Below are 144,179 nucleotides of genomic sequence, written 5' to 3' on the forward strand. Positions count from 1 at the left end.
AGCTGCAAATTACCGGTAGTCGCCTACGGCACGGAGCTCACTAAGAGGGTTAAACATAAAATTGAGCACGACTCAGCGGGCAATGGAGCGGAATATGATTGGTGTAACATTAATGGACAAGAAGAGAGCGGAGTAGGTGAGGTAACAAACACGTGTTAAGGACATATTAGTAGAAATTAAGAATAAATGGATCTGGCAGGGCATGTAATGCGAAGGAAAGATAGCCGTTGGTCATTAAGGGCAACAGAGTGGATCCGTAGAGAAGGCAAGTGTAGCGGGGGAGCAGGAAGATGGGCACATGATATCTAGAAGTTTGCAGGGATAAATAGGTTGCAGTTACCGCAGGACCGGTGTAGTTGGAGATTAATGGGAGAGGCCTTTGCCCTGGAGTGGGCGTAGATAGGCTGGTGATGAAGCAGCCTGCATGCGATATTAAACATCGACTTTCCCTCCCCTTCTTGTGACTGTGTGAAGACATTGGGGCCTCCCGATTGCTGCACTGCAAAACGGTGAAGACCCACAGCGGAAACGTGGCGTAATTGTTGCGTTTTATGCTTGGTTTAAATACAGTCGCACACCTTGATTGATTTATTGATTTATATTAAAAAGGTAGGGGCTCCCTGCAGCTCACATCATTACCTTCCAGCTCCAATGCAACCCTTACTACAACATCTGCCAGACCATCTCAACGAGGAGGACGTCGGAACATAACATCTCATAATCACGACGGACCTTCCAGTAACACAGAATATTGCATAGCACATAGCCAAATGAATTCTCTTCATTTTTATATTTTTGATGCTCACAAAGGTAAGAACAAGGGCACCTCGTTAGCACAGGCAGCACTAATTCCCTTGTTTAAGAAGACTCCTCCACACCTGTAGTCCTCGGAATCATCGTCGGTGTTTTGTTACAACTGCTGATGTTGAGGCATCGCTCCCTGGATGTATCTTTCCCCGGCTACTTCCTGTGCACTAAAGAAGGCCATAGATTGAAACTTGGACGGCATAAACGGCCTTCAACGTGAGTCGCTGTGTGTTACGACGAAACCCCTGCATAACCCATCGCATTAGCAACCGGTTTCCGGCATTGCCGTGACCGAAATATGGTGCTCAAAATGCTGAGAGTGAAAGAAAAACAAATTGAATGAACACATCGGTGCTCTGGTATTGCAAATTTAAGAAGGCACCTACGGAAATGAATATATGTCGGCTTAAGGAGGGCGATTGGTTGTGTTTGATTAATTTCCCAGTGAGGATAAAACGGCTCGCAGGGAAAGGAACAAGGATAGCGATACGTGAGAAAGCACTTTCACAAGCTCTGTGGCTCTTGCAATGTAGTCGTGTATAAAGAGACAATGTTTCATCAATGGCAGTATTCCATGCGTTAAAATTCAATGCGACTTTGGGATTGAACACAAACGTTTTTTTTTATTTGCAATCAATTATGCTTCCTAGATTATTAGTTGAAGGAAAGTTAAAACGACTACGCCTTTATTTTAGTGAGGCCCCTTATTAATATATGAGGACATGTACGTAAGCGCCGTATGGTTACAAGCGAAAGTGACAGTGGAAGTCACCCTCGCCGTTATCTCCATTTACACGAAAGGCAGCAAAATATTCATCGCTGTAAAAATAATTATTGTTTTTATTACTGTTGTTGTTGTTATCATTACTATGAAAAATTATGAATTATGGGAAGAGAATCTGCTGCGCAGCTTTAAATTTAAAAACACCTTAATCGGGTGTGAGACACCAAACCATGCCAGTCGAGAAAAAAAACGCGAACCAGCCACGCCAATGCTTCGCTACTTTGTCTTCGATGTCCGACACCGTATGGCGCCGCCATCGCAAAAGGGGTAACGCACTACATGTAAACGCGAGCGCATCCCAGTACTCGTGATGCATTCTGTCGCATTCATGTAAACACGGTTACATAACCCCATTAAGCTTTAGTATACTCTTTTCGGGTGTAGGCCATTTTCTTGTCTACAAATACTGGCCTATGGCCTAAGTGCGAAAACCTGCCTGTCGACCTTGCCTAGAGTAAATTCGAATAGTGCAAGCGTCTGGAAAAGCTCCACAAGCACAACCACGGTGATTCACACGAGGCTAATAGGTGCAAGCTCTATGCATGCAAGGTTATTAGAAAGTGCTTAGGGCAGCCCTACACGGAATAAAGCCCAAGTCATCAACGAGCCCTGACAGAATCCCGAAAACGATGCTGCGGAACAAATTCTGCACAACATGGCGTTGTTGTAACAACGGAAGGCGGTAGTGCGGCTCATACGTAAACCCGGAAAGACACTTTGCGGAGACCCTTAAACCCATCTATCTGATGTTCTGCCTCAGAAATCTCGAACCGTCGAACACATGGTTCTGAGAAAAATTAACAATCACATGAAAGACGACAACCAGCTCTTTCCACACAATATATGGTAGGCTTGAGGGCAGGTTTGTCCATTCAAGACGTCGATCTGCAACTCCAACGCCAGATCGTCTATAACAAAGACAGGCGGCCACTGACTCCCGCGTGACTGTCACGCTAGATCTAATTAAATCCTTTGACAGACTCAAATACGAAGCAATTTGCCACTGCCTCCAGAAACTACAGGTACTGGGGAAGACGGCACAGCTCAAGGTGGATTCCCATGAATAAGTGACTCTAGAGCAGCGCTTTCCCGAGGCGCCGAGCGCATGCATCAGGCGAGCAGGTCCCAGCGTTTGCCGCCAGAGAAGCCGAGCGTAGTGTCAGTAGATAAGGTATTATAGTACAGCCACTGAGGCAGGAAAGTCGGAAACGGCGGCCATTTTGTCGTTCGTCAGTGTTGCGAGATTGCCGCATCTACGGCCTTGTCGTTATCTTCGACTTGATCGTGTGTTTACAAAATTACTGAAAATGTAGGAAAACGGCCTCTTTGGACACAGTTATGCATCTGAAGTGCTGTTACACGCGTTATCTGTTATTCGCATTCGAAACTACGTCAGTCGCGCGCAGCCGCAGAGCAGGGAAGACAAGCTTACCCTTCCATAGTTTACGGCCTAAGACGCATAAACAACCAAATGGCGGCACGCATGAACCGTGGCAGTGTAAGGAAGTGCCCCGTAATGCGATGAGACCAATAATCACTGCGGCGGCACGAAACGAAGGGAGAAAAGAGCGGCGATACTCTGTACCCCTATCAATCGACAGTTGCAGAACGCAACCGACAAGCCAGCCGAGACGACGAGAGACATTTCCTACTCTCCTCCATCACCATTTCTAGTGATTTGCAACAGCTTTACTGGACATCCACTTTGGCAGGGCGGGATGGCAAGAATTTTTTTGTGTTAGTTTCAGTACACAAAGTTCCTCATGGTCATTAAAATGTCGCCTTCTATCGGAAAACCACAGCGTCGATGGTGGAAAGCGTCCTGAGTCTTCGAGCTACTTCTGCGCCCCGAGACACGCCACGAAGATTGTTTGGAAAATCGGCTCGACTGGTAGGTGCGGTAACGGCATGCTTTGAGAACACTGTGCTACTAAAGACACTTTCTGTTTCTGGGGAGGAGAAGGATTAGGGGGCATTTTCTTTGCTCCTTACTTTGAGAAGGCACGTATATTAAGCCGATTTAAGGAACGGGTCGCTTGTGAAATGAACTTAGCATAAACGGGCTGCTCAAAAAAATGAATGATGTGAACCCGCACTGCGAGAAAATAAGCCACTGAATTAGAAGCTAAAATCCTCCTGATAATTTATCGTATGCTTGAGTGTGCGCTGTCTTTGACCCTTTCTTTTTACGAGGGGCCTGGACGTCCAGTTTTGTTTCTTACGCGCGATTTTAGTTATGTTCAAAACCTGGTTGTGCATGGAAATTCCATCATTTGGGCGCTGATTCCTTGGGCTTCGAGTGCAACTTACGCCTTTTTAGGATCACTGTTTAATTAGATGGTCAGTAGTTGCTCGCGAAACTGCTCCCAGGAGGAGATAACGGCTCCGTTTGGTTTTGTTGATTCTCGGTCACTTGTGGAATGCTTGTGCAGATCTGTGGCGAGTATTTTCTGCACGTGGCTTATGAACCACATACTGATGGGACGTGGTCGTTGGAGTAATGTGTGCGGGGCCGGTGTTTCTCCCCGTTCTCTTCGGCATTCCTTCCACCAAAGGCCGGCACTCCATCGGCAGGGCCACGGCGCCATGTATCCGGGACATTGCACGAATTGTAGTGGGTAAAATAAACGTTGAGGCACGTAGGCACAGGTTAAACACTTCGTTTTGTGGCCAACTTATTTCCGCTGGCGCAGTTAGTCTGGCCATCTGACCAACCTCTGCGATCTTTCTTCAATCTCACCTGCCGGCTCTTACTCGCCGTTTAGGCTAGTCAAATGTTTAGTGTGCAGGAGGGGGGTGTATTCGCCGCGCTGTTGTGCAATATAGTCTCTAGAGCACCTCACGCACGAAGAAACAGGATTATCAACCTTGTAGGGCTAGGATATAATTACAAGTAAATGCGAAATAATTGCTAATTTATTTAAATAAATGTGTGATTCACACCTAGGCCAATGTATAATTACGCTTGTTGCTCCGCAAAAAGTTTGAGGGAAGATAATGGACGCCACTTGACGAAAATGATTTGACAGGTGTTTCTGACTTACGAGTGCTGAAATGTTGTCGACATTGGAAACTCTTCGCAATATTTTCAGCATTTCTATTGGTGTAGCACTTAAATAGACAGTTGCCGCCTTGGAGGAGGGCCAACGAAATTCATGCAAACATTACTGCTGTAAATACGTCAAGTGACTTCAAACCTTGAATTATTTTTTCTACGTTGAGGGGTTTGCCAGCTACATGCATTTTGCTCGTGCTTGTGCTCAGGCACCACTTTGAAAAGAAAAAAGCGGACATGCTTCACAAGGGCTCGGTACTTCATTCTGCTGTGGGAAAATTGGTTTGCCGCCCACCCACGACGTTACAAGGGTACTCAGACCCTAGTAGTCACCCGCGACCACTATTAATGAACAGTAAACGCAGTTTGAATCGAGTGAAACAGAAGAACACATGATCATCTCCGTCCATCTTTACTAGAAACCAACGACTAAAGCAAACAAAATGACGCCTCGATTAAATGCAACAAACGCCTCAGAGTTTTCCGATGAAACTGCCGAAGTTTGCAAGACAAGCAGGGGGCACTGTACACACCTTCCTGGACCCAAAACTGAAATACTCGCTTCCAAATATATAGCAACATTCGTCGCCCAGAAATTTCTCGTATGCCGACCCGGCAAAGAAATGTACAGCTATGTTATTTAACACTTTCGGTCCTGGCGTCGTCTTATGACGACACAGCACATAATATCCTCTAGCGCATAAAAAACATGAAAACTGCTAGTTTTCTGGGCGAGGGTTGTTCAAGGGACCCTCTTGCGATAGGCATCACCATTGTTGCGGTTTCGCGGGGCTGGACAATATAAAACAGAACAAGCCTCACTCGGCACTGGGTATGACTACAGGTGTATAAGGAAACGAAAATTTGTTTCTGTCAAAATATCCATAAATCTGTAAATAGTTTTAATACAGTCTTTATATCTTTTCTGGGAGATCAGGATCTCATAAGTTTCAAACAAAAGGCTAAAAATGCTGCTTTAGAATTTGTAATAATTACACAAAACCTAATTATTGTTTCTTTAAATTATAAATACTTGCAGTACTAGCACAATTTCTTATTTCTGTCCTTCTGAGGTCCAAAGCTGTACGAAAACACGCAGAAAAACTATTTTTGCTTGACATAAAAAATCCATGGTTCAAAGAGCCGCTGTGTTGCTGTGTTGCGGCCACAGAATATTTCGCAGCACAGCGTCTGCGCCTACACGTACATTACGTTTTCTTGCGTATCGAGTAAGAATATCTAATGCTCCTCAACGACCTTGAAACCGCAACCCACAAGAGGCACGGCGTTGTTGGACACAGGAGCACCGACGGTAATTATGAGGAAACTCTCTATATTACCTCGAACACGCAGGGTAATCAAGGTTGAGACCATGACGTAATACAGCGGTTAATGGACGACAAGAATACCACACTTTGGAACGTTGCCCGCCGGACTATCTCCTTTGAGCAGCTGGTGAAAGACGCCGTCCGAGATTGGTAGGCGTACCTTTAAACTGCAGGCACTTTTTATGAAATACTGTATGTCGACCATGTGACAAACGGGGCACAGCCTTGCGAGAAAACGGGAAGAGGAAGGACGCAACATAACGCTCTGTGAACGCACATTCCTCAAACAAACATGCTGCGAACTACGTGGTAGTGCTTCGGTAAGCGAACTGGCTACAAGTGTGCGACAGCCTACGGTGTCATTATGAAATCATAGAGGTCGTTAGTGTAGGATACAGCAGAGCTATGAAAGCACGGTCATGTTAAGTATACTGCTTGTCGCATCCAACATGAAAACTTTAAGTTTGACTAGCATGAAAATCACAAAATGCTACACGAAGCCGTAGGTGCTACACTGGATCAAGCATTTTTAAGGCAGTTTCAGAGCCGGACCTATATCACACTGCCATAGTCAACGCGGGGCATGATGAACCTACTAAAAGCCGTATCAAGCGTCCTTTATCTGTACAGCAGGATTCGGGCACGAAAAGATTAACTTCTCATCGCGCACAACCCCCCGATAAACGCGTTCACTTTTTACAGGTGCTGCTAAACCTTAAGGAGTACGTCACGTTTTGGGTGAGCTCTGCACGGCTTTGAGAATAAGATGCAGGTGCTATGGAGATTTATTTTGGAACAATTTCTGTCCAGTTTGGAGGCTGGATTATATTTATTTGTCTTTGTCTTTCGCAGATTGAACAGTTACATGAACGTTCCTGCACGTCATCGACTTGCATTAGTAGACCCTGAGGTACAGCTTTCTTTTGTCTTGTGTTTGAATAGTGCTTTCCCAATCGTACGCCTAAATGTTCTTCCTGAAAGGTAGATTTGTATAGTGTTGAGAATTAATCCTGATCTGCCCAAACCCTTCAAACATAGAAGGATGTCGTAATATTCAGTTGTGTCAAACGTCTGTTTTATATCAAACCAAAAAATACAATTCTGCTTCTGAATGAAGGCACCTTACGTAAGAAAGGCAACCAGATGGACCGTCATGCAACGCCCTGTGCGAAAGCCCGTTCGACAGTTGTCTAGGATAACATTGAACTCAAGAAAGCTGGTTAAAGCTATTTGGGCGTAAACTTGAAGGCACTGAAGGATCTTTCCCCAGTTTTGGTGTGCCAACTACTGTGGCTTCTGTCTAGGCCACAAGAAAATATTTTGTTGAATAAATTCAGTGTTTCTAGAACGTCCGTACAAATGTGGAATCATAGTGTACGTTGTTACGTGCGCCTCGTGCTGAAGCAGCGTCACAATTAAGGGAAACCACCAGCTCTGCCAAAAACAAGTGCATGCCTGGTCACCCGTTGTGTTACCGCTAATATTTTTCACCCTCAATTGTTTCTATTGTATAAAGGTATTATTGTAGTGAGGGTGAGTTACCTGAAAATTTTGTGCAAGTGTGTTTGCCCGGTTCTATAAACTGTGGCAATTAGGATTTCTAATTGTGTTCCCCGCTTTGTCCGTGCCTGCATATAAATTTATTGAGCGTATAAATGACTGGTAACTTTCTGTCTTCGCTTGACGGCGAATTCGCCTACTTAGAACGCTTGAAATGAGGCTTCGTTGCGTATCTACGGAGGATACCCCAGGACATGTTTTGAGCTTGTCGTGCACGCCTGTACTCCATTCTACAACGAATTCCTGGTGTTACGTGTGGCTCCAGACGTCTAAGGAATCGCGCTCACGGCAGCAGCTGTATAGCTGATCACAGGGTCACAGGCTTCGTCAACTTTTGCGACCCTGCACTACTCTTTCAACTTCTTTCGAACTGTTACGCTTGCAGAACGTAGTCAAACCAAAGATCCAGTAATTATATTGGGGATCGCAAAACACCTCAGCCAATACTGCTATGTCCTTACCACATAACTTGAAAATTTGCTCAAAATGTTTATTTCCCGGTGTTTGCATCCTTCAAGCCCTAGAATAACATCATTACACCGGTGTAGCGGCCATTCGCCGGCTGTTTTTGGTTGCAGCAAACAACACATTCGAGCCGTACTTTAGAAAAAAAGCCACAAATCCAACAAAAACGGAGGGCGGATATGTCTGCTGCGCCGAGCAAACCACGCAGTGCCGCTCCATGCGGCCGATAACTACAGCTTTCGCTGTGCTTCCAGATGTCCAGGAAAGAGTGAAAGCGTTTATCAAAAGTGCTGCAGGGCCCCTTTAACATGTGTAAGGCAGTTGTGACTTTGAAACTTATCTGCATCAGCTTCCATTTACTTCCCGTCAAGGTTAGCTTCTATGTTTTGTTTAACAAAAAAATATACCAGAAGAACCAATTGCCAAATCTATGTAAAGAGTGTTATCCATTGAACTGTAATACGTGGGCTGTTTCTCGCCAATTAGACATGCTAAAAGGACAGAATAAAAATACGCACGTCCAGTTGCCGAGCATTATGCTTTCGGTGAACTTGATACTACGAAGACAATTTTCGATGTCTAGGGTCTCACTGGTGGACGATTTCATTATAAGTAGAGACCGTATGTTTAGACGCAAAAACATTTTAGGTTTCGGCGCCTACAGTAGGCACAGAATGTGCCATTTATGCAAACATAGGCGTCACATACTGTCGTTTAGGCAATTAAAAATTTAACTGTGTTTATTGACTTTCAATGAAAACGGAATAAGGACTAAGAGAACGTGAAAACGAAATAAGCATAGATAACGGTAGGCAATAAGGTGGTCGCCACGTCTCATGCGAAAATGCAAGACAAGAGATACAAAAATCACGTTGAGATTTCTCTGCCACTTATTTAAATGATACGTAAGAATTTGCTCGGGTTGCATGACCGTATGTATGCACGTATCTGTATGCTAATTGTTATTTAAGAAAGCACCTTTACGGCAATGCATATAAGTTAATTGAACAAAAGCGACTGGCTTTACGGCCGGACGCTCAGTCATTGCACGGATGGGTCGGGGTGAGTAATAAAGATGTTAGCGCTTTACTGTCCTTCCAGGGGACCTCGTTAGGGTTAGGATGTTGGATTGCAGTAACCCCATCTCACAGCCTCGAGATCGCCAGGGAATAGGTTTAATGTCAAGACCGAGAGTTTTTAACAGACACCCGATTTCTTGCAGCGAATTTGCATGTGCGTCAGAAGGAGTTTTTTAATGGTGGCTTGTTGGCACAAAATTAAATTTGAAAAGAGCACCGCGACAGGACTCTTCGAAGAGGGAGAGACTAGTCCGGTCTGGTCTCGCGCTCAGTGTTTGGGTTTCGTCCTGTGTAAAGTACTAATTTGTCCCGTTTGTACCGGTGTGTTTCCCGGAAGGAAATGTGGCTAGGGAGATCCTGTGAATTGAACCTCTACACCGTTAAATCGTACACGTAATCTCCTGGCCACCAAGAAGTCCTGAGCGATGCGGGGATAGCAGCGAAGACTTCCGGAGTGAAGTCATGACCTGTATTTTAAATGCAGAGCATTTCAGTAACTCACGATGTCACCCGCGTTGACGTCCGTCGTAGTCCGCACCCCTCCCCCTACACTATACAAAAAAAATACTATCTGGCGCCTGGTTTTGATCCCTCGACCCTGCGGGCGGAACGCAATGTACATGGTGCTCTACCCACCGCGCCACAAAGCCGACCCTGAATGGGAGGCTACGAACGCGCCTTATATCCTTCACTCATTCAAACTACGTCAAGAAGCTGCTGATACAACGCATTCACTACCACCAACTCCCCAAACACTAAACGTTAACGCAATACACCCACCCCCTATACGACGCATTTACTCGAGTCCCGCTCGCGGGGAGATGGGACCGCCAAAAACAACGCGTTGTGGACTGTGCAGTAAGGTGCCGGCACGTGCGAGAACCGCTCGCGCTGTTCGTTCCAGGCAGGGGGCGCGGGAGCACTGCGAAGGCGGGAAATTTGAACTGCTTTGGAAAAACCTCCGTTCAATTCATCAAGAGAGAAGTGAGACACGGAGGCGAAGAGCGTGATGGGTAGTAGCAGTAAGCGGATAACGGTGCCACAGGCCGTTATGGCGAATCACTGCTCTGCATTTACGACAGCTTTCACGTTGAGTGGAACGACTTAATTTTTTTAACTTTTAGGTACGCGCACCCTCCCGATTGCGTGCACGGGTGAGCGGAAGTTAGAGGGGGCGCCAGAATGCATCCAGGCTTTGAGCATTTACCAATCATATGCCAATTGTTCTGGTTGGATATATGCACGTATCTCATAGCCTGATGCGACCGGGGGGTGTGCTTCAAAATGCTTTACCGCACAGCGCCCAACGTGACATGTGTGATGCCACTGCACGAGCGATTGAGCTCATGGTAAAGTGAACTCGCCTTTCGGGCTACTTGGCGTCGATGTATTGTGCTGACGGCCTGGATTTAAGCCCCGTTGTGTCTACTCAAAATTTTTAAAACGAAAGTATTTTATACCGGGGTACGGAGACCTTACCGATGTCATGTTTGTCACGGAAACAACATCGCCAGAAATTGTTCCATGACGCGGCGGCGCGAGGATTCGAGCCCGTGATCACTCTGCCTGCATGCGGGACGTGTGAAACGCTCTGCCTAATGGGCTATAAGCTCCAGCCCTCTGTAACTCTACGAATGCGACATGTATTCTTGTCTATTCAGAGGGTGCTGCCATCTAGTAGCGGTGAAGCGAAGTAGTCATGACGCTAATGAACGCCGACAGATGGCGCCTGAATAGGGCAGTGTATAGCAACGTCCCGTACTTCCTGTGTGTGTCGTCTTTCGCGCAAAGCCCGTGTTTAATCACCAGCGTAAGCAAGCCGCAGTGTTTATGCGACACCCATTCCTAAAGCGTGGCCCAGTGTAAGAAAACTGTTGCATTAAGGCAGAAAGGCAACGACGGCGACTGGCGAATGTCGCTCTCCTAACTGCTTTGGCGGGACGAACGACACGCCAGCGGTAAGCGGAATGCGTTCACGCATTCGTGAACTCGGCCTCTACCGTTCAACAAGCTCAGCTCGTCGCAACGCAAGAGTGCCGTACACGCCACGAATCAGGACTGAAGTGGCCGCACCTTTTCCGAAGCGACCCCCCAACAGGACGCCGCTCCCCAAGCACACCCACAAGACTGCTGCCCACTCGCAAAGCGTGCTCCTTTCGCTGTGCCGGACCGTGACTTCACCAACTATTCGTTGAACACCATTTGGATTTCGCTCACACGGTTTGCGAGCGCCTGGGGTGTCACTTTCAGCCAAATTTCAATTTGGTGTTTATCCGATTCCCATGAAAGAGAGATTAGTACTGTTTAATTTTAATTTTTCTCAACTGACTTTCACGGCTTGTTTTGGTAAGTACAGTACTGCTTCTCGGGGAGAGACATGTCACGTGAGGCGCTCTGAAGCAAAGCGTTTCAAAATGCGCCACCCAGCCGCTGTGAATTGTCGAGCTCTTTGTGCCAACATTAAGATGCCTACTACACATGAATGAACGGACAGCCCCTTGTTTCCCCGCCAAAATAAAAACGTAGTCTTTTTAAGTTTCGTTCAACTATAATCAAGGAGGCATGCTTAATTTCAAATGAAAAAAAAAACGTTTGTATCGAGTATCCCGCACGTCCTGGGCTAAGCACAACTTCGCTTGATTTTTTCTACATATTACTACTTTGTACTGGTACTTTTTTCAGCGATAGTGACGCATCCATCGTTACAGACAAAGATGTACAGGTATCCTGCATGGGAGGCACAAAGGTGGGTGCTCCCTGTAGCTAACACCACTACCTTCGGGCACTAATGCAAACGTTACGACAAGAAAATATCTGCAAGACCATCTCCAACGAGGAGGACATTGGAACATAAGATCACGTAATCACGACGGACCTTCCAGTAAAACCGAAGATTGCATAGCTTAAAACCAAATGAATTCTCTTGATTTTTATATTTTTGATTGTCGCAGATGGGGAACAGGGGCACCTCGTTAGCACAGGTAGCACCAATTCTATCCTTTAAGAAAAAGACTCCTCCACACCTGTAGTCCTCTGCGTCATCGTCGTCGTTTTCGCTACAACTGTTGATGTTGATGCAGTGCTCGCTGGACTGGTCCTTCCCCGGCCACTTCCTGTGCAGTAAAGAAGGCCATAGATTGAAACTTGGACGGCGTAAACGGCCTTCAACGCGAGCAACTGTGTGTTACGACAAAACCCCTGCATGCCCTAATACATTGACAACCGGTGTCTGGCATCGGCGTGACCGAAATATGGTGCTGATAACGCTGAGAGCGAAACAAAAACAATTTGAATGAAAGAACTCGTTGGTCTGGTATTGCAAATTCAAGAAGACACTTACAGCAATGCATATATGTTGGCTGAACAAGGACGATTGGCTATGCGTGATTAATTTTCTAGTGAAGATAAAACGACTCGTAGTAAAAGGAACAAGGATAGCGATACGTGAGAAAACACTTTCACCAGCTCTATGGCTCCTGCAATGTAGTCGTGTATAAAGTGGCAATGTTTGATCAATGGGTGTGTTTCGTACGTTAAAAGTAAATGCGACTTTCGCATTTAACACAAACGTTTTTTTTTATTTGCAAATAATCGTGCTTCCTAGATTATTAGTTGAAGATAACTTGAAACGACTACACTCTTATTTTGCGGGGCTCCTTAATAAAGTATAACGACAGGTACGTAAGCGCCGTACGGTTACACGCGAAAGTGAAAGTCATCCCCTGCCGTTATCTCCATTACACGAATGGTAGCAAAATGTCCATCGCTATAAAAAATTATTATTATTGTTAAAATTAATATTGTTGTTATCATTATTATGAAAAAATTAGGAATTATGTGAAGGGAATCTACTGCGCAGCTTTGCATTTAAAAACACCTTAGTCGGGTGTGAGACGCCAAACCATGCCAGTCGAGAAAAAAAAACGCGAACCAGCCACGCCAATGTTTCGCTACTTTGTCTTCGATGTGCGGCACCGTATGGCGCCGCCATCGCACCAGTGGTAATGCGCTACATGCAAACGCTAGTGCGTCCCATTACTCGTGGTGCACTAGAAAATGTGACCCGGTACTGTCGCGTTCTGTCGCATTCATGTAAACGCTGTTACATAACCCCATTAAACTATGAGTTTACTCGTGTTTCTTTTCAGGTGTAGGCCATTTTCTTGTCCCCAAATACTTGCTTATGGCATAAGTCTGTCAAACCCCGTCTGTCGACCCTTGCAAGAGTAAACTCGAATAGTGCAAGGATCTGGAAAAGCTCCACAAGCACAAGCACGGTGATGCACACAAGACTAATCAGTGCAAGCTCTATACACGCAAGGTCTGCCCACATGTTCAAGAACTTAGGGCAGCCCTACACGGAATAAAGCACAAGTCAGCAACGGGCCCAGAAGGAGTCCCGTATACGATGCTGCGCAGCTTCGCAGACGGAAGCTCTTGCACAATTACTTCAACAAATTTTGCACAATGTGGCGCTGTCGTAAGAATGCAAGGCGGCTCATACCTAAACCCGGAAAGGCACGTTGCGGAGAGCCTGAACCCCATCTACCTTCTGCCTCCGAAATCTCGAACCGTCGAACACATAGTTCTGAGCAATATTAACAATCACATGAAAGACGACAACCAGCTCCATCCACACTATATAGTAGGCTTGAGGGCAGGTTTTTCCATTCAAGACGTCGTTCTGCGACTCCAGCGCCAGATCGTCAACAACAAAGAAAGGCGGCCACTGACGCACGCGTGACTGCCACGCTAGATCTAATTAAAGCCTTCGACAGACTCAAATACGAAACATTTTGCCGCTGCCTCCAGAAAAAACAGGTACTGGGAAAGACGGCACAGCTCAACGTGGATTCCCATTAATATGTGACTGCAGAGCAGAGCTTGCCCTAAGTGCCGAGCGCATGCATCAGGTGAGCAGTATTCAGGATTAGAGTACAGCCACTGTGGCACGAAAGTGGGAAACGGCGGCCATTTTGTTCTTCATCACTGTGTCGACATTGCCGCGTCTACTGCCTTTCCTGTATCTTCGACTTGATCGTGTGTTTACAACATCACTGAAAATGTAGCAAAATGGCCTCTTTGGACAAGCTTCTGCTTCTGAAATGCTGTTACACGCGTTATCTGCGATTCGGAACTACGTCAGTCGCGCGCAGCCGCCGAGCAGGGAGGACAAGCTTAGCCTACCATAGTTGACGGACTAAAACGCATAAACAACAAAATGGCGGCACGCATGCCCCCAGGCAGTGTAAACAAGTGCCCCGTTATGCGCTGTGACCAATCATCATTGCGGCGGAACGGAACAAAAGGAGAAAAGAGGGCCGATACTCTGTACCCCTGTCTAGCGACACTTGCAGAGCGGAACCGACAAGCCAGCCGAGACGACGAGAAACATTTTCTACCCTCCTCCATCACCACTTCTAGTGATTTACAACAGCTTTGCTGGAGATCCACTTTGGCAGGGCAGGATGGGAAGACTTTTTTGTGTTAGTTTCAGTACACAAGGTTGCTAATAGTATTTAGAATGTTGGCTTCCATCGGAAAACCACAGCGTCGATGGTGGAAAGCGTCCTGCGTCTTCAAGCTACTACTGCTCCCCGAGACATGCCACAAATATTGTTTGGAAAATCGGCTCGACTCCAACGTGCGGTAACAACATGATTTGAGAACACTGTGCTACTAAGGACGCTTTCTGTTTCTGAGGGGGAGATGAATGAGGCGGCATTTGCTTTGCTCCTTAATTTGAGAAGGCACGTATATAAAGCTGATTTAAGGTACAGGTCGCTTGTAAAATTAACTTAGCATAAACGGGCTTCTCAAAAAAATGAATGATCTGAACCCGCACTGCGAAAAAATAGGCCACTGAATTAGAAGCTAAAATCCTCCTGATAATTTAGCGTATGCTTGAGTGTGCGCTGTCTTTGACGCTTTCTTTTTACGAGGGGCCTGGACGTCCAGTTTCGTTTCTTACGCGCGATTGTAATTACGTTCAAAACCTCCGTGTGCATGGTAATTCTTTCATTGGGGCGCTGATTCCTTGGGCTTCGAGTGCAACTTAACGCCTTTTTAGGCTCGCTGTTTAATTATGTGGTCAGTAGTTGCTCTCGAAACTGCCCCCAGGGGGAGATAACGGCTGTGTTTGGCTTTTGTTATCCGCGGTCCCTTGTGGAAAGCTGGTCCATATCTCTGGTGACTTTTTCGGCCCGTGTCTTATAAACCACATACTGGAGGGACGTGGTAGTTGAAGGAATGTGTACGGGGCCGGGGTTTGTTCCCGTCCTCTTTAGCATTCGTTCCACCAAAGGCCCGCACTCCGCTAGCATAGCCACGGCGACATATGTCGTGGACATTCCACAACATTTAGTGAGGAAATAAACGTTGAGGCTCGGAGGCACAGGATAAACAATTCGTTTTGTGGCCAACTTGTGTCCGCTGCCACAGATAGTCTGGCCATCTGACCAACTCTGCCATCTTCATTCAATCCCGACTGCTGGTTGGTGTTAGTCGCCATTTAGGCTAGTCAACCTTTTCGTGTGCAGGAGGGGATAAGGGTATTCGCCGCAAAGTTGTGCAATAATTCTAGAGCACCTTCAGGCACGAAGAAATAAGATCATCATCTCTATAGGGTTCAGATAGAAATAAACGTGAAAGCGAATTCAAAGTTAATTTAATTATATAAATACTATGTGATTGACACCTTAATTGGCGTATTCATAACCCTAGCGTATTCATGGCGTATTCAAAAACCCTAGCAGTCATTCAGGCATTACGGAACCAGGGGGTCGATGAGCATTATGTAAGAATACTAGAGGATATCTACAATGGGTCTACAGCTACCATCATCCTCCATAGGGAGAGCAATAAAATACGTATAAGGAAGGGTGTCAGACAAGGAGACACGATCTCTCCAATGTTATTCACAGCATGCTTACAAGAAGTATTCAGAACGTTGGATTGGGAACAGGTGGGAGTAAGGGTTAATGGAGAATACCTCAGTAACCTCATATTTGCTGATGACGTTGCCTTGCCAAGTAACTCGGGGGACGAATTGCAAAGCATGCTTTCCGCACTGGGCGAACAGAGTAGAACCGTGGGCCTGAAAATTGATATGCAGAAAACTAAAGTAATGATCAATACCCTCGGGACAGCACAGCAGTTTGAGATAGGTGGCGAGGCAGTGGAAGTGGTAAGCGAATATATCTACTTAGGCCAAGTTGTGACCCCAGATCCCAACCATGAGGCAGAGATAATTAGACGGATCAGAATGGGGTGGGGTGCATATGGCAGACATTCTCAGATAATGAATAGCAGCTACCATTGTCGCTGAAGAAGAAAGTGTATGACAGCTGCATCTTACCCGTACTCACCTACGGGGCAGAAACTTGGAGGCTCACTAAGAGGGTTCAACTTAAATTGAGAACGACTCAGCGGGCAATGGAGCGGAAAATGATAGGGTGTAACATTAAGGGAGAAGAAGGGAGCGGAGTGGGTCAAGGAGCAAACTGGTGTTAAAGATATATTAGTAGAAATCAAGAAGAAGAAATGGACGTGGGCTGGGCATGTAATGCGAAGGCAAGATAACCGCTGGTCATTAAGGGTAACAGAATGAATCCCTAGAGAAGGCAAGCGTTTCAGGGGGCGGCAGAAAGTTAGATGGGCAGATGAGATCAAGAAGTTTGCGGGGATAAATTGGTCACAGTTGGCACAGGACCGAGGTAATTGGAGTATAATGGGAGAGGCCTTTGCCCTGCAGTGGGCGTAGATAGGCTGGTGATGATGATGTTGATTCACACCTAGAGCAATGGAATATTACGCTTATTGCTCCGCAAAATTTTTATGAGAGAGGATAACGGAAGCCACTGGACGAAAATGATTTAACAGGTGTTTCTGCGATATGAGTGCTGAAATGTTGTCGGCATTGGGAATCGTCGCACTATTTTCAGCATTTCTATTGGTGCAGCACCTAATCAAACACTTGCCGCCTTAGAGGAGGGCCAACGAATTTCATGAAAGCATTGCTGCTGTAAATTCGTCAACTCACTTAAAACCTTGAAAATTTTTTTCTACCTTGAGGGGTTTTCCAGCTCCATGTATTTTGCTCGTGCTTGTGTTCAGGCACCACATTGAAAAGCAGCGAGCGGACATGCGTCACAAGGGCTCGGTACTTCATTCGCCTGCGGGAAAATCGGTATGCCGCCAACCTACGACGTTACAAGCGTAATCAGGCCCATATGGTCACCCGTGAACACTATTTGTGAAAACTAAACGCAGTTCGACTCGAGTAAAAAGAAAACATGATCATCTCCGTCCACCTCTACAAGAAACCAACGACTAAACCAAACAACACGATGCCTCGAATAAATGAAACAAACGCCGCAGAGGCTTCCGATGGAACTGCCGAAGTTTGAAGGACAAGCAGGGGGTACTTTTTACACCTTCCTGGAGCCAAAACCGAATACTCGCTTCCAAATAAACCGCAACCTTCCGCGCCCAGAAATTTATCGTATGCTAACGCGACAAAGAAATGTACGGCTATGTTATTTAACCCTGTTGGCCCTGGCGTCGTCATTTGACGATACAGCACGGAATATCCTCTAGCGCATAAAGAACAACAAGAAAAAAACCGCTAGTGTTCTGGGCGAGGGTTGTTCATTGGTCTCTCTTGCGATAGATCATTGTTGCGCTTTCGCGGTGCTGGACAATATGAAACAGAAGCCCCAGTTGACACTGGGTATGACAACAGGGTAGGTAAGGAAACGGAAATACGTTTTTGTCAAAATGTCTATAAATCAGTAAACACTTGTACTAGAATCTTTATATCTTTTCTGAGAGATTGAGATCTTATAGGTTTCAAACAAAACGAAAAAAAAATTATTTTATAATTTGAAATTGCCCAATGACCTAATATTTGTTTCTTTAAATTATTAAATACTTGAACTATTCGTACAATTTCTCATTTCTGTGCTTCTGAGGTCCAAGGCTATACGAACACACGCAGAAAAACAATTTTTGCTTGACATAAAAATCCAAGACTCAAAGGGCCGCTGTGTTGCTGTGTTGCGGCCACAGACGTCTTCACAGCACATGGTCTGTACCCATACGGTCATTACGTTTTCTTGTAGATCGAGCAAGAATATCTAACGTTCCTCAACGACCTTGAAACCGCAACTCACAAGGTGCCCGGCATTGTTGGACACAGGAGCAGCGATGCTACTTAAGAGGCAACTCTCTATATTACCTTCAACACGCAGAGTTATCAAGGTTGAGACCATGACGTAATACAGCGGTTAATGGACGACAAGAATACCATTCTCGATCAGCGCACATTCCGACCTGGAACGTTGCCCTCCGGACGTATTTCCTGTGAACAGCTGCTGAAAGACGCCATTTGAGATACGTAAGCGGACCTTTAGACTATGGGCACTTTTAATGAAATACCGTACGTCGACCATGGGCAAAACACGGCACAGCCTTGGGGGAAAACGGAAAGAGCAAGGACGCAACATAAAGCTCTGGGAACGCGTATTGCTCAAACAAACATGCTGCAAAATACGCCGCAGTGCTTTGGTAAGGGAATCGGCTACAAGTGCGCGACAGCCTATCGTGTCATTATGAAATAACTTGGCAGTTCATCATAGACGTCGTTAGGGTAGTATAAAGCACAGCTATGAAAGCACGCTGATGTTCTGTGCACTGCTGGTCGCATTCAACATGAAAACTTTAAATTTGACAAGCATGAAAAGCACCAAATGCTACACGAAGCCGTAGGTGCAACACTGGGTCAAGCATTTTTAAGGCAGGTTCAGAGGGACCTATATCACACTGCTATATTCAACGCGGGGCATGATGAACCTACTAAAAAGCCGTATCAAGCGCCCTTTATCTGTACCGCAGTATTCGGGCACGAAGACGTTAACTTCTCCCTGCGCACACCACCCCAAGAAACACGTGCACTTTTTACAGGTGCTGCTCAACCTTAAAGAGTACGCGAGGTATTGGGTAGGCACTGCATGGCATTGAGTATAAGATCAGGTGCATTGGGGATTTAGTTTGGAACCATTTCTGTCCAGTTTGGATTCCTGATTATATTTAGTTGTCTCCGCTTTCGCAGATTGAACGGTAACATGAAGTAGGCCCCGAAGTACAGCGTTTTGTTTGTTTTGTGTTTGAATAGTGCTTTTCCAATCCTAAGCTAAAATGTTCTTTCTGAAAGGTACATTTGTATTGTGTTGAGAATTAATCCTGATCGGCCCAAAGCCTCCAAACATTGAAGGATGTAATATTAAGTTGTGTAAAACGTCTGTTTTATATCAAACCACAAAAATAAAATGCTGCTTTCTAAACCGTCATTCCTAAACCGTTACCTGTGTAGACTTTGTGCATGATTTCCCGCGTAACATTTTATATGCTGGGCTATTGAAAATGAAAACACAATGTGTATTTTGCTCTAGTTCCGTTTATTTAAACCTCCATGTTAGCTTTCTTCACTTTGTGTATGATTTCCCGTTTTATATTTCATTTTTGTCGCGGTCAATATATTTCCTGATCCATGCTTTGCTTTGGTTTTATGTGCGTTTAATTATACTCTCACCATACTTGCGAATTAAATTTGTGTAAATTTGATTGAACTCCTTTCTTGGCCGAATCAGGGGAAAGGTGGTGCGATTAATAGAATGTTGTGGGCATAGTTCTGTGAAGGACAGTGATTGGAACAACTGAGCTAACCGCTGGGCTATCCCCTTTTTATTTAAAAAGATATCTCCCTTGCGCGTGTAATTTTCTGTTCGGACAGGCGACAGCATTAACACCACCGTGACCCCTAATTATCACAAGCGGGCCACTGCTTAAATAACTCACGCAATAAAAAAAAACACAACCTATGATATTAACCCACATAACTGCAGTCGGAGCGTAAAGTGCGAGACAATAAATAAGAAATTCTTCTGAAAATCCATCATCCCAGTCCTCATATTTTTTTCATGTAATTTGTGTCGACCAATTATGTCCATCAAGCAGAACAATAAGGACACACTCATCAAGCAATCATGAACTGGTTCATATCAGGCAATTTCACGCAAAATAAATTTTGATGGGAAGTTGGAATAGCCAAAATGTCGATGCAAATACTTTATTTACAATCCGCTAAGAATGTTGCACTCAGTTAAGAAAAATCCGTAATTTTTTCGTTGTTGTCGAGCGGGAAAGGCAGAACTAACGCAAAATGAGCTGCAGCGTTTATTATTCCTTTCTTTACCCACAGTCCACTGTCCCTACAGTATATTGAAACAATTGGACGCCCCGCAGAACAAATTTCGAGCGCTCCGCGCGTAAAGAAGCAGCGTTTCCTGGCCCGACTGGGCGCGCGGCCGTAGCCAGCCGCCGCATTCAGTTGTTGACTACAGCGCCGCCGCTATTTTCTGCGCGAAACGAGCACCTCTCCGGGCGGCCGGTCGGGCCACTCTAAAACTTCTAGTACACTCTATCTCTACCTCTACGAATGCGACTTGTATTCTTGTGTTTTCAGATGGTGCTGCCATCACGTAGAGGTGAAGCGAAGTAGTCATGACGCTAATGAACGTGGACAGATGGCGCCTCCATAGGGCAGTGTATAGCAGCGTCCCGTACTTCCTGTGTGTATCGTCTTTCGCGCAAAGCCCGTGTTTACTCACCAGCGTAAGCAAGCCGACGTGTTTATGCGCCACCCATTCCTCTAGCGTGGCCCCATGTAAGAAAACTGTTGCATTAAGGCAGAAAGGCAACGACGGCGACTGGCGAATGTCGTTCTCCTAACTGCTTTGGCGCGAGGAACCACACGCCAGCGGTAAGCGGAACGCGTTCACGCATTCGTGAACTCGGCCTCTACCGTTCCACAAGCTCAGCTCGTCGCAACGCAAGAGTGCCGTACACGCCACGAAGCAAGAATGAAGTGGCCGCACGTCTACCGAAGCGACCCGCCAGAAGGACGCCGCTCCCCAAGCACACCCACAAGACTGCTGCCCACTCGCAAATCGTGCTCATTTCGCTGTAGCGGACCGTGACTTCCCCAAACTATTCGTTGAAAACCCGTTCGATTTCGCTCCCACGGTTTGCGAGCGCCTGGGGTTTCACTTTCAGCCAAATTTCACTTTCGTGTTTAACCGATTCCTAAGAAAGAGAAATTAATTACTGTTTATTTGCAATTTTTCTCAACTAAATTTCACGGCTTGTTTTGGCAAATATAGTTTTTCTCGGGGAGAGACATGTCACGTGAGGCGCTTTGAAACAAAGCGTTTCAAAATACGCCACCCGGCGGCTGTGAATAGTCGAGCTCTTAGTGCCAAAACTCAGATGCCTACTGCACAGGAATGAACGGACATCCCCTTGTTTTCCCACTAAAATAAAAACGTAGTCTTCTTAAGTTTAGTTCAACTAATAATCTAGGAGGCATGCTTAATTGCAAATTAAAATAAAACGTTTGTATCGAGAATCCTGCACGTATTGGGCTAAGCACAACTTCGCTTATATTTCACCATAGGGCACTGGATTTTTTCTACATATTACGACTTTGTACAGATATTTCTTTCAGCCATAGTTACGCATCCATCGTTACAGACAAAGATGTACAGGTACCCTGCACGACTGGCACAAAGGTAGACGCTCCCTGCAGCTGACAGCCCTACCTTCCAGCATCAATGCAACCGTTACGACAAGAAAATATCTGCCAGACCTTCTCCAACGGGGAGGAGGTTGGAACCTAAGATCACATAATCACGACGGATCTTGCAGTAACACAGAAGATTGTAGAGCTTAAAGCCAAATGAATTCTCTTAATTTTTATATTCTTGATGCTCGCAGAGGAAGGAACAAGTGCACCTCATTTGCATAGGTAGCACTAATTATCTTTTTTAAGAAAAAGACGCCTCCACACCTGTCGTCCTCGTCATCGTCGTCGCTTTCGTAGCATCTGCTGATGTTGATGCTGGGCTCCCTGGACCTGTCCTTCCCCGGATACTTCCTGTGCAGTAAAGACGGCCATAGATTGAAACGTGGACGGCGTGAACGGCCTTCAACGTGAGTCGCTGTGTTACGGCGCAACCTCTGCATGCCCCATTACAATAACAACCGGCGTCCAGCATCGCCGTGACCGAAATATGGTGCTGAAAATGCTGAGAGTGAAAGAAAAAAATTCAATGAAAGAAGTCGATGCTCTGCTATTGCAAATTGAAGAAGGCACTTACAGCAATGCATATTTGTTGGATGAACAAGAGCCGTTGGCTATGTTTGATTAATTTCCAGTGAGCATAAAACCACTCGCAGTGAAAGGAGCAAGGATAGTGGTACATGAGAAAGCACTAACACCAGCTCTGTGCCTCCTGCAATGCAGTCGTGTACGAAGTGACAATGTTTCATCATCGAAAATGTTACATATGTAAACTAAATATAGCTTTCGCATTACGCCACCCAAGGAGTCTTTAGGTGTCCGAATTTGTTGTCAGGAGGAGGCGCCTCAATAATGTATAACGGCACGTACGTAATCGCCGTAACGTAGCACGCGGAAGAGGCAGTGAAAGTCATCCTCTCCATAATCCCCATTAACGCGAATGGTAGCAAAATATCAATCGCTGTAAAATAATTATTGTTATTATTGTTGTTGTTATCATTATTATGAAAAAATTTGGAATTATGGGAAGGGAATCTACTGCACAGCTTTGCATTTAAAAATATCTTAGTTGGGTGTGAGACGCTAAAACATGCCAGTCGAGAAAAAGAACACCAACCAGCCGCGCCAATGCTTCGCTACTGTAGTCTTCGATGTGCGACACCGTATGGCGCCGCCATCGCACCAGGGTTAATGCGCTATACGCAAACGCTAGCGCATCCGATTACTCGTGGTGCGCTAGGAAATGTTCCCCGCTAGTGTCGCATTCATGTATACGCCGTAACGAAACCCCATTAGGCTATAGTTTACTCGTGTTTCTTTTCGGGTGTAGGCCATTTTCTTGTCAACAAATAACTGCTAAAGGCCTAAGTCTCTCAAAACCTGTCTGTCGACCCTTCCAAAAGTAAACTCGAATAGTGCAAGGGTCTGGAAAAGCTCCACAAGCACAACCACGGTGATGCATACAAGGTTAATCACTGCAAGCTCTATACACGCAAGGTCTGCCCACACGTTCAAGAACTTAGGGCAGCCCTACACGGAATAAAGCCCAAGTCAGCAACGGGCCCAGACGGAGTACCGAATACGATGCTGCGCAGCCTCGCAGACGGAAGCTCTTGCACATTTACTTCATCACATTCTGCACAATGTGGCGCTGTCGTAACAATGGAAGGCGGTAGTGCGGCTCATGCCTAAACCCGGAAAGGCACTTTGCGGAGAACCTTAACCCCATCAACCTGATATTCTGCCTCCAAAATCTCCAACCGTTAAACACATGGTTCTGAGAAAAATTAACAATCCCATGAAAGACTACAACCAGCCCCGTCCACACTATATGGTACGCTCGGGGGCAGGTTTGTCCATTCAAGACGTCGCTCTGCAACTCCAGCACCAGATCGTCAACAAAAAAGACAGGCGGTCACTGACGCCCACGTTACTGTCACGCTAGATCTAATTAAACCTTCCACAGACTCAAATAAGAAGCATTTCGTCACTGCCTCCAGAAATGACTGGTACAGGAGAAGGCGGCACAGCTCAAGGTAGATTCCCATGAATATGTGACTGCAGAGCAGCGCTTGCCGAAGGCGCCCAGCGCACGCATCATGCGAGCAGTGCCGAGCATTTTCGCCAGAGAAGCCGAGCGTAGTATCAGTATGTAAGGTATTAGAGCACAGCAACTGAGGTACGAAAGTCGGGAACGGCAGCCTTCTTGTCGTTCATCAGTCTTGCGACATTGCCACATCTACTGCCTTTCCGTTATCTTCGACTTGATCGCGTGTTTACAACATCACTGAAAATGTAGCAAAACGGCCTCTTTGGACACACTTCTGCTTCTGAAATGCTGTCACAAGCGTTATCTGCGATTGGAAACTACGTCAGTCGCGCGCAGCCGCCGAGCAGAGAGGACAAGCTTAGCCTTCCATAGTTGACGGACTAAAACGCATAATCATGCAAATGGCGGCGCCAATGACCCGTCGCAGTGTAAACAAGTGTCCCGTTATGCGACGTGACCAATCATCATTGCGGCGGAACGAAACAAAAGGAGAAAAGAGGGCCGATACTCTGTACCCCTGTCTAGCGACACTTTGCAGAATGCTACCGAGAAGCCAGCAGAGACTACGAGAAACATTTCCTACCCTCCCCCATCACCATTTCTATTAATTTAAAACAGCTTTGCCGGACATCAACTTTGGCAAGGTGGGATGGCAAGAATTTTTTTGTGTTAGTTTCAGTACACAAAGTTGCTCATACTCTTTAAAATGTTGCATTCCATCGAAAAACCACAGCGTCGATGGTGGAGATCGTCCTGCCTGCGTCTTCGAGCCACTACTGCTCCCCGGGACACGCCACACAGATTTAGAAAATTGGCTCGACTGGTAGGTGCGGCAACGACATGCTTTGGTAACACCGTTAGTCATTGAATTAGCAGCTAAAATCCCCCTGGCAATTCCTTCTATGCTTGAGTGTGCGCTGTCTTTGACGCTTTCTGTTTACGAGGGGCCTCGACGTCCAGTTTCGTTTCTTACGCAATATTTTATGTTTATTTTACAATTTGCAATTTATATGTAAAAAAAATTATTTTACAATTTGTATTTGCCCAAAACCTAATAATTGTTTCTTTAAATTATTAAATATTTGAACTATTAAAAACTGTACGAACACACGCAGAAAAACAATTTTTGTTTGACATAAAAATCAAGACTCAAAGGGCCGCTGTGTTGCTGTGTTGCGGCCACAGAATTTTTCACAGCACATGGTCTGCACACCATACATTCATTACGTTTTCTTGCATATCGAGCAAGAATATCCAACGTTCCTCAACGACCTTGAAACCACGACCAACAAGGGGCACGGCGTTGTTGGACACAGGAGCACCGGTGCCAATTAGGAGGCAACTCTCCATATTACGTGGAACACGCAGAGTAATCCAGGTTGAGACCATGACGTAATACAGCGGTTAATGGGGGGCAAGAATAGCATAATCGATCAGCGCACATCCCAAACTGGAACGTGGCCCCCCGGAGATGTCTCCTATGAACAGCTGCTGAAAGACGCTGTTCGAGATCCGTAAGCGGACCTTTAGACAGTAGGCCCTTTTTATGAAATACCGTATGTCGACCATATGGACAACGCGGCATAGCCTTGCGAGAAAATGGAAAAAGCAAGGACGCAACATAAAGCTCTCGGAACGCATATTCCTCAAACAAACATGCTGCGAAATACGCTGCAGTGCTTTGGTAAGGGAATTGGCTACAAGTGCGCGACAGCCTACCGTGTCATTATGAAGTAAATTGGCAGTTCATCATAGAGGTCGTTAGGGTAGTATAAAGCACAGCTATGAAAGCACGCTGATGTTCTGTGCACTGCTGGTCGCATTCAACGTGAATGCTGCATGAAGCCGTAGGAGCTACACTTGGTCAAGCATTTTCGGAGTCGGACCTATATAACACTGCCATAGTCACCGCGGGGCATGATGAACCTACTAAAAAGCCGTATCAAGCGCCCTTTATCTATATCGCAGTATTCGGGCACGAAGACGTTAACCTGCGCACACCACCCCAAGAAACACGTGTGCTGCTAAACCTTAAAGAGTACGCCAGGTTTTGGGTGGGCACTGCATAGCATTGAGGATAAGATCAGGTGCTTTGGGGATTCAGTTTCGAATAATTCCTGTCCAGTTTGGATGCCTGATTATATTTAGTTGTCTCTGCCTTTCGCAGATTGAACGGTAACATGAACTTTCCTGCACGTCAACGACGTGCGTTAAGTAGGCCCTGAGGTACAACGTTTTGTTTGTTTTGTGTTTGAATAGTGCATAGTGCTTTCTCAATCCTAAGATAAAATGTTCTTTCTGAAAGGTACCTCTGTATTGTATTGAGAATTATTCCTTATCTTAGTCCTTATCTTAGAAATAATATTAAACAAAGGCGACTGGCTTTATGGCTGGAAGCTCACGCATTGCACAGATGGGCGAGGATGAGTAAAAGAGTATGGTTGCGCTTTACTGTCCTTCCAGGAGACCACGTTAGGGTTAGGATGTGGGATTGCAATAACCACATCTCACAGCCAACGACACCGCCAGGGAACAGGTTTAATGTCAGGACCGAGAGTTTTTAACAGGCACCCGATTTGTTGCAACGAATTTTATGTGCCTCAGAACGAGTGCTTTATTCGTGGCTTGTTGGCACGTGAATAAATTTGAGAACAGCACCGCCACAGGACTCTTTGAAGAGGGTGAGACAAGTCCGGTCTGGTCTCACGCCCTCTATTTAGGTTTCGTCCTGTGTTTTTCCCGGACGAAAATGTGGCTAGGAAGATCCCGTGGATCGAACCTCTACACCGTTAAGTCGGACACGTACCCTCCTGGCCACCCCGAAGGCCTGAATGATGCGGGAATAGCAGGGAAGACTTCCGGAGTGGCGTCATGACCTGTTTTTTTTTTATTTTAACTACGCACACCCTCCCGATTTCGTGCACGGGTGAGCGGAAGTTAGGGCGTCAGAGTGCAGCCCGGCTTTTTCACCGATCATATGCCAATGGTTATAGTTGGAGATATGCACGTATCTTATAGCCCGATGCGACCGGGGCATGTGTTTCAAAGCGCTTCACTGCACAACGCCCCACGTGACATGAGTGATGTCACTGAACGCGCTATTGAGCTCCTGGTAAAAGGAACTCACCTTTCGGGCTATTTGGCGTCGGGGTACTGTGCTGACGGCCTGGATGTAAGCCCCGGAGTGTCTACTTTTACCTATTTGTGAGGGAAACGACATCGCCAGAAAATGTTCCATAACGCGGCGTTGCGAGGATACGAGACCACGATCAATCTGGCTGTATACGGGAGGTGTGAAACACTTGCCAAATTAGCTATGAGCTCCAGCCCTGTATATCTCTACGAATGCGACTTGTATTCTTGTCTATTCAGAGGGTGCTGCCATCTAGTAGATGTGAAGCGAAGTAGTCATGACGCTAATCAGCGCCGACAATTGGCGCCTCAATAGGGCAGTGTATTATAGCAGCGTCCCGTACTTCCCGTATGTGTCGTCTTTCGCAAAAAAGTCCGTGTTTACTCACCAGCGTAAGCAATCCGCAGTGTTTATACGCCACCTATTCCTCTACCGTGGCCCCGTGTAAGAAAACTGTTGCATTCAGGCAGAAAGGCAACGACGCCGACTGGCGAATGTCGCTCTCCTAACTGTTTTGGCGCGACGAACGACACGCCAGCGGTAAGCGGAACGCGTTCACGCATTCGTTAACTCGGCCTCAACCGTTCCACAAGCTCAGCTCGTCGCAGCGCAAGAGTGCCGTACACGCCACGAAGCAAGAATGAAGTGGCCGCACGTCTACCGAAGCGACCCGCCAGAAGGACGCCGCTCCCCAAGAGCACCCACAAGACTGCTGCCCACTCGCAAATCGTGCTCCTTTCTTTGTAGCGGACCGTGACTTCACCAAAACTATTCGTTGAACACCATTTGGATTTCACTAACACGGTTTGCGAGCGCCTGGGGTGTCACTTTCAGCCAAATTTCAATTTGGTGTTTATCCGATTCCCATGAAAGAGAGATTAGTACTGTTTAATTTTAATTTTTCTCAACTGACTTTCACGGCTTGTTTTGGTAAGTACAGTACTGCTTCTCGGGGAGAGACATGTCACGTGAGGCGCTCTGAAGCAAAGCGTTTCAAAATGCGCCACCCAGCCGCTGTGAATTGTCGAGCTCTTTGTGCCAACACTAAGATGCCTACTACACAGGAATGAACGGACAGCCCCTTGTTTCCCCGCTAAAATAAAAACGTAGTCTTTTTAAATTTCGTTTAACTAATAATCTAGGAGGAATGCGTAATTGCAAATGAAAAAAAAACTTTTGTATCGAGTATCCTGCACGTCCTGGGCTAAGCACAACTTCGCTTATATTTCACCGTAGCGGACTGGATTTTCGCTACATATTACTACTTTGTACACATACTTTTTTCAGCGATAGTGACGCATCCATCGTTACAGACAAAGATGTACAGGTATCCTGCATGGGAGGCACAAACGTGGGTGCTACCTGTAGCTCACACCACTACCATCGGGCAATAATGCAACCGTAACGACAAGTAAATATCTGCCAGACCATCTCCAACGAGGACGACGTTGAAACATAAGATCACATATTCACAACTGACCTTCCCTTATCACAGAAGATTGCGTAGCTTAAAGCCAAATGAATTCTCTTAATTGGTATATTTTTGATTCTCGCAAAGGGAGGAACAAGGGCACCTCGTTAGCACAGGTAGCACTAATTATCTCCTTTAAGAAAAAGACTCCTCCACACCTCTAGTCCTCGGGGTCATCGTCGTCGCTTTCGTTACCGCTGCTGATGATGCAGGGCTCCCTGGCTTTGTCCTTCCCTGGCCACTTCCTCCTGTGCAGTAAAAAAGGCCATAGATTGAAACTTGGATGGCGTAAACGGCCTTCAACGTGCCGTGACCAAAATATGGTCCTTAAAATACTGAGGTTGAAAGAAAAACAAATTCAATGAAAGAAGTCGGTGCTCTGATATTGGAAATTCAAGAAGGCACTTACGGCAATGCATTATTGTTGGCGGAAATAGGGCGATTGGCTATGTTTAATTACCTGTGAGCATAAACCCGCTCGCAGGGAAAGGAACAAGGATAACGATACATTAGAAAACACTAACACCAGCTATGTCCCTCCTGCAATGTAGTCGTGTATGAAGTGACAATGTTTCATCATCGAAAATGTTACTTATGTTAAACTAAATATATCTTTCGCATTACGCCACCCAAGGAGTCTTTAGGTGTCCGAATTTGTTGTCAGGAGGAGGCGCCTCAATAATGTATAACGGCACGTACGTAATCGCCGTAACGTAGCACGCGGAAGAGGCAGTGAAAGTCATCCTCTCCATAATCCCCATTAACGCGAATGGTAGCAAAATATCAATCGCTGTAAAATAATTATTGTTATTATTGTTGTTGTTATCATTATTATGAAAAAATTAGGAATTATGGGAAGGGAATCTACTGCACAGCTTTGCATTTAAAAATATCTTAGTTGGGTGTGAGACGCTAAAACATGCCAGTCGAGAAAAAGAACACCAACCAGCCGCGCCAATGCTTCGCTACTGTAGTCTTCGATGTGCGACACCGTATGGCGCCGCCATCGCACCAGGGTTAATGCGCTATACGCAAACGCTAGCGCATCCGATTACTCGTGGTGCGCTAGGAAATGTTCCCCGCTAGTGTCGCATTCATGTATACGCCGTAACGAAACCCCATTAGGCTATAGTTTACTCGTGTTTCTTTTCGGGTGTAGGCCATTTTCTTGTCAACAAATAACTGCTAAAGGCCTAAGTCTCTCAAAACCTGTCTGTCGACCCTTCCAAAAGTAAACTCGAATAGTGCAAGGGTCTGGAAAAGCTCCACAAGCACAACCACGGTGATGCACACAAGACAAATCAGTGCGAGCTCTATACACGCAAAGTCTGCCCACACGTTCAAGAAGCAGCCCTAAAAGGAATAAAGCCCAAGTCAGCAGACGGAGTCCCGTATGCGATGCTGCGCAACCTCGCAGCCGGAAGCTCTTGCACATTTACTTCAAAAAATTCTGCATAATGTGGCGCTGTCGTAACAATGGAAGGCGGTAGTGCGGCTCATACCTAAACCCGGAAAGGCACTTTGCGGCGAGCCTGAACCCCATCTACCTGATATTCTGCCTCCGAAATCTCGAACCGTCGAACACATGGTTGTGAGCAAAATTAACACCACCATGAAAGACGACAGCCAGCTCTGTCCACACTATATGGTAAGCTCGAGGGCAGGTTTGTCCATTCAAGACGTCACTCTACAACTCCAGCACCAGATCGTCAACAACAAAGACAGGCGGTTACTGACGCCCGCGTGACTGTCCCGCCAGATCTAATTAAAGTCTTCCACAGACTCAAATAAGACGCAATTCGCCGCTGCCTCCAGAAATGACAGGTACTGGAGAACGCGGCACAGCTCAAGGTAGATTATCATGAATATGTGAATGTAGAGCAGCGCTTGCCCAAGGCGCGGCAAATTTTTTGTGCCTTGAGCCGTTGTCCAGCTCCATGTATTTTGCTCGTGCTTGTGCTCAGGCACCACTTTGAAAAGCAGCGAGCGGACATGCTTCACAAGGGCTCGCTACTTCATTCTGCTGTGGGAAAATCGGTATGCCGCCAACCTACGACGTTACAAGCGTATTCAGACCCTAATAGTCACCCTGAACACATTTTGTGAACAGTAAACGCAGTTCGACACGAGCGAAGCAGAAGAAAACATGATCATCTCGGTCCATCTTTACTAGAAACCTACGACTTCTTAAACAACTTGACGCCTCGATTAAATGCAACAAACGCCAAAGAGGCTTCCGATGGAACTGCCGAAGTTTGAAGGACAAGAAAGAGGCACTTTTTACACCTTCCTGGACCCAAAACCAGAATACTCGCTTCTAAATAAAAAGCAACCTTCGTCGCCGAGAAATGTATCCTATGCTAACGCGACAAAGAAATGTACGGCTATGTTATCTAACCCTTTCGGCCCTGGCTTCGTCATTTGACGATACAGCACTTAACATGCTCTAGCGCATAAAGAAGAACACCAAAACTGTTAGTTTTCTGGGCGAGGGTTGTTCATTGGTCTCTATAGCGTAGACCATTGTTGCGCTTTCGCGGGGCTGGACAATATGAAACAGAAGAAGGCTCAGTTGCCACTGGGTATGATGACGGCACGTAAGGAAACGATTATCGTTTTTGTCAAAATGTCTATTATTCTGTAAATACTTGTATTACAATCTTTATATCTTTTCTGTGAGATCGGGATATCATAGGTTTCAAAGAAAAAGAAAAAAAATGTATTTTAGAAATTGTGATTGCCCAATGACCTAATTAATTGTTTCTGTAAATTAATAAATACTTGCACTATTAGCACAATTTCTCATTTCTGTGCTTCTGAGGGGTAAAGATGTACGAAAACAAGGGCCACTGTGCTGCTGTAATGCGTCCACATATTTTTTCACAGCACATGGTCTGCACCCACACGTTCATTACATTTTTTTGCATATCGAGCGAGAATATCTAACGTTTCTCAACGACCTTGAAACCGCAACCCTCAAGGGGCACGGCGTTGTTGGACACAGGAGCACCGATGCTACTTAAGAGGCAACTCTCCATATTACCTGGAACACGCAGAGTAATCCAGGTTGAGAGCATGACGTAATACAGCGGTTAATGGGGGGCAAGAATAGCATAATCGATCAGCGCACATCCCAAACTGGAACGTGGCCCCCCGGAGATGTCTCCTATGAACAGCTGCTGAAAGACGCTGTTCGAGATCCGTAAGCGGACCTTTAGACAGTAGGCCCTTTTTATGAAATACCGTATGTCGACCATGTGGAAAACGCGGCACAGCCTTGCGAAAAAATGGAAAGAGCAAGGACGGAACGTAAAGATCAGGGAACGCATATTCCTCAAGCAAACATGGTGCAAAATACGACGCAGTGCTTTGGTAAGGGAATTGGCTACAAGTGCGCGACAGCCTACCGTGCCATTATGAAATAAATTAACAGTTCATCATAGAGGTTGTTAGGGTAGTATAAAGCACAGCTATGAAAGCACGCTGATGTTCTGTGCACTGCTGGTCGCATTCAACATGAAAACTTTAAATTTGACAAGCATGAAAAGCACCAAATGCTACACGAAGCCGTAGGTGCAACACTGGGTCAAGCATTCTTAAGGCAGGTTCAGAGGCGGACCTATATCACACTGCCATATTCAACGCAGGGCAAGATGAACTTACCAAAAAGCCTTATCAAGCGCTCATTATCTGTACCGCAGTATTCTGGCACGAAGTCGTTAACTTCCGCCTGCGCACACCACCCCAAGAAGCACGTGCACTTTTTACAGGTGCCGCTAAACCCTAAAGAATACGCCAGGTTTTGGGTGGTAACTGCATGGCCTTGAGGATAAGATCAGGTGCTTTGGGCATTTAGTTTGGAACAACTTCTGTCCAGTTTGAATGCCTGATTATACTTTGTTGTCTCTGCCTTTCGCAGATTGAAAGGTTACATGAAGTTTCTTGCACGTCATCGACATGCATTACGTAGCCCCTCAGATACAGCGTTTTGTTTTGTGTTTCAATAGGGCTTTCCCAATCCTAAGCTTAAATGTTCTTTCTGAAAGGTACCTTTGTACTGTGTTCAGAGCTCATCCTGATCTGCCCAAAGCCTTCAAACATAGAAGGATGTCGTAAGATTAAGTTGTGTCAAACCTCTGTTTTATATCAAACCACAAAAATACAATGCTGCTTGTGAACGACGGAACCTTACGTAAGACAAAGGCAACCAGCTCGGCAGTCATGCAACGCCCTGAACGAAAACCCGTTCGACAGTTGTCTAGGATAATGTTGAACTCAAGAAAGCTCGTTAAAGCTATTGGGCGTAAACTTGAAGGCATTGAAGGATCCTTTCTTTGTTTTGGTGCGCCTTAGCTTCTCTCTAGGCCACAAGATAATATTTTGTTGAATAAATTCAGTGTTTCAAGACTGTCCGTATAAATTTCGATTCGCAGTGTACGTTGTTAGGTGCGCCTGGTGCTGAAGCTGCGTCACAATTACTAAGGGCAACCACCACCAGTTCTCCCAAAAAAAGGTGCATGCCTGGTCACTCCTTCTGTTACCGCTAATAGTTTTCACCCTGAATTGTTCGTATTGTATAGAGGTACTGTTGTAGTGAGGGTGAGTTACCTGAAAATTCTGTGCAAGTATGTTTGCCTGGTTCTATAAAGTGTGCTAAGATTTCAAATGGTGTTCCCCACTTTGCTCGTGCTTGCATATAAATTTATTGAGCTTTTCAATGAACGGCTACTTTATTACTTGGCTTGACGGCGAATTCAGCTTCTTAGAACGCTTGATACGAGTTCTGATTTGGTATCTATGAAGGGTACGCGAGGCCTTGTTCTGGGCCTGTCATGCACGCCTGCACTCCATTCTACAACGACCGTCTGGTGTTACGTGTGGCTCTGGAGGTCTAAGGAATCGAACTCATGGCAGCACCACTATAGGCTATCACAGGGTCACAGGCTTCGTCAATGCTTACGACACGGCAACACATTTTTCAACTTCTTTCGATATGTTAATGCTTGCAAAATGTGGTCACACGAAACATCCAGTAATTTAATTGGTGATCGCAAACCACCTCAGCCAAAAATTAATGCTGTGTTCTCACCACATTACTTGAAAATTTGCTCAAAATATTTTTTTCCATATCTTGCATTCTTTAACCGCTGGAATTACCTCATTACACCGGTGTAGCGGCGATATCCCGGTTGTTTTTTGTTGCAGGAAACAGCGCATTCAAGCCGTATTTTAGAAAATAAGCCACATATCTATCAGAAACGAAGGGCGGATGTGTCTGCTGCGATGGGCAAATCGCACAATGCAGCTCCGAGCTGCCGATAACTACATGTTTCATAATGCTTCCAGCCGCAAAGGAAAGAGTGGGAGCGTTTATCGAGAGTGTTGCAGAGCCCCTTTAACATATGTAAGGCAGTTGTGACTTTGAAACGTATCTGCCCCAAGTTGCCGTAAGGGTTACTTCTACTTTTTTTAAATAGACAAAAATATAACAGAAGAACCAATTGCGAAATATATCTAAATAATACGTCGGTCGTTTCTGGCCAAATAGACATGCTAAAATGACAGAATAAAAATGCGCACGTCCAGCTGCCGAGCATTAACCATTGACACTTTCGGCGAACTTGATACTACGAAGACATTTTTCAATGTCTAGGGTCTGACTGGTGGACGATTTCATTATAAGTAGATACCGGACACGCAAAAAAAATTTGGTTTGGGCGCCTCTAGTACGGAATTAAATGTGTCATTTATGCACATAGAAACATCAACTACTGTCGTATAGGCAATTAAATATTTAACTGATGTTTATTCACTTGAAATAAAAATGGAATAAGGACTAAGACGTAAAACTGACTGAGCATAGATAATGGCAGCCAATTAGGTGGTCGCCAAGTCTCATGTTAAAATGCAAGACAAGAGATACAAAAATCACGTTCAGATTTCTCTGCAAGTTATTTAAATGATACGCAAGCATTTGCTCGGGTTGCACCACCCGTACGTAGTATGCACGTATCTGCATGCTAATTGTCATTTAAGAAAGCACCTTTACGGCAGTGCATATATGTTGGTTGAACAAAGGCGACTGGTTTTATGGCCGGACGCTCAAGCATTGCAAAGATGGGCCGCGATGAGTAAGTATGGTCACGCTTCACTGTCCTTCCAGGGGACCACGTTAGGGTTAGTATTGCAATAACCACATCTCACAGCCAACGAGACCGCCAGGGAACCGGTCTGATGTCAGGACCGAGAGTTTTTAACAGACACCCGATTTGTTGCAGCGAATTTCTATGTGCTTCAGAACGAGTGCTTTTATCGTGGCTTGTTGGCACGTAACCAAATTTGAAAACAGCACTGCGACAGGTCTCTTCGAAGAGGGTGAGACAAGTACTGTCTCGTCTCGCACCCAGTGTTTAGGTTTAGTCCTGTGTAAAGTGCTCATAAGTCACGTTTGTACCGGTGTTTTTCCTGGAAGGAAATGTGGCTAGGAAGATACCGTGGATCGAACCTCTACACAGCTATATCGGACACGTGCCCTCCTGGCCACCCCGAAGTCCTGAGGGAAGCGGGGATAGCAGAGAAGACTTCCAGAGTGACGTCGCGACTTGTTTTTTTAACCTTTAAGTATGCGCACCCTCCCGATTGCGTGCACGGGTGAGTAAAGTTAGAGGGGGCGTCAGAGTGCAGCCCCGCTTTGAGCCTTCACCGATCATATGCCAATTGTTATGGTTGGAGATATTCACGTATCTAATAGCCCGATGCCACAGGGGCGTGTGTTTCTAAGCCCTTCACTGCACAGCACCCCACGTGACATGTGTGATGTCACTGCGCGCGCTAGTGAGCTCCAGGTGAAAGGAGCTCGCCTTTCGGGCTACTTAGCCTCGAGGTACTGTGCTGCCTTTCATGCCGGGGTACAGAGACCTCACCGACGTCATATTTCTCACAGAAGCGACATCGACATAAAATGTTCCATAACGCGGCGGCGCGAGGATGCGAGCCCACGATCAATCTGTCTGTATGCGGGAGGTGTGAAATGCTCTGCCAAATGGGCTATGAGCTCCAGCCCTCCATACTTCTAGGAATGCGACTTGTATTCTTGTCTATTCAGATGGTGCTGCCATCTAGTAGAGGCGAAGCGAAGTAGTCCTGACGCTAATGAGCGCCGACAATTGGCGCCTCAATAGGGCAGTGTAATATAGCAGCGTCCCGTACTTCCCGTATGTGTCGTCTTTCGCAAAAAAGTCCGTGTTTACTCACCAGCGTAAGCAATCCGCAGTGTTTATACGCCACCCATTCCTCTACCGTGGCCCCGTGTAAGAAAACTGTTGCATTCAGGCAGAAAGGCAACGACGCCGACTGGCGAATGTCGCTCTCCTAACTGTTTTGGCCGACGAACGACACGCCAGCGGGAAGCGGAATGCGTTCACGCATTCGTGAACTCGGCTTCTAGCGTTCCACAAGCTCAGCTCGTAGCAACGCAAGACTACCGTACACGCGACAAAGCAAGACTTAAGTGCCGCACGTTTCCCGAAGCGAGCCGCCTGCAGGAAACCACTCCCCAAGCACACCCACAATACTGATGCCCACTCGCAAATCGTGCTCCCTTCGCTGTAGCGGACCGTGACTTCCCCAAACTATTCGTTGACAACCCGTTCGATTTCGCTCACACGGTTTCCGAGCGCCTGGGCATTCACTTTTAGCCAAATTTCGCTTTCGTGTTTAACCGATTCCGATGAAAGAGGGATTAACCACTGTTTAATTGCAATTTTTCTCATCTGAATTTCACGGCTTGTTTTAGTAAATATAGTCCTGCTTCTCGCGGAGAGACATGTCACGTGAAGCGCTATGAAGCTAAGCGTTTCGAAATACGCCACCCATAAACTGTGAATGATCGAGCTGTTTGTGTCAACACTAAGATGCCTACTACACAGGAATGAACGGACATCCCCTTGTTTTCCTGATAAAATAAAAACGTAGTCTGTTTAAGTTTCCTTCATCTAATAATCTAGGAGGAATGTTTAATTGCAAATGAAAAGAAAAAACGTTTGTATCCAGTGTTGTATCCTGCACGTCCTGGGCTAAGCATACCTTCGCTTATATTTCGCCGTTGGGCACTAGATTTTTTCTACATATTAGTACTTTGTACAGATATTTTTTTTCAGCGATAGTGATGCATCCATCGCAACAAAGAGGTACAGGTATCCTGCACGGCTGGCACAAAGGTAGGCGCTCCCTACAGCGGACACCACTACCTTCTGGCACCAATGCAACCGTAACGACAAGAAAATATCTGCCAGACCATCTCCAACGAGGAGGACATTGAAACATAAGATCACATATTCACAACGGACCTTCCAATATCACAGAAGATCGCGTAGCTTAAAGCCAAATGAATTCTCTTAATTGTTATATTTTTGATTCTCGCAGAGGGAGGAACAAGGGCACCTCGTTAGCACAGGTAGCACTAATTATCTCCTTTAAGAAAAAGACACCCACACCTCCAGTCCTCCGGGTCATCGTCGTCGCTTTGGTTACCGCTGCTGATGATGCAGGGCTCCCTGGCCTTGTCCTTCCGTGGCCACTTCCTCCTGTGCAGTAAAGAAGGCCATAGATTGAAACTTCGACGGCGTAAACGGCCTTTAACGTGCGTGGCTGTGTTACGACGAAACTCCTGCATGCCTCATTACATTAATAACAGGCGTCAGTCATCGCCGTGAACAAAATATGGTGCTCAAAATGCTGAGAGTGAAAGAAAAAAAATTCAATGAAAGAAGTCGGTGCTCTGGTATTGCAAATTCAAGAAAGCGCTTACGGCAACGCATATATGTTGGCTGAACAGAGGCGAATGGCTATGTTTGATTTATTTCAAGTGAGCGTAAAACCGCTCACAGGGAAAGGAAGAAGTATAGCGATACATGAGAAAACACTAACACCAGCTCTGTGCCTCCTGCAATGTAGTCGTGTATAAAGTGACAATGTTGCATCATCGACAATGTTTCATATGTTAAACTAAATATGGCTTTCGCATTACGCCATTAAAGGAGTCTTAAAGTGTCCGAATTTGTTGTCATGATTAGGCGCTGGAATACTGTATAACGGCACGTACGTAATCGCCGTAACGTAGCACGCGAAAGAGGCAGTGAAAGTCATCCTCTCCGTAATCCCCATTAACGCGAATGCTAGCAAAATATCAATCGCTGTAAAAAAATTATTCTATTCTTATTGTTGTTATCAATATTATGAAGAAATTACTAATTATCGGAATGGAATCTACTGCGCAGCTTTGATTTCGAAAAATATTTTTCGGGTGAGACGCTAAAACATGCCAGTCGAGAAAAAAAAAACGTCAACCAGCCACGCCAATGCTTCGCTACTTTAGTCTTCGATATACGACACCGTATGGCGCTGCCATCGCACCACGGCTAATGCGCTACATGTAAACGCTAGCGCACCCCATTACTCGTGATGCGCTAGGAAATGTTCCCCGCAACTGTCGCATTCTGTCGCATTCATTTAAGCGCGGTTACCCCATTAAGCTTTTGTTTACTGTAATTACCCGATTCTAACGCGCCCCTGATTCTAACGCGCACCCGATTTTCCTGGCAAAAAAACCGAAAAAACTTGCACCTCCGATGGTAACGCGAACGGAACTTTGTGAGCAAGAAAAACGAATGCGAGAGAAACGGGCAATTTATTTCTCCAAGTAATCTCACTCATCTCCCTCCTCGTCGCTCTCCGCTGACCACAAGATCTCGTCCTTGGTGCCGTCAAGAGCGTTCGCGATGCCACACTTCGGAACGAACGTTCAAACTTTGTCGATGGGATCGTTTCCCACGCCTCGCACGCCCATGCCGCGAGCTTCTCCAGAGGCGCACGCTTCAGCAGACCGCTCGTTTTGGACGTGTGAGAGCCGCTGCTGCGATTGCTGTTATCAAGCGCGCAAGTAGAACTACTTGACGATTTGTGTGAACGCCGATAAGCCTAAGCGCCTATACATTCTGCGTCCGAAAAATCGTTGCTAAAAGCTTTGGCGCCATCTTGAAATGGCGATGGTGATGGGTGCGATTTAATTTCCGCTGTTTCGGCAGTTTCGGTTTCGTATCCGATTCTAACGCGTATGCGATTTTTCGACCTATTTTTCCGGAAAAAAAAGTGCGCGTTAGAATCGAGTAAGTACGGTACTCGCGTTTCGTTTCAGGTGTAGGCCGTTTTTTTGTCCACAAATGGCCTATGGCCTAAGTCTGTCAAAACATGTCTGTCGACCCTTGCAAGAGAAAACTCGAATAGTGCAAGGGTCTGGAAAGGCTCCACAAGCACAACCACGTTGATGCACGCAAGACTAATCAGTGCAAGCTCTATACACGCAAGGTCTGCCCACACGTTAAAGAACTTAGGGCAACCCTACACAGAATAAAGCCCAAGTCAGCAACGGGCCCAGACATACGACGATGCGCAGCGTCGCAGACGGAATTCTTGCACATTTACTTCAACAAATTCTGCACAATGTAACGCTGTCGTAAGAATGGAAGGCGGTAGTGCGGCTCATACCTAAACTCGGAAAGACACTTTGCGGAGAACCTTAACCCCATCTACCTGATATTCTGCCTCCGAAAGCTTGAACCGTCGAACACACGGTTCTGACAAAATTAACAATCACATGAAAGACGACAACCAGCTCTGTCCACACTCTATGGTAGGCTCGAGGGCAGGTTTGCCCATTCAAGACGCCTTTCTGCAACTCCAGCACCAGATCTTCAACAAAAAAGACAGACCGTCACTGACGACCGCGTTACTCTCACTCTAGATCTACTCAAATAAGACGTAATTCGCCACTGTCTCCAGAAATGACAGGTACTGGACAAGGTGGCATAACTCAAGGTAAATCACATGAATCTGGACTGTAGAGGAGCGCTTGCCTAATGCGCCGAGCGCATGGAACAGGCGAGCAGTACCCAGCATTTTCCGCCAGAGAAGTCAGCGTTCTGACAGTTGATAAGGTATTAGAGTACAGCCACTGAGGCACGAAAGTCGAAAACGGCGGCCATTTTGTCGTTCATCAGTGTTGCGACACTGCCGCATCTACTGCCTTTCCGTTATCTTCGACTTGACCGTGTGTTTACTATATTACTGAAAATGTAGCAAAACGGCCTCTTTGGACACACTTCTGCTTCTGAAATGCTGTTACACGCATTATCTGTGAATCGAAACTACGTCAGTCGCGCGCAGCCGCCCAGCAAGGAAGGACAAGCTTAGCCTAGCATAGTTCACGGGCTAAAACGTATAAAGAAGCAAATGGCGGAGCCCATGACGCGTGGATGTGTAAACAAGTGTCCCATAATGCGATGTTACCAATCATCACTGCAGCGGCACGAAACAAAAGGAGAAAAGAGCGCCGATATTCAGTACCGCTATCTAGCGACACTTGCAGAGCGCAACCGACAAGCCAGCCGAGACGACGAGAAACATTTCCTACCCTCTTCCATCACCATTTCTGCTGAGTTACAACATTTTTGCTGGACATCCACTTTGGCAGGGCGGGATGGCAAGAATTTTTTGTGTTAGTGTCAGTACACAAAGTTGCTCATAGTCTTTAAAATGTTGCCTTCCGTCGGAAAACCACAGCGTCGATGGTGGAAATTGTCCTGCCTGCGTCTTCGAGCTACTAGTGCTCCCCGAGCCACGCCACACAGATTGTTTTGGAAGTTGGCTCGACTGGTAGGTGCGGTAACGACATGTTTTGGTAACACCGTAAGCCACTGAATTAGAAGCTAAAATCCCCCTGATAATTTCTTCTATGCTTGAGTGTGCACTGTCTATACGCTTTCTGTTTACGAGGGGCCTCGACGTCCAGTTTCGTTTCTTACGCGCGATTTTAATACGTTCAAAACCTCGGTGTGCATGGTAATTCCTTCATTGAGGCGCTGATTCCCTGGGCTTCGAGTGCAACTTACGCCTTTTTAGGATCACTGTATAATTAGATGGTGAGTTATTCTTCGCGAAACTGCCCCCCGGAGGAGATAAACACTCCGTTTGGCTTTCTTGATCCGCGGTCCCTTGTGGAAAGATGGTCCATATCACTGGTGAGCATTTTCGGCACGTCGTTTATGAACCATATACTGGAGGGACGTGGTAGTTAAAGGAATGTGTACGGCGTCGGTGTTTTTTCCCGTCCTCTTCGGCATTCGTTCCACCAAAGGCCCGCACTCCGCTGGCATAGCCACGGCGCCATGTGTCCTGGCCATTCCACGACTTTTAGTCCGGAAAATAAACTTTGAGGCGCGTAGGCACAGGATAAACATTTTTTTCTGTGGCCAACTTGTGTCCGATGCTACAGCAAGTCTGGCCATCTGACCAACCGCTGCTATCTTTCTTCAATCCCGAATGCTGGTTGGTGTTAGTCGCCGTTTAGGCTAGACAAGCGTTTCGTGTGCAGGAGGGCGAAGAGTATTCGCCGCAGTGTTGTGCAATAAAGTCTCTAGAGCACCTTCAGGCACGAATAAAAAAGATTATCATCTCTGTAGGGCTCCGATAGAAGTAAACGTATATACGAATTAAATGTTATTTAATTATCAAATACTAAGTGATTCAAACCTAGCGCATTGAATTATTACGCTTATTGCTCAGCAAATTTTTATGAGAGAAGATAACGGACGCCACTTGACGAAAATGATTTGACAGGTGTTTCTGCGATATGAGTGCTGAAATGTTGTCCACATTGGGAATCTTCGCACTATTTTCAGCATTTGTATTGGTGCAGCACCTAAATAAACACTTGCGGCCATAGAGGAGGGCCAAAAAATTCATGAAAGCATTACTGCTGAAAATTCGTTAACTGACTTAGAACCTTGAAAAAAAATTTCTACCTTGAGGCGTTTTCCAGCTCGATGTATTTTGCTCGTGCTTGTGCTCAGGCACCACTTTGAAAGGCAGCGAGCGGACATGCTTCACAAGAGCTCGGTACTTCATTCTGCTGTGGGAAAATCGGTATGCCGCCAACCTACGACGTTACAAGCGTATTCAGACCCTAAGAGTCACCCGTGAACACTCTTTGTGAACACTAAACACCGTAAGACACGAGCGAAACAGAAGAACACATGATCATCTCCGCGCATCTTTACTGGAAACCAACGACTAAACCAAACAACCTGACGCCTCGATTAAATGCAACAAACGCCTCAGAGTTTTCCGATGGCACTGCCGAAGTATGAAGGACAAGCAGGTGGCACTTTTTACACCTTCCTGGACCCAAAACCGGAATACTCGCTTACAAATAAATAGCAACCTTCGTCGCCCAGAAAGTTATCGTATGCTAACGTGACAAAGAAATGTACGGCTATGTTTTTTAACCCTCTCGGTCCTGGCGTCATCATTTTACGATACAGCACATAACATCCTCTAGCGCAAAAGAATAACACGAAAACGGCTAGTTTTCTGGGTGAGGCCATTGACCATTGTTGACCATTGTTGCGCTTTCGCGGGGCTGTACAATATGAAACAGAAGAAGCCTCAGCTGACACTGGGTATGACGTCAGGGCTGGTAAGGAAACTAAAATTCCTTTTTGTCAAAATATTGAAAAATCTGTAAATATTTGTATTACAATCTTTGTATCTTTTCTGTGAAATCGGGATCTCGTAGGATTCAAACAAAAAGAAAAAAATTTATTTTAAATTTGCAATTGCCCAATGACCTAATTAGTTGTTTCTTTAAATTATTAAATACTTTACTATTAGCTCAATTTTTCATTTCTGTGCTTCTGAGGTACAAGGCTGTACGAAAACACGCAGAAAAACAATTTTTGCATGACATAAATATCGAAGGCTCAAAGAGCCGCTGTCTTGCTGTGTTGCGGCCACAGTTTTTCACAGCACATGGTCTGCACCCACACGTTAATTTGGTTTTCTTGCATATCGAGCGAGAATATCTACCGTTCCTCAACGACCTTGAAACCGCGACCCTCAAAGGGCACGGCGTTGTTGGACACAGGAGCACCGATGCTACTTGAGAGGCAACTCTCCATATTGCCTGGAACACGCAGAGTAATCAAGGTTGAGACCATGGCGTAATACAGCGGTTAATGGAGGACGAGAATACCATACTCGACCAGCGCACATCCCGAAATGGATCGCTGCCCCCCGGTACATATCTCCTCTGAACAGCTGCTGAAAGACGCCGTTCGAGTTCCGTAGGCGGACCTTTAGACTGTAGGCCCTTTTTATGAAATACCGTATGTCGGCCATGTGGAAAACGCGGAACAGCCTTGCGAGAAATTGGAGAGCAAGGACGCAACATAAAGCTCAGGGAACACATGTTCCTCAAAGAAACATGCTGCAAAATACGCCGCAGTGCTTTGGTAAGAGAATTGGCTACGAGGGCGCGACAGCCTGCCAACTCATTATAAAAAATATTGGTAGTTCATCATAGAGGTTGTTAGGGTAGTATAAAGCACAGCCATGAAAGTACGCTGATGTTCTGTGCACTGCTGGTCGCATTCAACATGAAAACTAACTTTGACTAGCATGAAAAGCACCAAATGCTACACGAAGCCTTAGGTGCTACACTGGGTCAAGCATTTTTGAGGCAGTTTCAGAGTCGGACCTATATCACACTGCCATAGTCAACGCGGGGCTTGATGAACCTATTAAAAAGCCGTGTCAAGCGCCCTTTATATGTACCGCCGTATTCGGGCACGAAGACGTTACCTTCTTCCTGCGCACACCTCCCGAAGAAACATGTGCACTTTTTACAGGTGCTGCTAAACCTTAAAGAGTACGCCAGGTTTGGGGTGGGCACTGTATGGCGTTGAGGATAAGATCAGTTGCTTTGGTGATTTGGTTTGGAACAATTTCTGTCCAGTTTGGATGCCTGATTGTACTTTGTTGTCTCTACCTTTCGCCGATTGAACGGTTACATAAACTTTCTTGCACGTCATCGACGTGGATTAGGTACCCCTGAGGTAGAGCGTTTTGTTTTGTGTTTCAATAGGGCTTTCCCAATCCTAAGCTTAAATGTTCTTTCAGAAAGGTACCTTTGTATTGTGTTGACAATGAATCCTGATCTGCCCAAAGCCTTCAAAAGTAGAAGGATGTCCTAAATGAAGTTGTGTCAAACGTCTGTTTTATATCAAACCACAAAAATACAATGCTGCTTGTGAACGAAGGAACCTTACGTAAGACAAAGGCAACCAGCTCGGCAGTCATGCAACGCCCTGAACGAAAACCCGTTCGACAGTTGTCTAGGATAACGTTGAACTCAAGAAAGCTCGTTAAAGCTATTGGGCGTAAACTTGAAGGCATTGAAGGATCTTTCCTTTGTTTTGGTGTGCCAACTACTATAGCTTCGCTGTAGGCCAGGAGAAAATGTTTTGTTGAATAAATTCAGTGTTTCAAGAGTGTCCGTAAACATTTGGAATCATAGTGTACGTTGTTATGTGCGCCTGGTGCTGAAGCAGCATCACAATTATTAAGGGCAACCACCAGCTCTGCCAAAAAAGGTGTACTCCTGGTCACCCCTTCTGTTACCGCTAATATTTTTCACCCTGAATTGTTTGTATTGTATACAGGTATTCTTGTAGTGAGAGCGAGTTACCTGAAAAATTACCTGAAAATTACCTGAAAGTTACCTGAAGTGTGTTTGCCTTGTTCTATATAGTGTGCGGGGATTAAGATTTCAAATTGTGTTCCCCACTTTGCTCGTGCCTGCATATAAATTTATTGAGCTTATCACTAAACGGCAACTTTCTGTCTTGGCTTGACGGTGAATTCGCCTACTTTGAACGCTTGAGATGAGGTTTGGTTGCGCATCTACGGAGGATACCCCAGGCCTTGTTCTGAGCATGTCGTGCACGCCTGAAGTCTATTCTACAACGACCTCCTGGTGTTAAGTGTCGCTCCGGAGGCCTAAGGAATCAAACTCATGGCAGCACCACTATAGCCTATCACAGGGTCACAGGCTTCATCAATGCTTCCAACACTGCAACACTTCTTTCAACTTCTTTCGAAATTTTAATGCTTGCAAAACCTCGTCAAGCGAAACATCCAGTAATTATATTGGAGATCGCAAATCACCTCAACCAAAAATTACTGCTGTGTTCCGACCACATTACTTGAAAATTTGCTCAAAATGTTTTTTTTCCATGTCTTGCATCCCTCAACTTCTGGAATTACCTCATTACACCGGTGTAGCGGCCATTGGCCGGCTGTTTTTAGTTGCAGATAACACATTCAAGCCGTATTTTAGAAAACAAGCCCCAAATCGAACAGAAACGAAGCGCAGATATGTCTGCTGCGACGAGCAAATCGCGCAGTGCCGCTCCGTGCTGCCGATAACTACATCTTTCACAATGCTTCCAGCCGCGAAGGAAAGAGTGAAAGCGTTTATCGAAAGTGTTGCAGAGCCCCTTTAACATTTGTAGGGCAGTTGTGACTATGAAACTTATCTGCACCACCTTCCCTTAACTTCCCGTAAGGGTTACTTCTACTTTTTTTTCAGTAAACGAAAAAATAACAGAAGAACCAATTGCGAAATATATCTGTAAATAATACGTCGGCTGTTTCTGGCCAAATAAACCTGCTAACAGGACAGGAAAAAATGCACACGTCCAGCTGCCGAGCATTAACTAAATGACGCTTTCGGTGAACATACATTTTTCGATATCTAGGATCTCACTGGTGGCCGATTTCATTACAAGTAGAGACCGGATGCTTACACGCAAGAAATTTTGGTTTGGGCGCCTACACTAGGCACTTAAATGTGTCATTTATGCACATATAAACATCAAATACTGTCGTTTAGGCAAATAGATATTTAACTGAAGTTTATTCACTTGCAATAAAAACATAATAAGGACTAAGAGAACGTAAAAACGTACTAATCATAGATAACAGCAGCCAATAAGGTGGTCGCCAAGTCTCATACGAAAATGCAAGACAAGAGAAACAAAAATCACGTTGATATTTCTTCTGCCAGTTAAATGATACGCAAGCATTTGCTCAGGTTGCACGACCCGTATGTAGTATCCATGTATCTGCATGCTAATAGTTATTTAAGAAAGCACCTTTACGGCAATGCATATATGTTAGTTGAACAAAGGCGACTGGCTTGGTGGCCGGACGCTCAGGCATTGCACAGATGTGCCGGGATGAGAAATATGGTATGGTTGCGCTTTACTGTCCTTCCATGGGACCACGTTAGGGTTAGGATGTGGGATTGCAATAACCACATCTCACAGCCAACGACACCGCCAGGGAATAGGTTTAATATCAGGACCGAGAGTTTTTAACAGGCACCCGATTTGTTGCAACGAATTTTTATGTGCCTCAGAACGAGTGCTTTATTCGTGGCTTGTTGGCACGTGAATAAATTTGAGAACAGCACCGCCACAGGACTCTTTGAAGAGGGTGAGACAAGTCCGGTCTGGTCTCACGCCCTGTATTTAGGTTTCGTCCTGTGTTTTTCCCGGACGGAAATGTGGCTAGGAAGATCCCGTGGATCGAACCTCTACACCGTTAAGTCGGACACGTACCCTCCTGGCCACCCCGAAGGCCTGAGGGATGCGGGGATTGTAGGGAAGACTTCCGGAGTGACGTCATGACCTGTTTTTTTTTTTACTTTTAAGTAGGCGCACCATCCCGATTGCGTGGAATGGTGAGCGGAAGTTAGAGGGGGCGTCAGAGAGCAGCCCGGCTTTGAGCCGTCACCGATCATATGCCAATTGTTATGGTTGGAGATATGCACGTATCTAATAGCACGATGCCACAGGGGCGTGTGTTTCTAAGCCCTTCACTGCACAGCACCCCACGTGACATGTGTGATGTCACTGCGCGGGCTAGTGAGCTCGAGGTAAAAGGAACTTGCGACTCGGGCTACTTGGCGTCGAGGTACTGTGCTGACGGCCTGGATTTAAGGCCCGGTGTGTCTACTTTTAATTTTTAACACGGATGTATTTTATGCCGGGCCTCACCCGGAACTCACCCACATCATATTTGTCACGGAAACGACATCGCCAGAAAATGGATCATGACGCGGCGGCGCGAGGGTGCGAGCCCACGGTAACACTGGCTGCATGCGGGAGGTGTAAAACGCTCTGCCAAATGGGCTATGAACTCCAGCCCTCTATACCTCAACGAATGCGACTTGTATTCTTGTCTATTCAGATGGTGCTGCCATCTAGTAGAGGTGAAGCGAAGTAGTCATGACTAATGAGCGCCGACAGTTGGCGCCTCAATAGGGCAGTGTAATATAGCAGCGTCCCGTACTTCCCGTATGTGTCGTCTTTCGCGCAAAGCCCGCGTTTACTCACCAGCTTAAGCAAGTCACAGTATTTATACGCCACCCATTCCTCTAGCGTGGCCCCGTGTAAGAAAGCTGTTGCATTAAGGCAGAAAGGTTACGACGCCGACTGGCGAATGTCGCGCTCCTAACTGCTTTGGCGCGACGAACGACACGCCAGCGGTAAGCGGAATGCGTTCACGCATTCGTGAACTCGGCCTCTAGCGTTCCATAAGCTCAGCTCGTCGCAACGCAAGAGTGCCGTACACGCCACGAAGCAAGACTGAAGTGGCCGCATGTTTGCCGAAGCGACCCGCCAGCAGGACGCTGCTCACCAAGTACCCCCACAATACTGCTACCCACTCGCAAATCGTGCTCATTTCGCTGTAGCGGACCGTGACTTTACCAAACGATCAGTTGGCAACCCGTTCGATTTCGCTCACACGGTTTGCGAGCGCCTAGAGTTTCACTTTCAGCCAAATTTCACTTTCGTGTTTAACCGATTCCTATGAAAGAAGGATTAACCACTGTTTCATTGCAATTGTTCTCAACTAAATTTCACGGCTTGTTTTGCTAGATATAGTCCTTCTCGCGGAGAGATATGTCACGTGACGCGCTCTGAAGCAAAGCGTTTCGAAATACGCCACCCAGAATCTGTGAATGGTCGTGCTGTTTGTGTCAACACCACTGATCTCCACCAGAGTTGCTGGATGGCGCTTCGAGCTCTCCGGCGCACGGCCGCCGGAAGTTCGAGCACTCGTCTCAGAAGTCGGGCCGTTCCAGCATAGCGCATGCTACGCATGGGCTGGTTTCGCACGCATTCCGCCAAAAATGCCTGCTTGTGGCGCCGTCAACTGCACAAGCAGACCAGAGAAGTCGTCTGGGAAGACGTTCTACTTGGAAGTATTAAAATATTCTGAACGACGTGCGTGATACGCAGCGAAACGCAAATGTCATATCAGTGTCGTTTTTAAGCTGGGGCTCTTGTTACGCAGATTCCCTCGCTCCGGATTTATACCGGCATTGGGTGGCAAACTTATACCCTAGTTACACGGCGAAAGTAACCGCAGTTAAGTTTAACCGTGGTTACTAAACTTTAACCGCGGTTATCGCCAACTGTGGTTTTGGATGTTGCACGCGAAATTGCAAGTTTGGTAACCGCCATCACTTGACTATGAGCGCAACAAAAATAAATTACCACACTTTTAACTTCACGATAAAAAAAAGAGAAGCAGTGTAGACAAAAAGAAATATCGTTAAAGCATTCGCTTCTGACACAAACGCAACGCACTCGTGCGCGGCGAGAAGAGGGGCTTCCCCAACAGCTCGCAACCGGCTTGGTTTGCTTAGGTCTGTTCGGTGTTGGGAACTTTCATCTTAGCATCGCGGTAGATATTTGACCACCGCTATCTCTACAACTGCGAATTACAATCCATAGCACAATTTTTCACCGCACGAACATCCATTTTCTCGAATGCGGAAGTTCTTTTCCGCGATCAGATTGATTTCGAAGAGCGGCGATGCGATAAGCTGTTGCTGCCGTGGTCTGGGACGGTTCGGGCCGCAAGCAGTGCCGTGCGGGCAGGCGCGCCGGCGTGTTTACAGGCACGGCCGACGCGCGCGCCGATCGTTTCCGTGTGCTGAAAACGCTTCAAGATTGCCTGCTATATCCATTTTTGGAGGACGACGCGCGGAATTTACAAATTTAGCACGGCGTTTGTCGTAGTTGATCGGGCGGATCGGGAAACGAGCCGCTGCTGACGGGCAGTCGCGCTGATTGCGAGAGCGATGCAAAGAACGTAAGCGCGTCTTGGGGACAGCTTTTTGGCGCCCGCTATTTGAGAACCTTTGTCTCTTCCGAACGCCAGGTGATTTTTTTTTCGCCTCCGCTGATGCGCCGCCACTTGCGTCCGAACTGAATTGTGCGATTTTGAGCACTGCGGCTGCGGAAAGTGCGGTTAGCGTGACCGAACTGAGGTGCCAAGCTCAGTTTGCGCTAACCATGGTTAGCGACGTAACCGCAGTTTCGTCTGTCGTGTAACGCAGCAAACTGCGGTTTTGTCTAACCGCGGTTTGCTTGACCGTGGTTAACTGTGCCCGTGTAACTATAAGCTCTCCATCCCCAGGCAGCAGGCTCTGCAGTGACCACTTTACAGACAACTGTTTTGACAGAACGGGCGCACGAACTCGGCTACAGCCTGTCGCCGTGCCCACGTTGTTTTCTTTCTAGCATAAATCCCTAGCATAAATTTCTAGCATAAATCCCGTTAGAGCTGCGTCGTCTCTCAAACCAAGACCCAAGTGACATTTTCGTTCTCCTTTGGAATTAAATTCTGCTTCATATTAACGTCGCATATTTCGGTATAGCATATGTTGCGATCTGAACGCAATGTGTATAGCCAAAATGCAATAAAGTGAGAACAAAATGCCAAAATCCGCCAATGGGGACGCTTATCAGCGCGGTTGAAAAGCATAGCAGACGCCCGACTTCCGGGACGAGCCGTTGAACTTCCGGTGGCCGTGCGCGCGCCCGGCCACGACAGCGGCGAAGCGCCATCCAGCAACTAAGTGGAGATCAGTGGTCAACACTAAGATGCCTACTACACAGGAATGAACGGACAGCCCATTGTTTTCCCGCTAAAATAAAAACGTAGTCTGTTTAAGTTTCCTTCTAATAATGTAGGAGGCATGCTTAATTGCAAATGAAAAAAAAAACGTTTGTATCAAGTTTTGTTTCCTGCACGTCCTGGGCTAAGCACAACTTCGCTTATATTTCACCGCAGTGCACTGGATTTTTTTCTACATATAACTACTTTGTACAGATATTTTTGTCCGCGATAGTGACGCATCCATCGTTACAGACAAACAGGTATAGGTATCCTGCACGGCTGGCACAAAGGTAGGCGCTCCCTACAGCTGACACCACTACCTTCCAGCACCAATGCAACCGTTACGACAAGAAAATATCTTCCAGACCATCTCCAACAAGGAGGACGTCGGAACATAAGATCACATAATCACGACGGACCTTCCAGTATCACAGAAGATTGCGTAGCTGAAAGCCAAATGAATTCTCTTAATTGTTATATTTTTGATGCTTGCAGATGGAGGAACAAGGGCACACCGTTAGCACAGGTAGCACTAATTATCTCCTTTAAGAAAAAGACTCCTCCACACCTCTAGTCCTCGGCGTCAACGTCGTCGCTTTCGTTACAGCGGCTGATGCAGGGCTCCCTGGCCTTGTCCTTCCCTGGCCACTTCCTGTGCAGTAAAAAAGGCCATAGATTGAAACTTGGACGGCGTAAACGGCCTTCAGCGTGAGTCGCTGTGTAACGACGAAACCCCTGCATGCCCCATTACAATAATAACAGGCGTCAGTCATCGCCGTGAACAAAATATGGTGCTGAAAATACTGAGAGTGAAAGGAAAATTCAATGAAAGATGTCGTTGATCTGGTATTGCAAATTCAAGAAGGCACTTACGGCAATGCATATATGTTGGCTGAACAAAGGCGATTGGCTATGTTTGTTTACATTTCAAGTGAGTGTAAAACCGCTTCTACTGCGCAGCTTTGCATTTAAAAATATCTTAATCGTTTGTGAGACGTTAAACAGGCCAGTCGAGAAAAAAACGCTAACCAGCCACGCCAATGCTTCGTTACTCTACTCTTCGATGTGCCACACCGTATGGCGCCGCCATCGCACTAACGGTAATGCGCTACATTTAAACGCTAGCGCACCCGATTACTCGTGATGCGCTAGGAAATATTCCCCGCTACTGTCGCATTCTGTCGCATTAATGTAAGCGCGGTTACATAACCCCATTAAGCTTTAGTTTAGTCGTGTTTCTTTTCGGGTGTAGGCCATTTTCTTGTCCACAAATACTTGATTATGGCCTAACTCTGTCAGAACATTTCTGTCGACCCTTCCAAGAGTAAACTCGAATAGTGCAAAGGTATGGAAAAGCTCCACAAGCTCAATCACAATGCACACGAGACTAATCAGTGCGAGCTCTATACACGCAAGATCTGCCCACACGTTCAAGAAGCAGCCCTAAACGGAATAAAGCCCAAGTCAGCAACGGGCCCAGACGGAGTCCCGGAAACGATGCTGCGCAGCTTCGCAGACGGAAGCTGTTGCACAATTACTTCAACAAATTATGCACAATGTGGCGCTGTCGTAAGAATGAATGGAAGGCGGTAGTGCGGCTCATACCTTAACCCGGAAAGGCACTTTGCGGAGAGCCTGAACCCCATCTACCTTCTGCCTCCGAAATCTCGAACCGTCGAACACATGGTTTTGGGCAAAATCAACAATCACATGAAAGACGACAGCCAGCTCTGTCCACAATCTATGGTAGGCTCGAGGGCAAGTTTGTCCATTCAAGACGTCGTTCTGCAACTCCAGCACCAGATAGTCAACAAAAAAGACAGATGGTCACTGGCGCCCGTGTTACTGCCATGCTAGATCTAATTAAAGCCTTCCACAGACTCAAATAAGAAGCAATTCGCCGCTGCCTCCTGAAATGACAGGTACTGGAGAAGGCGGCACAGCTCAAGGTAGATTCCCATGAATATGTGACTGTAGAGCAGCGCTTACGCAGGCCCCGAACGCATGGATCAGGTGAGCAGTCCCCAGCATTTTGCTATGGCAATGTAGGCAACCTAGGGCAATGAATTATTACGCTTTAGTTTTTATGAGAGAAGATAACGGACGCCACTTGGCGAAAATGATTTGACAGGTGTTTCTGTGATATGAGTGCTGAAATGTTGTCGACATTGGGAATCTTCGCACTATTTTCAGCATTTCTATTGGTGCAGCACCTAATCGAACACTTGCCGGCTTAAAGGAGGGCCAACGAAATTCACGAAAGCATTACTGCTGTAAATTCGTCAAGTGACTTAGAACCTTGAAAATTTTTTTCTACCTAGAGGGGTTTTCCAGCTCCATGTATTTTGCTCGTGCTTGTGCCCAGGCACCACATTGAAAGCCAGCAAGCGGACAAGCTTTACAAGGGCTCGGTACTTCATTCTGCTGTGGGAAAATCGGTATGCCGCCAACCAACGAAGTTACAAGCGTATTCACACCCTAATAGTCACCCGTGAACACTATTTGTGAACAATAAACGCAGTTCGACTCGAGTAAATAGAAGAAAACAAGATCATCTCCTTCCATTTTTACTAGAAACCAGCGACTAAACCAAACAACATGACGCCTCGAATAAATGCAACAAACGCCACAGCGGCTTCCGATGGAACTGCCTAAGTTTGAAGGACAGGCAGGGGGCACTTTTTACACCTTCGTGGACCCAAAACCGGAATACTCGCTTCCAAATAGATAGCAACCTTCGTCGTCCAGACATTTATCGTATGCTAAGGCGACAAAGAAATGTACGGCTATGTTTTTTAACCCTTTCGGCCCTGGCGCCGTCATTTGACGATACAGCATATAACATCCTGTAGCACATAAAGAGCAGCACGAAACCTGCTAGTTTTCTGGGCGAGGGTTCTTCATTGGTCTCTGTTGCGATAGACGATTGTTGCTCTTTTGCGGGGCTGGACATTATGAAACAGAAGGAGCCTCAGTTGAAACTGGGTATGACGACAGGGTAGTTAAGGTAATGAAAATTCGTTGTATTCAAAATGTCTATAAATCTGTAACTGCTTGTATTACAATCTTTATATCTTTTCTGTGAGATCGGGATCTCAAAGGTTTCAAACAAAATGAAAAAAATTATTTTATAATTTGTAATTGCCCAATGACCAATAATTGTTTCTTTAAAATATTAAATAATGAAATAATTAAATAATTAAAATAAATTAAAAACACAGTTGAAACATATTAGACCTTATCCTGATATCTGATCCAAGCAGCCTAGAGTCTGTTTATTACGTAAAAGAACCAAACGATCAGAAAATTATCATCGCTTCCTTCAGTTTTACGTTTCCACCGGATAAGCCTACTTCAAAACGGATAAAGCTGTACGACCGTCGTAATTGCGAAAGCATAACCCATCTAGAACAATTTTACATTGACTACGAACGGGAATTCCATAGCCGCCCGGCTGAAACCAATTTGACATTGTAGGTTGATAAATTAAACGAACTAACGGAAACTTTCATACGAAGTATAACCATCAGAAACAAATTATCGGCCCCGTTGTTCAACAGCTCAATAAAAAACTTATAAACAGGAAAAAGCGCCTGGTTTGAATGCGCAAAAACAAAACACCAGCCATCTCTTTCGAAGGCGTACTCTGACACCGTTGAACGCCTTTCGGTTACGATTCAGAATGCTAAACGAGACTTTTTTCGACAACGCTTCCCCGAATGCTCAAAAGTAACCCTAAAAAATTTTGGAAAACAATAAACCCAAGCAACACATCACCAATAACCATATCATATCCTAACGATGACTCTTTAAGCGCAGCTGATACCTCAAGTGGCGTCGTTTGTGCTGTTTGCACGATTGATCGCTCACCTAACGTAGCTTGTAATACTGATAGTGCCACACCAGACCCCATGTCACCAATCGTCAGTTCCGTGAACGGTATATTTAACATAATAAACAACATGAAACCTTCATCTGCAAGTGGAAGTGACAATATAAACTGCAAAATATAAACGAATACAAAGCTGATAATTAGTTCTGCACTGGCATTACTCTTCTCTCAGTCACTTTCTTTCGGTGACATACCGGTTTACTGGAAACTGGGTAAAATCACTGCATCATTTATGAGTGGCAAACAATCATCCCCCTATAACTACAGACCAATATCGCTAACAAGTGTCCCATCCAAAATTATGGAGCATATTTTATTCCCCCACATAATCATCTGGAAGAGTACAGCTTCATCCACCCTTAACAATAGGGTTTCCGGAAAGGCATGTCCTGCATACAAATCTCGACCGAAATATATAGACCGATGCCATTTTCCTCTGCTTCGAAAACGCGTTTGACAAAGTTTCACATCACCGCCTAATGACCAAACTCATTGCTTAACCTTGACCCGCCCATCTTATCCTGAATTAATAACTTCCTCAGTAATAGAAAACAGTTTGTCCTTATTAACATTGCCCGATCTAGAACTTCTCCCGTCATTTCCGGTGTTCCTTAAGGAACAGTACTTCGTCCTCTACTCTTCTTGATATACAATAATTACCTTCCGTAATGCATTACTAACAAGATCTATTTATTTACAGACGCCTGCGTGCCTTATGCAACCATCACCAGTCAAGCTGATAAATTATCTTTACAAAGAAACCTTAAATCCGTGGAACACTGGTGCGAGATTTGGCAGAAATCACTTTCATTTCATAGACGCACCAACCCATTTTCTCACAACTACTCTCTGGACGGTTCCTTCCTACAATCCACTAATCGCTACAAATACCTCGGCGTACACATTACAAGCGATCTATCTTGGTCAGTCCATATTAACCATATCATTTCTGCAGCTAAGACATCCCTAGGGTATTTGCAGCGTACCTTCAAGTTTGCTCCCACCCCCTTGATAATACAGGCGTTTACTACGTTAACCCGACCAAAACTTGAGTACGCGGAAACAGTGTGGGACCCACACCAGAATTACCTCATTGAAAACATTGAAGCTATACAGAGGCGAGCTGCGAGATTCGCGTTCTCAGATTGTTCACCGTGACAGAATTAAAAAAACGTGCCGACCTCACTCCCCTCCACCACCGTCGAAAAATGTCAAGACTTACTCTGTTCCACAATTTCTACTACGCATCCCCAACGAACGTCTACATCACACGACGTCCCCATTCTGATCGTAGTAGCAGCTCGAAGCAGGTTCTATACCCTCGCCCTAAAACCAACATGTTTGCGCAGTCATTCTTTATTTGAATTTCAGAAGACTGGAACGCTCTAGCGGATAACGTTCATACCAAAGATACAGAAACATTGCAAAAGTTACTAACAACCATTTCCGAGCCAGAGTTACCATTTGCGATTATTGCTTTTGTGCTGTTTTTTTTTTTCGCTTCTAACCATTTTATATACTGTATGTTGAATTTCAGTACTGATTTCCGCGGTTGGCCGTTTGCTGTTCACTTGTAGTTACTAATAATTTGTACCACTGCGATTATGCCTCCCCCTACCGTGTAAAGGATTCTGCTGTGTCACGCAGCATTCCGAGTATATTTGCTTGCTTGTTGTTTACTTGCAGTTGCTAATAATTTTTGCCGCTGCGATTATATCCCCCCAACCGTGTAAAGAATTGTTCCTCCATTACGTAACATTCCAAGTGTATTCGCACATTTTTGTGTCTTCGTCTACGCAGACGTTTGTTTGCTGTTTTCAGTTTTTTACCCTTCTCCATTTGTGATACTCAAACATTTGTATCCCCACCCCTCATGTAATGTTCCGTCCAGGGACCCTTGAGGAAATAAAATAAATAAATAAATATGGTGAAGAAATCCCACCGTCGGCTCACAGCGACCTTAACCTCCAGGTAGACTCGCAAAGGCTCCAAGAAGTAGAGGTAAAGTTGGACACCCTCCTTCCAACGCTGGAAGAAAGAATAGTAGCTATGATACACAAAGTGTTCGATGCCCTCCTTGAGAGAAGAATGGCACAACTCACCGACATACAACTCCACTGTTTCGAGCAGCGCTTCGACCACCTACTCAAAACAGCAGGCCACCTAACCACCCTCGCAGATCTATCACAACATGGTTAGAGAGCTAAGCCTCGTCCAGTGGAACTGTAGGGGTTTCAAGAACAACAACAATCTACATCGGTGGATCCAAAGCTTACCTAGGAAACCAGACATACTTCTACAGGAAACTAGAGAGCAGCCATCCCTACCTACCAGGTTACACTACCTTCTAAACCAGTGGCCAATTTGCACTCCTCATTCTCAATGTACTTCTCGCGAACTAGGACACGACACAGAAAACAGCATCACTATATCAATCCACACTATCGAAGGACCGCTGCACATCACACATGTGTACAGCCCGCCGGAAGAGCCTACTGGAACTTAAGGACATCTTAAGACCCCAGACCGCCTACCGAAAGACAGCCTGCCGGAAATTAAGGATATTTAAGACCCCAAACCACGAGAAGTGCATACGAACACCTACTAGCTGGGGACTTCAACACCCCACACCGAGCCTAGGGGTACAGCAGACAGCAAGGAGGGCCGCAAACTGCTATATGCAGTACAGGAACCAGGGTACACGATCCACAGTGACATCCCGAAATTTACTAGATTGGGCAACTCTGTAGAACGGAATACGAACCCACACCTTATTATGGCCACATCGAGGGCACAGGTCAGTTGGACCCATACCCAAGAATTCATTGGAAGCGATCACGCAATTATCGCCCTTTCTATCCACACCAAACCAAGAAATGAAAAAAAACAAATCACTGAATGGGACAAGTATAAAAAAGAAAGAAGGGAAAAGCCTCCGTCATCTTGACGCTTGGACAAAGGACGAAGGGTATAAACCAAGAAGGAAGACCTTGCTTGTACAAGCATCTAGCCCATCGCTGAGAGGCAAGAAACACGCTTATCAAGCACTAGAAAACGCGTAAAAGAAATTGCAAGCTCAGAGCAAGGATAGCCAAGCTAAACCATCATATACAGCAGCTCTCAAATAAACTAGGAAGTGAACAATGGCAGACGGCGTGCGAACAACTTCAGGGAACCCTAAGCGCAAGTAAGACATGGCGTATTTTGAAAGCTCTCATCGATCCAGAAGCCACCAAGACCATGACTAGAAACAAAATGCAAACGCTACTTGATGAGCACCAAAATAAAAACAAAACGCTGAAATACATAGAAAACCTGTGTGTTAAATATTCCCATGGCCTATTAGTTTATAATTTCATTAATGGAAACCTCCCCCTTCAGTTAATTAGTCCTGACCAATTTCCTCGTGGTAACTCCATTCGATTTTCTTTAAATATGAACTATTTATTGCCAAAAGTAACAACGAACTACGGAAAGTTTTGAACTAATTTTTCGGCTATACACTTTTGGAATACGCTGCCGCTCTCTGTTAAAACATGCCGTACCGTGTATACATTTAAAAATAATTTGCGGGCGTTCTTATCCCAACCTGAATAATGTAACTTGGTTGTACCATGTTTAGTTTTGTTAATTTATTCCGGGCATCACTAATATGCTTTGTGCTTATGATGTTCTTGCCTATACACTGCTGCTGATATTAGTTTTGTTTCTTTTTTTTCTTTTTTCATGCATTGCTACTACGTTTCTTGCTTATTACGTTCTTTCATATGTACCGTTTGTTATCTTGGTGATAGTTTTTTTTCTTTTTTTCATGCCTTTCTAATGCGTTTCTTCCTTATTATGTTCTTGTATATATACCGTAATTGACCTTGCTGATATTATTTTGTGTTTCGTTGATTGATATATTCGTGCTTATAACGTGTGTTTCCGCTGTTTAATGAATAACAGGAGGTCTCCTCTTCAGTCTCTGACTCTGGGACCTCCTTCAGAAATCTTCTATTGTATACATTCTTGTAACAAAAAATGAAATAAATTCAAATTCAAATTCCACTCCACGACCCAACCTGACTACCGGGACTACCTGAGAACCAACAACGAAGACCTTGAAAAGACCATGGCCGAAGGTAAAATAGCAATCAAATAGTGTACAGGACAACGCGCCAGTCCCTGTCCAGATAACTACAGCCCACCTATGGAAAGTGATATGAAATTCCTGCTCACAGAAATCAACTGCATATGGTTAGGAAGTCCCAAACCGGGCGAACCTCTTTTAACTCAGCAACGTAAGACCCATCACGCCGATGTCCAGTGTAGGGAAGATAATAAAAAGGATGGCCTTAAAACGACTTCAACATCTTGAAGATCAAGAGATGCTACCTCCTAACATAGTAGGTTTCAGGAGCAACCTCTCCACCCAAGATGCTTTACTTAGCACAACTGTAAGCAATCCTACCCGTTGGCCTGAGGAAGGCGTTTTACCACATTGACCACGACGCTATGCTCGAATATCTGAGAAACACTAGGTGCGGATGCAAAATGTCTAACTATGTAAGAAACATCCTTCAAGAAAGGCCACTCAACATCGAAATTGGCGACCATCTCACGGCTCCCTTCTCTCACCAACAAAAAGGCATACCCCAAGGGTGTGTACTTTCACCAACACTAATTTGCCATGCTGAAGACCCACAGCGAATTATGCTAAGATTCCGGACTCTCCCTTTACGCAGATGATATAACACTTTAGACACCCTGCAATTGGCCCTGAATGCAGTAGGAAGAGCAGCCCACAACATAGGATTAGGATGCTCCGCAGAGGAACCGAAACTCTTAGTAGTGCACAATCCTCGATGGAAGCCCCCCCACCATACACCTAAGCCGCTATAACCACGACATATACCCCAAGCCCCCGTAAAAAGTCTAGGCCACCACATACAAAGTGACGGCGGAGGACACAGAGCTGTGAGCCAAATCCAACAGCAGTGTGAGCAGGCCATACACCTGATGAGAATTGATTGATTGTAGTGCATAGCGCGCCACTGCAGTGCAGACGATGAGGCGCGTCGTAGTGGAAGGCACCGGAATAATTTTGACCACTTGGGGATCTTTAACGTGGACCGAAATCTCGTACACACGGGCGTTCTTGCTTTTCGCTTTCATCAGAAAAGCGGCTGCCGCGGGCGGGAATAAAACCAGCCACCTCGTGCTCAGCAGCGCAACGCCTTAGCCACTGAGCCACCGCGGCTGGTGCATGAGGCTGGTATGATGAGAAGAGTGTCAAACAAAGGGCTCAAGGAAGCAGACGCCTCAGGACGCCCTCATTACCAACTGCATTAGATATAAAGCCCCTTACACAAACCACACCAAAACGTAAGAAAATCGGGTGGATACAATAATCAGGAAAGCAACAAAACTTGCCCTAGGAACTCATTCAGCGCCAGCACAATGTACCACCGAAGAAATAACCACACACTGTCACAACCAACTAATACGGCTAAACAGTACTCACTGGGGACGAGCCATACTCACAGAACTCAGATACCAACCCTGGTCGCTATACCCCCATCAAGCAATACATTCTCAAGCACATGCTGGTGGCACCCAACCCACGGCACATGGACAAAAATGAATCCATCGCGACTACAATTTAGAGCGGCATTTTATTGAAGGAAAGTTCTCAGGGATCCCCACCAGAAACACATTCACAGATGCAACCAAGAAAGGACTTATGCGTGCAATAGTGCATACGAACATCAACGATGACGAATGCTCAATACACACGAGCTGTACCAGTCTGGGAGAAGCTGAAATGCTAGCCATAGCACTCGCAATAGGCCGAACGACGACCCCCACCATGCTTACAAATATCTACATGGACTCAAAGAAGGCATGTCAGCTGCTTGCAATCGGAATCATCTTCCCATCTGGACTGCAACTTTTAGCCACAGTAAAAGGACAGGCCAGAGTACACTGGGTACCTTGGCACACGGAATAAGCAGGGAACTAACGAGGCAATCAACTCTCCCGTGAAGCACTCAACCGGGTTCCCTCTGACCATGTATGTACCCTGAAATCTCACCCCAACGTCATATTAAATAAATTGCGACAGTACCTTCACTACAGGATGGAGTATCCACACCCTATCCTTTGTTGGACAGAGAACAAACACTACTCAGACAAGCACAAACAAGCACACTACAAACACCGGCATGAATACACCGGCTACGACATGATACCATGAGCCCATCCCCCCAGTGCAGACACGGCAACACCACTCTGGAAAAAGCTGAAATGCTGGCCATGGCACGCGCCAAGAGGCCGAACGATACACCCCTGCGCAATAGGCCCTACGCTTACAAACAATTACCTACACGTAATTTAAGAAGGCATGTCAGTAGCTTGCGAGCGGTATCACCTTTCCATCTGCACTGCAACTTTAAGCCACAGTAATAGGACAGGCCAGAATTCCCTGGGTACCTTGGCACATAGGATAAGCAGGGAACGCAATAGGCCCCTACGCTTACAAACAATTATCTGCACGGAATTTAAGAAGGCATGTCAGGTGCTTGCAAGCGAATCGCCTTTCCATCTGCACTGCAACTTTAAGCCACAGTGAAAGGACAGGCCAGAATTCCCTGGGTACCTTGACACATAGGATAAGCAGGGAACGAACGAGGCAATAAACTTGCCCGTGAAACACTCATCCGGGCTCCCGCTGAGCATGTATGTACACTGATATCTCACCCCCAATGTCATGTCAAATTGAGACAGTACCTTCACGACAGGATGGAGTATCCATCCCCATCATTTGTTGGACAGAGAGCAAACACTAGTCACACAAGCACAAACAAGCACAAACAATTATCTACACGGAATTTAAGAAGGCATGTCAGCTGCTTGCAAGCGAATCGCCTTTCCATCTGCACTGCAACTTTAAGCCACAGTGAAAGGACAGGCCAGAATTCCCTGGGTACCTTGACACATAGGATAAGCAGGGAACGAACGAGGCAATAAACTTGCCCGTGAAACACTCATCCGGGCTCCCGCTGAGCATGTATGTACACCCCCAATGTTGAGACAGTACCTTCACGACAGGATGGAGTATCCATCCCCATCCTTTGTTGGACAGAGAGCACAAACACTAGTCACACAAGCACAAACAGGCACACTAAAAAACTAAAAACACCTGCATGGTTACACCGCCTACGCCATGGGACCACGAGCCAACCCCCCCCCCCCCTAGCCCCAGTGGAGCCACTGCAACGCCATACTTAATTAAGACCATATATTGTCGGAATGCACAAACAGCTCAGCACGCGGAACACATCACACTGGGGAGTGGTTGTCTACTGCCTGCGGGACCTGGTGGCCTTTGTCTGAAGAGCTACCAGCACCTGCCTGAACGGAGGCGGCTGACAGATGCCACCCGCACCACCGCGCTATTAGGAAAAAAAATAAAGCTTTCTCTCCCTGTCTATTTCTCTCTCTGGATGTTGCCGAGAATCGCGTTTATTCGGCTAGCATCGACAGCTGTCGCCGACTCATGACGATGGCTTCGATGGCACGTTCACGTTATTTCTTATCCGTGACTGGTTGCTTAACCGATTTGAAGAATTGAAACAGCTTTCTTAAGAAAAGATGGTTACCATGCTGAGCTTTCTGCATGCCACCAGTCGAAGTCATAAATTCGAACGGCTACAACAGTGTCCAAATGGGGCAAGCGAATTAACGTCGACTTCATAACTCTAAGGACCGAGATTGGATTCTGACGATCGATCACCGTAGTGTGAAACCCATTGTGCAGAAAGCTCCTGATTTATTTGTATTTGTGTCTCGAGCCACGCTTGTAAATGCGCCCTTGCTGTGGCTTACCAGATCAACAAAACCTGGCATGACAGCCATCTAAAGCAAATCCCCCAGGCGAGAACAGCAGTTATGTTCGGGATATCGCTTTAGCCATTGTCCCCGTAAAATAGTGTTTAGAACCTGGTGAAAAAACTTGCTTTTACCACGCGGTTGCCAGTTTTACTCGACTGTACTCAACAATACCATTATGCACGATATCTTCACTGAAAGTACGATAGAAGAACCTTGTAGAAGGTTTTCCAGCATAATTGGCGGTGTTTTTTGTGGGCTAGATTTGTCGCAGAGCCTTCTGCTGATGACTACAACTAACCACCTCGACATCATACTTACTACAGCTAGTTTTTGTTTTTCCAGGAATAAAATCTACGCTGGTTGACAGACTTCCTGCAGAGAAGCTGAAAGCCAGAAAATAATGTGGGCGACCTCTTTTGCATGCTGGTGTTCTTGCTGTTATACGCGTTGTATAAAATGCGTCGTATATCAATGGGATTTGACCGCACGGCAAGATTTTTTTCTGGTGCAATAAATGAAAGTACGCACGAAGTGCTTCTTGTGTTTATTTTTTCTGGTTCATTCTATGGACGGACTGATTACTTCTTTGTGTTCATTCTTTCTGATGTGCGTGCACCCTAACGCGAGGAACGCAATGTAACGCGGTGGCCAAGAGCTCTGTGAACGCTCTTTGCGGACGATATTCGGGTAGGTGTGCGTTCGACGGACGCCACCCGGGTTCGCGTGTTCGCAACATTAGCCAACTAGCAATTTTATTAAAAACCAAGTACTCAGTTGAGCCCATAGAAAGTGCGCACGTCTCTCACGGTGAATAGGCATAGACTGAGTGCAGCGGGCCTTGAAAACGACAATAACGACGCAATAGGTCCAAGCAGGTACAGTGGAGTCAGGACGAACTACATACAAGCCAAACAAGCAACAAATTCGGCACGCAGAATCACCGAGCATGGGCAGGTCGTTATCTATAAAGCCAGGTCATTCTTTATACAAAGATACACACTTTAAATTGCAAGCTACACTATACCCAGAATTGTTCGGCGTAGTTGGGCGATGAGTTGAAGCACTACGGCGGGGGCTATTCTTCGGTGCGCTAAATTTATGCACTTACAAAAATTGCTTTTGATTTTATACTGTGGTATTCGCTATCGGTGCTCCGTAAAAGGGAAAATATAAAGCGGGTAGCGCGCTGCGGTGATTCAGTCAGCGCTCGTTCTCGTTCGACTACGCGTGACTTTGCTTGACGACTCCGCGCTTGACTTGATTCTTCCGATGAAGACGTGATGGAAGCGACGGTCCCTTCAGCGAGAGGGCTGACACAATCCAATACCAGCGTCAGCGCAAACGCTCAAGGCAACGTTACGACTGATTGAACCCCCCGATGCGTCGCATCACATCAGGGTTCCCTCGCGCGAAGATGGGCGTAATTTTGTGAAAACCTTGGTAAACCCTATTTCATATTTGCCGCGCTTTCGAGGCGCTTTTTCAAAGAAAATGCTACGAGTTGTGCCGCGCTTCCGCCAGATGGCGCAACGGGTCCTGCGACCGAGAGAAGACGCAGTGAAACATCCCCCTCGCGAGGGGCACGATCAAATGCAGAGCATTTACGGGGGCGCACGACGTTAAGTAGTTTGCGTTACGTTAATGTTGTTAGCACTTGTCGCAACTGCTGACGAGAGAGCGCTCGTCAGCAGTAATTTGAATGAGTCAACGATATAAGGCGCGTTCGTAGGGTCCCATTCTGTGACGGCTTTGTGGCGCAGTGGGTAGAGCACCATGTACATTGCGTTCCGCCCGCAGGGTCGAGGGATCGAAACCGGGCGCCGGATTGTATTTTTTTATATATATAGTAGGGAGGGGTGTGGTGCGGACTACGGACGTCAACGCGGGTGACATCGTGAGTTACTGAAATGCTCTGCATTTAAAAAGTTGCCAGCGTGATGATGTCATTTTAAACGAGAGCACATTCCTAGACAATACAAATTAATTGATTGTAATAGCGTATTTCAGACTATTTCTTCATACTACTCAGGCTAAGGAGCACTATAGGCATGCAACTGTCTTTTGTATACGCTTCCACAATCTACAAATACTTGAGGCGAACTCAGTAGCGGTGAAGGCATAGGCCGAAAATGAAGCTTTTCAGTTCGGTCGACTCACCGATTTAAGATCTTAACTACACTCTTGACCATGAGATTTCAACGAATATGCATGGCCGTCTGAATGCCACTAACAGCTTTCGCGCGCGTGACTTCAAACACACAGGGTGTCGGTAGGTCTTAGAACCGGACCCTTGAATCGTATGCACACTTAAAAATAGTGGTTCACATATCTAGGTACGGGTGACCCGCGCTAAGTGAATGCGTTGCAACGAAATAAAATTCTACATTGCTACAAAAACAATTTAGGTAAATAAGCTCAACCCTGTTGTGGTTAACTGCAGAGACGCAAAATTTAAAGGCTACTGCCGTGCTTGACGAAAAACCTTCAGACCTTTCGTCGTTGCCCGTGTTCTGGTGCCGCTGGTGGTTGCGTTCGCTCTTGCCTCCGTGCTCGTGTCATCTGCGCGGGAAATAAGGCTGCCGTTAGAAATACCGTGGCCGGATTCTCTGGCTACCAATGAGCATTCGTCGACGGACATCGCCACGCAAACGGTATGCTTACCCAGAATATCAATTGAATACAGGATTGTTACATACGAAGTTCCAATTTTTTAAATATTACCGCCTTTTTCTGCCCACCTCAACACTCAGGAAGTAATTGCTCCTCAGCCTGCATGAGTGGCTCGAGCATTGCGCAGGGCAGCAGACCGAAATCCAGTGCATGTGCGGAATGCACGGTGGCAATTACAATGGCCCATGGCAATTCAGCATCAAAATCCAGAACAGTAGTACCTCTGAGATAGGTAACTTGCGAATCTTGGAAGTATTTTTAGCGAACATCACCGTCGATCAACTTAACAAAGCGACGCTGATAATAATAATCAGAAAAAAGAAACGACAAGAAACACTAGGGATCTTAAATATTCAGCCAGGTTGCGTGTCGCCTGCCCTTTCACTACCTTAACCAGTAAGCGAGACAGGCCAACAGCATACAGCCTATACAGCCGCCCTCGGATTTGAAACACGGATGACATTCGAGAAGTGCTGCAGACCTCACGGAACACCCGCCAGAATAAAACCAAAACAGTCAGAGCCATCCACCAATGAGTGGGCTACCCTGCCAAAATCCGAAGCATAAACGATGAAGACTTGTTTCTTTCACGCTTCGTTTCATTATGCATCCTGGCAACTCACCAAGTTTTCCTTGTTACTCAAATTAACCCTTTCATCCCGGACATTTCTATCAAGCAAGGTGATGTTTTCTGTTTTAGTAAATTTGAGGGCTCCCAGAAGCCAACAAACAAAATATAGCGATGGTAGTGCAGCTATTAACTGCTTTATTAACAGGCTAATGGACATCGGTCTATTATAACAGTATGTTGAACAGAAAACATTGTTGCGTCCTTTTCTAAAATGTAGGACCACATGAATTTGCAAATGAAAAACCGAGCTTCGTAGTGCACATATTTATAATGCGTGAGTAAATAGATGAACAGCATGAGTAAATAGATAAATAAATAGCATAGAAAAACAAGACTATCGTAGACGTTTCCACCACGCACTCGATCAACGACTAAACTCCCCGGTCCCTCTCCGCATCCGTGTGGCCGTGGTCAAACTTACCACCTGGCACGATGATTATCACCATGAAGAAGAGGAGCAGGAGAAGGAGGAGAACAACACAAACACCGACCAGGATCATGGTGACCTGACGCCGGGTGTCCTCAGCAACTGGCTCCTCTTTCCTGCAATACAGAGCGGGCACATGTGAGATATCGCTGTAAGGCAAAGGCAATATTTGTTTCATTTTATGTCTGTTGAAAGTATACGGGCGTCTGTTTGTTCCGGTTTGAAGATGCTCCATCAATACCCACACCCAATTGACTAAGACCTAATGGCAAAAAAGGACGTCTATCTCCAGAGCTTTTCGTGCCGATTGATAAATCATGCCTCCAAAGTGTCCTATATTTTATAAGAGTTATATATACTCAACACCACGACGGTTAGTTATCTCCACCATACAGCAGCTGTGAGAAAATTGGGAATTTTTTATGATTTAGTTTTTACTATTTATCTAGACAGTGGTACTAAAGAGAATCGGAAAGCAATTACAAAACGACTACCTGTTCACCTTTGAGCTTGGTACTGGGTTGTGTGCCCATACTTTTATTTGTTGTGTTAATATGAGCAGTGGAGTAAAAATATTCATTTTCTGGAGTGGTTATATCTACGAAAGCGCTGGACGGTGCTGCTTTATTCATAAAAGTACAAACGCATCGTCACACTGGCCCCGCGTGTTGGCTCGAATGGTAAATAAATAAAACTGCAGGAAATGCAATTGAATACAGTTTTTTGATTAGTGTAAAACTGAGTTTGTTGTGGCATTATTTTAAGCAGAAGGTTGATTTGATTGATTGTGGCGTTTAACGCGCCGACGCAACGCAGGCGATGAGGCGCGCCGTAGTGGAGGGCTCCGGATTAATTTTGACCACCTGGGGATCTTTATCGTGCGCCGAAATCTCGTACACACGGGCGTTTTTGCTTTTCGCCTCCATCAGAAAAGCGGCCGCCGCGGCCGGGAATCGAACCCGCGACCTCGTGCTCAGCAGCGCAACGCCTTAGCCACTGAGCCACCGCGGCGGGTTATTTTAAGCAGAAAGGAGTTTTAGGGTCGTTGATAAGCTGTAAATCACAGGCACAGACATGCCTCTCAAAACTGAACGCGCACAGTGCTGCTTTGGGCTTAGTGGGAATTAAACTACGCACTGACCGTTTCTTAAGTGTAAAAAAGTGTGATTCCAGATCTCTGATATTGTATTTGTCGATTTGTCGTTTTGACTTCCGTAATCACCCGCCGCGGTGGCTCAGTGGCTAAGGCGTTGCGCTGCTGAGCACGAGGTCGTGGGTTCGATTCCCGGCCGCGGCGGCCGCTTTTTTGATGGAGGCGAAAAGCAAAAACGCGCGTGTGTACGAGATTTCGGCGCACGTTAAAGATCCCCAGGTGGTCAAAATTAATCCGGAGCCCTCCACTACGGCGCGCCTCATCGCCTGCGTTGCGTCGGCGCGTTAAACCCTACAATCAATCAACTTCCGTAATCAAGAGTGCACCTAAGCCTCCATATTAAGCAAACGTGGTGACCTGATATTTCATCGGGGTCGTTAGGGTGAAATAGCCATAAAAAATCACTTACTTGGTGGCTGTAACAAACGCAAAACGCGAGGCTTAAAACGACACCCAGTAAAAATGCACGCAACAACACTCCGCCTATACCGTGGTATGCAGAGAAATAACCATTACCCCCTGATCTCTTCCTTTTAGATTTTAAACGAATCTGAAGAAGTGTGTATATTTCGCGTATTTTAAACTGGCAGTCAGTAACCAGTCGTGTTTGCTTATTTTTCCCCCCAGCATCCCGTTGAAAGGAACTTACATTCGGATTCTTGGCTAGACGTGTCTGAAAAATGACAACAAAAAATCCCCATCATGATAATTCCATGTTTTCTATCGTCGAGACCTGCTCAATGCAATTTTATTTTAATAGAAGATGGACACAAAAACGCGGGAAAAACATTTGCCTGGTTTACAACTCGACAAAATTTCAGCAAAAACCAGACTAATCTTCGCTCTTATTAGAAGTAACAGCCCCGTACCACACTTCACCCGTTATAACAGAAAAACAGTCCGCAAAGTCTACGACTGATTGATGTCTGTACCATATTTTTCACACAAATATCGTGCGCGGGCTTTTATTACATTTATTCGCGCATAAGTCGGTACTCCCAGGCAAAGCCAAGCCCACCCTGAAACTGAGGGGAGTAGCATTCGTCTCTTTCTTTACGATGTTCCAAACCCCTCGGAGCAAAGGATTAACTCCTGCTGGGTCATTACCGCGAGAGAGGTATGTCGCTTTAGTCGCAAGATCACGTGAAAGCAAATCATAAAAACCGAAAAATAGGTAACAATGAAAACAGGGTTGCTGGCGGTCCTTTGCTACCGAAACAGCCACATAGCAAATGAGGTCTGACGTGCAAATGAGGTCTGACGTTTGTGCCTGGGCTAAAGACCTACATGGTCTCAGATCCGCATGAGCAATAAGCTACATGAAAAACCATCAATAGTTGCTTCCTCACTGAATGAATGCTAGGATTCGCCAAGAAGATTTGGAAACATTGAATCGTTGGTGTTCCGCGAGATCATTCATGTGCAATAAGTACACAAAAGAAGTGGTGGAAAATGTGCACAAAGACTTACCCTGAGTACTTCCTGCCGCGCAAGTTCTCCCTGGAAAGTATCGGAATTATTCAGGAGTTCCCCGTGCTCGCCAAACGTGACAATGCGTTTTCTGTTCAGCGTGTTACACGGTAGCCTATAATGTGCATAAATCAAAGATTTTCTACTTACGTGTAAGCCCTGCTACGTCACTTGTGGTGCCATCGGGTTTTATTCGACAAATAACCCTCATATGCATTCTTACGATTCATCGGGTTAACTGCATTAATTCTGGAGTTCTGTGCAGATACAACACGTACAAATGTTTGCGTGTTTCCACAGTTTTTTCGTGTTCGGTTTGCCGGTTTTATTTCTGCACCTGAGGGCTATTTGTGGAGAGAAGAGACTTTTTTTATTTTGTTTTGTCACGTCTTTGAAGACGAGTCTCTCTTAGGCTGCATAAACGCTAAGCTTTTGCGGGTTTCAGTGAAAAAAAGATGCGCGCGTTGGTCATACGTTTTACTTAGCGCAAAGAAGACCTCAGGCACATGTGAGGCCAAATATAACGAGTAGCTCCCGGTTAAGAGCAGACGTTGGGATGGTTCTTAAAGTATCAAGCGGAAAAGAGGAGTTAATATTCCAGAAAGTCCCCAGCAAGGCGAACAAACGTCGTAAACGAACATCCCTCAGTTCCAAGTACTTTACAATAGTGCAATTAATATGATTCCGCTAAGACCGTTAAGAATAAGATGACCCACTCCGACGCATTAACCTCTAACTACGATAATCAGGTCGTTGACGTTTCTACAAGGAGGTTTCACAAGAATTGAAAAACTTACATGCGGAAGCTAGGCCAGACGTTGCTGAAAAATGACAGCAAAAAATCCCCACCATGTTAATTCCTCGATCACGTGTATACGCATGTAGAACAGCAAAACGTTTTCTTATAGCCGCTAAATTTGGCGGAGCCTTCAGGAGATCGATGACGCAATAGAAAAACGTTGAAAAATTTTTTAGGCCATGTTCACGTTTGGTTGGTTTAGCTTAGGTTTCCTTCACACAGAAAGCACTACAGCGTAAAGCACCACAAACGATACAGCGCTGACGATCACATTGGGTACATAGACAATTTTTAAGCAGCAGAGACACTCGCCTGCAGGCTTCGTACTCCTTGACTCAACTGAGGAAATACCAGCCACACGATCCTATCGAACCCACCAGCAACAACCCGAATCGAGAGAACCCCGCCGCGTTTGCAAAACCGGCCTCGCACCCTATTAGTACACAAGACGTCATGGTTCTTGCACGGAACGAGGCTGCCCACGTCAAAACTCGAAACTTCTTCACTTAGGTACTTCCAAAAGGATCTTGAAGTGCAGAGGTGCGCTGCCTGACACGAAAACGTAGAACAGGGAGAATTACAAAAACAGACAAGGTGGGGCGCAAACTATCAACTCTTTATTATTTTGTGAAGGAGGGTGGTTATATATGATGGACATGAAAAACAAACGCGAAAATATAACAACAAAATGCAACACGTGGCATGATATCTATTCACTTAGGAAACCTGTTTCACGCGTGCAAATCCGGATTGAAGGGGTTCTAACGCAGTCTCCCTCCAGTCCTGACAACATTGCAAATGCTTCGAAGATTTCGCGGGTAATCTTGTCATTGGAGCGGAACAAGATGGTTGACCCCTCAAAATCGGGCGAACAACTCTTATCGCAACTCTCACCATGCGCGGCCAAGTTTTCATTTACCGCCAGTTGCGCGCAAGCATTGTGATGTTTCCATAATCTGTCGTTGAGACAGCGGCCCGATTGCCCCACGTAATACCTACCACAGGATAGGGAGATCCTGTATACAATACCCTCTGCGCAGTTCGCGAACTGGCGCCTGGGCCGTGTGCCACGTTCGAAACCTTTTTCCGTCTTCAGATTTGCAACCTTGCACAGCCCTTTGCACATTTTAGAGACCAGATTGTACAGATTCGTTTTAGAGACCAGATTGAGATGACATGCAGCGACTCCCTATACCTTATGAACTCCAAGTTTATGAAAAACTAGTGCCAAGCCCAGGCAGAGACCTTAGGTGAGCGCCTGTTCGAGGCTTACTTCCGGGCGTTACCAAGGAAAGAAAAAATCAACCAGTGCGGGAAGCTGCCAGTCCCCAATCTATAAGGTCAGGAACTCCCACAGCATGTGCAAGACACCCTTGAAAAGGGGACTAAGTTTGCTGTTCCTCTTGCCACAAAGTCTATTGATCTTCTGGCAATGACACACCGTCTAGGAAACGCTTTATGAGAAAGTGAACGAGAATCGTGCACCTCGGAGGCAGTTAAATGTGTGACGTCAGTGAAATGCAAGGGAGTAGGAAGGAAATGGCATTCAAACTGACAAAAGTTTTTCCGAGAAAACAGCTTGCGGCTAGTGCAGGCTGACAAGACCGGTGAATCAGTCGTTTTAAACAATGACCTATACCAAGCGAAGGCTCATAGTTTGTATAAGAATTTCCAGAGAGCAGAAGATATGTTGCAGAAAGCTTTAAAGCGGTCCGCACATCAGCAGGGAAGTTCTGTAAGGAGGCAGGACTTGAGAGGTTGGCGAAAAGAATCGAGTTCGCTAAGGAACTGTGCCTGCGCCCTTTCTTCACTCTGAAAACCACACGGAAAGCGCACCCTTCAGGGTTATCGTCGAAGACGCGGCAACATGGCACCGGGCTACGGCTCGTTACCTACAGTCCCACTTGAAGAAACTATACATGTGAACGACCCCTTCCTCATTGGCAACTCCGAGGGTGTCCATCGCTGAGGGCCCTGTCAGCCCACGTCCGCATTTAGTCTCAGCCTCCCCTTGGTTTTGCCAAGAAATAAAAATCAAATACTCAAATATATAAACACCCTCCTTCAAATGATAATAAGCAGTTGATAGTTTGCGCCTCAGCTTGTCTGTTTTTTTGTGATTCACCGTGTTCTACGTTTTCGTGTCAGGCAGCGGACCTGTACACTTCAAGATGTTAAAACAACTAGCCCATCCCCAAGTGTTGCTCTTCCAAAGCAATGCCAGGTCAAAACGAACAAGAGATACCCTGCTACGCAGGCCTTACTTACACTCGCCCCTACCTAAATACTACATGGAACACACATTCGTAAATCCACAGCACCAGTTTTTTTGTCCCCAACTACGACGCCTAACAGGCACTCAATATATTGAATGTTCTTATAAATTAGGACTCCTTACTCTCCCAGGGGTGCAATTGATAAATGTAGCCGCATCAAGCTCTTACAGCAAGCATAACAGGACGACACTGCAAAGATTTCAATGGCAAGACAAAGTACTGGACAATGACGGCAGAACGCATAGCTGAAGAGAAGCAAACAAGACAACGTCAGCGGAAACATTTTAACTTAACAACTGAACAGAAATTCACTGCGTTAACAGGCAGGCAGCATAAAAGAATTGAAAGGTACTTACAGTCTGGAGCTGGGCCTGACGTTGCTGAAAAATGACAGCGAAAAATCCACACCGTGTTAATTCCTCGGTCACCCGGATACGCACAGAGAACAGCTAACGCTTTTCTTACAGCCGCTAAATTTGGCTGAGTCTTCATCAAGTTCAAACGCAATATAAGAACCCTGAAGAAAATTGTTAGGCCGTGTTCACGTTTGGTTGGTTTAGCTTAGGTTTGTTTACCTCAGGTAACCTTCACAAAAAACATTCAGCAAGTGTTTCACCGCTCAATTCTCATTGGTAAAATTTGGCCTTAAGGTGAAATCCACAAGGGCCCCATCCTACGAAATAGCGCCCTTGTTGTCCGGTAAAGAAAATAGCGTAGTAGGCTTTCCCTCGCGAGAACACCCTATATATTATAGTGTACAACGTAAAAGCACTATTCATTTTTACTTCTAGTTGACAAATGCTTTCTTTCCTCCTCGGAATACTCTTGAACACATTTAAATCGGCGAGAGGGCGCTGTATCAAGGATGCAATCATGGAGCGACTCTGATGGCTCACCGTATGCGCGCATTGAAGCATGTGTCAAATTCGGGTGAGCGGCTAGTCCCGGGAGCCTAATGTTCGACCAATCATGAATCGCATCGCACCGCTTTCTCGGTCATGTGTCTTGATCTTAGCACGTGTAAGCGATGTACATGCACTCTCTCTGATTCGGAGGTTCAAATAAACTTAAAACACCGTTATAGTATCTTAAGCGGAGGTTTTGCATTGGGGACATTACAAGACAGCAAATGTGTGTGTAAGGTGTAGCGATAAAGCCTGCCCGTACTCAAGTGAAACCCAGGGAGGAGCGAAACATGCAGTGTATAAGTGCATGTATAAGTGCATCTCTTGCCACACGGCGCGCTCTGATTGGATGCCGGAGAAGCGCCGGTGGGAGTAGAAACCGTACGCTTGCTAAAGCGGTGGCGCCCTCTCGTGTTTAAGGGGATATAGGCAATTTTCATACTTAATCTTATTTTTGGAGTAGTGCCAGGGGTTAACACGAGCGCCATGCAATGCCCACGCCTCGCCCTGGGGGCTCTTCCTCGGTCATCAACGAGGTCCCGGAACCAGGTAAATACGCCTTTTTTTGTTTCGAACGACCATACGACCCCATCAGGCCTACCGTGTACAACCGGGTGGGTATTTGAGTAACACAAATTATAACACGTCTACAAACAGCTGCTCCTTGTGCTTGACGATTGCTGAAGCAGACAGGGAGCGGTCCACAATTTTTTTAATCGTGTTAGTTTATTTTGAGCCGGTTTTATCCATTGCACACTTGTTTTCGTAGGTGTTACGTTCTAGCGCGAGACGTCGGAAAACGAGTGTCCCGGAGTTTTAGTACCGTGACTACACGACACAACGACTACAGGAGACTTCCACAGCCCGAGCCCTACTCACGTGAATTTGAGTGCCTTTGCATTAAGTGGAAATGCTAACTTCGCATTGAGTGGACATGCTAACTCAGCTCCAACGGTAACGTTCCAGAAGCTTTACACACGTGAGTAAGCGCCTGCGCGTCCTTGCGGTAATTAAAGAGCAAATACTAAACGACCTAGCCGTAAGTCTCCAAAATCTATTTCCTCTTAAGTAGCGCCATGGCGCTCTTACATTAATAAAGAGCAATTACTAAACCACCTCAGCCGTAAATCTCAAAATACTCCACTCACGTGAGTTTGAGTGCTGTCGCCGGTATCCTAATTATAGAGAAAATACTAAACCACCTCCACCGTAAAGCTCCAGAAGCTTTACTCTCGTGAGAGCGCGTTGGCATCCTTATCATAAGTAAAGAGCAAATACTAAACCACCTAAAACGTAACCCCTACACGTGTGAGTTTGGGCGCCTTCGCGTCCTTTTGTAATTAAAGAGCGAATACTAAACAACCTAACCGTAAGGGTCCTAAAGCTCTGTTCCCACGAAATAGAGCCTTGGCGCACTTATCCTTATTAAATAGCACGTACTACCACCTCAGCCGTAAATCTCAAAATGCTCTACACACGTGAGTTTGAGCGCATTGGCGTCCTTATCCTAATAAGGAGCAAATACTAAACCACCTCCGCCGTAAAGCTCCAGGAGCTTTACTGACGTGAGTGAGCCTTGGCGTCCATATCGTAAACAACATCAGCCGTAAACCCTACACACGTGAGTTTGAGCGGCTTCGCGTCCTTATCGTAATTAAAGAGCGAATACTAAACATCTAATTCTAAGGCTCCAAAATCTCTGTACTAAACTACCTCCACCGTAAAGCTCCATAAATGTTTCTGACGTGCGTTTGAGCACTTTAGACAATGCCACTTAGCAAGCCTTCCTTGAAAACTCTAAATGCGACCGCGTGTGGTCATCGTTCATCAAATCTTTCACTTCACGGTGTCCCTTCATAACCGCAAACTACGTTTTGAACCGGACCCCTTCAATCCGCAACCCTCTACACACCAGCGAAGAGCAACCAACGAATGCCTAGAGGAGAGCATAGCAAGATGCACCCCAGCAAGCCACTGACAATTATCGCCTCCTTTCGACACAGACGCCTCACATCAGAAGCTCCAAATCTACCCCACTGATCACCGATGCCCGCACGAGAGGCCGAGCCCCTAAAAATGCTCACCCCACAGTCATCATACAGTAATCTTAGGCTTGTAAATAACCACAGTCCGCGTACTTGGCGTACATTTCTACTACAATGACTCTGCTGCTACAAGAATACGAGGCTCTACATGCAGACAGAACCCGGCACCTGTAAACTAATCCAAGAACTGCGTGCCAGCCGCATCCCCTGTGGCAGCCGTTTTATCAACCTGTAACCGCAACATGTCGGAAAAGTTCCCGCCGCCCTCCTCAGGAAAGCCCACAAAGCAGCCCTCAGCCTCCCAACCCACATATCAATTGGTCGTGTTTTAAAACTCAGCTTGAGTATTAAACTAAACCTACTACTGGTAGCGCAGTGCCCATCACATTTTTACACGCTCGCACTGAAACCAGCGCCCAGAAGAGTTTTCCAGGACATCTGACGCACCGCCCGATCGGCACAGCAAGCAGCACAGCGTAAAGGCTCCTCGACAAACGATACAGCGCAGACGATCACATTGGGTGCATGGACAATTTTTAAGCAGCAGAGACACTAGCCAGCAGGCTTTGTACTCCTCGACTCAACTGAGGAAATAGCAGCCACCCGGTACTATCAAACCCACCAACAACAACCCGACTCGAGAAAACCCCGCCGCCTTGGCAAACCGGCCTCTCGCCCTTTTTGTACAGCACACCTCATGGTTCTTGCAGAGAATGAGGCGGCCTACGTCACAACTCGAAACCTCTTCACTTAGGTACTTCCAAAACCAATGCCAGGTCAAAACGAACAAGACACCCTGTCACGCAGGCCTTGATTACACTCGCCCCTACATAAATACATTATGGAACACATATTCAGCAATCCACAGCACAACTAATTTGTCCCAAACTACGACGCCCAACAGGAGATCAATAAAATGAATGTTCTTATAAATTAGGGCTCCTCACTATCCCAGGGGTGCAATTAATAAATGTAGCCGCATCGAACTCTTACAGCAACCATAACAAGAATATACTGCAGAGACTTTGATGAACAAGGCAAGACAAAGTACTTGACGGTGGCGGCAGAACGCATACTGGGGGAAGAGCAAGCAAGACAACTTCAGCGGAAACATTTTAAATTAACAACTGAACAGAAATTCACTGCGTTAACAGGCAGACAGCATAAAAGAATTGAAAGGAACTTACAGTCGGCAGCTGGGCCAGACGTTGCTGAAAAATGACAGTGAAAAATCCCAACCATGTTAATTCCTCGTTCACGCGTATACGTGTAGAGAACAGCTAGCGTTTTCCTTATAGCTGCTAAATTTCGCTGAGTCTTCAAGTTCAAACGCAATACAAGAACCTTGAAGAAAATCGCTGGCCATGTTCACGTTTGGTTGGTTTAGCAATATACTGAAGAGACTTCGATGAACAAGGAAAGGCAAAGTACTGGACGGTGGCGGCAGAACGCATAGTGGGGGAGAACCAAGCAAGACAACGTCAGCGGAAACATTTTAAATTAACTAACAGAAATTTACTGCGTTAACAGGCAGGCAGCATAAAAGAATTGAAAGGTACTTACAGTCAGCAGCTGGGCCAGACGTTGCTGAAAAATGACAGTGAAATATCCCAACCATGTTAATTCCTCGTTCACGCGTATACGTGTAGAGAACACCTAGCGTTTTTCTTATAGCTGCTAAATTTCGCTGAGTCTTCATCAAGTTCAAACGCAATACAAGAACCTTGAAGAAAATCGTTAGGCCATGATCACGTTTGGTTGGTTTAGCTTAAGTTTGGTTCCCTCAGGTTACCTTCACAAAAAACATTCAGCAATTGTTTCACCGCTCAATCCTCATTGGTAAAATGTGGCCTTAAGGTTAAATCCACAAGGGCCCCATCCTACGAAATAGCGCCATTGTTGTCCGGTAAAGAAAATAGCGCAGTCGGCTTTCCCTAGTGGGAACACCCTGTATATTATAGTGTACAACGTAAAAGCACTATTCATTTTTACTTCTAGTTGACAAATGCTTTCTTTCCTCCTCGGGATACTCTTGAACACATTTAAATCGCCGGGAGGGCGCTGAAACAAGGATGCAATTATGGAGCGGAAAAAGTGAGTGGGCTGTCTCTGATGGCTCACCGTATGCGCGCATTGAAGCATGTGTCAAATTCGGGTGACAGGTTAGTCCCGGCAGCCTAATGTTCGACCAATCGTGCATCACATTGCACCGCTTTCACGGACATGTGTCGTGGTCTCAGCACATGTAAGTGGTGTACATGCGCTCTCTCTGGTTCTGAGATTCAAAGTAACGTAAAACACCGTTATATATATCTTAAGGGGAGATTTTGCATTCGGGACGTTACAATAGAGCTAATGTGTGTGAGAGATATAGCGATAAAGCATGCCCTTTGAGCTACACAAGCTTGAAACAAGACACCAATAGGTGGCTACCGTTTTCTGGGCAGATCGAAACGCATTCAAACGAACTGCGACCTCGTGCTGAAGAGAGTTTCACTCATTAAAAGACATGTGAGCATGAGCAGGTGACGATCATGGCAGATAAAAATCCCGGACCAACTCCACTAACTTGAAACCGAGGAGCGAAACATGCAGTGTATAAGTGCATTCAAAGATTGTAAGTCTCTTGCCATACGGCGCGCTCTGATTGGACGCCGGAGAAGCGCCGGTGGGAGTAGAAACCGTACGCTTGATAAAGCGGTGGCGCCTTCAGGCGTTTAGGTGGATATAGGAAATTTGCCTACCCAATCTCATTTTTGGGGTAGTGAGAGGGGTCAACACGAAGGCAATGGCAATGCCCACCCCTCGCCCTGGGGGCTCTTCCTCGGTCATCAACGAGGCCCCATCACCGAGGCAACATCACCGACTGGACATATGTTCGCAAGAACGACTCCCTTGCCACCCTTAGCCCAAACCTGGACGAATGCACCCAAGCCTTTGAACAATGGGCCTGGAAATATCCAGCTCATTGCCCTCACCAATGACACTTCTTCGATGGACCCCCACCTTATGCATATTTTGAAGACTACGCAGTGTTACAAAACCGTGGAGACGCCAAAAGCACGATGGAGCACATAAAAAGGTAATTCCCCTCCACCAACAAAGCTCAGGCATATGCAGCCCCACTCCAAACCAAAACCTGTGCGCCCTTTGTAACAAAGTTCTCTAAGGAAAGTGCTAGACTCCCACGCAGTCGAACCAAACCACACACCTCATACGAAATGCCGCCCTCCCAGAAAAGACCGGCGAACCTTCACCTCTTAGGAGGTCGTGCAACCCACTCCTTCATACCCGACACGCGGTGCAGCGGGCGAACTAACGATTCATTCGACATTTTATTCACTCTAGCCAGACTAGGACCTATCATGGACCGGCTAACCTCAAACACCATGCCTGGTAAAGACCATATCACCTATCGCACCGTTCGAGACCTAAACGACTATGCCCTTTAAGCTATTCTTGACTACTACAGTTATCACTGGCAAGAGAGCACTTAGCCAGAACAATGGCGGCTTTTAACATCACGGTATTCCCGAATACTAACAAGCCCTCACCTTAAAATGCGTAGAGCGGCGTTTAAACACGTCCTTTCAATGTTAAACCCCGTATGAAACCACCAGTTTCATACATCCGTTTCCCCGCCGCCCACTTCCTCAATCTTTACTGTCTTTCACTGACAAAAATAAATGTGCAATTGATGCAGGAAATTAGGCTGGAGCACTTTCGATTGATATGACAAAAGCTTTCGATTGGGTAAATCCCTACATTCTCTTAAATATTCTAGCAGCAATACGCGTTGCAGGTCCTGCTCTGTCAGTAATTCAAAGCTTCCGATCTTATAAATCAAGCAATCTGTACTCGCAAAATTTTTCAAACTTTAAAACCACAAACAAAAGCCGGCCTTAATGAAATACTTGGTTCTCTCCTCTTCTTGATATATTAATAACTGCCTGATTCTGTTTCCTACTGCGAAGCCTTCTTGTACGCCGATGACCCTACAATATTATCTACTGAGTCTCAATTTCATGACTAAAATCCTACCTCTGACATTATTACCATTACGCTGTGGTGTCGCCAAAACTGTCTGCATATTAACATATTTAAAACAACGTTCATGATCTTTCATTCCAGTGAGCGGCACATTCCTCATTGCCGAATAATATGTACTCACAATCATAATATTCAAGCAGTGAACCAATTCATATTTCTAGGAAGTGTTCTTAATAGTCATTTAAAATATACATTTCACATTTAAGGACTAGAGCTGTTCATTAAATCATGTATTACTCAAAGCGAGCCATTTTTAATGTATTTACCCTATTTTATCTTTACTATGCTTTTATTCAGAGCAATTTTACATACTGCTTTTGGCACCGCTTAAAACACCTAAACTCAGGCCAATCGAATATTTACTTTCAGTTCATTCCGTATGCAGGCTTCTTCACTGCTTCTCGATGAATTAGTCAAATATATCTTGCCCGATTGGTTGTCTAGTAAAACTTTGCCGCCCTCTTGTTTTGGAGTTCCCTGATAACGTTAAACTCCCTTCGTCGTTGCATATATTCAATCCACGTTTTTTTCTACAGTCATTACCACCTACGCACTTTTTATTGTCAATATGCAAATGCCCATCCCTGTTTCCTTTGACTAAGTGTTAGTTTTATTGATTGATTTGCTCATGTACTGCCAACAATTGAAGTACCATTGTCTATGTGATTACACAAAGTCCCGTTTCAGCCCTTGGCCCTGAGACAATTCTGTGTTATCACCCGTGTACATATCATTGAATAATTAAACACTATTGTGGTTATGATTCTGATTCTGAGCTCCCTGCCAGTTATCGCCTACATCCTTGAAATCCTCCTTCGGTAAAATCTACGAACGTCTAGCGCAGAAACGCTTAACTACCAACCTTGAAGAGCACGACCTATAACCCACCAACAGTGTTCAGCTTTCTCTAAAATCTGTCTACACAAGACTTTCTTATTTAAATAAAGCAGAATATACTTGACCACCTCAGCCATCACGCTCCAAATACCCTGCTCAAGTCGATAAGCACACCTTCAAAACTGAAACACCTGAAGCCATCCTTGAAAACCTCTACCAGGCGAAATGCCTCCACCGAATCTCGTTTTGTCAAGGTGTTCAAGGGATACCGCAAAGCCATGATCCGACTCGGACTCTTCCAGTCACCAACCGACACAAGCCAAGGCACTCGGCAACAATCCGTAAATTCACACCTGTTTAATAGGTCCTCAAACTTCCAAGCCAACTACACAAGATCCCCAGCATTCATCAAGTGCTTTATGTGGACATTATAATATAGACAACACATGCCTCCAACCTACCACCGCAAGATGCACTCCTTCAAGCCATTTATACCACCATCCTCTACCTTTAATCCGGAGGCCCCCCAGAAAACTCTAAGAATATGCCCTCCTGACCTTCCGTGCCGGCACCAGAGGCCAACACCCTACGACTCCCCGAGATACACTTGTCCTTCAGGAATCACTTATTCACCAAGTAACTACGTTCCACTTAATGGGCGCACATTTCCGCTACGATGGCTCCGGAGTTGCGCTCTTATCACAACCTCAATAAACAATCACGTAGCTAGCCCACCTCACACAAAGAGTACGAGGCCCTACATCAAGGAGGTTGTATAAGGAAGTTTCATGCAACATCGTTGCTCTACACCCGGACCTAAGAACCCGATACACCTACAAGCAAATCCAACCGCTGATATTCAGCCGCATTGCCAATGTTAGCCCATTTGTCAACCGAAAGCCGCAACACGTCCGCAAGCTGGACATCCGCCTCTAGAAGGCCCGCAAAGCAGCCCTCAGCCTTTCAACCTAATTAATAATCGATCTTCTCAAAATCAGCCACCATATTACACTAAACAAACTCTTGTTAGCCCAGCGATATCACACATCGGTAGGCTCGCAGTGATACCAGCAAGTACACAAACCTTTCGGGACATCGGGCGCACCCTCCCCTTCGGCGGAGAAAGTGCCCCAACGGATGCCTCTGAATTTAGAGTTACTCTACCTCTAAAGGTTTATTGTGTCCCGGGCACATGCATTCTACTTAATCCAAGGTCAATCCAAGGCTCCTCGCCAAACAATACAGCGGAGACGCTCGCACTCGGTACATGGACATTGCTCAAACTACATACCACTCGCCCTCAACCTTCGTATTCCTCGGCTCACTCGGCAAATGCCAACTATGGCCTCTGATCGAACCTTACATGCAGCAACTGCTGAAGCGCTTTGCCGTCGCACCCGCCAAAGAAACCATCCAGTGACAGCCCCACTTGGGCAGCATTGCGAACTCGCAACACGCCTGCCGCCTGTACCAAGCTGGCCTCGCACTTCTCTGCGTTATCCAGATCGTTATCCAGAAGCGGGAAGAGCCGTCCTAGCCAAGATAGGATGGCAGGAAGCTTATCACCAAGTGAAGGGCCCCATACCCAAGAACTGGGCCGAAGTAATTGAAACCAAACCACTACCCTGGAATATGAAACCGGACCGCAACGAGGGACGAAGAGGGGCCAGAGCGAAAGCCCTAGCCAAAACTCTGGAACAAGAAGACGGGATCTTGTATACGGACGCCTCGCTGCCCAAGTTTTCAACGAAAGCAACGATCGCCGTCACGAAACTAAACAAACTAGTCACGTGTGCATTCATTGCGTCACCCTCCCCCGAGGAGGCCGAAGAAGCAGCAATAGCCATTGCCCTAACTCAACCTGGCACAAAGAAGATAATCACGGACTCCCAGAAGGCTTACAGAAACTTCAGGAAAGGATGGGTGTCTCTAGCGGCGCTGAGAATCCTTAAAAAGAAAACGCCTCCAAACCATAAGACAGAGCTAGTATGGGTACCGGCACACTCAGCGGTGGAGGGCAATGAATTTGCCCACCAACAGGCCCGAGAAATCAACCTCCGGGCTGAGGGGCCAGAGCAACAACCCATCACGAGCTGCAAAGATATCTTAACTCATTACAGGGGCGGCAGAAAACGCTTCCCCGAACCACACCGCTCCTTTAGTAGAACCCAGCAAGCCATTTATAGACAGATCCAAGCCGGATCCTTCCCGAGTCCATACCTCCAGAACAAAATGTACCCAGAGAGACACAAAAAGGAATGCAACTTTTGCAAACAACCTGGCACACTCCGACATGTCATAGGGGAGTGCAATTTCTCGAAAACGTTCCCCCCGCTCCTCCCCCTACCCAATAATGCCCTTATCGAGCGATGGGAGATCTTGCTGTCCAGCCCCGCCTTGGAAGACCAGCAAGCACTGATCACCAGGGGCCAGGAGGCACTGGAAGCATATGGTACCCGAGAAGAGGGAATCACCCCATCTAGCGCTTAAGCGCTACATGCTCAATAAAGTTGTTCCTCCTCTTCCTCCTCCTCTCCCGCGATCGCTAATACCTGGCCACACGGGCCTTGTAGGGAATGAGACGGCCCACGATGCAGCCCCGAATGCCAGGTCGATACGTACAAGAAACCCCCTGTAACGCAGGCCTTGATTCCCCTCGACCCTACACGCAGCTTCATTCTGCGCAAACAAGGACGTGCCGCCCAGCTTACCGCCCTTTCTTAGCATCATGCGCGTGCTTTTCGGTGACTACGAGGAAACACTACGACCATACCATTCTGTCCTACACCGCCCAGTGTCTTCTTCACTGAAACTCCCCAGAGTACGACACCACACTTTCAATTCAGTATCTAGTATACTCCCCACTCCACCACCCTCACCCCACCTCACAACTTTCCTTGGGTAGTGGGTGTTCGCGCTGACAAGCTCCGCTGCGTATTGCCGAATCCCCCTGCTGAAACGAGCCACGGATGCAGAGCGGGCCCGCGGCCCCCTGGACACAGGAGGCTGACCACACCCAGTTCCCCTACCGTTTAAGCACAGTAAAAAACGCTTTCCACCACCACCAAACGAGTGCTGTGTTTTGAAAGGAACCATTGCAGTTGCACTATCAGGCGGTCTTTACGCGATAATTGAGTGAAGAAAAATCCGAAATCAGTGACGCCTATAACTCCTGCGGAACTGAAAAAAAGACGACACCCTTCATAATCGATACCACCCCATAGCCTGCGTGGTTCGCATGTGCGAAGCTAAGTCAGATGAGTATGCCGCACGCACCGGGCAAGAATTATGTTCACGCGTCGTCATGGCGCCAATTTTCCATCAATTCTCATACTCTGAACGGTCGGCGGCAAGCCCTACAGGGCCCAGGCATGGTATCCATTATCCGTACATGGACATAATGGCTGTTTCACCAAACCATCGACCGACTGATTGAGTGAAAGACTCATCGTAGTCTGGCTAAAACTGCCGGACCTAGAGACTTAATTTCGAACGTACATTTCTCTCGCAGTGCGGAGGCTCAAAAAGGCAGGATTCTTAACAATTGCAGCATTAACGGAGTGCAAGAGGAAAACCGTTTGCATGAATTTCTCGTTGATTATCTCACTTGCTATGGGCAAGATATCAAACTGCTTGCTCATATACGAGTACCGCGTGCAAATGTCAAACAGGTTTCGGCCTAACTAACGCGTGTGTGCGAAACAAAGACCACGAAAGTGGGTTACGGATATGGATTTCTTCTTGTGGCCCTTCTTTTTACCCAAGTAGTTTTTGCAGACAGACCATCATCATCATCATCATCATCATCACCAGCCTATCTACGCCCACTGCAGGACAAAGGCTTCTCCCATTATTCTCCAATTACCTCGCTCCTGTGCCAACTGTGACCAATTTATCCCCGCAAACTTCTTGATCTCATCTGCCCATCTAACTTTCTGCCGCCCCCTGCAACGCTCGCCTTCTCTAGGGATCCACTCTGTTACCCTTAATGACCAGCGGTTATCTTGCCTTCGCATTACATGCCCTTCCCGCGTCCATTTCTTCTTAATTTCTACTAATATGTCTTTAACACCAGTTTGCTCCCTGACCCTCTCCGCTCTCTTCTTGTCCCTTAATGTTACACCTATCATTTTCCGCTCCATTGCCCGCTGAGTCGTTCTCAATTTAGTTGAACCCTCTTAGTGAGCCTCCAAGTTTCTGCCCCGTAGGTGAGTACCGGTAAGATGCAGCTGTCATACACTTTCTTCTTCAGCGACAATGGTAGGCTGCTATTCATTATCTGAGAATGTCTGCCATATGCACCCCACCCCATTCTGATCCTTCTAATTATCTCTGCCTCATGGTTGGGATCTGGGGTCACAACTTGGCCTAAGTAGATATATTCGCTTACCACTTCCACTGCCTCGCCACCTATCTCAAACTGCTGTGCTGTCCCGAGGTTATTGATCATTACTTTAGTTTTCTGCATATTAATTTTCAGGCCCACGGTTCTACTCTGTTCGCCCAGTGCGGAAAGCATGCTTTGCAATTCGTCCCCCGAGTTACTTAGCAAGGCAACGTCATCAGCAAATCTGAGGTTACTGAGGTATTCTCCATTAACCCTTACTCCCACCTGTTCCCAATCCAACGTTCTGAATACTTGTAGGTATGCTGTGAATAACATTGGAGAGATTGTGTCTCCTTGTCTGACACCCTTCCTTATAGGTATTTTACTGCTCTCCCTATGGAGGATGATGGTAGCTGTAGACCCATTGTAGATACCCTCTAGTATTCTTACCTAATGCTCATCTATCGCCTGGTTCCGTAATGCCTGAATGACTGCTAGGGTTTCGACTGAGTCAAATGGTTTTTCATAATCTATGAAGGCTAAGTATAGGGGTTCAGTATACTCAGCGCACTTATCTATCACCTTATTGATCGTGTGAATATGGTCCATTGTTGAATAACCTTTACGGAACCCTGCTTGTTCTTCAGGTTGACTGAAATCTAAGGTTGCAGAGATTCGGTTAGCGATTACCTTGGTAAATACCTTGTAGGCGACTGACAGTAAGCTGATCGGCCTGTAATTCTTCAAGTCCTTCATGTCGCCTTATGGATTAGGATGATGTTCGCGTTCTTCCAAGATTCCGGTACGTACAATTGCGGTCATTAGGCATTGCGTATACAGGTTTGCCAGTTTTTCAAGTACAATTTCGCCGCCATCCTTCAAGAGGTCTGCTATTATCTGATCCTCACCAGGTGCTTTGCCCCCTTTCATTTCTTTCAAATCCTTCCTTACTTCTTCGGTCGTTACTGGTGGGATGTCTATCTCCTCTGAACTACTGTCTCGTTCGGCATTATCCTGTATGTCCCGGCTACTGTACAGATCCCTATAGAACTCCTCGGCCACTGTGACTATTTTATCCCTATTTGTGATGACATTGCCTTGCTTATCCTTAAGTGCATACATCTGATTTTTCCCCAGGCCAAGACGTCTCTTCACTGCTTTCAGGTTACCTCCGTTCTTTACAGCGTATTCGATCCTCTCCATATTATACTTCCGTATGTCAGCTGTCTTACGCTTATTGATTAACTTCGAGAGCTCGGCTGGTTCTATTCTGTCAGCTGCGGTGGAGATTCTCATGGTTTACCGTTTCCTGATTAGATCTTTCGTCTCCTGTGAAAGTTTACCAGTATCCTGTCTAGCCATAGTGCCCCGGACTTCTACTGCACACTCCGTGATAATGCGCGTAAGGTTGTCGCTGGCTTCCTGTGTCGTAAGCTCGGCTTCCTCGTTAAGGGCGGAATATCGGTTCTGCAGCGCGATCCTGAATTCTTCTAGTTTACGTCTTACTGTTAGCTCATTTATCGGCTTCTTTCGTACTAGCTTGTTGCGGTCCCTCCTCAAATCTAGCCTAATTCGAGATCTTACCATACGGTGGTCACTACACCTTACCCTTCCGAGCACTTCCACATCCTGCACGACGCCAGGGTTATTGCGTAATATGAAGTCTATTTCATTTTTGTGCTCCCCATTCGGGCTCCTCCAGATCCACTTCCTACTCTCCCGTTTACAGAAGAAGGTATTCATTATGCGTAGGGAACAGCGATGGCGTAGTGGTAGGACCATAATTAAACCGTTACGAAAACCACATTTAAGGTTTGTTCCTTTAGAAAGAGGCATAAGGCAAGGAGTAAATACTGCCAATTTGCCCCCGTGACGTGATACTCAGTATGGACTTGCAGGACAAGTCCGTAAGTTTCTCTGCTCACCACTCCATGACGCCAAAGCAGATTCCCGAGCAACGCGCTGCAGCAAGGATCGTATACTGCCAAGATTCGGTGCCCGACGTCGGCGTAGTCGAGGAGAGGGACCAAAATTTGCTTATTGACCCACGTTGTTTCCGTCGCAAGAGACATTGGTGTGCGCGTTAAGCGAAAATAATTGCAAGTTTTGGTCGCCAATTTACCTGAACGGTGTCAGCACCTTAAAAAGGGGGCATCCACAGCGTTCCTTGTATAAATTCCGGAAGGAAGTTACGTGATAGGAGTAGCCGACATTCAACGCGCACGCGAAGAAACCTTCAAGCTTCCAAATTTCATCGTCGTAAACCCGGCGCTAGCGCAAGAAAAACTGTAGAGGTCATTAGCTTTGCTACGCTGCTACGTCGAACTCAAAGTTACGTAAGACACCCCTAGCGAAGCCCCGAATCAACGCGAATGGACCCGAACCTACTCGATAGTCAAGTTACCGCATGTCTTCGAACGAGCCTGAAGCCATCCGGACCCAAGTTGAAGACACGCTCGGCGACAATATTATACAACTATCGAAAAGCTCGTGGGCGGCGCCAGTTGTATACTCCCCAAGAAAAACCACGGCACATTAAGGTTCAGCGTTACCTACCCACCGCTGAACAAAGACCACGAAAAAATACGTATACCCAGTACCGCAAATCAATGGCGCCCTCTGCAACCTTTGCTCTGCAAAACACTTCGTGTCGGTGCACCTGAAAACCGGGCACTGGAAACCGGAGAGAACGAGAAATAATGTGAGAAAATTACATTTGTAACGTCGGACGGACTGCGCGAATTCAACGTGATGCCATTTTCGCTGTTGGCTGCACCAGCAACGTTTACCGATTTATGGACACTGTGCTAGCCGAACACCTAACTCCCTGGTGTACCTCGACGACGCGCGAAGTGAAGATTCCCCGGAGTCTGGTGTCGGTCTGGAATCCAATCGCCCAAACACCGGGTGATTGGCACGCGGCTCAGCAGGGCGATGGGGAGATGAACTGGCACCGTTCATGATACGATGAAGGTGAGCGAGGACTTTACTTACAGCCATTTACAGTACTATAACTGGGTACTTAGCTAAAATCAAACTGCATTTGAGCGCCTCAAACTTCACTTCAGTGACAACGACCGGGACTTATCCAGCCGCAAGATCCGCCTGGTTGCCGTGTGCGTAGCCCGCAGCCTTTATCTCCGGCGCGGTCAAGAGAATTCATCTCTCGCTTAGGGAGCTCATAAATCCCAAAACTCATTTCAGTGGCCAAGCCCCACCCCTCGGCCGGACCTTCTTAGCTCGAATGCTCAGGCATTCGAGTAGAGCGCTCGTTTTTAGCAAAGTTTTCCCTTATAAAACCTCCGCAATTCTTTTTCTGTGCGTAGGGGAGGGTCCAAAGTGACACACCAGCTGTCACTCACAGCCATTCGCCGAACAATTTTAAATAGAAGCGACCGCTTACGGGCAAAAAAAATGTATGCATATCTGCTCACTTCGTTGCAAATATCGACGAAAGATGACAGTCATCAAGCGCCCCTTCCAAATAAATTTCCCCCTTCTCTTCCCGCTTACCTCTCATGCTGTTGTTCCTCTCCAGTGTCGCTCCTCCCAAGATAAACACACTAGCGGTTTGTTCAAGTCAATTTAAATTTTAAGCGTGCCACTGCGTTCAATTAAAATTTAAAGCGTTCCACTGCTCCACGCCGAATGCCTCGGTGCCACCGCTGACGTACGACGGAGACGCGCGTGTATCGAGGCACCCTACTTTCTCCACGTGCATTCCAAGCCGAACGTGAAAACTATCTCGTATTACCGTTTGATGTTCGAAAATGCCACTAGGGAAAACGCCGGGTTTTATTTATTCTTCTGTACGTATATTTTCTTATATCAACCGTGCGTGTACTTTAACATGACAATATAACGTCTGTATTAAACTCGAAAGCTAACTCAGCAAACAAGGAGCTTATTTCGAAGCACCAGAAGATAGACTGTCGAGTACTGTGGATCAAATTGAACTAGCCGAGCTGTCAAAATTGACAAACAGAAGTAAAACAAATGACATTCGTGCGTACAACGTGCCGGTCATTAAGAAAACGTTGGAAAAAGGAGGAAGCTTGAAGGCAACACAGAGGAAGCTGGCCATTGGCAGAGGCATAATCTACGTACTTAGAGATGAATAGAGAAACATTACGCACAACTTGGACGTGATAAAAATCGTAGAACGATTCTGTACCAGGCCATTGGCGGTGAGCGGGACCACGGGAGGTGCTGCGAAGCGCGTCGCCATGACGTCGCATTGGGGACTCTCGCATTTGTCGTCTGCTTCACTCGAGCTTGCTCTCTGCTGTTTCTTTGCGCGCGGTTGACTTTTGATGCTTGTCCGCAGCAGACTTCGCGTACGCGCGACTTTTTTTCGTAATAAAAGGCTTAAAATCGCATAAACTAGCTTAATGCGTGATTTAAAGTATAGTTTTTGATGCCGCTCCGGAAGAAACATTGCCGGCGTCGCCCCACTACTCCGAAGCCGGTCCTGTGCGGATCGCGAAGAGTTGGAGATAGGCGTCATCATCTGGATTCAGCAATCTTTCAAACAAAAGTAACACCCAGAGTCTACCAACGGCACACAGCAAAAATGGTAGACCAAAACAAATTCCAGGCCTACGGGGCTGTCGGCCTTGGCACACGGTATTACGATTCCAGCTAATCGTATGTAAGGTAAAACAGATTTTGCAACCTGGCCTAACGCTCCAAACTACTGTATCACGTCACTTTACGTTGTCACGATATGATAGAGTGCCGGCATGCACTACGGGGCGCAAAAAATGTAGCTTGATTTCTAAACCTACCGTGTGTTCCAGGCTTCCAACCGGTATGGAGGCTGATTGAGCAAATCGGTCACCAGTATAGTCAACATACAGTAACATTGTTCAGACTTGGAAGCATATTTCGGTACATTTCCCGCAGCCATACCTTTCCATTATTCAGATAGGCGCTACAGTAAACCTGCACTCATGAGGAGACGTAGCAGGAGGAGGAGGAGGAGGAGAAGGAGGTGGAGAAGGAGGAGGAGAAGGAGGTGGAGTAAACTTCAACAGTAAAATCGAGCTGGTAGGTGGGTGGACTCCTCATACCAGGACAAGAGAGTAAATCTCTGCCATTCATCGAACGTCATCCCGAGTAGGCCAGGATTTGTTCGTTGCGCCTGAAGGGGTTGGAAAATAAGCTGCTTGCACGCATTCATCGGTTGCGAATTGTGTCATAGTGAAAACCGGCACGTATACTATTTGTTGCGTTCGTTACGAATATATCAAGCCTTCAACACCTTAACCATGTCATAACTGTGCGGGTTGAGATTCAGTTCATTACGATAACGATGCTTACGATAGAAATTCGATGCACAAAAGCCGCCGTCGAGTAATCTGGACAACGTTGTCTGCGCCGTTTCAGAAGCTGGCAGGTGTCAGAACCTGGCTAAAAGTACGCTTTTTAAAGCACTAAATCATCAGAGCGGGCGATTTCTCGCACAGGCAATGCTGCCAGTCGCAAGCGGACGACAGCGGCGAGAATGTAGTAGATGGCAGCGGAGCGATTCCCTAAGCCGACATCATAGCGAGGGGGCGCCACTCAAACATCTCACCGCCAATACCTCAACGACGTTGGACCGGGGAAACTTCCGCGCCTACATGTTTTGCTTGCGATTTTCCAACAGTAACGAAAGAGGAATTCGAACAGCACTTAAAGTCTTGAAAAAAGGGTAAGCTGCAGGCGACGGCGGCCTAATCATAGACCTCCTAAAAGAGGGTGGAGATATACGGCAAGACCTTGCATTTAAAGACTAAAAGTAGCAAAAGCCTGAAAAAACGACAACATGCTTTTAATTCACTAGAAGGGAGATAAAGTCTAAAACTACAGATCCATCAGCCTTATGTCGGTTGTATGCAAGCTGTTTGCCGAGATAGTCATTAGCCGCACAACCGTTAGCCTAGAACCCAGGCAGCAGGCTGGTTTTAGATAAGGATACTCTGCGTTGGATCGCATCCATGTCATCAATTAAGTAATACAAAACTCCGCAGAGTATAATAAACCACTTTACCTAACATTTATAGAACATTTATAATAAGCAAAGCCACAGTGATAGACGCCTTGAAGGACCAAGGAATAGATAAGAGTTATTTAATTGCGGATTCCATTGGGGGAGCAGGAGCACTAAAAAGCACTCCGAAAGTGCTGTCGCCTGAGCTGGCGTGTTTCAGTGGCCAAGCAAGGAGCAGGGGCACTGTTATCCAGTGTATATATAGAGCGAGATCGCTTTCGCTGCGCCGAAAGCAGCCTGGAGAAGTCTTTTTTGCTCCCGCTTGAAAAGCGGAGTAGGCACCATACGAAGGAAGTCACGACTTCTAACGTCATATCCTCCCCTTTTCATGTGTGGATTTTTTGGCTCCCGCGAGTTGTCGTGGCGGGGCGAGCGCAGTGGTACGGAAGCAATGACGGTAGCCATGCGTGTTTGGTGCTCAAGCTCCAACGATTTCGACGTCGTTGCGGTAGGTTCTGGGAGTCCCCGTTCACCTTGCCTGTCGTTAGATGCACTAGGGACGGAGGCAGCAAAGCGTTGTCGCCTTGCCGAAGTGCATGACGAACTAGAGAATGACAGCTGCGATAGCTGCTGGAGCTCAACGTCAGAGTGAAGTTCAAGCAGCAGCAGCAATGACAATGACGACGAAGTGTCAGCAGCGGCGTTTCACCATCTGTTTTCGATACTGGAACAAAGTCCGAAGGGGGAGGCATATGTTAGAAAGACAGTGTCAAGCTACTCGGACTCGTTAAGCTTCGTTGACTCGTTCACCTTCGGAGCGTGACGACATCGCTGAAAGGCCTCTTGCTCGTCGTTTTCCCCTCTGCCACCTGCTCTCCGGGTGCGTGGAGTATTCCATTGGCAGGTGGAGTGGCCCTTTTCCCAAGTGCTCCCAAGTGTTCTGCCCCCTACTGGTCACTGGACGACGCCGCTGCTCCTGTTCTCTCAACGGAATTCGCGATAAGACTCCTAGACGACATATATGAGAAATCCACGGGCAGACTTACGCCTCACAAGCAAAGTGAAATGCGCCAAAATTGTTCACAGCATGTGTGGAGAGTATTCAGGAGGCCTGACTGGGAAAATTTGGGTCGCAGATAAAGATTTCCAGACGACAGTATTGCTCAGTGAATCTGCAGAACTCCACCAAATGACTGAGGCACTACAATCAGAGAGCTTCGGTGGGGGGGATAAGGTTAAATATTAAGAAAACTAAAGTAAAGCTAAATAAACATGCTGAACGTGCCTTTTTCAGCATAGGGGACGAAACACTGGAACAAATACAAGAATATAACTACCTTGGCCAGATGGTCAGTGCGGACCCAAACTACGAGAAGAAATACGGCGCAGCACAGGACTGAGATGGGCTGCACTCGGCAAGTACTCTCCAATAATGAAAAGATAGCTCTATCTCTAAAAAGAAACGTATTCAACCAATGCGTTCTGCCGGTGATGACATGCGGAGCGGAAACTTTGCGCCTTACTAAACAATTAGCAAGCACTTAGGCCCTCCGAACGTGCCGTGGAGGGAATAATGTTAGGACTAACACTTAGGGACAGAAAACGAGCGACCTGGATTAGGGAGCAAACTCGCGTAGAGGATATCATAGTTCAGGATAAGAAAGAAATGGGCTCGCGCTGGCAATGTGGTACGACAAACGTACAACAGGTGGACCATAAGAGCAACATAACGGACACCGAGAGGCGTAACTTGAAAAATGGAGGCCAATAACTCGATGGAGAAATCAAATAGGATACAGAGAATGGACTCGGACAGCGCAGGGCAGAAGCGGGTGAAGGTCATTGGGAGAGGCCTTCATCCTGCAGTGGACATAAATAGTCCATTGATGATGATGATGATTGATTTCTTGCCCCAGATAAGCGTAATATTATTGGTTGGCTCAACAATGCTGACAGGCATGAGCATTGCCTCCGGACTTGGCCGATTAGTTTTGGCTCTAGGTATATAAACCTATTGTGCATGCAGCATCCGTTCCACTTGGTGGCTGAATTGAGGGGCACACTGACAGACAGACCGACAGACAGACAGACAGACAGACAGACAGACAGATGGACAAGACAGACAGATCAAATTTTCGCGTTGAGGTAGCCCAAGAAAGACTACTGTCTTTAAAAGACTTGCAAACTGCGCAAGCGAACAATCACGTGGCAGTTAGAACGCGCCCGCCGACTCTAAATGGGGTGGGGGCGAGCTCACATGCGCCGCACAACACAACGCTCCTCTCGCGGCACGATTAGCACGAAGTTGACTGGCAGACACGTTTTGCCTTACAGGCTCCAAAGAGGTCCCTTTACTGCGTGGGCTGACGCGCAACGGCCGACGAGCCTGCGCCGGCGATAAACTTCCTTTGTTCCTGTCTTCGCGAATCTCCCGAGCTAGAGGGGATCCGACCCGTTCAATCAGCGAGCTCTCCGTCAAAACGGACTGACGGCCCGAGACGCCGGGACGAATCCGGAAAATCCCAAAATAATTTCATTCGTGCATGCGGTGCCACCGACGCAGTGACTTCTATTCTTCCGACAGAACCGTGGGTTTAAGGCCATCGACCTCGCGAAGACCCTAAAATCGGGATTAACGCTGAAGCATGAAAATGCCTTTCGCGTGCGAATAACTAAAGTTCTTGGGCACGCCACCAGTGCCAAAGGGGCACTGCCTGGCCGGGAAAAAACTTCGCCAACTTCTTGACGCTTTAAAGGGACACTGAAGTGATTTGTAAACATTCCGGGATTACTAGCGCAAATTGTAGTCCGAAGTCCATAGGCCATGTTTCGATTGTTCTCATCGCGTTTACGAATATTTACTTAGTAGAAAAATTAATTCGGAAATGTTGTCCTCCTCTCTGCATCCTCGTTCATTTTCTGTGGCGTTTTCGTGCGACGCCAGGAGGAGATGACTTGGCTTGACTCGACCGTCGACTCGACACGACTCGACCGTTGACTCGACACGGCTCGTCGACCTTCCGGCAGACTCAGTCGGCCAAGCGTTTAGTCCTCCGGCCGCCGACGGGTCGTCGCAATTCGTTCGCTCAGTTGAAATTAAGCCACGACACGTTTGTGAATGGAAGAATGTGCATTTCTTTAGTTTGTTAGTACACTGTATCAAGCTCCAAGCGAAGGTCGCTCCACGGAAGCGCTGCACTAGCGCACATGCGACGCCTCGTTGACTAATACGCTAGTAGGATAATCTAAGGCCACTTGAAGGCAATAGAAGAGTCAGCGAAGTCAATATAGGTACTAATAAAATAAAATCAACAGCAACTTTTAACGTACAGCGTAAAACTGGGGCGCAGGAAGCACTTTTTTGGGCTGGATGAACAAGCACAGCGGCCAGCAACATGGCCACACATCTGCGAATGCTTTTCCGTCTAAGAAATGCAATTGCTAGACGTGAGATGTGGTAATTTAGGGGACGCCTAATGCAGAAGCGCTACACAACAAATATTCACCAAAGCTGCTTCAAATTCTAGACCTAATAAAAGTTTAAACTGGTTATGCATTATATACCTTATATTTACAACCCTGAGAGCGCTGGCCCGTGGCCTAGTAGTCTGGAGCGTTAGGTGGGTGTTTTGCAAGTCTCAAGTTCGAATCCCCCCGGGTTCGCTCTTCTTTTTTTGTAAGTTGTCTTTTTCATTTTGGGTCGATGTTTTTTATACCGAGTTCACAATTTTGGGGCCGTAACTTTTACTGCTCCACGAACTAGTTCACAGAACGCGCGCAGGCTCACACTGACGCGCTACCGAGTTCATGTTGCCATAAGCACCAACTGCTTGCGGGCAGTGGTAACAGGCCGGAATCAACAGACCCTTAGCCTGATGCGCACACGCTTTTTACTATACAGACATGAGTGAGCCAAGCTCCAAATATGGGGGAAAAGCGCATGGCATTTGAGCGTCTCCGGGGACGCAGAGGGTGTTCATTCACTTCGTAGGCCTCGGCTAGTGATTGCTACGATTCCAAGCCGTCCTGGGAGGCTTATTCAGGCATTTTACAGCCGACAACATGGCACAAGTGCGGTACGACGATTACAGCGATATCGAGAACCCCCATCCAACGATGCTATCGGATGTCAAGCATGTTGCTTTACAGAACCGAAACATAAACTTGTTTGAATGCTAACCTTGGACATCGTCCAATCAAGGTGCATCTCCTTCCATCGTCACAGCCTTTAGTTGGTGCGGCCACCGCATACCGGGCATGGTTGTTTTTGTTCTTTCGTGCATTATAAATAATTACCGACTTAAACGATGAAAAGTGTGTTAATTTTAGCCAGTCGACGCAGTACAAGCAAAACCTGAAGCTTGACAAATTCACTTCAGTGTCCCTTTAGATGACAAAGGCGTGCAAAGATTGCTCCGACTGTGCTCGCACTATCGCCGATTCGTCGAGACTTTTTACGCATAGCAGAGCTAGAGTGTCGAACCGGAACCGAACCAAACCCCGAACAGAACCTGAATTTTTGCCGAGAACCCCAGGTGAAGCGAACCGGTATTTTTTCAGTCATCCTGGAGCTGAGCCCCAACCGTATCGAATCAAAGGAACAGTTCCCATTTTGGAGCTGAAGCCCAACCGGATCGAATCGAAGGAACCATTCCCAACCGGTTCCAGGAACGGTTAGTGAAATGGTTATGGGAGTGGTTAGAATGAAAAGAACGAGTCGGTCGCACCAACCCCGATCTTTGGCATTTGCAAAGTTTAGTGCGCTCTTCCTCTGAATTAATCAAAAATTTAGTTGCGTACAAAAAGCCACAAGGTTTGTTGGGTGGTGACAACCTAAATGCTACAAAATGTCTTTTTTGCAAGTATTGCGCTGTGGTTTCTAGCGCGAGATTGACACCTCACACTGAAGTTAATAAATAGTTGCCTAATGCATATTTTGTATTCATCTAAGCAACTAAGTAATTAAGCAACTAAAGTAAAAGAGCGATCAACTGGTTTGATAAGCAACTCCATCGTTCTTTAATACCTTCTTTCAGTTGTGCTACCCTACTTCAGCCATGAAGTACCAGCAACCATGACCACGGCTTGTGAATTCACTAAGCTTCAATTTTTACTATGACATAATCGCAGTCACCTGTCTCTGAAGTGTCAGCAAGTTCCTATCGCCTGTGTGTTTCCCTACAGACAGTCAGACATAACTGAATTAGCGTCTCGACTGGCCGGGGCCAGTTGGTTCATTCTGAACTTAAACAACAGCAAAAAAGACAAGGACTAGAGAAGCAGCAGCGCTTGTCTGTGCTTCTTTCCTAGTCCTTGTCTTTTGCGCTGTTGTTTAAGTTCAGACATAACGCCTGGTCGTTTATTTCCTTGTAGCCGCTCTGTTAGCAGGTGGAAATGAATGAATAAAAGAGTGAAATCCCTCTAAACACCACATGCCACCCTTGACCATAGGTCGGCAAAACAGAAAGAACTCACTCAAACTCAATCACAATTTTTTTCATTCACGCTGTACTCAATCAAACTCAGACTCAAAAAGCTCGTCTGTTCACAAAATCACTCGTACTCACTCATCAAATACTCATTTGTAATCATACTCACTTGTACTCAAACTTATTTGTCCTCACGAGTATTCGTACTCAATCTGCACTCATGAGTACTCACCGAGTACTCATGAGTACTCAATCTGTACTCATGAGTACTCAATCTTCTGTACTCATGAGTACTACTCATTCTGCAATCATGAGTACTACTCATTCTGCAATCATGAGTACTACTCATTATGCACTCATGAGTACTCAATCTGTACTCATGAGTACTTAATTTGTATTACTCACGAATAATCAACTTATCTGCACTGTTAGCTAGGTCGTATTTCGAATGAAAGACTAAATAGAAAAAATAAAATGTTTACGCTTATTCCCAGATGCTCGATGCTGGCGTTTGTTTTTGTTGTTCCGGATACTAGAAACTTCGTTAAGAGGGTGTTCGTCTCGTTGAGCTTCGGTGAATTTCAAATCTGCTTTCTTTTATTGTGTGTGTGCCGTGGGATTCACTTCGTCAAACCTGAACTTGACAGTGTTTACGGCGTTGCGTTAGTCGCGCCGCTTCCGTCGGTGATTGTGTTCGTGTAACTCGTCGCGTGCTTGATGCATGTGGGGGCGTAGACGTCCGGTGGCGAGCTGCGCTGTGTAAGGATGGCATAGTTCGGCGTGTTGAGGACGTTGCTTGAATTGACGTGTGCGTTGCGTATGATGCGGGAGCCGATTGGCTTTTCGTTTAGTGTGCGGCAGCGTGGCGTTTCCGTAGGGTGGCATGGCTGATCGGTCAAAGTCTTTGCGGCTCCGTGCTCGCAGTTGCCGTGGTTGTTTCGGAAGTGAAACCGTTGTGGTGGGGAAGCGGGCGTAGTTCGTGCCGTCCGTTCGGTCCCACATTCCTTGGCGTCGCAAGCGTGACTTCATTGTTAGGGCATTCGATGCCTTCGTCTGGATCGGGTTCATTCGTTGTCGTTTTTGTTGTGTCCGTGTCGTCGCTCAAGCCCTCGTCTTTTGCCCGTTGTTTCGAGAATGCTATAATCGCTATCTCTCCCATACAAGCAGGCTCCGTTCGTCCCGAGTCCGCTTGCTCGCGGTTGCGTCCTCTTGTACGAAATAGTGTTTATCGAGTGAGTCTCGGTCGGAGCGCGGATGCCGGGGATCTTGTTCGTTCTGGCTCGGACATGCCGCATGCGCTGGCCGTGTCGTTGCTCGTCGACGGACCTACCTGCACAAGTGTGATGTCGTTCATCCGCTGGACTCGGGCTGAAGCAGCGGGTGTCGGAGAGCTCGTACGTTCCGGTAGGGTTGAACCGCGTGCGCTGGGTCTTTTGTTGCTTGTGGCCACGTGATTTCTGAGGTTGTAACATTCGCTGGCCAAGCCGGGATAGCAGCAGCGCGAGCGGAGGATGTCGCGAATAGCAGTTTTTTCTGTGTGTGCTGGCTTGGCGGCTTTCCATGCGCTGTGCATTTCGTTCGCCGTGGTCAGCTCGACTGGTTCAACTTGGATGTCGTTCGTCACCTCTGGTGCGTTTCGTGCGCTGTGCGCCTCGTTTTGTCTAGGACACTCCCCTATAATTGGTGTGCGGTCGTTCGGCACGTATGGTGCATTTCGGGCGCCGTGCGTCTTGCTCGCTTGTCGGGGCCATATCTAAAAATCCGGATGCGATGTCGTTGGTTGCGTGGACCGGCGCCGGGACAGCACGAAAGAGGAACGGGCGACACTGCAATACCTCGCGCTACGCAGCGCGAAGTTGCAAGTTTCACGGCGCAACCGCCACAAGTACTCCCTCCCTGATGTGTTTACCTCTTGGCTAAGGCTTGCGTGTTCGCCGATCCACACGGCGGACCAAAACGATTATTTGGACAGCGGTCCACGCATCCCGTGATAAGACGTCACCAGTTCGCGCGCCACCGTTGGACCGCGCAGGACCGCGGCCTTCGTGGTCCAAATATTCGCCGAGGCTTTTCGGTCCGCAGTCTCGACGGCGGACCACATCATAACAGCGGCCGCGTCGCGTGGGCGGAGCCGCATCCAGTTGCGCCAATAGAGAATAGCGCGGGCAGCGCGGCTGTTTCGAAGCGCTCGAAGGAGCCTGTCAATCACCCGCGGTTGGATAAGCGACGGGCTAGGCTTACAATCCTGACGCATACTTAATTCGCGCTTTTTCTTGCGAGTCCTGACTCTTACTAGTGCGATGTTAGCTATGATTATCACTTTGTTTCACGCATGTGGACCTCAATTTAGGGAAGAGTTCGGTTCGAGCGAGCGGTGACGAGCGGTATGCAGCCCGGATCGCCCCGCCGTCGCCGCTCGTCGTGTCGCCTTCATGCGAACGACGGCGGCGGCTGCGTGAGCACGCCCGCCCGGCTTGCATGCGGGTGGCCGTTATTGTGGGGATGAAAGGTTTCGTGCAGGCTCGTGCTTTACAACATGTTGTCGCGGCCAAACGGCGCCTGTGTTCACCCTTCTGGCTTGTGAGTTCAGACGGTCGGCCATTCGCGGTCCGCTCAGCCGGCCCGCCGTGTGGATGCGCTCTGCTTTGGATCGGACCGCGGCGGACCGTGACGTCTCATCACGTGACCGATTGGACGGCGGACTCGGTCCGTCGTGCGTTCGGGACGCAGGGAAAGGCGTCAGGGTGGCGCGTCGCTTCTTTCTTTTTCTCCAGGGATGCTATCACGGTGCCAGGAAAGGAGCTGAGGGCAACAGGCAATGGGATGCCCTCATTGGTCGATCGCGTGGGTTAACCGAGGTCAGCAAAACAAACAAACAAAAAAGCGGATTTTTCGCCGCCTTGTGCCGCCGGTTGCACACTCTTTCTTTGTACTTTCACGCTCGCGCTCCCGGTGCCGGCGCGCCAACGAGGCGGCTCAGCGAAGAGGGGGAAAAAAATCGCCCTTCAGATGCATTTCTGACTCCGTGCTCTGGTGTATTTTTTTCTTAGTTTCATGACGTACGGTTCCCGTAATAGCTCGAAAGCGCGGCAACGTTTAGTCGTTTTGTGCTCCACTGTACATATAAATAATGCACTGTCGACGCCCCTAGCGTCAGAAAGCGCACGGCTGTTAGCCAAGCTTGTATGGCTACGGTTCCGTGTATAATTCATGTCTGTAAATAAGAACTCCCGAGACTCCATGTGTCTTCGAAGCGCGCGGGGTTGTAGCCTGAGACTTTCACTTTCATATCACTTTCGTATTTATGTCTGGGTTGAAATATCCCTAATGTTTTATTTTTGTTGAACAACGCTCATGAATAGGAAGCATGGTACCAGCTTTAGTAGCGAGGGAATATTTTGCCAATATGAAGCCCTCGATTAAGGATTCTTTTAACTTTTCGCCGAGCGGCTGAATCGCGGGGCAGTTGGCCAGTTGTAGACAGGGCACATTATGTACATAAAGCTACTTAACGGTGACCCCAGTAGCTCCCATGTATACAGCGGGGCGTGATATTAAGTTGCAATAATAAATTATCTTTATGACAGACACAGACAGACAGACTGACAGGCCAACATTGTCCCGCTCAAGTGGCCAAAGAAAGGCTATCGTCTTTAAAACCAGCTGGAAAGAGACGCTGCCGCCACTGTTCCGCATTCAGGGCACATTGCGCAACCGTACCCCTCGCAATCGCCGCCAGCCCGCAATGTAACAGATAAACAGAAAGACGAAAACCGGCTACCGCGCGAAAGGCCAAAGAGGGAGGTCCCGCAGCGAGAAAGGGACAGGACAGGGGCGCTACGCGTCGTTGTGTCTATTTCCGTTAACAGCACGGTCAAAACCCCCACGGGTCTGACCTTAAACACTAATTTTTGTGTGCGTGAGTGTGCGGTTAACCAGAGCGTCCGACACAAATTTGCTGCACCTGGCGACACGCCGACGGTGGGCCCGATTCGCGCCTCGGTCAAACAGCGCGCGGCAGACGTGTCGCGACTTGGCGGCACACAGCGCCGCCGAGTCTACTCTCCTTTTCCCATCGAGACGGCCGCACCAAATCATGCCTGGGACGACCGGCCCGAAAAAGACATGCACCAAGTAGACCCTGGAGACGGCGCAGCTGAGTCGCCTTCCCTTTCTTGTCGTGGCTCGGCTGACGCAATCCCTTCGCTTTCAAACTGCGGCCAGTGATAGTCCTGATTGGAAAGATTCGAACTGCACGCGGCTGCGGCGGAACCCCGGGGGATAAAACCAGCCCTGAAGCAGCGGCTGTGCAGCGGCATTTCATTGGATGCACTGAGTTGATAAGTGCTATCGCCTTTGTGCGAGCCATGTAACACTCTTGCTACCTTTGTATATAGTGTATATAAATGCAGCTTAAAATCGCCGTCGGCTCGACAACTTCATCGCTCTGCTCTGCGCCGCGTCGATGACGGACTGAGCAGGGCAACGTCGCAACAGTGGTGACTGAGCAGGAATGGCCCAGTCTAAACAGTGTGCGTGTGTGTGTTCGGGGGGTGGGGGAGGGGAGGCGTGGAGGGGGTATCGCCCGCAGTCGAGGGCCGCAGGGCACCCAGTTGCTGCCGGTGCTTGGCAGCCGTTCCAGCAGTGTCGAACTGCGCTGCCGTGCTTCGTGCACTCGAGAACAAAGTTTGCAGACGCATTTTTCGGAGGCGTGATAGCTTGCACTGACGTCACTGTATTGCCGTGTTGGTTGATTGGTTGCACCGTGGAAATCTGCAGCTCTTATCTCGAGCAGTGCGGATGAAGCTGACAGCGATCGATCAAAAAAAGCGGTGGCGTCGTTATGTGCAATCCACATGTTTTACGAGATGTTCCAAGACGTGAGCTTAAGCGACAATCCCAGCGTCTGGCGTTGGCGTTCATCACTTCAAAACGATTCCTTCACGAGGCCTCCCACAGTGCGAGCTTAAACTCGACAGTAGCTGCTAGCGAGGGGTGTGCGCCCGCCTGTAAACAGTAGTGAAGGGTAGGGGAATAACAACCACCGAAATTCATCATCATCGTCAGCGTCGTCATTACACGGTGGCATAAACGAGAAGCGGCGAATGGGGTTGCCACTTGAAAGTAAAGCCATTCGGAAGCAAAACGCTCCTCCAGCGGCAAGATGCCAGAGCTCTGCGACAAAATATGTGAGGCTAAACAAGGCGTCGCACGCGTTCAACTGGATATTATGATGTCCGATTCACAACTCACAAATGTGCTTAGGTGTACTCGGATATTTTATTTGCATTGCTGGGGCAAATTCCACCACCCCACCTGTACGGTGGGGCTATATGCTCACTTGTAAATGGCACTACACGAGATCATATTACTAGCGAACCTGAGCAAAATGTTTCAAAATGGGAACCTAATAAAACCATATGGGCGCACGTACATCCGCCTAATTTTCGCTTGAATACTCACAGCGAAATGGTGCGGACAATTTCGGTGACACAAACGTTACAAACCACGTAGTCGGTTTGACGCGAGTTACGTAAACTAACTGCGACTGTTGAAATGAGCGGTTCGGTTCACAAAACGACTACACAGCGCGACATGCGTCTACGGAAACTTCTGAAAAACGAAAAAGAGGGATTTCAGTACGCCTAATGCGTCCATTGTTAGCAGCCTCCACCTCCTCTCCCCTAAAACAACTGGAAGGGAGCACGCGCAATGAAGCCGCCATGCGTTCACAGGCCGCGTCAACAAAAATAACTGCGGCAGTCAACAAGTGCCGTAGGAGAAGAGCAACTGCAGCCGTGTTTCCCGCCGGGCCCTCACCCCGTCGTTTTTCCCTATTCACCGTGACCCCTTTGCAAGCGACCGCCGCGAAACGCTTACAGCGCCAAACAGGGACCGGGAAAGGGGGGAGGTGCAGTTTTCGTTGTCTAATTTTGACATCCTTGACAGTTAAGCTGCACAGCGGCACTGCTAATGTTTGCGACTCGTACACGCGCGTCCAAACTCGAGCTCGTGATAAAACTTGTTTGCAGTACTGTACTCACGAGTGCACATAATCAAGAGTGCAAGCGCTCGCAAAACCAGTATTCATGAGTATTGTACTCATGAGTACTGTGTGCTCATGAGTACTATGTACTCATGAGTACTGTGTATTCACGAGTACTGTGTACTCATGAGTACTATGTACTCATGAGTACTATGTACTCACGAGCACTGTGTACTCATGAGTACTGTGTACTCATGAGTACTGTGTACTCACGAGTTCTGAGTACTCATACTCATTAGTACTCAAACTCATGAGTACTCGTAATCATGAATGCTGTACTCATGAGTACTCATACTCATGAGTAGTGTACTCATGAGTACTGTACTCACGAGTAGTTGACTTACCCCTGTACTCACTCGTCATCATACTCACTTTTTTTTTCTGGGTGTGTACTCACTCATCACCGTACTCACTCGTGAGTTTGAGTACAAATGAGTACAAATGAGTGTACTCACGAGTGAGTACGCCGACCTATGCCCTTGACAGGTCGGGTTGACGCCGGCGCCGGAGATTTAACGACTTATAACACAGCTTATGCTCGGCGTTAAAGAAAAACCATTGAAAGCTCAGCAGACCAACTAATTTTATTTTCAATGCGAAAGCAGTATTTGCTCATTGAGCGAAAATACGTGCTTGATGTGGGTGCGTGCGTGTGTGCGTGTGTGCGTGTGCGTGCATGTGTGAGTGTGTCTGCATGTGTGCGCGTGCGCGCGTGCGTGCGTGCGTGTGGTGTCTGTGTGTGTGTGTGCGTGTGTGTGCGCATGCGCGTGCACGTGTATGCGTGTACGTGGTGTGCGCGTATGCGTGTCGGTAGTGCCCGTGTATGCGTGTGCGCGTATGTGTGTGTGTGTGTGCGTATGTTTGTGTGTGTGCGTGTGCGCGTAGGTGTGTCTGTGTGGGGGGGTGCGCGTATGTGTGTCTGCGTTTGCATGCGCGTGTGCGCGTATCCGTGTCTGCGCGTGCGTGTGTCTGTGTGCGCGGTGCGTGTGCGCGTGTCTGCGTGTGTGTGCATGTGTGTGTCTGCGTGTGTGTGCGTGTGCGTGGTGCACGTGTGGTGTCTGTGTGTGGTGTCTGTGTGGTGTGTGTGTGTGTGTGATGTGTGTTTGCGCGCGTGTGTGTGTGCGTGAGTAGTAGCACGAAATGTTAATGAGCCATAAAGTAGCAGTGGTTCTCTAATCCGGGTATCCCAAGTGACGACCGGGCGACCGATGCCCTAGATCGTGCGTTCGTGTTTGCGTATCCGCGTGCGTGTGTGCATGCGTGTGTGCGTGCGTCTCGATGCGTGTCTCCATATGTGTGTGTCCATGCGCGTGTATGCGTGTCTGCGTGCGTGTGTATGTGTGTGTGCGCGCGCACGTGGGGGGGGGGGGGGCGGGCAACGCGCGTGTGGCCACATTTGATGGGACCAAAAAAATTTCACCATCTTCGCGTAGGGGAACCCTGAGTACTATGCGAAGCAGCGGTGGGGTAGACTCAAGTTCCCATTAGTTCAGCTGCGCAAGCTCTCGTTGCATCAGTAGCAGCTTCTTGGCGGCGTTGATATTTCCTTTCGGCTTCCCGAGCCCGAAGTTCGGGATCGGCCTGTCGCCGCTGCCATTTCGTGGCAGTGAATCGAGCCCTCTTCTAGGCGGCGCTGACACTGGCGTTGACGCAGACTCATCGTGGCGTTGCGGGTGGAGAATGAGGGGAGCGGAATGAGTCATTCACACCACGGAGCTACAGTGGCGCCCCCAGGGGAGTATGCAGCGTCTACCGCAGGTGTTGCCATTCGTTGCGCAATCCAGGAGGTGAGAGGAGCTTCGGAGAGGAAAGGAGAAATGCCGGAGAGGAGAGGAGTGTCGGAGAGGAGAGGAGGAATGCCTCGCATACTACTCAAGGTTCTTCTACAGGAAGATGACGACGGTGGTTGAACGCGAAGCTATCTCGTGATGAATTCTTTGGTTGGCCAATCCCTAGGGGCGTCCTGCCACAATCATCATCAGCGGGAGCTCCTCAGGGTTCCCCTACGGGAACATGACGACGGTGATTGGACGCGAAGCTATCTCGTGATGGATTCTTTAGTTGGCCAATCCCTAGGGGCATCCTGCCACCATCATCATTAGCGGGGCCTGGCGAGGAATGCGCAGTGGAGGTGTGGTACTCAGGGTCCCCCTACGAGAAGATGATGGTTGCACGCGAACCTATCTCGTGATGGATGCTTTGGTTCGCCAATCCCTAGGGGCACCCTGCCACAATCATCATCAGCGAGAACTATTCAGGGTTCTCCTACGGGAAGATGACGGTGGTTGAACGCGAAGCTACCTCGTGATGGATTCTTTGGTTGGCCGATTCTTAGGGGCATCCTGCCACAGTCACCATCAGCGGTACCTGGCCAGGCATGCGCAGGGGGGGTGTGGTACTCAGGGTTTCCCTACTGGAAGATGACGATGGTGGTTGAACGCGAAGCTATCTCGTGATGCATTCTTTGGTTGGCCAATCCCTAGGGGCGTCCTGCCACAATCATCATCAGCGGGAGCTCCTCAGGGTTCCCCTACGGGAACATGACGACGGTGATTGAACGCGAAGCTATCTCGTGATGGATTCTTTGGTTGGCCAATCCCTAGGGGCATCCTGCCACCATCATCATTAGCGGTGCCTGGCGAGGAATGCGCAGTGGGGGTGTGGTACTCAGGGTCCCCCTACGGGAAGATGACGATGGTTGCACGCGAACCTATCTCGTGAACTGGGTCTCTCAAATCAACTGGGGTCTATGAAACTGCGGGTTTATGAGGCAAGAATAAAATAAACCTAATTGTATTTTTAAACTAAAATTATTATAAAAGTGCGGCCTTAAACGGACACTGAAGTGAATTTGTCAAGCTCCCGTTTTTGCTTGCACTGCGTAGACTGGCTCAAATTAACACACTTTTCATCGTTTATCCGGTTGATAAGACGGTAATTATTTTATAAAGCCCGAAAGAAGAAAAGCTACCATGCGCGGTCTGCGGCGGCCGCACCAACTAAAGGCTCTGACGTAGAGAGGAGGTGCACCGTGATTGGACGATATCCAAAATTAGCATTCAAACAAGTTTCGGTTTCGGTTCTGTAAAACAACATCTTAACATCCGACGTTATCGTGGAATGGGCATTCTCGATATCGCAATAATCGTCATAGCCCGCTTCAGCCATGTTGTCGGCTGTAAAATGCCTGAATAAGCCTCCCAGGACGGCTTGGAATAATAGCAATCACTAGCCGAGGCCTACGTAGTGAATGAACGCCCTCCGCGTCACTATAGCTGCCGACACTCAAATGCCGTGCGCTTTTCCTGCATATTCGAAGCTTGGCTCACTCATGTCTGTATCGTAAAAAGTGTCTTCACGCCAGGCCAAGGGTCTGCTGATGCTGGCCTGTGCCCACTGCCCGCAAGCAGTCGGAATAGCTCGCCGAGAACTCGCTAGCGCGTCGGTGTCAGTCTGAGCCCGTTCTGCGAAATCGTTTGTGGGGCAGTGAACGTTACGGCCCAAAAATGGCGAACTCAGTATAGAAAACACCGGCCGAAAACGAAAAAATCAACTTACGAAATAAAATTACACCATCTCCTCGTAGGGGAACCCTGAGTAGCATGCAAAGCAGCCATGGGGTGAATTCAAGTGCCCATTAGTTTTCAGTTCGTCGTTTCCCTTAGGTTAAGGTACGTAGCTAACGTTATATTTTATTGAGCTTTCGAACCCGTAGAAATTCACGCCGCAGTCGGAGAGTTGTGTGGCGCCGCCGTGGAGAAGTGGAGATGATCTTTTCAACTTTGCCGCTCAGGCCCATTCTAGGTAATCAACCGTTTATTTCCAAGGCGCAGTCAGTCCACAATTAACCAAGGTCCCTCGCAGGCGTAACATAGCATTCGCAGTTTCCCATGTACGTATCGCACCGATCGAGCGGTCGTCGGACAAACAGCCGGCGTACTGCTTGCGACGTGAGGCGGAAAATGGTCACACCCAACATAAGGGTTCTGCTTCTTTGTTTTCCAATGCACTGAAGGAGACGCAAACGTGCCACCATGCCGGAGCACCCAAACGGCGTACTTATGCAAATGCGCGCGAGAGCGAAACAAAATCTAGTCTCACCACCTCTCAGCCGATACGATACTCGTTACAGCGCTATAATGTAAAGGGAAGGTGGCGCGATAACTCTCAGCAGAATGCCAAACGCAATCGTTCCGTGCTTGTAAATGTTTACGGCGGCGCGTTAGAGCTATCCAACGTCAGAAGTGAAATTCGACTTGCAGCTCGTGAGGGTGCTCCGTGAGAATGCGATCGAAGTTTTTTTTTGAGCAGCGACAGTGGCAGTACTTCCATGATACGAGGCTTGGAGCGCAACGCTGGCGAACAGTCTTGTGCGGCGCCTTCGGCGACGGCTCTCGCCTCAGTGGCTGGAGCCACTAAATGCTACCGCGAGCCTGAAAGTGGTGGATCTTTCATAATGCGTTGCGTGGGAAGAGCCGGTGGAGAGGAGAAAGCGGCTTCAGAGGAGGTTGGCTTGCCGAAGCTGGGCCGCCTGACGTCATGCTCCCTCCTAACATTTTTCTTCCTCCATGCTGGCGGTGGAGGTGGAGGCGAGTGGCGTTGCCGAAGGCGCCGTACGAGATTTTTCGCAAGCGTTGCCCTCCCGCCCTCGTATCGTGGAAGTACTGTCGCAGTTCAAAGCGACACGAGACGTATGCCCCATGCACAGGAAGCACCTTCACAAGCTGCGAGCCGAATTTGACGCTTACGGCTGGAACCACGACCGGCTTTGCTCGAACGCGCCGCTGTAAACATTCACAAGCATGGAGCGGCTCACGGGTGTGCGTGGTGTTTGCCAGGTGTGCTTGGACGATTGCGTTTGGAATTCTGCTGGGAGTTATCGCGCCACCTCCCCTTTACATCAGAGCCCTGTAACGAGTGTCCTGTCAGCTGAGAGGTTGTGCGAAAAGCTTTGGTTTTGCTTGCGTGCACATTTGCATGCGCTCGCCTTATGCTCGCCTTATCGGTTCTCTGGAATGGTGGCTCGTTGTACGTGCCACAATTGTCGTGATGACGTCTATGTTATGTTGCTGTCTCCTTCAGTGCATTAGAAAACAAAAGTGTTTCATTCGGCAGGGTGTCACTTCACCTTTAGGACTGCTTCTGAAATACTGCATGGCTGAAATATTTGCGTGAAGGTGACGACGCCAGTGACGCGGATTCTGCGTAATCGGTACTGCCACTTATGTTTCAAAGGCTTCGAAGAGTCACCAGAATATCTGAATATATTCTCTTCGCTTCACTCTATTGAATGTAGGTTTCGTTTAGGAATTTGTCTTTTAGATTGCATTTATAAAGAGTTATGTGTGTCTCCAAATATTATAGGCGGCTACTAAAAAAATCCCAAGTGCAGGCTGAACTTGCCACAACCATCAAACCACCGCGCCGGAACGCACGCCGATCAACGAACGCCCGCTCAGCTCCCCTGCCGTGGTTTGAACCCTGGCGACACCGACCGGAGCGGGCGGAAACTATAATGGCAAGCTGTTCGCATGGCGACGCAGTGAAACATCCCCCTCGCGAGGGGCACGATCAAATGCAGAGCATTTCCGGGGGCGCACGACGTTAAGTAATTTGCGTTACGTTAATGTTGCACTTGTGGCAACTGCTGACGAGAGAGCGCTCGTCAGCAGTAATTTGAATGAGTCAATGATATAAGGCGCGTTCGTAGCCTCCCATTCTGTGTCGGCTTTGTGGCGCAGTGGGTAGAGCACCATGTACATTGCGTTCCGCCCGCAGGGACGAGGGATCGAAACCAGGCGCCGGATAGTATTTTTTTTATATAGTGTAGGGGGAGGGGTGCGGACTACGAACTACGGACGTCAACGCGGGTGACATCGTGAGTTACTGAAATGCTCTGCATTTAAAAGGTGCAGAAGCACTGAGGTTGGGTGCGGGCGCAGGAAGAACGGATCATTTTCCGCCTCGCGTCGCAGGCAGTACGCGGGCTCGTTTACCAAGGACTGCTCAATCCGTGCGATAGGTATATGGGTAACGAATGCTGAATTACGCCTGGGCGGTGAAAGGCTAAAATTACCAGAACCAAGAAAGTGCTGTGTGTTTTGTGAAATAAAATATAAGGCACAGATGTCGTACTCTGTCATCTCCATCTCTGCACAGCGGCGGCACACAACATTCGACTGCGGCGTGAACTTCGACGTATCCCAAAGCTCAATAAATAAAGACGTTTTCTGTCTCTCCCGTGCGACCGCTTAGCCTGCACGATAAGCCCACGCCGCGTTTCGGGTTGTAGGCAGCGCTGCGCGCAACGCCCGGACGGGGACTCGTCGCCGAAACCCGAATACGAGGACGGGCCGGAAACCGAGCGGAACGGAACGACGCACGCAGTGTGGGCGGGCGGGCGGCCGCATGCGGCGCCAAGAACTACCGCTTGCCTGTCACGTGAGGGGTACATCTCCCATCAGATTGTCATTTTTATTTTTTATGACTAGGCTTCACGATTGTGACGTGATGCTCCCACCTAAACTTTTTTTTTTCCTCCATGGCGCCGTCAGGCCAGGCCGTCTGGCCGCTTGCGCCGACGGCTGTACGTCACTTCCGCCTGCCCGTAATGGCCGCGTTTTTCCCAGTTTCGTTTTCAAAATCGTCGATTTTTGCTGGTCGCTTTCGGCATAATTACGCCCATTTTAGGCGTCATACTTCGTACATCGCGGTCTTTTTAGTCATACTATGCAGGAACAGTGATTTCGCGTGGTCGAAATTTTGAGTGCAGTTGGCCTCTAAGAGAAAGCAATCAACGAGCTGCAACGACGCCTGCAAAATAGCCTGTGCTCGCTCTTTTCGAAAAAACGCCGGAACAAAAACTTACGCAGACGCCAAGGGTGTAGGTTCCATCCTGATCCAAAAGCAAAGCGGCTGCGGAAACGCAATCGTTTATGCCAGCCGCGCTCTGTCGAAAGAAGACAACTACGGAGCCACTAAAAAAGAGTACTTCGCTAATACATTGGCCCTTTAAAAATTTCGCCCACGCGTGTATGGCAGACAATTCAAGCTTGTAATAGACCACCATGCGCTGTCGGTTCTCCAATTTGAAGGACCTATCTGCTCCTTTTCGGAAATGGGGACTGCGCCTCAAAAAATTCGACGTTAGGACTACCTACAAATCCAGCAGTGAACGTCCCAACGCCGACTGCCTATTTTGCGCCCCTGTCGACCGACCACCACAGGACTCCGACGGAGACGGCGCGTTTTTCTGAATCTCTCAAAATCGTGACGGAGAGCAACATAGCCGCCCAGCAGCACGCCGACCCCGAGTCAAGTGTCATGACCGACTACCACAAAGTACGCAACGTTGCCGTGCAAAGAGCATGCAAGTGAAACTTTCCTGTATTCAGTCTCAAAAACTCCTCCCCCGTAAAGAATACATTCGACCCCCCCCCCCCCCCCAACCACAACAAATTGTCTTTGAGAAACCTGCAGACCTTCGTGGCGAAGTTATAGCAGCACACCACGGCCATCCGTTTTCCGGACACCTCCTCACAGGACGAACAGCTTGAAAAATTACAAAATTCTACTGGCCCAGGTGGAACTTATACCCTTTGTCTCCCACTACGTCCGGAGCTTCCGCGACTCCCAGCGACGCTAACTGCCTCCAACAAAACCCGCCAGACTTACGCCGCCCATCTCCGTCTTATAGAGGCCCTTCGAACAGGTCGGAATGGACCTTCTGGGTCCGTTCCCTACGCCACGATCCGAGAACAAGTGGGCTGTCGTAGCGACCGACTGTATGACGTGCTACCTAGAAACCGCCGCTTTTATCAAAAGGAATGCACAGGAAGTCGCAAAATTCTTCACCCCCACACAGCGCTGCGACATGGAGCCCCTCAAGTCTTAACAAGACCACGGAACGGCTTTTCCGGCAGAGCCGATGCAAGAAGTCTTACGCTACAGCAGCAGGGATCAACGAAGAGCCCCGACGTACCACGCCTGAATACGACGACCATGGGTAGGCTGTATATTTTCGTGAACATTGCGCATAAGAGGTGGGATGAATTCCTGCTGTAGAAACCTACGTATCATCGTTGCGTATCGCTAGAGCTGCTTCATCTTTCTTCTTAGTCGCCATTTATTCTTGCTATCTGCACTATCACCCTTCTCTGCATGGGGAGAGAGTAAGCTCTGCATGGAGGTCTACATCATCGAGTCTAGATTTCCACACCTCCCTTGCGTCACATTTCCTTACAACGCAGCTATCCAGGAAATCACGCCGATGACACCATTCTTTAGCTTGTCTACGGAGAGGCAGACGACTACAACTCTCGGCGTCTAGCTGCCGCACGTAGGAAACGACCCTGACGCCGACGTCCGAAAGCACGTCCAACGTCCGCAGGAGCCCCGCAAGCCTGCTTTAGTTCGTACATAATTAACGGACCAGAAGCTCGTGTATACTGGACGCTACAACCTTCGACGGAGAGTTATCACCCAGGGCATACTTTGTGGCTTTGGAGCCCAATCCGCCAAAGAAACATCAGCGAGGAGCTTCTGCGGGGAAATTTCGGAGGCCCAGAAATTTCTTTGGCGTGTTGGCCAAATTGTATACGACGGGTTTTTTTTTTTTTTTTTTTGTAGGCGTAACTGCTGCACACGCGGTCCAAAGACGTCCACGCGGTTTGCCTCAAGCCTTACTATTCAAGATGACTGAATTGTTGTTCGAACTACGGGTTCTTTTTAGAATCGAGTCGATGCACTCTTAAATGCCATGAACCTTGCCTTTTTATTCGTTTACTTCCGCTTTTTCACGGGCGCCTGCGCGCACCTTGCGGTTGTGTTGTGTTTTAAGCGAATTAGGCGCAGGTTTCCTGTATTGCGTGCTCCAATAGTAATCTTTTGATGGGAAAAGGGTGTTGCTTTGTGGTCACTGTGTTCGTGTTTAATTGAAAATGGTCTCACTGTAAATCTACGTTTCAATAGTAACGAGAGCCCAAAAAATAAATTCGCGGAAAGCAGACATGGTGGGATTACGTTCGCCGACGCTCGTCTCTCCACTTTAATTCGCTGACTCCTCCTCAACACTGGAAATTTTCTGGTTTGTTAAGAGGTAGAAGTTCGCTCCAACCGACTCTATTCCTTCAGCAACCCAACGTCGCCTTTGGCTACGGGACAATATTAGCTCGAACAAAAATGTCTGCTACTAGAGGCTTGAAATTTAACTGAGCAGTACGCCCGTAACCCTCTCTAAACACTCGTCATGTCTGGGTTTTTAAGAGTTACATCAGAGTAAACAAATGGAGGAAGATAACACTAACGCTAAGACTTGCAGGTAGGGAAGCTATACGCAAACTTCACGAACATGGCTACGGTTTAAGTCCGCAATTGCAGCCGACTTGCTTCTTTGATGCCACAATGACCATTACTCCATAATTGTTGCTGTAACGGCGGAGAAGAGGCAGAACAAACGAACGGCACACGCACACTTAAACTAGACGCCCGCAGGTGCAACGCGCACCCTATCATCTCATCCTCACGTGTTCTATCAAGCACGTGGCGCGATTCCTCTCCGCACAGTCACAGCCGATTCAGCAAGCCGTTAGACTATCAGGTACTAACTCACGGTCGTAGCCGAGTGGCAAAACGACTAACTCCGTTGATCTACTAGGCAGGTTCGACTCCTGCCAGTGCCAATTATTTCCTTTCTTGATATTGTTATTCTGCGTTTTGTGAAACGCCGGAATAAACGAATTGCTGCACAGCTTCGCTGTCGAAAGGGCTAAAATTTTTTTCAGGAATGCTTAGTGACCACCACGCATGCGCGGATATGCAGAATGAGCCGGTGCGGTATGTGAAATACAAAATCCCAGCCTTCAAGAATGGCATGCATGTGTGAAACGTACAATGTTCCATTGTGCCTGCGGGGAAACTAGGGCTACTTTGCGGCCTTGCACCGAAAGTGACTGTTACACCCTTCCTGCACGGTGGTCACCTCAGATGACCACCTCATATCTTCTGAACCGAAATGCCATTTTTGTTTCCTGTACGAAAAGTATTTTGTAACCAAAAGCTTACTTTTTTTTCAAAAAAGACACTTTCATTCCCAAAATGAAGTTCTGTACATGAAAGAGTTAATCAGGGTCTTTTTTATTACGGCAGTCTTAAAACAATTCGCCTGCTTCACCGAAAATACCGTCCAGATACGAAGTTCCTGCCGTTACTTCCACGCACCGCTCCTCTATTCTTTTCTCTCCTTTCATGCCCTGTCGCACTCTCTCGTAACTACCATGGTGAATTTATTTTCTAACGTTCGCACTGCCAGCAACACATTTTCGTACAGCGCCCTCTTTGACGCTCTTTGACGCCTGTGATCATTTGACGTGACGCTAACGCATGCAGATCTTTTGAAGGGACGTTGCGCTGGTTGTTCGCAAGGGTGGACGCAGAAAAAAACGTACACTGTCACGTGAAGACGGCGCAGATGCCGAACGTGTACGTGCAATAAATACCCAGCGCAACTTCCCTTCAAAAGATGTTACACTAACTGGCCCAGTACTAAGCATTACTGAGCTAATGCAGGAGCATAAGTTCCTGCGGAGTTATTAAAGACAGTGTCTATTCTCACGCCAATCGTGATAATTCCAATAGGAAATTTTTTTGCGGAAGTTTTCACGAAAGTACCACAAGCTTGTGTGGAAATTTAGGCTAGCTAACCCGACGCTGCCACCCTAACCTACCCTAACCAAATTAACCCAACAGAACCCAAACTAGCCTAATATCACCAAAAACAACCTATCTTAAACCCAACCTAAACCACCCGATGTACTGCACGTCGATAGGGCGATAATGTTTGAAATAATCCCGCAGCAAAAATTAGCTTACAAAACGGAAAACTTGTCAAATTCTGAAAACCACAAAAAAAAGGTTGCCCTGTTCCGTAATGAAACCCAAGTCTTCTTATGTCAACCACAACACTATACCATAACACCAAAGAAGCAGTCATCGGAAAGTATATGGAAGGATTATTTGACCCCACGATGCTCTAGGCTGCGTGCTGAACCGAGCACAGGCTACTACCGGGAGAATAATCACTGCCATTCCTCAATGTCAGTACTACAGGCCTACGAATTTCTATTTTGAGCGCGCAAGCCAAAACGTATTACGACGGTCCGCATTTTAGACAACTGCTACGTGTTTGTGACGTAACAGATCGCAGGTGATGTGCTCAGCTCAGCACTGCTCGTTTTCGCTCATGATCAGCGTCCTAAAAATTCACAAAAGCAGGAGTGCAAAAAAAAAAAAGACCAGACAAGAAGGTTAACGTTCTTGTAAGGCGCCCTTACACTATTCTGACCCGCCGGTCACGGTGGCTCAGGGACTAAGGAGTTCCGCAAGGACGCGTTCTCTATGCCGAGCGCGGCGGCGGATTTTCATTGACGCGAAAGGGGGAAACGCCTGGGTGTTCGAGATTTCGGCCTTGTTATAGGTACCACGTGGTCAAAATTAGCGCGGAGCCTTCCACTTCGGCGCGCCTCACACCCTGCGTAGCGTAGGCGGGTTAAACCCCACCGTTATCTTTATCTTACGCTATTCTGTTCGTGATGCTTTTCCCTGCGTTCTATCGCACCAGGCACCCTTTCATACCATATTAAGCGCTGTTATGAATTCGCGAGAGCGAATCCGCAACACGAGTCCCCCCTCCTCCACCCCCCTTCACAAACTACATCGTATCGCGCCACTGCTGACGCATGCCACGAAATAGACAACTGAATCTATGGGTGTTAAAACGTCTGTCTGCTCAAACAAAACTGTCTGCTCTTACGACAGTGGCGCGCACACTCCGGTTTCCCGGAGACATTTCCGTATTTAGCCGCAAAATGTACAACCACCTCAGAAAAAAATCTGTCGAGCGATGAGCACGTATGAGTTGGGGACCCTAATTCACATGCCAAAGAAATTGATGAAGGTGAAGGGTATATATTGTTATAAGCCCCACAAATCTGTTTCCAATTTTAAAGGAATAATCCTCAATGGCAACGGCTTAGGGTTTCTATACCTCAAAGGCAATGCGTTCATGACGTCCCCTACAGAGCCAGGGAATTCAGCCTGGCATTGCGCTCCCGAAAAGGCCAGTGGGCACACACTTCGGAACATAACTAAGCTAGAAGCATATTCGCATCTACAAAGAAGAACCGTTGTGCAACGGCTTGAAGAGGTTCCGTCTAAACTCACTCATTATTGGCGTGTTGCTTTCCGGGGAACTAGCGGTTCTCTGGGAGTCGGTGGTGGGGTCCTCAGGTGCGTGGTCGTGGCCGGGTCCCGGCGAGACGCTCCGCTGGAAGCGTACACCCGACCGACGATCGGAGGCTTCGGCTCTTGGCGAGCGGAGACCGGGAACGCCGGGACCTCGGGATCCTGCGACCTTGCTCCTTGGCCTGATCGAACGAAATGATGGCTGACGGGGCGTGCGGGCGCGAGCTGGACGGGGCGTGCAGGCGCGAGCCCAACGCGGGCGTGGTGGTTGTGGCCCCAGAGAAAGATGACTAATACCCATTCAGGGGCGCTGGCCAGGGTAGGTGCATTTAATGCAAAAAATATCACGGAACTCGACGAGACCAAACATACAACGAAGAGAGATTACGCATACAAAAAAACAAAATGCATAAAAATTCAATGACTTTTAAAAAGAAACGAAGCAATTCTAGGAAGAAGGGAGAGGATTAACTGCTGAGAATGTAGAAGAGAAACTTCTTTTATTCCAGCGTCCCCACTCGCGTGCGCGGAATTCGGTTTGTTTGGCTGCCGGGGTGCGTGTTTCCAAACGCTTCGCTGCACAGAGCACCCACGTGACGTGTAATATCACTGCGCGCGCTATTCAATCGAGCGCCTGCTAAACGCAGCCGACGGTTCGAGCAGGGTACTCCCTTCTTGCAGTCCACAGGAATAAGTGAGGTGTGGTGACATTGTCTGTCTGTTATTTTAGGACTAAGTGAGGTGTGATGACTTTGAGAGTTTTGATATGGTACTGGGGACGATTAGGCGGAGCAATTGCCGGCAGCTATGCAAGGCTAAGGCCGCCTTATTCAACAATACTTACTTACTTACTACTCCTGACTATGTTGTCACCACAGAGTATCTGTCGGGGGGTATTTTTGTATTTTGTAAAGAAGTAGTTTCGAACTTTTTGACTGCACGTTTTTCTAAAGAATATTTAAGCACACTGACGCGGAAAACCCTGTGCAATGTTATTCTGGATGTGGTCTTCCCTGTGCCCTTGTACAGAGCTATGTACTGTGGAGGATTCGGCCAGGATGTTGGTTGGTTGGTGACAAAAGAACGGCTCATACCCACTCAGGGGGATTGGCCACGGAATGGGTGCCAACTGAGAGAGAGAAAAAAAACTGGTCTAGGGATTAAATTGAATGCATGAAGTACGCGGTTAGGAAAGAAGTGCATATAAACAGGAATAACAAAGATAATAAGTAGACTGCCAGAAAATGAGGTGGGCAGCAGAGAGGACACACCCACTATAAAATTAGCACTAATGAATAAAGAAAGGAAGACAGAACGACAGCCGTGAAAAGTACGCAAAAAAATAAGCAAGAAGATACGGCAGTGAAGGAGATGCGCTGCAGTGAGCGGGACGGCAGTGAGTACAGGCGCTGACGTGTTTTATAGAGCAGCCCGCCATCTTGATCTAGCGGCTAGAACGGTAGACGGTGTTCGGAGCCCACGAGAGAGACGACCGACCCGTTCAGCAGCAAGAATGGAACTCTTTATTCCAGACAGCCCCGGAGCACGCGCTTCACGTCAGGCGCTCTCGCGCTCTCCCTCACACGTGTCAGAGTGGCCAGCGGCCGCTACATATCCCTTCTTAGACTATAACAAAGGTGTACGCTCGAACGCTATAAGTTCAGTCTTTCGGGGGCCTAACCACTCTGCCAGATCTCGGGCGATAGCTGCCTGGAGACCGCGCCGAATCAGGAATAGAAACTGTCCCAGAAGTTGGCGATCTCCCCGTACTCTCTTTCTCCTTGTGTCCCGTCCACTCTTCTTTCTCGTGCGACGCCGAGTCCTGCGTCGCGTCGGGCTGGAACCGTACCAAGTGGCGGCGGTTTCTTTGCAAGACGCCCCTTGGTGTGTCGACCACGAATGAGCGAGGCCTTTGAGCTGGGCTGAGGAGTGTCGCCGGGCAGTTTAGGTCCTTCATGCGTACACGGCCACCTGCCGTTAAAGGCGCCAACGGACTAGCGCGGTGTCGAGAGATGAACGATTTGACTTGTTGGGCTTTATAGGCAGCATCCATATCCCTGAACTCCGATGACTTGGGGTATGTGCACTCAGGTGTTCTGCCAAACTCGGAAGTCACGTCTCAAGATTGAGTCCCATCAGAAGCTGGGCTGGGGAAAATCCGGATGGTCCCGGTGTATCATGATAGGACAGGAGTGCCAGGTACGGGTCACACTTTATTCCAGAAAGCTCTTTACCGTGCGTACCATGCGTTCCGCCTCCTACCAAAATGTCGTCGATCATGTTGAACTCCCGGAAGACCCTCCAGGATTTGAGACATCAGGCGCTTGAAGAATTCTGGAGCGGAAGCGATACTGAAAGGAAGGCGACGATAGCAGTACCGACTGAAAGGTATGATGAAGGGAGTCAGCTCTTCACTTTCAGGGCTAAGGCGTTGCGCTGCTGAGCACGAGGTCGCCGGTTCGATTCCCGGCCGCGGCGGCCGCTTTTCTGATGGAGGCGAAAAGCAAAAACGCCCGTGTGTACGAGATTTCGGCGCACGTTAAAGATCCCCAGGTGGTCAAAATTAACTCGGAGCCCTCCACTAAGGCGCGCCTCATCGCCTGTGTTGCGTCGGCGCGTTAAACCCTACAATCAATCAATCAATCAATTCACTTTCAGGGCAAAGCTTTACCCGATGGAATCCCGATATGGCGTCTAACTTGGAGAAGACGTGTGCGTCCTTCAGCTGACCTTGCACACAGTCCACATTTGGAAGAACGTAGCGTTCCTGTTGGACGTACTGGTCCAGCTTGGTGAGATCTACGCAAATCCTGTAGCCACCTGTCGATTTTGGCACAACAACGAGACCGGCGTACCATGGGGTTGGTTTCCGTATCTTGCGGATGACGCGTTGACTCACCATCTCGTCGTGTTGAGTTTTCACCCCTGCCAGTAGTGGAATTGGAATCCTCCGTAGGGTGCACAAAGCGAAGGGCTGTGCATCCGGTGAAAGGAGGACCTTGTACGGTTATGGAAGTACACCGAACCCTGGAAAGATTCGAGGCTACAGAGGAGGCATCGTAGAATATGTCGCGTCGACGAACTTCACAACACCCAGGTCTTCTATGGGGGTGTAAAAACTTTAAAATCATTATCAGGGCACCAATGAGATTATCATCATGGGTGCCTGTCGTCACGTAAACAGCTATGGCTTGAGCTGCTTCGTCTTTCTTCATTCGCCATCTTTGTAAACAAAAACACCATCGTATCAACGGGACGTCTCGACCATAGGTCTCTCCTCTTATTCTATATGGTTCCGCAACCCGGAATCGAACCAGGGACCTTTAGATCCCTGATATCCGACACTGACATCCCGGATGTACCACCTGGAAATCTAAAAGCTCAAGACAAGACGAAAGTGTTGTCAACTAAACTACAATCAATGGACCATGCTAGAGAGCGGAATACTGACCTTTTAGAGACATCCCCAGAGGATTGCCGAGACACTCATCGTACAACACGGCTGAAGAGTTTGCGATAAGCGCCCTTTTATGAAACAGAATGCATCTCCCAACGACAGTCCAACTAGGAAATCGCGAACGTCCTGGAAGAAGCATGAAGGAGCTAAGAAGCTATTTTCCGGCCAAGATTTATATAAAATGGTTGTATACATATCGGAGTTCCGAGGCGTCGACGATAAACTTCGAAGTTTCGCCTGGCTACGTCGGCTGCACGACACTACCGGCATGTGCTCTGGAGGCATCCCTTGCTGCAGCTTCGCCTTCGAATTGCCTCACAGTATCTGACAAGGACTCAGTCAGAGCACCTATACCGGACGCGGAAAGACCAGGGCTTCTTTGTGGGCGGCGAAGATGTATAAACTTTGTAATCATTATCAGGGCACCGATGAGATTATCATCATCTGTGCCTGTCGTCACGTGAGCAGCTCTGGCTCGAGCTGGTTCGTCTTTCTTCATTCGCCATCTAAGTAAACAAAAACACCACCGCATCACAGGGACGTCTCGGCCCACGATCTCTCCTCTTTTTTTATATGGTCCTGGAACTCGGGATCGCACCAGGGACCTTTAGAACCCTGACATCCGCAACTGACAACCCGGAGGTCCTACCTGGAAAACTAAAAGGGAAAGATGAGACGAAAGTGTTGTCAAAAAAACTAAAATCGATGGACGAAGCTCAAGAGCGGAAGACTGACCTTTTCGAGAGACATCCCAAGAGGATTGCCCCTGCACGGGGCACCTTGAGTATTCATGGTGACGGTGAGCAGCGACACTGCAGACCCCGAGCTCCCATACATAAGCCGTGCCCAACCGTGGCGAGGTCTTTAAAGGTGAAGGGTAGAAGCCGTAAGCGGTGGCTGTTGGAGCCTTGGTCAAGCTCCGGCCGATGGGCTCTCTGCCTGTCTACCAGGCAGGGAGCTCCGGGACCTCTTTGACTGCCAGGGTAAGGTGAAAGGAGAAAGTACCCCCGTCTTTCTGCTTTTATACTATGCCGTATGGTATTTTCGACCCCCCCCCCCAACCGTGATAGACCCCCTAAAAGGGGCCGCACCGAAGTATCGTTTCCCCCATTGCCATGTTTGACATTTCCTGAACCAGATCATTACTCTCGATTTCTTGTCATGGAGTCCCTCAATCCAACCCACCCTCTTGCATCTCAGTCAGTCTTCTTGATCGCCAAGTATCTTGAAGCCATAATAGGAAAATCGTATAAGTGCAAAAAACAAAGGTCTGGTGAACTCTTAATCGAAATAAATGACAAGCAGCAGTCTGCAAAGCTTCTAGCTCAGACTAGACTGGCTGATCTCGACATCAGGGTCACACCCCATCGGAGCCTCAACAGCTCGCAGGGTGTGATATCCGAGACAGATCTCCTGCACGAAATGCATGCGGATCTCTTTGCCGGCTTGAAGGATCAGGGCGTCACTGCCGTGAGATGTATCACTATCCGCAGAGACGACAAGGAGATTCCCACCAAGCACATTATCTTGACTTTTGATCGCGCAGTTCTTCCACAGCACATAAATGCAGGTTTTATCTGTTGCTCCATCCATCCATACATCCCAAACCCGCGGCGCTATTTAAGTGCCAGCGGTTCGGGCATGGTACAAACTCTTGCCGTGGCCGAACGACGTGTGCGAAATGCGCGGCGCATGATCATCCGAGTGACAATTGTCCATCCGATACCCTGTCTTGTGTGAACTGCGACGGGCTGCATGCAGCGTATTCCCGCAAGTGTGAAAAATTCCAACTGGAAAAAAAGATAATCAACATCAAGGTAACTGAGAACACCACCTTCCCGGAGACACGAAAGAGGTTCGCCTCTTTCCCCCTGGGTGGGTACGCTGACGCAGCTCTCCGGGGGGCGGAGCGGCGTCTGGTGTCCACAGGGACCCAGTTCAGCGAGTCTGACCTGATCCCGCCCCCGCCCCCCGCTGGGTTGCCTACCGCAGCCCAACCCGGCGCCACGCCGCTTGCTGAGGCAGCAGCGGTTGTGGTGCAAACCACTTTTGTTGGGACCGGTACCGCTCCCGCCTCCGCCTCTCCGTCCTCCAGTGCGTTGGCGGGTGCCGATGGATGGACACCACGTGGCCCGTATCGGCTCCCACCGCCACCGCACCGCCCGTGCCACCTCTTGTGCCCCCGACGGTGGCGGCTCAAACGAAGGGCTCCCGAAAGGGGGCCATGTCCGGGGGACCCGGTTCGACGGACACCCCCCGGACATCTGAGGACGAGATGGACGTCACGCCGTTCTTGCCTGCAACACACCGCAAGGAGCGGCCTCCGACGGCCAAGCCAGCAGAAAGGCCTAAAAAGCCCATTCCAAGAGTCACAGCCCCAAAAGACAACACATGAACACACACGAACAAGCACACTCCAGTCATTCTTAAATCTAAATAATGGGAACAGAAAACAGCATCCAATGTAATTTCAGAGGCCTCCTTAAAAATCTTGACGATGTGTATGAGATTCTGCATGCCAGTCAGCCAAGTATCATGTGTCTCCAGGAAACCCACCTCAATTCTAAACAAATTTCTTAAATAGGTACATAGTATTCAGAAAAGACAGGGTTGGCTGCACCCACTCTTCAGGAGGTGTGGCCATTATCGCCCAGAAATCATTAGCATGCCACACTCTCTCTTTAAAGACTGTCCTCGAGGATGTAGCGATCCGTACAATATTATTTAATAGGTTGATGACGGTATGCTCTATTTACATCTCTCCTGATTTTGCACTTCTGAGCTCTGATGTCGAGGCACTGGTTGACCAGCTGCCCGAACCATACATACTAACAGGCGACCTTAATGCTCACAACTCACTTTGGGGCTCCTCCAGAACGGATTCCCGAGGTCACCTGATAGAGAAGTTTCTTACATCCTCCGGAGCATGCCTTTTCAACAAAAAACAGCCTACATACCATAACTCAGGACACAATACATACTCGCATCTTGACTTGGCTATTGGTTCCACAGTTCTGTTTCCATGTCTTGAGTGGGGTGTGGGCACGGACCCATATGGTAGTGACCATTTCATTTCCCCACTTCATTAACGTATATAGGTACAGGCCAGAGCAGTTCATCTTCCCATAAAAGGTTTAATGAATCAAAAGCAAACTGGAGCACATTCACACAAACATCTCAACTACACCACACATCCATAAAACACCTACACGTGGAGGAAGGCGCCCAACTCGTGACGGCGCACATCCTCGACGGCGCCGAGAGGTCCATTCCCAAGGCCTCCAGTGCGTCCCGCACCCCAAGGAGGCCCTGGTGGAACGAGGACTGCAGGCGGGCGCGAGAGGCCCAGAACAAGGCGTGGGGTGTCCTTCGCCGGTACCCCACGTCAGATAACCTCATTTCTTTTAAACGGGCAAAGGCTTTTGGGAAGCGAGTGCGTCGTAAGGCGAAAAGGGAGAGTTGGCGCACCTTTATCACTTCCATCAGCTCATACACGGACACACACAGTCTGGACACGAATATGCAAACTAAAAGGACAACAGACACACAGCCTGCCCCTGGTTAGTACAACAGGGGACACACTGGAAGACCAGGCTAACACACTCGCACAACACTTCCAACACGTATCCAGTTCAGCGCACTACACAAACACTTTCATGAAACACAAAACATCTGTAGAAAAGAAGTCCCTGCTTGATAACAACAAGGCGCACACTTCTTTTTCAATTCATGAGCTGAAGGCTGCTCTGAGCACGTGTAAGAATTCAGCACCTGCTGCAGACAAAATGGCATACACCATGATATAACACCTAAACCCAGAAACTCTTGAAACACTCCTACATTTATACAACATATGGCTTTCGGGGCACATTCCTCGCTCTTGGAGGAAGGCCATAGTAGTGGCTTTCCTGAAGGAAAGAAAGGACCCTTCCTCTCCCGCTAGCTATCGGCCCATCGCCCTTACAAGCTGCATCTCCAAGCTCCTCCAGAAGATGATAAACAGGAGACTTGTGTACTTTCTTGAGTGCAACGGTCTTCTCGAGGGCTGCCAGGCAGGCTTCAGGGCGGGGCGATCTACAAATGACCAACTTGTTGCCCTTGAATCATACATCAAGGACGCTTTCATTCGCAAACAGTTTTGCGCAACGGTGTTTTTTGACCTTGAGAAGGCCTATGATACCGCTTGGCGTTACGGGATCCTCAGTGACCTGAAGTCTTTCGGTGTTTCGGGCCATATGCTCAACACCCTTGCTCAACACCCTTGTAAAGAGGCAAATGCAGCTCCTGTCTGTAATACTTTCCTGCACAGTTTGCTGCTCTCAGATATTCTGAAACGTTGCGTTAATTTCCACGCATGAAACGGGCGGTGAAGCTGCCAGTCTCATTGGGCAACGATATGACTGAGACGGACACCACACATACGCTTATGACAAATTCAAAGAAATTAAATGGCATCAGACAGCTTACAAACAATTATAAATGAACAGAAACGAAACAGATGTGAAAACAAAAGTGCAAGCTATTACATTACAGTACGAGTACATGCATATATGCACGCGTGCATGCATGCATATATGTGAAAACAAAAGTTCGAGTTGTTACGATACACTGCGAGTACATATGAGTGGCAGAATGATTTTCAAAGCTTCAGAACGTTCCGTGAGAGGGACTTTGTGTAATATATATCCTTCTCACTGCATTCTTGTCGGTCTTATCAAAATTCATGGTTGGTCAGCAGCACCTAAATAAATTTTATACACATGAGTTCCACCAACTCTCGCCAATGACCTAGCTTCGTCGGGATTTTCACACACCAAGACTGGCATTGATGTGATGAGCTCAACGCGGTGTTTCAAGCATGCTTCGAAGGGCTTCTTAAACGACCGACGATCTGAAAGCATCGCATCAGGAAACTTCAAGGCTAGCAGCAACTAGTCGCACTAGCTGCTGCTTTGGATATCTTGGCGATCTTGCCGGTGCGGATTCCCGCTTTCTTTTTTTGAAGCTGACGCTCCTTGCTTCTCTTTTCGGTTCCGGGCTTATGTACAAAGGGTAGTGCGGGAAACACTAGACACAGCATCTTACTTCCTTTCCGGTTACTTCGAAAGTCTTCCGACCGAAAGTGCAGACTGTAGACCATCGAGTAACTGGACGTTTAGTTGGGTTCGCTGTTCTTTTTAGAAATGTTCTTTACCCGTTGTGCTTTCGGGGCTTCATTCACTGAGAACTCATGGTAGGAGACATCCGGATCCTTCTTCCGCACGCTGAAAAATGGGCGCCAACAATGTCGTATTCTTCGGTTTTAAATTTCACAAGCAAGACATCGTCGCTTGTTTAATGGACAGGTATTACTTACACGAATTCAGCGGCAGGTGGGGTCACATATATTGTAAAAAATACGTAACATGAACAGTTGTTCACTGGCACAAAACGGGAATTCATCGCTTGCTACCATGCTACCTAGCGGGAGGGGATCGGTAACGGGAGGATCGGTGGGTGGCGCCACCACGCGGAATTCAGATGCAGTGGGAGAGGGCAAGGCGGGCACGCTTTGGGGTGACGCCGCAGGCATCGTAGTAGTAAAGGAGGCGGGGCTCGAGATCGCAGTTTCGGAGGAGCAGCGAAAGGCATTTTGGGGAGAGGTTATTGCAAATTTTTAATCAAGACTTGAAAGTACGCCTAAGAAATCTAACTTTTTAATGTTTTTTTTTATTTTGTGCTAAGTACTTATTCAAGTATTTTAAGAAATATTAGTTTCCATGATTGAGAGGAGCACGAAAATAACATGAAACAGGTGGACACAACTAGAGATAACTGTTTTCTGGTCTGGCCACACTACACACACTTCGGTAGCAGACGATTGTTTTTGTGTATGCTGCTCCACGTATCCCGTCGTGGTTCCATTCTTTATGATCTTATCGATTACTATAAGATTCAGGGCACCCATTCCAGATGACAGACAAGATAACGACATGTCAGCGGAAGGGCTGAAGGTGTAGGGCGGTTTGCTTTCATGCGTGACGAGCGCATATCATCGGCCGGAATCGCCAACACTGTTAGCGCTTAATTATTTCTTCTTTGCTGTTCACACCACTATCCACAGCTAAAACCCCATATAATGTTCAGATTACAATGGATTGCGTTTGTGATTTGTATGGTACCACGGTAAACCCGGTAGAAATGTTTGCGTTCGACAGCACGAAAGCGCGAGGTAGCAGGCGAGCTCGAAGCGACGGGAAATTGGAGAGGGGCGGAGCCTCGCAGCGCAGGCGGCTCTAAAACAAAAATTGGCCGCGTATCTGCTCCATTCGTTGCAAATGTCGTCAAAAGACGATAGTCTTTGTATACATTTGCCAAGGAAATGCCCTCCTTTTCTTTCCCTCTCACCTCTTATGCTGTTCCTGTACCGTCGCGCTCATCCCAAGGTGAACACACTAAAGGTTTGCTCAAGGCGATTTGAGTTTACCGAGTTCCACGGCTACAGGCGGGGCTCCTCGATGCCAGCGCTGCAGTACGGCGGAGACGCGCGTGAGTCTAGGCGGCCGATTTCAAGGTTTATAGAACCGCGTTGCCGTGCTCCACGTGCGTTCCAAGCAGAACGTGAAACCTAGCTAGTAGAACCTTTCTTTGCTGTTGCCGGGTGATTTCTCATATGCCGCCCGGAGGTGGCGCGGGCAACAGCAGGCAGTACGCGTTGTTCTGCAGTAGATGTAGAATATCATTTGCTATCAAAAATCCAAGCATCCAGAATTTTTTTAATAAAGGAACACTGTAAATATCCGTTGTGTACTAATTTTCTGTCTTATATTTGCGTAATGTCTTGTTCTTGTTCAACAAATTTGACAAATATGAACATATAAACCAGGCTGAGACGTTTACATTTGGCTGTGAGTATATAAGACTATTGCGCAGTAAGCATTTTACTTTGGCCGGGTGGCTGAATCGAGTTACAGACAGACAGACATACAGACAGACCAAAATTTGTGGGTTTAAGTAGCCCAAGAACGACAATCGTCTTTAATAAGAAAACTGGGCTTTGGAGTAGATGACACGATCGCTTGCTTCGCTACGGTGATCGTCTGATTCATACGCAATGTAAGGCACTACGGTAGCCGTGTCACCGGTAATTATGAAACCTTCATTACAAGGCGATGACTTGCGGTACATGGCAGCAACAACAACAACATCAACAACCTGTGGGCAGCAAGTCCCCACAGACATCAGACATCTCGGAGCTCGTCAGCCATCGCAGAAAACATCACGACGCTTTGAATTACGAGCTCTGACCAACCCCTGACGACACGGCTGATTGTCGGCGGCAACACGTTAGCGAGGCACCTATCCCAACTTGAAATGCCTCGTCTCCATAACATCGCAGAGTAACCAGCAGCCGCAACGCAAGGGGCCAGTGGGAAGCCGCGGTTGCTGGCGTTTGGCCCGAACGGCACCTCGCGGCAGCTCCAGCACTGGTTAATTTGGCAAAGCGGCACCGCGACACGAAGTCACCCTCTCTGAAATACTGGAGAGTATTCAGCTGATACCTTATGTGCTGACATGCCAAATTCACGGCGCGGAAATCCCCTAAACCTTCATTAAATGTCTCGTTAATGCGGAATACATGCTCCGCGAACTCTGCTAAAGTAGCGAGCGAGCAGAGCCGGCTCGAACCGAGAGGAGCGTAGGCGGCCATCTTAAAAATAGAACTGGAGGGCTGTTTCAAGGTAGCACAGACGATACCTTGGAGTGGCTCCTCCAAATCTCCGAGCGGCTCCTCCATTGGAGTAGACACTCGAGTAGAGGTTAGTTTATGAAACCGAAACTCGCTTTCAACGGTCTTCTCGAGCGGATGCTTGAGTGGAGGAGGGACTCAGAATACGGGGGATAATCTTCGAATGTGGCGATCCACGTAGGCCATTCTCCCGGATTTGTGAACCCAAATGGGGCCGGCGCTTGTAGTCCTGAGACGCCGACACGGACGACGGGAACATCTGAATCGCTACACATGGCTGAACACTTCTGACACCATGTTCGGAGCCTACGAGAGAGACGACCGAACCGTTAAGCAGCAAGAATGGAACTCTTCCGCAACTTCCTCGAGGACAGAGCGGCCGTTCTGACGATAGGCAACGCGAAGACGGACCCGATAACGCTAGGAGAACGCGGAACACCCCAGGGATCCGTAATATCGCCCCTGCTGTTCAACCTGGCACTGCTACCCCTGCCTAAACTGCTGGAACGCATTGAAGGGTTAGACCACGCTTTCTACGCCGACGATATCACGGTCTGGACGAACAGGGCCGGATCGGAGGGGTGGATGGAAGAAACACTGCAGCGCGCAGCGACGACGGTCCACGAGTACGCCAAGTCGTGCGGCCTGAGCTGCGCCCCCCAAAAATCCGAGCTCTTAGTAGTCCAGCCGGGCGTCGGCAAGAGGAGCAGATGCGGCCTGAAGATCGAGATCGACGGCATCCAGGTCGAACCCACTCAACAGTGTCGGATCCTGGGGCTGTTGCTTCGCAGCGACGGCAAGGTGGACGCGGCCGTGGACAAGATATGCCTAACGTCGGAGCAGGTCCTCGGCATGCTCCGCCGCGTAGCAAAAAAGAATCGGGGCATCAAGGAGAATGACGCGCTGCGCTTGGTTCAGGCCTTCGTGGTTACCAGAACCACCTACTCGGCTCCATACCTTAACCTAACCGGAACACAGAAGGCAAAACTAGACGTCATCTTGAGAAAAGCCACGAAGCAAGCCCTTGGACTACCCGCGTACACGTCGACCAAACGGCTGTACGAGATGGGGGTCCACAACACAGTGGACCAGCTCGTGGAGGCGCACCTCTCCAATCAGAGGATGCGTCTCAGCGGGTTCGAACACGGGAGGAGGATACTGGAAAAGATCGGAAGGAGGCCTGAACAGGTGCAAACGTCCGGCCGCGTCCCCGAACATTGGAGAGACAAGATCAACACAAAACCCCTCCCACGCAACATGGCGCCGGGGGAGGATGACGACAGGAGAAAAGCGCGCGCCAAGGCCTTGGAAACGCGCTTGGAAGGCAACCCCAATGTCATGTACGTTGACGCCGCCCTGGTCAAGGGAAGCGACAAGGCCGCTTTGGCAGTAACAACAAGAGACAGGCTCGTCGCCGTGGCGTCCACGAGGACAAGAAACGCAACAAACGCTGAAGAGATGGCGATCGCATTGGCACTAATCCAACCCGGGGCGACGCACGTCGTGACAGACAGCAAGAAAGCCTACGCGAACTACCGCGGGGGGTTGATCTCCTCCGAGGCGGCACGCGTCCTCAAACGGCACAAAACACCAGACAATGAGGTCGAACTGATTTGGACCCCCGCGCACTCGTCCCTGGTCGGCAACAACATCGCCGACTATTACGCCCGAGACATGTCCCGCCGGGAAGTGGAGGAGACGGGGGTCGACTCATTGACACCAATCACTGCGTATAAAGATATCATTACAATGTACAGGGAAAATAGACAAACGCTACCTGAGCCTCATCACTCCCTCACCCGCAGGGACCAGACGATAATACGCGGAATACAGGCAGGGTCTCTGGCCCACCCAACACTACTACATAAGATGTATCCGCACCAAAATCTGAGCTGTGCCGGTTCTGCAACACTAGCAAAGGAACGTTAAAACACGTCATCCTAGAGTGCACCGCACTAAAGGCACCAATACCCGACACACCCTCCCCTTCCCCCCTTCCCCTTAATGAGCGATGGGAGATCCTTCGGTTCAGCCCCTCCGCAAACGTCCACGCGAGCCTAGCGGCCCGTGGGCGGGAGTTGCTAGCCCGGTACGGGGCCTGGGAATGAGGCTCCGCTCCCATCGACGGGTCCCCCCCCCCCCCACCGGAGGGGGCTCACTCTTTCACATAATAAAGTTTGATCAATCAATCAATCAAGAACTCTTTATTCCCCGACAGCCTCGGAGCACGCGCTCCACATCAGGCACTCTCGCGCTCTCGCTCACACGTGTCAGAGTGGCCAGTGGCCCCTACAACTGGGAGGTATCTTAACTACTCGAGAATCACACTTGGAGCGTGCTTATTGAAGACCTTTCGCCATCAAAATTGTGAGTTGCTTCCAGTGGCGACGAAAAGTCACGAGGCCTCAGGCCGGCGCGGCATCTTGGCATTTGGTAACAGTGGTATAACTGCAGAAATTCACACGTTCCTTTAGCTGACTGGTCCAGCAAACCTGTGAGCTGGCTTTGGGTTTTAACCCCTGGCATCTTTGTTTTCTTGTTTACCAATTAGCTCGGGCGAGTGTTGGTCCCTTAAGCCCCCGTTTCTTGGCCAACCCCCATATGGCTATGTCCGGGTAATGAAGCAAAAACACAGCGGTCGACTGCACAGGCATGGAGTATCAAACATGAATGACAGAAGCGTTTATCCGTCGCAGATGTCGGGCTTCCGCAAGGGCCGGAGCAGCATCGACAACGTAATGTCCCTTGCAACACATGTGAAGCACGCAAAGCTCGCACGGCAAATTACCATTGCAGTCTTCATTGACATTAAATCGGCATACGACTGTGTTCTCCATGAAGCTGTCCGGACAGCAATGAGGTCTGTAGGCATCGCGGGACGAATGTACGATTGGATGTCTGATTACCTCTCTGATAGGACCATCTGCATGTCTGTAGCGGATGGTGAGACATCCCTCCATAACGTGACCCGTGGTGTCCCTCAGGGTGGGGTATTGAGCCCGACTCTTTTCAATATTTCAATGATTGGCCTTGAGAGATGCCTGCCGAAATCGGTTGAAATCTCTATGTACGCTGATGATATCTGTATCTGGTGCTCGGGCCGCAACAGGCGTGTGCTCCAATCGAGACTTCAACGTGCAGTAAGTTCAATTGAGAACTTTCTCGCGACACGTGGCCTCGCGATATCACCGGTAAAGTGCGCTGCCATGGCCTTTACAAAGCGGGACGTCTCAAACTACCATTTAACGGCCGCAGGCGTACCGATACCGTATGTCACCCATCACAGGTTTTTGGGTGTTACCTTCGACCGCCATCTGACATGGACGGCTCACATCCGAAGCCTAAAAGAGAAGTTAACGTCATTCGCGCACATCTTCGGCATGCTTTCCAACAGCACTGATGGATGTAGCGTCAGCTCTCTTTTACGGCTATACGATGCCTTCTGCGAAGGCTTACTTCGCTATAGCCTCCCAGCTCTGACTTCTCTTTCCAAAAGGAATTATAAAATACTAGAGGGGTTGCAGGCTCGAATACTGAGGATATGTCTTGGTGTCCCGAAGACCACCTCCACAATGGGAACAATGACAGAGAGCAGACGGCTTCCGCCCACTGCTTTGCAGGCAATGGAGCAACTTCGCACGCGCCTGTGCGTTGTGGCAAGGCAACATGGGCATCCTCTTGCTGCCGCCTGGGCCTCTGAAGTGCAGCACGCTATGCCCTCCCAGTGTCAGCCTTCAGCCTCTTCTCCTCACCCTCCGTGGCTATTCCCTCCTATGAAAATTGTCACCACGGTACCTGGATTTAAGTGGAAGGCAGATATACCAGCCCCGGCTCTAAAGTTCTTTGCCTTGGAGCATGTTAACAACCAATACAAAGGCCACACTCATGTGTACAGTGATGGCTCAGTGACGGCTACATCGTCGGCGATAGGGATCTCGATTCCTTCGTCGCTCACTACCATCTGCGCCCTATTGAGCCACAAGTCCTCGACGACAGCTACTGAGCTGGCTGGGCTGCGCGCTGCTTTTCAGTATATTCTAAAGCAGCCGGCCAATCAATGGGCTGTATTTACAGACTCCAGGTCAGCACTCGAAAGCTTGAAGTCACTTTCAAAAGAACAGCTGGCTTGGGAAATCAATCTCTTGCACTTACAAGCCATACAAAGGGGACACAGCGTAGATCTGCAGTGGCTTCCTGCCCACTGCGGAGTTGCCGGCAACGACGCAGCTGACAAAGCCGCCTCATCTGCCCACAGTCTCTTCACTGAAGCTGTGCCGATCCCATTCACGAGAAAGGATGCGGCAATACTCGCCTCATCAACCGCATGGACTGCGCAGATGTCTATCTGGACTGATGCAAGGCAGCAATACGCACCTCTTCATGAGATTGATCCCAAGTGCACCTTCAGAATGCCACCTGAACTTAGCAAGCACGAGGAATCCATTCTGCATAGGCTGCGCTTGAATGTGGCCTACACGGGACATTACCTGTACAAAATTCAGCAGGCATCTTCACCTCTTTGCTCTAAATGTGACTCACGAGAAGACATCCATCATGTTATATGCGTGTGTCCAAAGTACACCGTGCACAGACAGAAACTCATATTATCTTTGTGCAGGCAGCTTGGTGCGGGACTTGAGCTGAGGGCTGTTTTGGGTCCATGGTCGGGTCCCAGTCAGGCTGCGCGTGCAATCAAAGCTCTTTTGGAGTTTCTTCGGAGCACAGAACTGGACAGAGTTTTGTGATTGAAAATTTTGGTCGCATCAAACGACATCATTTCGTTTTCACATTTTTTTTCTCTCTTTTTTTTCGTTTTGTTTTTCTTCTCTCATCTAGCGTAGCAAGCCAGCCCGACGGCTCGGCTAGCATCGCTGGTCTTCATTAAAGTTATTCTCTCTCTCTCTCTCTCTCTCAGTTCCGTTTAAAAGAACTGGATCTCCGACTGGGGGTGCACTGGAATCCTCTCCAAAACAAAAAGCAAAGAAAGGTCAAGGCGTTCCCAAGACGAACGACATCTTGGAAGCTGCGGCGGCGGCCATCAATTCATCGTAATGTACGTCGCTTCGGGTACTACAATGGAATTGCCGCTCTGTCATGTCAGCTCTCACAGACCTTGACTTCATAGTCTCTAAAGAACAACCAGACATTATTGTACTGCAGGAACCCTGGCTGACTCCGCGTCGGCCATTTTGTTTCCTGAATTATCAGATATTCCGATTAGATGGACTAAATAGAGGAGGTAATTTTTATTCTCGTATCATCGCAATTTTGCCATAAAGCCCATAAGTCATTTGAATTAATGTCTATGGATTGTGATATTCTAGCGTTACATTTAGACTGTCTGGGTGTTTTGCATTTTCTCTGGTTAACTCCTATTGTCCGGAAGGCGTCATTTCCGCCTCTCCTCTCGATGCTGCTTTGTCATCGTGTGAGAAGCGCGTTATTTTTGGCGGCAATTTTAATTCCCACCATGTCGCTTGGGGGGCTCCGCACAGATTTCTGTGGTAGGCGGCTCAGTGGTTGGATGAATGATAACTCTGGTTCAGCAACATTTCTTGTTGGAAGACTAGTTCAGTCTTGGACTTGACTTTTTCAAACTCCGCCAATGTCTCTTCGTGGTCTACTTTGGATCACGCTACCAGTAGCGACCACGTTCCTATTGCATTTGGGATAGTGCGCCCTTCTAAGTCCCCCACGTGCTCGTATGATTCGGCATACCAATTTACACCGTACGCAAAACAAAGTAAAGGTAGCACTTAAATCTATTCCATCCGGTAACGAGGAACGCATGGCAATTCAAGTTACATCCATCATTTCGGATGCTGTTAAGTCCTCGCAATTCATTGTCTCTTCCCAAAAAGATGGCAATAGCCCGTGGTGGAATGAAGATTGCGCGCTGGCGTATAATCAAAGGCAGGCGGTTTGGAAGGTAGATCTTTGAAGCCAATGCCCGTCTAACTACACCAATTCCAAATTTGTGGCCGCCATATTTAAACGGGCAGTGTCTAAGGCGAAAGAAGTGCATAACACCCATACGTTTGCCGCTCTCTCAAAGCCAAATAATAGGCGATTGCTATATACGTTTCTTCGCTCGAGAAAGGTGCTACAAGAGCACTACAACGAAAATTGAGTGGTTCAGTCAACACAGAAGTCTATTGAAGTTCTCGAACAAATTGCACAAGAACTAAAATCCCTATTTTCTTCTGTCTTTTCCGACCCTTTTATCAGTCAACTTTGTAATGTTAGTTTTAACCCAGTGACAATGCCGGAATTGGCTGAAGTTGTTTCACAGCTGTCTGTGGCTGCTCCGAGGTCCGATGGCATTACTGTGCCAATGTTACAGTTTTTATTTGAGGAAACCCTTACATATTTACTGGACATAGTAAACACGTCCCTGAAAAATAGCTGGATACCTCCAGAATGGAAACTCTATAAGATAGTGCCATTGCTAAAAAACGAATGTTTGCGTTATGTCCCAGATAACATCAGGCCGATTTCCTTAACTAGCAACTTGGTAAAGCTCGTTGAGAGGATACTGCATGGTCGCCTTATGCGGTTTCTCGAAAGCAAAAGGTTGTTAAGCCCGGCCCAAATTGGCTTCAGACCGGGGAATTCTATTTGGAAGGTTCATGTTGGCATTGAGGGCCGCGTTAAACTAGCCCATAGCCTAAAGCACGTAGCCGCACTTGTTACTCTGGATATAACAACGGCCTATGACATCGTAGAGTATACTACCTTAATGTCACATCTAGAGAGTAGCGAAATTCCACTATACATTCTGTCCTGGATTGGTGCGTTTTTAACTGGAAGGACGTTCTTTTGTTCGAAAGATGGCATATCATCTTCGCAATATCAGCAGTTTCGTGGGGTTCCTCAGGGGTCAGTCCTTTCTCCGGTTCTTCCACCACTACAAGAATCTGATGAAGACATCGCGTTCTTCGGAGTCGTTACGGGGAGCGACCTAGCCGCCCAGCAGCGTGCCGACCCCGACTTGCGCGTCATGATCGACTACCTCGAAGGAGGCAACGGCGCGCCGTGCCTAGGGCGTTCAAACGAAACTTACCAGCATTCAGCCTCAAAACCTCCGTCCTCGTTAAGAAACATTTCAGCCCCGGAACGAGAACAGATTACCTTCTTGTCATCCCGGCAGATCTACGTGACGAAATTTTGGAAGCGTGCCATGACGACCCGTCTTCCGGACATCTCGGCAAAGCTCGCACAATTGAAAAAATCAAGGCGAGGTACTACTGGCCCTACCTTACATCCGACGTCACCCACAACGTCCGGAGCTGCCGTGAATGCCAGCGACGAAAAACGCCGCCGACGAGACCCGCCTGACTCTTCTCAGCCGATCGCCGTCCCATCGAGGCCTTTCCAGCAGATTGGAGTGGACTTTTTGGGCCCGTTTCCTACGTCACGATCCCAGAACAAGTGGATTGTCGTAGCGACAGACTACATGACGGGCTACGCAGAGACCACCGCTATTCCGAGGGGGACTGCACAAGTCGCAAGGTTCTTCATAAGCCAAGTTGTTCTGCGACATGGAGCCCGTGAAGTCCTAATCACGGACTGCAGAACGGCGTTTACTGCGGAGCTGATGCAAGGAATCTTACGCTACAGCAACACGGATCACCGAAGAACGACGGCGTACCACCCACAAATGAACAGACTAACGGAACGTTTGAACAAGACGATTGCGGATATTCTGTCCATGTACGTCGACGTTGAACATAGGAGCTGAGACGAAGCGCTCCCGTATGTCACGTTGGCGTACAACACGGCTGTCCAAGAAACCACGCAGATGACACCACCATTCGAGCTTGTCTACGGAAGGCGGCCGACTACGATGCTTGACGCCATGCTGCCGCACGTAGAAGACGACGACGTCAACGCCGACGTCCAAGGATACCTTCAGCGTGCGGAGGAGGCCCGCCAGCTTGCTCGAGTTCGTACAACGGACCAGCAGCTGGTGGATGCCGGCCGCTACAACCTCCGACGCCGAGACGCCGAGTACCACCCAGGGGATCGTGTGTGGGTTTGGACTCCCATCCGACGACGCGGACTGAGTGAGAAGCTTCTACGACGGTATTTCGGACCCTACCAGATTCTACGACGAGTTCGCCAACTTACCTACGAAGTGATCCCCAATAGTGATTCCGGCACAACACGACGACGCACGCGACCCGAAGTCGTCCACGTGGTTCGCTTAAAACCTTTCTACGCACGATGACGGACTTTTATTTTTTTTTTCAGACTGTCGATTATGCTAGCATCGGGTCGATGCACTCTTAGAGGGGGGGTAATGCCGCGAACCAAGTATTGGGTTTGTTTATTTATGTTTTGCTTTTACCGCCCGGCTGCGCCGGTCTGTGTTATCTGTGCCCCAAGGGAAGCGCATGTTCCATTCTTTCTTTCTATGCCGTATGTGTTATCTCTTCTGATAGGGAGAGCGTTTCGAACTAACGTGAACCCCCTAGAATAATCTTCTTTGTTCTGGATGTAAATCGACGGTTCGAGAAACAGTCTCGCCTAAAGTCAAAAAGCCTGCAGAGCAGACGCCGCAGCATTCCATTTCACTCCCCAACGCTTTGAGTTGTTAGGGGAGCACAAGTTCGCTCCAATAAACTCGTTTTCTTTGAAGACAACTGCGTCGCCTTTGATTTCGTGACAATATTCTTCTCATATCAATTCCGATTATGGATGGTATATCAACTTACGGTTATGCCAATGATATTGCTTTTTACTCATCCGGCAGAGACATTCATGACTGGTGTCAACGATTACAAAGCTGTCTGGTCGCCCTAGATAATTGGCTTAGCAGGCTACATTATCGCTTAATTTTGGAAAATGTGCTGTTTTATTATTTCCGGTAACCATTCCCTTATCATTATTCCTATTCTGCCGGCAGCAATCCATCCCTCAAGTTACAGAAATAAATATTTCGGTATAATCTATGATGACAAGCTTACGTGGCGTCCTCATATTAAACATGTTGCTGCTAAAGCAGAAAGAGCTGCAGACGTGCTCCGCAGGCTATGTATTTACAAATTCGGGTTGCGTCGAGACACACTGTTAATGATATATCGGAGTTATGTTCGCCCGGTATTAGAGTGGCTGCGTCCTATTTTCTGGTTGTGCAGAGTACAAATTACATCCTCCATTTATCGTTGAGAGAATGGCTTTGCGACTATGCTTGGGATTACCAAAATATGCCACTAACCCTATTTTACACCTTGAGGCGCGATTTCCTCCACGGTAGTATAGATTTCAATTATTGAACGCATTATAACCTTTATAAAATTGTTTGACTCCCCACTGCATGTCGCAGAGTTCATTTTCCATCTCAGGCCTGATCTTTTCCAAGGCATTCAGTGGCCGCGATTCCAGAGACCCCATATTGATCTACTACAGTCATGGCTTCAGCCACTTCACGCAATACTTTTTCGGCTACCCCCTCCTTGTACTAATATGTTATCTCTAGAAATAAACTTTGATAATATCTTCCCCCCGAATGCAAAGATGTTGCCGGCCCGAATCCTCAACGGATTGCTGGAGGATCATTTGTCAACCCTTCATTCCCATATCGCCATTGCTACCGATGCTTCGCAAAGTGATGACAAGAGACTCGGACCAATCCTCGATTGGTCCTTTTCAATTAGGTTACCTGATTACACACCTATTTTCCAGACGGAATTATTGGCAATGATTTTGGCTGTTCAAAAACTTCAGCATAGATTTTCACACGTTGTTATTCTTTCTGACTCCCTCTCTGTGTGTTCCGCATTAACATCCGAAAAAGATTCGTCAATTATCCGCATATTCCGGTCATTTGTTCCTCATCAGCTTTATGAGGTTAGGCTAGTGTGGGTTCCAAGACATGCAGGAATCTCATACAATGAAGTGGCTGATCAATTAGCTAGTATGTCTCTTGGTGCCCTGTGGTCGTGCAATGTCCAAATGATAGCTTTCTATTGGAGGCGACGTTTAGACGTTTATAACTACACCAGACTTATCGGCCAGACGCCCTTCTCTCTTCTAGAGATTATAGCCACCTTCGTCATGCATGGAAGCCGATGAATCAAGGCTATGCGAGGTACCAATCACTAAACTTCGGTGTAAAATTCCCCCATTAAATTTTTATCTTTATAAATCTGGTCTGGCTCCATCTCCCCAATGCCCTTTCTGCGATGAACTGAAAATATAGAACATTTCCTGTTTAATTGCCGCAGTTTTTCCCCAATGCGACGCAAGCATCTGGAGTTAACCTTTAGGCGCCTCAACCTTCCGCTATCTACTTCCGAGGTTCTGTCACTAGGCGCTTCCACCCTAGGAGTCTGCCACCGGGATGTTGTGTCCGCCCTTCACTGTTATGCTGCGGCGACAGGCCGGTTTTCCTGCTAGCCAGCTAAGCGTTCACATTTATTTAATTTTTCTTCCTGACTCTACTTTCATATTAGACATATTAAAAACTTGTTCTGTATTTCCTTTTCTAAATTTTGAGATCTAAAATAAATTAGGTCACATCCTAATTACGTACAAAGCTTCTTGACCAATCCCCCGCTTGGGTATGTGCCATGGTCTGAGGCAACCAACCAACCAATCAACCTCGTCAAGCTGGGTGAGATTGTTGTACTCATAGAGTTTCATACTATTATGTTGTACTACGCAGTGTGGCCGACACTGGTGCCTCGAAGGACGAGACGATGTGGTGGTGGTGGTGATTCCAGTGAAATGGTGCGTACCCACTCAGGGGGATTGGCAAGGAAATGGGCGCCTTACCGAAAGAAATTAGGTAATTTTTGTAGGGAAAGAAAAATATTTAAATATTAGGAGGGATTAGCAGTAGATGACTAGAGAAATAAGAGTAAGGAGATTTGAGAAAGAAAGAAAAAAAGTAAAAACGAAAACCATTTAACGAAAATTGGAAGTAAGAAACACGAATAAAGTGGTACAGACGAAGCAGATGTAATGTGGGTGTGAAATCTTTATAATCATCATCGCAGCACATATTCAATTATCATCATCGGTGCCTGTCATTACTCGTAAGAAGCTCTCCCTCGAGCTGCTTCGTCTTCCTCTGGTCGCCATCTTGTAAAATAAAACACCACCACACCAGCGGGACGTCTCGGTCCTTGGTCTTTCCTCTTATTTTTATATGGTGCCGATAAACCCGTATAGAAGGCCCTCTGCAATTCGGAGTCATTCGAACTTTCGCCTATTAGAAGGAGGACCCCTAGATACCAACGAAGTACCCTGGTGATGGAGGGATCGACGGTGGTGCTACCTAAAGCCGAACAACGCGATGGGCGGACGAGACGACGACCACTCCTCACCCGCGACTACTTTCCCCGGTGAACGATGGCAGCGATATTTTAAATGGTGAGGAGAACTCCGCTGCTCATGGCGCAATGGAAGACTCAGCACCTTTGATGCACAAATTATTCCTCTGCCTATAATCCGCCTTGACGAATTGAATATGCAAAAAGAAAAGACGCAGTTAATCGCTCCAACTGTGCCGAGACGCGAAAGCAATGGTAGACTTGCCCATACCGATCAGTGATGTTCGCGATGTGTTTACGAGCTTTCTGCGCCAGCTACGAAAAACTGAAGTTGAATTGAGATTTTTAATGTGGAAATCGAACAGTTGATTGACATCAAACACTTAGACCAGGAATTTGCTACCAACATCGAATATGAAGAGAAAATTATGCATGTTATGATTCGACTATACTACCGATTGAAAGATAGAAGGTGGTACACCATCGAACAGTGCCAAATCATGGAGACATTGCATTTATCAACAAACTTGGATGAGTTTTTTTACAATTACTGAACATTGCTACGACTCATGCGATTTGGAGACCCCGCGCGGAACATGCCTTATTACCAGAAACCTCAACTATGTCAGATTTCCAATTGCAAACAGGACTTCAGAATACGACACTTTGATTGTCTGCACTAGACCTTCAAACGCAAGGTGCCTTACTTTCGCGAGCATTGAAAGAGTCCACTGAGATGTCTAGGAGCACGACAGGCGGCAGGTCTTCGAATCTCATGACACCATCAGAATCTCCGTATGGCGAATATATTAAGCAGGAGACCATGGATTCCGAACCTTCAGAACTTCAAGGGCAAGACAAGACCGGAAATGCGATGCACGACGCTAAAGAGCGGGATGCTGACGTTTTCGAGAGATATCCCAAGAGGATTGCTGCTGAAGCTACCAAACAACCCAATGTACGAAAGAAAGTTCGCGGAAAGCACGCTTTAAGGAAACAGAAAACATCTGATACCTGCAGCCGAATTGTCAATGTACAAAGCTCCAGAAAGAAGCAGAAGTCTGTGGGAAACTGTTTTGAGACCGTGGAATCTGCATTAGAAGAACTCACGACTGAGTACAAAAGCGTCAAAGATTGTCTACGAACATCGACCTTGCTGCATCGTCTGCACCGACACTACCGGAATGTGCTCAGAAGACGGCCCCTGGGATAGTTTCGCCCTTCGATTGCCTCAGCGTATCTGACAGGGACGTACTTGATGTACCCACTGGGTGCGTACAAACCAAGCCTTTGTTGTGGCCGTGGAATATGTTAAATTTTTATAATGACCATCGCGGCACCAATTCAATTATCATCATCGGTGCCCGTCACCACTCGTAAGCAGCTCTCCCTCGAGCTGCTTCGTCTTCCTCTAGTCGCCATCTTGTAAAATTGAACACCACCGCACCAGCGGGACGTCTCGGCCCATGGTCTTTGCTTTCCTGTTATTTTTATAGTCGGTGTATTATCGGTGTTTCCCCATGTGAGTGTTTCGGGATGTCTGCAGAGGCTTCTGCCACGTTTATGTTGACGGTGCCATGTGGAATAAAAGAGCCTAGAGGCTGTCCTCAACAGGAGGTCGCGACCTTTTCTCGTCAGGCCCTTGGGGGCCGTCGCGGCCGTCACTGCAGTGGACATTGCTGAAGGCTGTGCAATAATAATCCTTTTTTGGAGGAAAACCCAAGCAAGTAACGCACGTATAGTCACCTGTTGTAGGGTGTGGGTAACTGCCATAGACTACACACTTTGTTTTTTGTTGGGGGGCGTGGGGCAGACGATCAAGGCTATCACAAAACAAGCGATCCTCACAAAAGGATGTGCCGTGAGGATGACGATGTGTTATTTATACGCAATATGGAGTCACTGAGATCTGTACAATATCAGTACAACACGGTACAACATCTCGCGCTGTGGTTGGGGGTGTACGGTCTCAATCACCCGAGCTTCATGACGGCGACGTCGAGGCCGGGCTGCAGTCGGCGGTGGACGCCGTGGAGGCCGCGCTCTCGGGCACGGGCCTTCGGTGTTCGCCGCAGAAGTCGCAGCTCCTGATCCTGCCGCCGCCCGGTCGGTGGAGGAAGCGGGCCGCCGAGGAGGCGGAACGCACCATCGTGGTTCGTGCCGGCGACGGGGCGCCAATCCCGCACGTCTCGGGCCTTAGGGTCCTGGGCATGTTCGTGGACGCGCACCGGACCAACGGCACGGCGGTCAAGCACATCGTGACGAAGATGGGCATCGCGACGCGCCTGGTGAAGCGGGTGTCTTCCCGCTCGCGAGGCATGCGGGAGGCGAGTCTCCTGCGGCTGCTGCAGGCCTTCGTGGTCAGCCACGCGGCGTACGCGGGGGCCTTTCACCGCTGGACCAAGGGGGAGCGGCAGCGCATCGACGCGGCCATCCGCAAGGCCTACACGGGGGCCTTGGGGCTCCTGAACGGCACGAAGACGTCGGCCTTGCTGTCTCTGGGGGTGCACAACACCCTGTCGGAGATTAGCGAGGCGCAACGAGCATCGCAACTGGCGCGCCTGGGCAGCACTGCCGTGGGACGCCGTATCCTGGCACGAGCGGGCCTACAGCCTCCTGACACGGGTGGCTGCGGAGGGCCCACGGCATCATCGGCTGCCGGCGGCGTTTCGGAGGCGGACGAGCTGGTCCCCCTTCGGGACGAGATCGCCAGAAGTTTGATCGTGTACCCGCTCCCGAGGAACGTGGACCCGGAGAGTGACGCCGGCAGACGGGCCGCGCGCGCGCGCGCGCTGGCTCAGCAGTACAGCGAGGACGGCGGTGCGGTGTTTGTGGACGCGGCTAAGTGCCGTGGGCGACCGTGCACGTTCGTGGCGGTGGCCGCGCGGGCCTCCACCGGTGAACTACTGACGGCGGGCAGCGTGTGCGCCCGGTCTGCGAGCCAGGCAGAGGAGGCGGCGATCGCCTTGGCCCTGGGCCTGCCCGGTGTGCGCACGGTGCTCAGTGACTCAAAAACAGCCATCCGCAACTTTGCTCGCGGCGTGGTGTGTGGTGGCACTGCGCGGCTCCTGGAGTCCTGGCGGACGACGGGGGCTGCAGCGCAGGGGGTCACGAAGACTACGATCATCAAGTGGTTCCCAGCCCACGCGGGCCGGGAGCTGGCACCCGGACTATGCAACCGCAACGAGGAGGCGGACGCTGCGGCCCGTGGTCTCGCCACGTGCCGGGTCGCGACATCCCGTCCGCTGTCGTCATCCCTCGAGGACTGCGGTGAAACAACTCACATCGACGACGACGAAGAAGCGGAGCCCCTCACCGACTACGGCGGGGTGCTTCGTTGGCATCGGGACCAGAGGCGTGCTTTCCGCTCCCGCACCGGGACCTGTCTCGGGCGGAGGCGGTGAAGCTCAGGCAATTACAGACAGAGACTGTTCTGACGCCGGCGCTCGCGCGGCACGTGTGTCCGGACCTCTACGAGAGTGCTCGGTGCAGTGTGTGTGAACGCGAAACTGCGACCCTGACCCATATCATGTGGGGCTGTGACTGTGCAGTGCGCGACGGTGGGGGGGATAGACAGGACCCACAGGACCCGTACCCACCGGACGTGCGCGAATGCGTGGGCTCTGCGGAGCCCCAACAACAGAGGAGGGCCATCCAGCGGCTCGAGGCGGCTCTGGCTCTGCAAAGGCGAAAGGGGGCCCCAAGTCCGCCCGTCCCTCCCGGCACTCCGCCCTCCCATGCGGGAGGTGGGGGTCGGGGGCCGACGGTGGCGGCCGGGAGCGCTCCGAGTAGCTCGAGCGGACGCCGAGACCAACCGCCTCGGGGTCTAAGCCCGACGCCATAGGACTTTTGCGACTTAGGGCGATTAGATAGAGGGGACGCGACCGAGCCCTGCGTGGCCGGGAATCGTGTCCTTTGCACGCCGGATGCCTGAATAAAGTTCCATCTCTCTCTCTCTCTTCATGGTTCTCGGCCACGTCGGCGCTGGTGTAAGCCCATTCTCGCCCATCCGAGGATCTCTTAGAGCCTGAGCCTCCTACCGCCCATGCACTACAGGAAGAAGTGGCCATCGCCCTAGCAATTTCTCAAACCACTGCTGAGATCATTCTTACGACTGACAACAGGCATGTAGAACTTTCTCAAGCAGCTTCATCTCACCCCCGCCGCACAAATTCTACTGCAGCATCCTCCACAACACCGTGTAAAAATTATTTCGGCTCCAGCCTATGCCGACGTTGCCGGCAACGAAGCTACCCACGAGCGTTCCCGAGATCTGACACACCGGGCTAGTCAGGAGTTCGGCCAGCAGTGACATGTCTGTCCGCTCTTGCCCTTCAAAGAAATCACGCAGCACTACCGCCTGGAGCGAACGATGTACCCTCATCCATCCGAGGGCCGGCACTATAGTCACGGACTCCAAGAAGGCGTACGCCAACTTCCGAAAAGGGAGGGTGTCCCCCGCAGCACGTGCGATACTGTCTACGCAAAGGCCCCGAGGCGAGCCTTGGAGCTCATGTGGGTGCCGGCTGACTCGAAGGTGGAAGGAAACGAACTCGCCGACCACCACGCCCGAGAGTTGTCCGTCCGGGCCGAGGACGAGTCGGCGCAGCTGCGCTCCGTCACGAGGTACAGAGAAATAACTGAAATGTACAGAGAGCGCAGGTGCAGATTTCTCTGGCCTCACCCGCAGTTGAGTCGAAAACAGCAGACCGCTATCCGAAGGATACAGGAGGGGTCGCTAGCGCATCCCACCCTCCTAAACAGGTACGAGAGTACTTGCCCGTTCTGCAACGACAGAGAGGACACTCTGGCACACTTACTGGCCGAGTGGGAGTCTCTTAAGATCCTCCCGCTCCCCACCCCTGTTCCCCAACCCGACCCCCGAGATCGATGGCAGACCTTGTTGTCTAGCCCCGACCTGACGATCCAGCTCGCGCTGGCAGCCAGGGGCCAGGAGCTGCTACACGCATATGGGACCCGTGAAGAGGCTTCCACCCCATCCGGTGCCTGCGGGCACTAACCAATACCTTTATTGGGCTGAATAAAAGTGGATTCTCTCTCTCTCTCTCTCCACACAAAAAACCTCACAAAATAACAAGAACGACACCTTCGAGGCATCCAAAGAAACAATTTTCCCCACCTAATTAGAGCCCAGATTCTGCCCTCCTCCCCCGCTGTACTCCTCGCAATAGCACTTCTGCGAGGCTCCGGGCATGCTTTACCATATCGTGTGCGGCTGTAATAAGTCCCAACCTACTCCCCGCGCCCTTCCCCTCCCCTCAGCACTGGGAGAGAGCACTGTCCAGCTCGGACCCTGACGACCAAGTTTGGCTGGTGAAGAGAGCCTAAGAAGCCGGACGGTCTCAAGGGGTCCTGGAATAAGGACTCCTTTCCAAGCCTAACTGGTTGGTTGTTTGGAGCCATAACTGCTCCATAGGAACGTTTATTCCTCCTCTTCCTCTCCTCCTCTGGGCACCCCGTTTTGGCGCATCCTGTGGCGTCATCGTGATGTGTGGGGGTCTGGTGCATATGGCCTTTCCATTGGGCAAGGGAAGTCACGTGACCGTTTGGACTGTGTATATTTTTGTTCCAACCAATAAACGAGGCTTGTTCTTCATCTTTACATGAGAGTTGCCTCGCATGGGGTCTAAAGTGGGATCAGCGGCGGATCCCTCGTAAAAGTTCCAACAGTCTGCGAAGAAGAGTCGACGAGCAGACTACTCTACAACTATTCTACAACTTTTACATTTCAGTTCATTGTTCTGTAAATTATGGGAAGCGGGCACATTTACCCTTCGAAGTTCCTGATTCTTGGCCAGTCAGTCCCCCAGTGGGTATGCGCCTCAAATAAATGAACAAGATAATTTTGGGCTACCGCTAACAACGTGCGGAGGCGCGAACGCCTATTCGAAAAGGATATTGCCAAAGTACGCATTGTCTATGAACATTCAAGTGATGGTCTTGACTGGTTTGAGTGCTTCGATCATTGCCTGTCAATGCCTGACTTCTAATGTGAGTTTTTTGTAATTTTACGACTTTTGTTGCAGCTGGGGTTTTGTTATTATGTTTGCTTTGTTGTTGTCGCGTGTGATATGCGCCTATAGTTCGCTGCCCCCTTGCTCGGTCTATTAGAGTGGCAGTTGCATTCATGCAACAAAAAAGTGCATAGATGGCGCAGTGGTAGCGCATTAGGTAAGGTGCCTAAAATTACTAAGGTAGCGCCAACTGCTCCCTCCTTCTCCGCTGCCCTCCTCTTTTTTCTTTCTCCTCACCCGCGGCGCCGCGGTCCCTTCAACTCCGCGGTGGTACCGTCATTTTTGTTGGCTGCTTCAGAGCAGACGCCCTCGCAACGCTTCGGGCCGCTCGCTGCAGTTTCTCGTGCAGTTCGCTCTTGTTTTCGCGCCGCAATCGCTCTTTGGTAGCATTTATAGGATTTATAGAGCCCCGTTTTACCAACACGCACTGAGTGAGGGTGTTTTGTTTTATATTTTTGTCTACAAGGGGATATTTGCGGGGCGGATGCCGCTGGCGCATACGCACAGTGCGGTTTTTGTTTACGTGTGCGGCATTCTGTAACATCTCAGGATAGCTCGTGAATGCGAAAGGATCGAGCGTGGACATTTCAAACTGCTCTGTTACGGTAGTTCCGTTCTTGCATTAGCGTGACTGTGGTCGTGCAATCACTGCACAGAGGTCTTGCGCACGGTTCGCGGCAGTATACAGAGTGTTTCATTCGCAAATGCCGTCGTTCGAGCGCTGCGCTGGCGTCCTTGCACTCGCCTTTCTTGCGATGGTTGTGAATCCTCAGCGGCGTTCACTCTGCGCTCGCTTTTACTAACGACCTACATCCTACCTTAATTCCGCGCAGTTTAAAGTGCTTTGCCGTTTTTGTAGAAATGTTTCCTTCACCTTCATGTCGTTATAGGCTGCTGTAAATAGACTAAAATCATACACATGCTGTTGTGCGTGTGTGCACGTACAGCGACGTGAAAAGTCCCTGCTTCCCCGACTTCGCAACCGGATACACTAAACTGCACTTGCGGCCGTACGTTCATGTGCGAACCGAGTGAAAAACGCAGGCTTGTAATTCTGGGAATACGCGCCAGAGAAGACTGTGATGAATCGATCGGGTAAACTGAAATTACAGATTTGTGGCCCCTTATTTCTCATACGAACCAGAGATCGAGTCCCTCTAGCTACAAATTATGTAACTAGTTACTGCAGTTATTAATCATGCAATACGTTTTTTCACCGGGCACGGTCGTTTACAGCCGTTATTAATGGAGGCGCCTGGACAGAATTGTTTTGTGCTGGAATATATTCTGGCATATTTGTACATTGCACTAACACAGAAATACACCCTAAAGAAATTCGAAAGAGAACCAATGTCACCATGATTATCAAGAGAAAACAATAAATCACAAAAATGAATTGGTGCCACCAAATAGATATTTTATTGAAACAAACGCCCGTAATGACGTCGTGCAGGTGGCTTGTGCTGCTGACGTGGCTTCCTGTGAGAAAAAATGTTGGGAGTGGCATTGGGGTTTAGTTTTTTTAACGCCAAGCTTCTCCAATATCCGTTGCTCAAATTGATCCATGAAATAATCCTATTGAGAAGGGAAAAAAATGTCGCCACCGAGTTTGACATGCGCCACAAACACTCCGCAAATATAGGCAATAATTCATTGCAGAAGAGAGTTAGTGACCGTTCTACCGTAGCATGGTCAAATTCGTGTTCGCGCATCTGCTCAGTGCCGCGTCCGCTCAACACGCTTACACTAAACCCGTTTAGCAAGCGCTTTGCTGGACAAAAATAGGTCTGCTGAAAATAATATAGTCGCCCACTGTTTTTTGGATCAAATCGCAATGACGGGATACGCTGCGCCGTTGACTACTGAGATGAAGTAAGCGCGCACACTGCAAATGTACGGCATCACGTGTAATGCAAACGTAAGATGAAATGAACGTTCCTCTGTGCATACACCGAAGAAAGGGCGTACAGCCGTTACGGTGCGAATATGCATTTGAAGTGTCCATTCAAACGTGCGCGAATTTAACAAAGCGATAACAGAAATTTCGAATCAAACGTACGTCAACGGCGCGGTTACTATATTAGCTGGCCTTAAATTGTTTTACCTAGCCGCAATTTTTTTTTCTCGCAACAGCCTCAATTTGCGCCGCACCGACCAAGCCCATATTACGCAGCAAATCACTCCAATGTCATAACAACTGAATTATAATACCACCCGAGTCGATAACACACAAAACATGACTTCACGCCAAAAACAGCGTACACGCACTCGGAACGCACACGCTACATGGTCAGACGGAAGCTGCCGTCGGTCAAAACAAGCGCGAATTCAGGTGAACAATTCTCGCGTCACGAAAACCTTACGACAACCGACTGAACATGCTACGCCGCTGATAATGATGCTGGAAGTTAAGCGCGAACATGGCAAATACACGGCCTCTTATCCAAAGCAAAGCTTACGACGGGACGAACTCGGCGCTGCGGGCAATGCCTACTCAGAACAAAGGGTGGACGACGGTTGCGGAGGGAATACGCATTTCTTCGTAAGTGACCGCTCAAGCTCGCGCAGAATTTAACAGAGCAAGAACAAGCATTCAGAAACTTACCTCGAAAAAGAGTGATGGCAGCGTCGGCCTGAAGTATGCCCGTTCAAATCTATGCCACCAAACTTTTCTCCTTTCTGCGTCGCGTTTCCCAGACGGAATAACGAAGTCTTATGCCCTCCCTGACGATATTCGCGCTGCCTAAGGCACAACACATCGGCACCGAGAAGCAACATAAAGCGACACCGGTGCGACAGTTGTTCGGAACGAGCAGCTAATTCATACTCTGCTATTAGCTGGCGCCTACGATAAAACCGGTACTGAAGCTCCGTGGCTCGGCAGCCAGCAATGGCGTCGCAGCGGCGGCGTTGCGCAATGTCCCAGCCGGCGAGGCATTGGCGAGGCGACCCGGCGGCGGAGCAAAAAAAAAAACCACGTGACTTTTCTGATGGCTAATGGCGCGCGGCGTTCGCCGGCGAAAGAGAAAATGGCAAAAACCGAAGGAGGAAAGGAGCGCGGGCGAGGTCGAAAGGCGGCGAGATTTAAAGATGGCGCTACCTTAGTAATTTTAGGGACCTTAGCATTAGGCTCCTACTGTGTAGGCCCGGCTTGGAATTCAATCTCACCCTGCGTTTCTCTTTGCTGCCTTTACAGATGCGGCGAAGTATTGCATACTGCAATCCTTCACCTAAACTTCACCAGAATCAGGTTGAAGACACCTTAGAAGAATGGTCGTAACGCAGAAGTCGACGATAGCACACCTGTCACAATCCACCACACAAACGTGGACGGTAAAATGATATACTTGATTGCGCAAAACTTTGTAGGGCAGGTGGGAGTAGTTC

General features: G+C 48.0%; 1 protein-coding gene and 1 long non-coding RNA gene across 2 annotated transcripts; both read right to left on the reverse strand.

The window, feature by feature from the left end:
* Positions 1-21,962: 21,962 nt before the first annotated feature.
* LOC144153339 (uncharacterized) lies at positions 21,963-64,854 on the reverse strand. The gene is made up of 6 exons (XM_077684989.1): positions 64,736-64,854; positions 63,504-63,572; positions 49,815-49,898; positions 36,862-36,957; positions 28,531-28,620; positions 21,963-22,072 (listed from the first exon to the last, which is right to left on the reverse strand). Exons 1-6 carry the CDS (start codon positions 64,812-64,814, stop codon positions 21,963-21,965), a joined length of 528 nt encoding a protein of 175 aa, XP_077541115.1. The 5' UTR covers positions 64,815-64,854.
* A 1,684-nt stretch (positions 64,855-66,538) lies between these two features.
* Positions 66,539-74,976, reverse strand: LOC144153032 (uncharacterized). Its single transcript, XR_013319273.1, has 6 exons — positions 74,953-74,976; positions 74,577-74,600; positions 70,796-70,819; positions 68,162-68,185; positions 67,365-67,394; positions 66,539-66,567 (listed from the first exon to the last, which is right to left on the reverse strand). It is a non-coding gene; the product is annotated as an uncharacterized LOC144153032 (long non-coding RNA).
* Between the last annotated feature and the right edge of the window lie 69,203 nt (positions 74,977-144,179).

Source organism: Haemaphysalis longicornis, unplaced genomic scaffold, assembly GCF_048455015.1.
Source record: "Haemaphysalis longicornis isolate Haplotype H1 unplaced genomic scaffold, Haemaphysalis longicornis Haplotype H1 scaffold_9, whole genome shotgun sequence".
In the NCBI taxonomy this organism is placed as follows: domain Eukaryota; kingdom Metazoa; phylum Arthropoda; class Arachnida; order Ixodida; family Ixodidae; genus Haemaphysalis; species Haemaphysalis longicornis.

Coding starts and splice junctions, on each gene's coding strand:
- LOC144153339 (XM_077684989.1), bottom strand. CDS start 64,814: ATGATCCTGGTCGGTGTTTGTGTTGTTCTCCTCCTTCTCCTGCTCCTC. Junction 49,899..63,503: donor AACACGGGCAACGACGAAAG/GTCTGAAGGTTT, acceptor TTTACTGCACAG/GAAGTGGCCAGGGAAGGACA. Junction 36,958..49,814: donor GTTGACGCCGAGGACTAGAG/GTGTGGAGGAGT, acceptor TTTACTGCACAG/GAGGAAGTGGCCACGGAAGG.